The sequence below is a fragment of the Cimex lectularius genome, unplaced genomic scaffold (assembly GCF_000648675.2).
Source record: "Cimex lectularius strain Harlan isolate CLEC.00 unplaced genomic scaffold, Clec_2.1 scaffold245, whole genome shotgun sequence".
NCBI classification, from domain to species: domain Eukaryota; kingdom Metazoa; phylum Arthropoda; class Insecta; order Hemiptera; family Cimicidae; genus Cimex; species Cimex lectularius.
In genome coordinates this window covers 108,504-252,682 of record NW_019394224.1, presented here as the reverse complement: position 1 = coordinate 252,682, position 144,179 = coordinate 108,504, and the positions used below count along the sequence as shown (strand labels likewise).

At 35.5% G+C, this 144,179-nt stretch overlaps 2 protein-coding genes across 2 annotated transcripts; both read right to left on the bottom strand.

Moving 5' to 3' along the window:
- Positions 1-27,477: 27,477 nt before the first annotated feature.
- Positions 27,478-30,277, bottom strand: LOC106668303 (C-type lectin 37Db-like). Its single transcript, XM_014396917.2, has 4 exons — positions 30,175-30,277; positions 30,009-30,115; positions 29,742-29,847; positions 27,478-28,153 (listed from the first exon to the last, which is right to left on the bottom strand). The coding sequence occupies exons 1-4, from the start codon at positions 30,239-30,241 to the stop codon at positions 27,948-27,950; spliced, it is 486 nt and encodes a 161-aa protein (XP_014252403.1). The 5' UTR covers positions 30,242-30,277; the 3' UTR covers positions 27,478-27,947.
- An 18,197-nt stretch (positions 30,278-48,474) lies between these two features.
- LOC106668389 (lachesin-like) lies at positions 48,475-134,367 on the bottom strand. Its single transcript, XM_024230338.1, has 5 exons — positions 134,304-134,367; positions 109,549-109,677; positions 98,614-98,733; positions 52,793-52,966; positions 48,475-51,270 (listed from the first exon to the last, which is right to left on the bottom strand). Exons 2-5 carry the CDS (start codon positions 109,622-109,624, stop codon positions 51,044-51,046), a joined length of 597 nt encoding a protein of 198 aa, XP_024086106.1. The 5' UTR covers positions 109,625-109,677; positions 134,304-134,367; the 3' UTR covers positions 48,475-51,043.
- Positions 134,368-144,179: the final 9,812 nt, after the last annotated feature.

Genomic DNA, 144,179 nt, shown 5'->3' with positions numbered 1-144,179 from the left:
CAATCCGAATTCCTTCATTCTATCCTGTGACCCATCCTAACCCTTGGTTACAAGGGGGGTATCCAGGCACAAAATAATGGTGTAGCCTTGAGGGCGTCTAAAGCACAAGCTGTCTTATGTCGGCCTCAGGGTCGGCAGGGACGTCGGGTGCCTGAGCAGAGTCACACGAGGGCCAGTGCACCAGATCCTGTCTGCATAGATGGGGGAGGGTTGTATGGCCATCTGTACCACGGGGTGACTCAACGTTTCAAAAACCAGCCCAGAGTCACATTGGGATGGACTCGTGGTGGCTTGTGGTGACGCCCCTGGCGGGAACTTAGAGAGAGGCTGTCTTCTACCTGGGACCTTTCGTGAAGCTTGCGTATGGCCAATGTATTATCCCCGGTCCTCACGGGAAACGTTGCGACCGGACGACAGCATGTAAGCGTTGAGGACGTCATGATCATGCTACAGTCCCTCGAATGCGTGAGTAAGCGACTGGAAAAGGGTAGTGGTATCGGCGGTTTCTGACGAGTATGCTTTGCATTGTTGTGCGTATGACCGGCGTAGTATCCTTGGGGAAGCGAAGGATCGGACCACCTAGGCTAGACCTATGGCGTCCCTCGATTACGTGCAGCAGGTGTAGGCTGAGCTTGATAAGAGACCTTTGTCCGTAGGCAGTACTCATCTAGGGGGTGGGTAGCAATCCCACTTTTTAATCCGAAACCGCTGTCGGGGCGTTCCCGAAAGTTTCTACGCTGGAGGAGCCTCTACACTCAGAGGGATAGAGTCGCCTTCTCTATCTAGGGAGTACGCGAGAGGGGGGGACGGGCTGATGTATCGGGTTGTCCGGAAAATAATGCAGGATTTTAAGTTTTCATTAAAAAAAATCTATATAAAATATTCTGTTTACGTTTACAGGATTACTCATTTGTATGAATGTCAACACTTATTAATCCTCTTCCAAATGATATTGTTTGTTTACCTCTGTAGCATACCGCTACTTGGAAATAATTCAGTCATCCTTATAATGTCAAAGCGAGAATTTCGTACGATTTTCTTTTACGAGTTTAAACTCGGCCGAAGCGGAGCCCAAACGGCTAGAAACATTAACCAAGTCTGGGGCGAGGGTTGTGTTAATGAGTGCACTGTGCAAAGGTGGTTTAAAAAATTTCGGGAGGGAGATTTCAGCCTTGAAGATGAAGAAGGTCGTGGAAGGCCTTCCTCTCTTAATGATGATGTTCTGCGATCAGTGGTGGAAGAAAACCCCAAAACAACTGTTCGAGAACTTGCAGAGCAACTCAAAGTCAGTAAAACGACCGTCGCTGACCACCTCAAGGCGATTGGAAAAGTGAAAAAACTCGAAAATTGGGTTCCACACTCATTAAACGATCGCCAAAAAAATCAGCGCTTTGATGTTTGTGCATCACTTCTTTGTCGAAACAAAAATGACCCATTTCTGGCCAGAATTGTTACATGTGACGAAAAGTGGATTCTCTACGATAACACTAGAGGTTCTGGACAGTGGCTCGACAAAGGAGAAGCTCCAATACATTTTCCAAAGCCCCCAACTCATCAAAAAAAGGTAATGGTTACGGTATGGTGGGCTTCATTTGGTTTAATACACTACAGCTTCTTAAATCCTGGCGAAACCATCAATGCTGAATCATACTGTAACCAAATTAATACCATGCATCAGAAATTGGCAGTAATGAAGCCCTCTTTGGTCAATCGGAAAGGGCCCATTTTGTTGCATGACAACGCTCGACCACATGTGTCACGTGTAACGTCACAAAAATTATTGGAGCTTGGCTATGAAACTTTGCCTCACCCACCCTACTCTCCGGACCTCTCGCCTACTGACTACCATTTTTTTAGACACCTGGACCACTACTTACAACACATAATATTCAAAAATCAAACGGAACTGGAAAATGCATTTATTGACTTTATCAATTCTAAAAATTCTGAATTCTACTCAGACGGAATTAATAAGTTACCAACACGTTGGGAGAAATGTATTGAGAGTATGGGAAATTATTTTGATTAAAGAACATTGCTTTAAAGTAACTAGTTTCTTTTTTTTTGTTTAATACCAAAATCCTGCATTATTTTCCGGACAACCCAATATTTCGGCCCGTTAGCCCCTCGCGTGCGGCGTACGACCCGACGCACAATGCAGGCCCGACCATTCGGAGTGGACAAGCGGAGAGCGTGGCTACTGACCCTTAGGGGCCGGGACACCACTACACCAATGCTGCGGCGGTAACACTTTTCCGTCGTATGCAGAAGTGCGTCAGCTCTCATCTTGAGAATCAAAACGTCCGATAAGGCCGTATAGGCTAGGTGCGGACGTTAAAGATCCTCTTGTCTTGTTGACGATGAGTAAATCGGGAAGCAATAATACCAAGTTTCACAGCAGAGGCGAGTGTATTCCTTGCGGACATCCTCTTTACACTTATCTGCTTTTTAGCATTGATTCTATCCATCTGCAGGTTGTGTCAGTGATGTGACGATTGCTTTCAACGTTGTTATCAAACGCTCCTTCAATGTCTAAGAAAATTCTTAATGCTATTTCTTGATTGTCTAGTTTCATAATTATTTGATGTAATGATGATTCACAGGATTTTCATTTTTGGTAGGCATGTCGATATTTATGAATGGGGTTTTCTTTTAGGGAGCATTCCCTTACATGTTTTTCAACCAGGTATCTCATTCTTTATATTGAAAAAGATTTTACCCGACTTCCCATCACGGAGTTTTCGGTAAAAATGGTCAAATAATGTACAATGGTAAGATCAAAAGATTTTCCCAACGTTCAAAATAACATTTCTTGGAAAGTTATTTTCAGCCCAATACTTTACCCTTTTAATACCTTTTCACAGATATTCCTAACGAAGGAAAACATATTTAAGGGCATGTACAGATAATATATATAATGTTTTTTCTTTAATCCGATTTGATTCTATTTATCAATTTAATGACAAAACATTTCCTCCTTTCTCTTGAAATTGTAAATTTCAGTAAATTATTACTACAGTTTTATTTTTAGATCAATGATTTAATTGTTAATTGAATTAAGTTGAAGAGGATCGAAAGGAGGCCAACTGACAGCTATGTAGTGATCTTCTTAAACTTAATTACACTATCATTTTTCTACATCGACAATGTACCTGAAGGGATTGACGTCAGGGTGGAATCATCAATAATTGTCTTTATTATGAAACTGCCGAGCTTTCGAATTGTCCTTTCTGGCTTTTGAAAACAATATGTTAATGCTGTTTTGACTTAGAGCTTTGATGAAGACCTAATAAAAGTCTTACAATTAATTAAGGTTTTTAGTTGAGATAAAAAAGTCAATGGCACGAGCGGGATTCGAACCCACGATCTTCGGTTTGATACGCCGCTGCTCTACCACTTAAGCTATCGCGACTTCGATCCGTTCGGATACCAACTTCCCATCTCAACCGCGCCTTTTGAATTTTCCCTCCGATTTGTCCCCGTTGAGATGGGAAGTTGTGTCCGAGTGGATCGAGGTCACGTTAGCTCAAGTGGTAGATCGTGGGTTCGAATCCCGCTCGTGCCATTGACTTTTTTATCTCAACTGAAAATCTTAATTAATTGTAAGATGTTGATTGGTCAAGCGGACCACGAAACTAGTGAACCTAATAAAAGGTTGAAAGCTTGGCAGTTACATAATAAAGAGATGAACACTTCCCTGATACCACCTAACAATTTTTCTCCATAAGCCGACAAAAACCTGTCAGTCTTGTTTCATCCCACCGCCCTATCTGTTTTCTTTCTGTGATGAGTAAAAATCTCGAGAAGCTCCGATAAAAGGCCTTTACCTTATCATTTAATAAAAAAAAGAAAATTCAGTCAACGGTTTGGATTTAAGTTCCTACAGTCCACAATCCGTAAGTGCAGTGTTGTCTGGGTGTGCATCTTGACATTACTCAAAACTTTGATATGGTTTGGCACCCAGGGATCCTGTAGAAACTGAAGAGCACCTACAACACAAGCTAAAAATGTACCTGTCTTACAGTTACTTCTGATGGTGCACAGCGATATTCCCTATTATTCTATTATTCAAGCTGGCGTCTTACAAAAGAGAAAACAATCCTGTCAGTATTTGCTGAAAATGCAGCAATCCGTTCTCCAAATCTTGTCCCCGAATTCAAAAACCCCAGAAACCATTTGTAGTGCCTCGATGCCTCGACATATTGCACAGAAGTGGAAAATTAAGAAAAAAAGGGTAGAAATTTCCTTGGGATTCCAGTTACGGGGGCGACCAGGTTGGTGTGTCACGGATTTGGACCACAATTTTTTTGGTGATTCCATACTCCAAAATATTGGACACGTTCCGCCACTTCTTGTGAATAGTCACTGGTTTCGTAAAAAAAATTGAATGTTGAAATTTATTGTTTTTCAATATTTTTATTTCGCGTTCTACTTGCTCGAGTCAACTATATGAATACATCATTTTATAATATTTTTTATGAAGATTGCAACAAAAATGTAGTAAAAGCTATCAAATTTTATCAATAACCAAAACAAAGGGAGGGAAAATTCAAAAGGTGCGGTTGAGATGGGAAGTTGGTGTCCGAGTGGATCGAGGTCACGATGGCTCAAGTGGTAGAGCAGCGGCGTATCAAGCCGAAGGTCGTGGGTTCGAATCCCGCTCGTGCCATTGACTTTTTTATCTCAACTAAAAATCTTAATTAATTATAATAACCAAAACATTTCTAAAAAACAAATTTTTTCAAATGAACTAGATCATATTTTTTTTTCATGAAACTAACATGAAATTTTGTTTTAACATCTCTAGAGGACCCCCAAATATAAATTTTTTTTAAAATTTAAATTTATCGATTTTTTGATCCATAATTTTTTTTTCGATTCACAAAAGAAGAAAATTATTTGTCAGAAATTAACCTTGTTTAAACAAAAAATTATAATAGGAAATAGTAGTCCAATTTTAATGTTTGATACAGTTATATATTGCACTTGATAATTTCTTTAAAACGAATTGTCAACCACGAAAATAAATTTTGAGAAAAAAATGTCAGTCACACAAAAGATTATCAGTCAAAAAATTAATTTCCACAGATTTCCACGAAAGTCGGCATTTAAGGGTTTTATAGACTATGTGGTCAAATCCAAGTTTCGACCATTTTTTGACATAGTTCGTCAGCTTATTTCCACTACCAGATCGACTGAAAAACGTTGGTCACGTGATGGTCGTACTTACTAATAAATTCAAGAATGAAAAAATAGTTTTTTTAATTAGTCATTTTTATTTTTTTTTGTTTAGAAGGTTCACTGGGTGAGTTTTCCTCGCATTTTTATCTAGTTTCGTTTTGTTTAATATATATAAAAATTAACAAATTTTTCGAGTACGGCTAGTTTTTTATTTATCTTCTTAGTTGAGAACTTTTTTGTTATAGAATTTTTAAATTTTTAAAACGGTTAATGTTCGATCTGAATATTTAGCCAAGGCAGTTTTATAGTGCTGATAGCCAGACTGTTTCTCGTTCTGGAAGAGACATTAATCAACCTTTTTTTCTTTTCTAGATCAAAAATAAATAAGGGGCATTAGAGCAATGCGAGTTTCCCCTTTGACCCCTTTGTGCGGTTTTAATGACTTTCAAGTTCGAATTAAATAATTCCCCTAATCGGCCCTTTCTTTATTGCACATTTAAGACAATTTGAATATTCAATCAACCTCTTGCTTGTTTCTGATCTATTGGAAAAATTTTCCCCGGAGACAATAGTCTTTGGGAAATGGAATAACATTAATTATTATTCTGAAAGGCGCACCCTCCCAACTATCGTTTGATGTAATTAATGACTTGATGGTCTCCGGGTTGGAGAGGCTAATGACTGATCCGGAGGAATCTTCGGTGACAGAACATTATCCCGCGCCCTTAATGAAGAGGATGCCGTTACACCTATTAAATCACCTATCCAATCCCACAAGATAAACAACCGCCGCTCCTTTTTCCATCTGTCTAATAACCATTCGGATTGTTTTTAAAAAGCTTTCTTTAACATTAAAAATTATTAAAAAACCAAACTTCGTAACAATTCAGCATCTTTTAACACATTTTAAATATTTTATCTTGTTTTCCAAACCAGATGGATTTATTTCTGTAAAAGAATACTAAGTCATACTTAATTCATCTTCAAGTTGTTCGATAAATAATTCACCTAACCGTTCTCCTCCATTTCATTGGGCTGCAGTAAACAATATTTTATAGATTTTTAACAGTTGCTCTATTTTAGCAGTTGCTCGTCACTTAGAGATATACAGGGTGGATTCGGATGTGTGTAAAAAATTTTTTTGGGTGAAACTTAGTCGAAAATGGAGTAGGATGTCGACAGAACGAGTGTCCTATCTCTGTTCAATACAGTTATGATTTCTTACAATTAATTAAGGTTTTTAGTTGAGATAAAAAAAGTCAATGGCACGAGCGGGATTCGAACCCACGATCTTCGGCTAGATACGCCGCTGCTCTACCACTTGAGCTATCGTGACCTCGATCTACTCGGACACCAACTTCCCATCTCAACCCCACCTTTTGAATTTTCCCTCCTTTTTGCTTTCAATAAATTTTCATACGCCTTTCTCAAGATGTATGCATTACTGTGATTGATACTTCTTTAGGAGGAGAAACCAAGCTTCAAAGAAGAAAAACGTGGTCTCGGTCGAGGTGGAGTAGTTTATCATGTTCGCATTACACTCCTTTCTTTTTATTCCGCTTTTAGAAAAAATACGCATTAAACTAAACAATAATAGCCTTGTTAGGTTCTGTTAGATTGAGAAAAATGATGACGTAGACTCGTAAGAATCGGCTAGTTAACATTGCTCGATCAAACAGGCCAAAGCCAATGTTAGGTGTTAGTTCGAAAATGTAGTCACATTGCTATCTGTTAGAGCGTAGGTAACCAACATGGCCGCCATGACTTTAACAGCTGTTTTTTTGTTTACACATAGTTTTATTCTTAAATACGCATTAATTAAATCAGACCAATGCATTTTTTGCTAATTTCTGACCTATCTTCATACTCCATTCATAATAGATACATCCCCTGACCTATAAAGTTGTAGGCAGTTTGACGTAAGGATACAAATTAGGTACGTCGACACGAATTGAAGCGTGTCTTTGTTAGTACTTTTCGAGAGCATAAATAGCATTCTGAATAAAAGAGTTGATTAATTTTCCTTCTTTTATTAACTTCCGGCATCTTACAATTTAACAGAAAAGAAAACCCAAACAAACTACAACAAGCCTTCAAGGACTGTTACAGGTTTATTTTTGGTTCTACCAATCGCCGCGCCCAGCATTGCGGAAAAATTAACGTTTAACATGTTAAGAAAAGAACGGGGTGTTCACGTTCTTACTGGATATTTCTCGATTCGAGTTAACACCTTACAAACATCGTGAATGTATTCAGGATATAATTTGTTTAATTGCCTTCCTTTATTCCTGGTGCGCCAACCTTGCTCGTTTCCGATCAGTTCCCACAGTAACTGAGAGATTTAAATTCTCCCTGAGTTTTTATGTTGCAGCAATTATTCTTTTCTTTAAATCTTTTTCGCTGTTGGCTTGTACCTTGTAAACTTCTTGTTTGAGAAAATCCCAAACCAAGGAGTCTTAACGGTTCCCGGTCTGGATAGGGCGAGATGGTACCATTGCTTGGCCGCCGAGGTCCTCGGAGCTCAATCCTATGGATTTCTTCGTTTTTCCCGAGCACAGAGACTTACAGACTTACCTGTACTCTAGAGTAATGGTTTATTAAATAGACCATTAAACTGGTATACTCGAAATAGAAGAACCTAATTTATTCTTCTTCTGTGTCTATTCCAAGCGGAGCGTCGTTCGAAAAGGAATTAGCCAGCCTATTTAGTTCTTAAATACAATCTTTTTTTAATCATTCTCGCTTCTTGACATCTCGATGAACTAACATGGAGTTACTGCTAAAAATCTGATTTTGAAATTTTTTATTTATCGCAGGCCATCGGAACGCCTTATATTTAATTAAGGGGAAAATTTCGGAGAAACATTTATTCAGCAAAATAGTTGGTGCAGTGGTCATAAATTCTGTTTTCTGGATGTCCAAAAAGTTAGGCCAGACAACATCTGGCATTATCTCATAAAGAGTGATCCAAAGAAAAAAAAATGGCGTCACGGGCTTAAAAGCCTGGCTTACTGACAAATAAGGGGCAAATGACTCAAAGGGGTGAAAATTGGCCGAGGGATACGATGAGAATTATCGATTCCAACAGTCTGAGCGAGAGAGAGAGAGAGAGAGAATGGCCTGGGCGCAGCGGGGGTTCGAGTTAGAAATAGGTTTGTGAATCCTGGAACTTAGTTTAGGAGTTTGATTGAGTTTTTGTATGCTAATGAGGAAGTGGTGGCGCAGAGAATTGGAACACCTCAAAAACTTTAATCTTGGTAAACAGTTCTTACATCATTCATATGTATGGGATAGTTGGGGAGGTGTGGCCAAGTCGGAGTTCAATTCTGAAGATTTCTTAGGGCGGAAAGCTGGAATTATTGAGAGTCGGGCATTTTTCGGTCCCAATCACTTCAAAATTATTATGCTTTTTTGTATTTAAGCATTTTGACAAAAGGAAAGGTGACTTTGTCCGAATTCTAGTTTAATAAAGTAAACTAGTTTTTTATTATTGGGCGATAAAAACTGAGTACATACCGTTCTAGTTACTTCACTTCAATACATAATGCACATTAAGGAGTAATTTGCTCACTAACTAACCTCCACAGTCTATTAGAAACAAATTTCACTGCACTTTTGCCATAATGAACACAAGTGATAAAAAACAACAAAAAACCACTGAACTAGCGGAACACCAAGTCTAAGGGCTTCGACCTCTTCACTCTTCATATATACATATATATAATGCAGGGTTGGCGACCAAGACCCGAGGGGTTAAATGCCTGGGTAGACTCGTACCCCATCCCTAAAAGGTCCGGGACTTGGTCGGTTCACGTGTCCTGCATAAACCTCTTGGACTTGTTCACAAATCCCAAGATTTTGGACCATTTTATCTCGGGGAGTGATTTGGAGATGTCCTCTCCTTCAAAGATTTCAAATCTAGACCTAGCATACCTATCACATTCTGCGAGGTAGTGCCTTGCCGTTTCTTCTTTTATTTCGCAGAAGCGGCAAAAGGGATCTGGTAGGATACCCATTACGAAGAGGTGTCTTCTCAGTGGGCAGTCAGAATACATACCAGCCTCCTAATTCCCTTCCTTGAGATAGAAAATAGCCATTTCGATTCTACTGGTTTGATCGCCTTAACAAACTCTTTCATTTGCCTGTGTCCGGGGGATAAATTCCACTCTATAAGGAATTATCGTCCCTTAATCCCCCTATTTCATGCCCCAGTTATTGATACTCTCTTTCGCTGTGCTCATAGAGGGAGGTAATACCGGTTGTGGCCCGACAAACGCAGTATTAGAACCTTCTTTGGCTAGGCCATCCGCCTTTTCATTGCCATGGTGTCCTTTATGTGCTAGTACCCAAATAAGGGTCACCTTATTCTCAAATCAGAAAGAGATCCTATTGATAAGATCTATAGTTTCCTCCACCAGTCGTGACGTTGACAAATCTTTTTGTAATGCCATAAGACTAGCCTTACTGTCAGAAAAGATTTTAATATCTTTTCCCTTAACTTTATTTTCCATAAGTGTTCTACAGCACACATTGATGGCCCAGATTTCCGCCTGAAAGGCGGAGGTGTTATTGCCAAGAGGGGAGGAGTTGCTGATTCCTAATTTTGGTATGTAGATTCCTGCACCACTCCCTTTGATAAGTGATCCATCTGTGTAGCAGTCTATGTTACGATGGTCATCATCCAGACTATAATTATAACCACAAGGGGTGACTACCTGAAAGTGCTTTTTCCCCGAAGGGGTTTTAATCTTTTTATCACTAACGCTTAATAATTGACCGTTAACCTTACTCAATAGTTGTGAGATTTTCGAGTGACCTATGTTGTTGCACTTATGATTCCAGCTGCCCTCGCTAATTAATCTGTAGCAGCTGATTAGTGCTCTGACCTTAACCTCAATGTGAAGGGGTGTGGTATTGGTTATGATTTCAAGAGCTAGGGTGGGTGTAGTTGAAAATGCTCCTTTCATCATCAAACAACCTAGTCTTTGAAATCACCTTAATTTATTACTATTCCCTTTATTTTCTAGACCTTTCCACCACACTAAAGCTGCGCAAAATAATCTAGGTAGAATAATTGCAGTATACAGCCATTTGGCTACTCATGGTTTGATGCCCCATGTTTTACCGACAATTCTCCTACATTGTACCATTGATATAGTGCCTTTCCTGTATACGTTATTAATATGACCTTTCCAATCATGTTTCCTGTCAAGTGTCACACCAAGGAATTTGATGGAATCCAGTAACTTTAATTCTATGCTCTGAAATTTAGGGTTTTTAAAATTAACTAATGTTCTTCTCCTGCTAAACATTATCAATTCTAGTTTAGCAGGATTAATTGATAAACCTTTGTCACAACACCACCTATAAAGCAATCCCATGGCGTTTTCCATCAGTAGTGAAAGAGTCAAGGGATCTCTACCTGTGAGCATTATGGTACCATCATCTGAAAATAATTGACTGTAGAAACCTGAATTATTCAGAAGTTCTATTAAGCTGTTTACTGTAATTAGCCATAAAAGAGGTGACAAACAGCCTCCCTGTGGACAGTCTCCTTTTACCTTAATTTCACTCTTCTTACTTCTTCGCTGTTATCCAACAGCTGGAGAGCTTGCTCATTTTGATGCCAGTGAAGCGTTTACTCATGATTCACAGCAAAGCGTTCAAGCACCAACAGTTTCTCGGAAGTGGTTGTGAATGTACCATGGTGCGTTCACAGTGCTCCGTAGCACTTTGTTTTGTAATGTCTAGTACCATCTTCACATTAGTTTTGGTACAGCCCCAAAGCTGAATACCATAAGCCCATACTGGCTTTAGAACTGCTGGTAGAGGAGCACCTTTCTGTGAGTATCCAATTTGAATATCGACCAATGAGCCAGTACATTTTCCGAAATTTGATTTTGAGTTCTTGACATTTTTTCTTAACATGCTCTTTCCTCTTGAGTTTGGTCATACACAAGTACTTCACTGTCATTGCGTATGGTACCCTACGTCCATTCAGTTCTAATGGAATGGTGACAAACTTTCTATTGGTGAAGCGTGCACAGATTTTGTCTCGTTTAATTGAATGCGCCACCTTGCTGTCCACTTAGCGACCTCTGTGAGAGCTGTTTGAAGCTTGGCTGTTGCTTCTTCAACACGTAAATGTAGCCATTGTAGTCGAATCTTCTTTAGGCAAGTCACTCGTGAATAGAAGGTATAGGAGAGGACCAAGGACACTGCCCTGTGGCACTCCCACTGATATCACTATCAGCGTGGAGTACCCATCATCATGTCTAATTCTGAAGCTCCTGTCAGCCATATATGATCGCAGGATCGAAACGAACTGCTGTGGAAGTGTCCCGTTGCAATTCGAACAGCAACCTCTGGTGCCACACTTTATCAAAGGCTTGAGCCACATCCAGGAAGACGTCCGAGCATATTTTCTGTTCTTCCAATGCTTTTTCAATTACATTAACTACACAGTGGACCTGGTCTATAGTTGAGTGTTTCTCGCGAAATCCAAATTGATGGGTATGAGCGTTCTATCTTCAATAATAGGCTTCAATCTTCTTAGCAGAAGCTTTTCGAACACCCGTAAATCAATCATCGAAGAGCAGATACAACGTCTCATCAGTTATTCCAATAATTCAAATGTTAATTAAACAAATAACATAAAATCGACAAAGTAATTGCAATAGTAATTTGTTAGTTTCAACGACTTTTATATTCTTTTATAGGTGATTCTATAACACAGACGATAAATTTTTGACAAAATTTTATTATAATTACATTAAAATTCAGATGCCGGTTTTAATTAAGCTACAAATGTTTATTATTCCACGACCTTTTTGTTTTAATTTATATCCGACAGTAAGACGCTATTTTTCACGACAGGTCGGAGAGGGATTAAATATTAAACGAAAGAAGCAAGTGTCGTTCATGAGAAAAAATCATGAGTTTCTGTCTTACGAAGGGTTTAAATCCGGCGACTCGGTTTTAATTACGCGCAATTAAGAAAGAGGATGTTAAAGGTAATAAGACGGGGATATAATCCCCCTAGTTAATGAAAAGACTTTCAATTACGACCCCCCAACCCCGTTTTCAATTCATATATTAATTTCTTCCTTTGGCCAAGTCACTGGCGCGAACGCGAAATAAAAGAAAACAGGAAATAAATAAAAAGGAAAATATATGTATTCAATTTATATATTTTTTAACGGATAAAACTTTCCAAGAAGGCCTGAAATTTCTAAAACTCACAATAAAAAACAATATTTTCAGATACTCTTCAACACTCTATGGTTACCTACTTTTCTACTTATTTCCTATGCATAATCAAAGACTCTGAAGACTCGAGTTGTTTATTTCAAACTATATGAATTTTTATCATAATATTAATTACAACATACTTATTTTAATATAAAACAAATTAAATGAGATCAAATAGTCATAAATTTGAATAAAAATTATTCAATTATGATGGTTTGAAAAAATTCAATTAATAAAGGTTTTAAGTTGAGATAAAAAAGTCAGTGTCACGAGCGGGATTCGAACCCACGACCTTCGGCTTGATACGCCGCCATTCTACCACTTGAATTATCGTGACCTCGATCCACTCGGGCACTAACTTCCCATCTCAACTCCACCTTCGAATTTTCCCTCCTTTTTGCCATTTTTCAAATGTCGTGTAATCTATTTGGTGAATTGAAATTCACCAAAACACTGGAATGTTCTAGCGATAGAATAAATTTAATTAATAATTTATTACCTACAGAAATGATGAATGATGGAGTGAGTGTGTTGTTCAATCTTTCTAAAAAGATGTTCCTACTCACAGTAAGTTGTTTTCAACGATCCGGATTTCGAAATTTTCGAGATTTTAAAAGTAACTCTTTTACAATACCTGTCGAGAGAAGTGGTTGTAGAGCTTCTTCAGCTGATGATGAGCTATAAGCTCGAAATTCGGATCGAAGGAACTATCTTTTAACAAAGATTTATTTCCTAGTTTTGCTTTTAATAACGCTCATTATCTCCTCCGGCCTTGCAAAGGGGCTTATGTCCCCTAGGAATCGAGTAAATAATCGATCGGATTTCGTCTTGTGAAACAGAATCCCATTCTTCTACAATTCAACTTCTTCTTCTTCCTCCCATCTTACTAATTCAGCAAGAGCGATTTGAAACTGTTCAGTGTTTGTTGGAGGTGGCGAACGATGTCTAAACCGTCTCATTGTAATGTCCCATAATTGTTCTATGAGATTCATACCAGGAGATTTCAATGTGGTAATCCATTACCCTCCAAGTAATGGGTGACAACTTCAGCTACACTCGGTCGAGCATTATAATGCATTAACACGTTGTCCCCAACCAATGGAGCGAATGGGACGACAGCTTCCAGAAGCACTTTCCCAATGTACCTTTGTTCAGTAAAACGTCCATTCTGTATGATAATAATTTCGCTACGGGAACGTTGATTCCAGCCTGACTGTTTTTGTAAAGGCTGTGATTATCGTATGGCACATGAAGCGAAACGTTCTCCACGTCTTTTCCAGACACGATTCCGGTCATCTGATTGTCACAAGTCAAACCAGCACTCATTCGTGAAGAGAACATCTCCCCATTGTTCTAATGTCGAAGCGAGATGCTGATTTGCGAATAGTCGCCTTTCTACACGATGCCTCTTCAGTAGTAGATAACCTGATGCTCTTATGCCTAGAGACTAGTCTGTTTTAATGAAGCCTTCTGATAGGTGTGTTTGAGGTTAGGACCGTTTGGAGTTGATTAACTACCAAGGAAAAGGAACTGTACTGCGATAAGAGAAATAAAACTATTTATAACGGATGATACATCAGTCATTGGCCAAAACATCTGCCCAGGCAAGATCGTGCGTTAAAACAATTAACCATTTTTTCAAAACTAAAATTTATTGTTTCGTAAAATTAAAAAATAAAAACCAATTAACTCGCTCGATAAGTTTGCTCTGGAATCATAGCAATTGAAATTGCGCCAAATAAATAAAATGGCTAGAAACACATTCCAGCAAGATTTTCTCTGACACTCAGGTAGCACTTAAGGCCTTAGTGATGTGAGGGAAAAAGCATAAATATAAAAGTACGTACGTCCGTGCGATGAGAACAACCCCTACAAACGCATTAGGAACCTTGCTAAACCTACCTCCACTAGAAATATTCATACAAGGAAAGGCTAGGAAAAGCTCATTTAGGCTCCAGAAACAATTAAATTGGAAAGGAACTAAACAATTCGAGCATACAACCATAATCAACAAAATCAGACACCGATTATTAGAAATGGGGACTGACTACAAGATCCCGGAAACAATCTTCACAACTTCCTATAAAGTCTCAACAGACTATAAAGGAGAGGAAGAACACAGGAGAGCATCAGATACAATGATATGGTATACGGATGTCTCCAAAAGAAACGAAGGAACCGGATCAGGCATTTTCTGTACAAGCCCAAAATATGAGCAACAAACTCATTAGGGAAGTATGCTTCGGTCTTTCAAGCGGAAATACTTGCCATCAATGGTTGTGCCCTGGAAAATCTTAGAGGAGGTTACACTGACAAAAAAATCCTCATAAGATTAGACAGCCAAGCAGCTATTAAAGCATTAGCATGTAATAGAATTACATCAAAACTAGTCAGTGAATGCATCCAAAATCTCTAGTACCTGGGAAAACACAACAACCTGATGATATCTTGGGTGCCAGGGTACAGGGGAATCTTGGGTAACGAGGAAGCAGACAGTCTGGCCAGAGGAGGATTTGCAAGACCATACATAGGCCCCGAATCTATCCTTGGGATAACAAAAACAAAAATAGAATCCTCCATCGCAGAATGGATCCAAGCAAAACAAAAAAAGAAGTGGATAAATTCTAGCGGTGCTAGACGTAGTAAACTTATGATGAAACAACCCTCACCAAGATTGGCAAAAACACTGCTGCAATTGGAGAGGGCAAAACTCAGAGGAGTGGTGGGACTACTAACCCACTGGTATCTGAGAAAACATCTACACAACATGGTATATACAGCGATGATCCCATCTGCAGATTATGTAATGAGGAGGAGGAAACAGCCACTCATATCATCTTCGACTGCGAAGCAACAACTCAATGGAGGTTTAACCTAACTTACGGAAAAAACTTAGAGAATCAAATAGCAGCAACAACAGTGAATGACCTGATAGTTCTAAGAAGAAGGATTGAGTCTATTGCACTGAACTAAGGAACTAGGAAGGTACAATAAGCCAGAAGGCTGCAGTGCCTGGGGAATAAAAACCCCGCTTCTTAGTATCTTTTCCACTATACCATACCAAGTAAGTCCGTAAGAATAACGAATTTATTTATACCTCTAAAATATTGTGTTAAAACACTGTCAGCCTGAAATGACCACTGGAAAAGGGAAGAGGTAGAATTTAAAAAAATGTGGTGTTCTATTGCTAACACTTGTTTGATTGATTTAATTAGTCGAAAATTGTCCAAATCGTACGCTGTTAGCTTTGGTGGATAAAATTCAAAGTCATTAATTCTACCTTCAATGGGTAAACTAGAAAGAATGATATTTATGAAACAAATAAATAAACAATAGTAGAGAAACTACCCAGCACTCCTACTAAGAAATTAGTAATGTAGTGCTCAATTAATAAGTAATTACCCAAAATTTGAAATTAAAAGTCCCAAACAAAAGAAATCAGCGTTTAAGCAACGGTTATCGAGAAGCTGGCTGGTTTTGACACTTTGCCGGAATGGAACACACATACATCTGACTTTTTAGAAAATTACCTATTGCAAGTGCGTAATCCATCAAATAAGTTCGATACTATTTTTCTCGCCTTAGTGGAACCCATTTGAAACTACATAAATCAAAGAAACCTGATAATTTTTTTTATAAGGCAACGTGTTGGATAAGTACGTACAAATATCAAAAACCAATCACATATGATGATAATTATCACCTCGTTCACTTTGCGAATGAGCTAAAGTTAAATCAGGGAGAATAGACGGACCCAGTAAAGTAATCAATGATTATTTGAAGATCGTGAGATGCGGTCTGGTGTGAGGTAGGTTTTAGAAAAAAAATTCTTTATCGTGCCAACGTTTCGAGCTTTATTTAGATCATCTTCAGGGCCTTGGATTTATAAACATTGTTTAAATTTAACAAATACATGTTGGATGTGGGAAAAACGTAATCAATGCGATCAGTTTAAAACATATTTACATATACACATGTATTTTTTGTTTTGTTAGGTTGGAGGAGTTAATATTTATATAATATATAAATAAAATATCGTGAAAAGGTCCTAAGGTTGTATGAAATATTGATTGTCCGTGATCAGTTGATATCATAGAAGGGTCTTTCTCGTCTGACCTCTTGACCCTGAATGTTTACTTAACCCAATTATCGGACACGGTGAAAATAAACTTCGTCACGTCTGATTAATCAGTATAAATAAACAATTGGTCTCCGACTGGGTATTCCTTTTGTGATTAATAAAACCCTCTTTTCAGATCGGCGGCTCCCCTTAAGCACTCCGGTAATGTAAATTAAAGTGAAAGGGCGAGTGGAAAAGGGGGAGAAAGGGAAGGAGTATTAATGAAAATATAACAGAGATGTATTTCATTCCGTTTCGAATTTCCTACTCGGTCCCGATTTCCATCGGCCAACTTATCTTACTTCGGCTCATTTGTATTCCACGGGCCGGGAATACATTATTTCCGCTCTTAGTTTTGTTTTATCACGAAACGGTACAAATTAATAGAGGAGAAAGCTGTGCTAATGGAAGTGTTTTAATAAATCCTAACCAACACGAATTGTTAATTAATCGCCGTTTAATACTTTTTTTTCTAACAGAAGAGAAAATTTTTTACCGGTTTCGAATTCCTTACACCGTTTTTCTAATTTATTTTTTAACATCGATCCACTGCTGTTTACAAACGCTTCGTTTACGAAACGTCAAAAAAGTCAGGTTAACTCGGTTTTATTGGCTGTCAAATAATGCTTTAACCAATATGCAAGATAAGTGAGAGAGATGAGAAAGCAGTGTGCAAGTTTCCCACTATTATTTTTCCCCCTTTAGCATTTAATTTTACATGTGCTTATTGCTAATAATTATGATCATTAACTTGTCCATTTTTTATCATTAATATTTTGTAATTTTCTCACTTGTGCTAAATTCACTATTAGATCGGCTAAAAGCAAAAAAAAGTAGCCTTGCTTTTAGAAGTTAGGACCTGGACCATTGGTTATTTCAGACTTCAATGCATAAACAAAAACACATGTTTTCCTTTTTTTATTTAAATTACATTTATTTGGTATTTACTACTACAAGTGATGTATTAAGTAAATATGTTCGTATATGTTGAATTATCATTTGAGGCTCTTGCAGGAGAAGTTGCCCAGTGGTAATACTCCTTCACACTGATATCTTGTTCAGTCTTCACACAATGAGAAGGTCTCGGGGCCACTTTCGCTTCAATCGTCTTGGAGGATTTTCAGGTAGGGCTGGAAGTGATAAATTTCGTACGAATAGATTACTGTGTGTGTTCAATGATTGATTAATATATTTTTACGATATATTTTTTTATATCTGGTTTTGATGAGTTCATGTAGGGGGGATGTGTAGGTCTTTGTGGATAGTGTAATTTGAAACGTAAAAAGGGGCATTTATAATTTGACGGAGAATTTTAGATTGGATTGATTGGAGACGCTGAGAATTGGAATCCTTGGTTGAGCCCCACACTTCTCAACGGTACGCCCAGAGAGGTCTAATCATTGTCTTGTAAATTAAAAGTTTATTTTCAAGGTCTAATTTTGATCGTGAGTCGAGTAGTCTTTTTAACAATATTTATTCAAATATCGTGAGATGCGGTCGGGTGTGATGTAGGTTTCAGAAAAACATTTTCTTTATCGTGCCAACGTTTAGATCTTTTATTGAGATCATCTTCAGGGCTCAAAGTGTTTGTCTTCTGTGTAATTGTTCCATTCTTGCGTGTCGTGTTGAGAGTGCCCACCGCATTCTGAATAACTATCGATTAACGGTCACTAATCTCTACACACTTTTTAACAATTTATAACGTCGGTTTGTTTGCTGTCTTTTCAGTCTTGTATGGGGATTCTTAACTATTTATAACGTCGGTTTGTTTGCTGTCTTTTCAGTCTTGTATGGGGATTCCAAGTCAGTCGTTTATCCATGAAAAGTCCAAGATAACGCACAAGGTCAGTGGTAGTCAATGGGTTTCCATTTATACTCATCGCAGGACAGACATTTTTACGTAAGGTAAAATTGATCTATGTGCTTTTTGTTAGATTTACCTTTATTCTCCACTTTGTGAACCATAGTTAATTCGTTCAGGTGTTGTTGTAAGTGTTGAGTTTTAATTGAGGGGTCCGAATTGCGTGTAAGAATCGCTGTATCATCAGCGAATGTGTGTGTCGAAATGTTAACATGTGTAGGAATATCAGCAGTGTATATGGAAAATATAAAAGGGCCAAGTATGCTTCCCTGAGGAACACCCGCCCTATTGCGTATATAACTCGACAAAATCGATCCGTCAGATAAGATCTCAGTATAAGATAGTACGTATGAGAGAGGAAGTTCTTCAGTTTCCAAAGCCCGAGTGCCATACTCGATCGAAGGCATGTTCTAAATCAAGAAAGACACCCAAGCAATGCTGTTTTTGTTCGAGGGAAGAGGCTATATTGTCAGCAGCACGATGTAATTGTTGAGTTGTCGAGTGAAATGTGCGGAACCCAAACTGATGATCTGGAATAATATTAGAATTTTCAATTATTGGCAGTAATCGTCGGAGAAGTAGTTTTTCTTGTATTTTGGCAAGGATAGAAAGGAGACTAATGGGTCGATAGGAACTTGGAAGATCAGAAGGTTTATTTGGCTTATGAATCATTTTAATTATAGAGAACTTCTATTGGAATGGAAAATATGTGGTCCTGAGTACAGCGTTGTGTAGGTATGTTAAGTACAGTTAGCCACTGTGGGGCAAATTTTGTAATATTTGTTTTGTAATTAGATCATAACCTGGAGATTTTCGTGAAGGTGATGAACGTTTTGTGATAAATACATTCACATTTTATTCTAGAGTATGAAAAAGTGTTTAAGAAAAATTACACCTAGTTTCAGGTTAAAAAAAAATGCAATTTATTGATTACAGTGAATTATTTATTCATATCTCTCTGACTTTTACGTCGGGTGACTTGTGACCCAAGAGCCTAAAGAGTCTGGACGTTAATTCAAGTTCGTTTTCCAATTTTGTTTAAAATTGTTTTCTATTGTTATTTTACACGAAAAGAAAAACGAAGCTTTTTGTTTTTCTGCTTAAACGAGGACACATTTTCAGAATTAAATAGGAAATTAATTAAAAGAAATCTTTTAAGGTTAATTATCATTGTTAATTACTTTCAATTAATTAAGATTTTCTGTTGAGATAAAAAAGCCAGTGTCACGAGCGGGATTCGAACCCACGATCTTCGGCTTGATACGCAGTTGCTCTACTACTTGAGCTATCGTGACCTCGATCCACTCGGACACTAACTTCCCATCTCTACCTCATTTTTTGAATTTTCCCTCCTTTCTGCCATTTTTTAAGGTTTTATCTCAACTAAAAACCTTAGTTAATTGAAAGATGAGAAAGTCAAGCGGACCACGAAACTAGTGAATTTAATTGTTAATTACTTTCATTTTTATCCTGCATTCAATTCGGTCATCTGGATCTATCTATCTATCTATTATCTATCTATCTGTCAATCTATCTATATATCTTGAGTGAGTGAGGGAGATTGGTACTGAGCTAACAGTTCGAATGGTTGCATTTTACTCTATTTAGGATTTTCTATAACCCAACTATTTCGGGTTTATGCTGTACTACCCTGTATATAGGGTGTTCGGCAACTCGTATAACAAACTTTGCCAGTAGATTCTACATTCGAAATGGAACCAAAAAGTCCTAATTAATTGTGGTCCGAATCTCAACAATTTCGGAGTTATTCCCCTTTTTTTCTGATTTTTTCTGATTTCACGATATTGCCTCAAATAAACAATGGCAATTCCAAAACTAAAACGTTTTGAACAAATCCGTTTATACCAACTACGTTAAATTTCCAATACTAAAATTGTAAACGTGGTGAAATGAGCGTTTTAGTAGACAGACGTTGTAAAATAATTTTTTTTTCAAAGTTGAAAAACTTATTATGGCGATTCTAAACTACTATTTTCAAACCTATAGAACAGCAAATTTCAGGAAGCGTACTGCATTTAATATCATTTTTAGTGGTGTAATTGCTTTTGTACTTATTTTTTCACAGATGAAGAAATTCATGAAGGAAAGGAAAAAACCGTGACGGATTGGTAAGGTGGAAAGATTAGTGAAAATAAAAAATAAAAACTTACGGAAATTTTGAATGAATGAACCAAAAACGTTTTGAATCTTAACTCTTTTATTCCGGGGAATAATAGTACAATGGGGGCCTCGGTGGCCGCCACGGTTTAGGCGTTGACACGGCGCTCATCACTGTAAGGTGAAGATCCCGGGTTCGAATCCAGCGGCCCCGCATTCAAACCCGACATACCTACAAATGTTTTTTTTTCAAAACCACCGGCACCCTGAGCGTTGATATAACATCTGTCGTGTTAGTAAATAAGTAAACACTTGCACTATTTCCGTTTCGAACCCAAATTAAAAAAAGTTTAATAAATTCATTCAAAATTTCCTTAATTTTTTTAGTTTAATTTTTTAAATCTTTTCACCTTACCATTGCGTCCACCACGTTTTTTTCCTTTCCTTCATCAATTTCTGCATCTTTGAAGAAAGTAATTAAAAAAGCAATTGCACCATTAAAAAGGATATTAAACTGAATTTGTTTTCTGAAATTTTGAAAAAAAAATTATTTTTCAAAGTTCGGGCTACTAAAACGCTCATTTCACCAACGTTTAAAAGTTTAGTATTGATCACACCTTATTGGAAATTTAACGTAGTTTTCAATGGTATCAATGGATTTGGCCAAAACTTTTAGTTTTGGAGTTATTATTGTTCGTTTAGATAGGGAAATCGTAAAAAATCAGAAAAAGTGGAATAACTCCGAAACTGTAGATATTCGGATCATTGTTAATTAGGACTTTTTGGTTCCATTTTGAATTTAGAATCTACTGGCAAAGTTTGTACACACGAGTAGCCGAACACCCTGTAAAAAAGTCCGAAACTGTTGAGATTCGGACCATAGTTAATTAGGACTTATTGGTTGCGTTGAATGTAGAATCTACTGGCAAATTAGCAACACCCTGTATATAATTTTTTTTGTTGACGTACGTATATCTACGTATATTTGTGAACCATTTAGTCGCACTTTGTGGATTATGGCGTTTCATGTAATGTTTCTGAACCTAGTTTTGTTAGAATATGTCCGGGAATTTGTTCGTTTTCATTGAAATTTGTAAACATGATTGTGGAATGATGACCTGGACAATTCTTCCGCTTATAGTCGTCTGCCCGTTTCGATGCGATGGTTTGTCATCACGATTCGTCCCGAAAAGACGTATAGCAGGAAAACCTCCAGGGTTGACAATAAAGGAAATGAGTCGATAAATAGGCGGGGAGGTAGTTCCGGCTCGACGGGTGTTATGTATGTGGAAGGCCTATAGGTTAAACGTTGCGTTAAAGCGTGCCTCCGGGGGCAAAGGTGAGGGGCCGGGGTCGTTCCTCATCCACTTAGTCATACTACATTAGCGTGGCCCGTCCTGGACCAGCTCCAAAGAAATGAATGGACGCGGACACCCCTTATCTGTCCCTTTGTCGACTTGGCACCCCACGTGCCAGCCGCCCCCACACCCTCAAACCTTCTTTTATCTACATTTTATTTTATTTTCTGTTTACGTTTTCATCTAAAGTTTTGATGAAAGCTGGCGTTTTCTGAAAAAACGTTTACAAGCACGCAAAATTGCTAAATATTTATCCATTGTATCATAGTAGATCAAGCTCAGAAAACATTGCGATGTTCCACCACCGCAATGCCATGATGACGCAAGCTGATACAACACTGGAATTACACCACGCAAAACCAGAAGGCTTAAACGAATACGCTTACAAGAACAAGGACTAATCCCAAAAGGAGAAGTATTCAATTCCTCATGGCTATAAAAGGCTAGTTTAAAAATATATCAACGCGTTTATAATTCTAGTCGGGGGCAGCTAGGATATGGTGTCAGAAGTTGCTGCTTACTTTATACTTAACAAATATCGTTATTGTAAGCTCAATGTTTTACATTTTCATAAATAATGAAGTAGTCTTGTTAATCTGTACCATAGAATTTTTCACAATAAAAAAATAGAAGCTATTTCACTATACTAAAACTAAAATAAAATTTAACCCTATAACTTTTGAATATATAGTCATAAAAAACCTTTCTTATATTCTAACGTTCAGCCATATAAAAATGGAAGCTATGGTGATACTAACAAGTATGTATAAAGTAATATCTTCAATCCTCAGATATGATAAATAAGCTTAATTGAAAGTTATTATAATATCAACATCTCAGTGTATCTTGTAGAAAAACACGTTACTAGTATTCTTAATAGTTACAATTAATTAAGGTTTTTAGCTGAGATAAAAAGTCAATGGCACGAGCTGGATTCGAACCCACGACCTTCGGCTTGATCGCCGCTGCTCTACCACTTGAGCTATCGTGACCTCGATCCACTCGGACACCAACTTTCCAACTTGAAAAATGGCAAAAAGGAGGGAAAATTCAAAGCGGTTGAGATGGGAAGTTGGTGTCCGAGTGGATCGAAGTCACGATAGCTCAAGTGGTTGAATACGGCGTATTTAGCCGAGGGTCGTGGGTTCGAATCCCGCTCGTGCCATTGACTTTTTTATCTCAACTAAAAACCTTAATTAATTGTAATATATTAATTGGTCAAGCGGACCACGAAATTAGTGAATTCTTAATAAATTCTATAGTAGTAGTAATAGTAATATTTTCTGTTTCTGGCAATATAATAAACTATAAAGGCATGACCCGATCATATACACTCAAAAAGGTCGACAAAAGAACTGAGTGTTTTGTTTCCAATTTGCCTCATATTATCAATAATTAATAATGTTGTTATACAATTAAATCCATTGCAGTTCAGACAAATTAACATTTTTCAATTAATTAATATTTGGTTGAGATAAAAAAAGTCAGTGTCACGCGTCCGTCCACATAAAAAAGTGTCCGAGCGGATCGAAGTCACGATAGCTCAAGTGGTAGAGTAGCGGCGTATTTAGCCGAGGGTCGTGGGTTCGAATCCCGCTCGTGCCATTGACTTTTTTATCTCAACCAATACATAGAGTTTTAACCAAAGTTATTCCATTGTTTTGATAAATTTTCTGCCTAACCGTCATAATTAAATAATTTTTATAAAAACTCACGAATTTTTGATACCGTTTAATTTGGTTTACATTTAAATAAGAATGTTGTCATTAATATAACGACATATTACATAAACATAGTTTGAAATAAACTACAAAAATATGAGTATCCTGTTCTGACGCTACTCGACGAAAACTGTGAAATTTTATTAGCAAAACCATAAAATAAATTATTAGTTAAATTTTATTAGCAAAACCGTGTAATAAATTGTTAGTTAAATTCGTTATAACAAAAAATGATATTCCGGTGTTTTGATCAATTGTCTACCAAACCATTAAAATTATTTTTTTTAAATAAAAGCTAATGAATTTTTGATCACGGTTGGACAGTGGGGATCGCAGAGCGTAGAGTAGACATTGGGTATGTCCCCCACTTTACAGAAATCACACAGACTCAAAACTGAAGATGGCAACATACCGAAACGCGTCCGACATACTCAATATATAATGATCGGTAATAACCAAACACATTATATTGTTGCAATAAGATATTTTGATTATTTAAAAATAGCACTTCATTCTGTTACATTTATGATTCCATTTTCGTTTTCTACGAATTTAAAGCTTGAAAGAAATTAAAAACCTTTCTTTAAAACCATGGTACTATGTAAAATGTTGGTAAAAAAATAAATAATTAAAAAAAAACAAAGTGTTAGAAAACTTTTACCACAGCTTCTTTCTTCTCTGTTACAGCTAAAACAAGCATTTAAATTTTTTTATTTTAGCTTTCTTTTATTTTTGACATTTCTCCTATATTTATTTGGCGAACGTAAAAGCTATTATCACATATTTTATCGCATGGCGATTTATCGAATTACGGGTCGTACAAATTGACAACCGATCAAGTTTGAACTTTCGTTGTTTCATGTGGTCGTTCTGTGCATCAATGCTTTTACGGCAAAGGACCCCCCGTGTGTATGAAACAGACGTGATGTGAGCCCAGAGCAGAAAATCGAATGATCAATGTACAAAGGATCCAGCACGCCACCGTCATGCGATTAAAATGCACTGGTAAGATTATTCAGGAAAATCAAGTTGTAATTATAGCGAAAACCTTACCAAAAGCTCTGCGATGGACAATATACATAATAATTAATCTGTCCCCCCACAACTCGTAGAACAGTAAATTTGTTAAAATATGTTTTCTCGTCTTGTCTTTTTGTTAAGTTTATATAATTTGAGATAGATAATAGATAGATAGACGGATAAATAGATAGAATGAAGGAATAGAGTATAATTTTATTTTAAAAATCTGGAAAATTTTGATCATTAATGACTTCCCTTCTAATTTATAAGAGAATAAGAAAGAGAGAGAGAGAGAGAGAGTGAGAGAAAAAGAGAGAGAGAAAGAGAGAGAGAGAGAGAGAGAGAGAGAGAGAGAGAGAGAGAGAGAGAGAGAAAGAAAGTAAGAGAGAGAGAGATATGGACTTTTTTTCACCAAGCAAAGTTAGGTCTCGTGGACTTAACGTGGATTACAAATTTTACATTTAATTTCAATTATACCTCATAACAAATATACATGTTTATACGTTTAGTCATTTTATATAATGGATAAATGAAAATATTGTAGTAGAAAATGTTTTGCTTATTATTTATGGTATTTATGAAAGGATGTAAACAATTGTACAAACGTGTGGTGATTAGTGACCGTTAATCGATATTTATTTAGAAATCGTGAGATGTGGTCTGGTGTGATGTAGGTTTCAGAAAAACATTTTCTTTATCGTGCCAACGTTTCGATCTTTATTGAGATCATCTTCAGGGCCTGGGATTTACACAGAATTACACAGACGAAAAACCTTTGAGTGAGTAGAAATACTTTGATTGAATAGATAAAAAAATACATTTTGCATTGTATAAATTCACTTTTCCACATCCAAAATGTAATTGTTATATGTAAACAATGTTTGTAATTCCCAGGCACTGAAGATGATCTCAATAAAGATCGAAACGTTGGCACGATAAAGAAAATGTTTTTCTGAAACCTACATCACACCGGACCGCATCTCACGATTTCTAAATTGTACAAACATTTTGATTCATCAAATTATTATCAATTGTCGAAATTATTAGAAAGGGACGATAAGAAAATTTTTCAGTATCAGCTTCAATTTAATGTGGGTGATTATTAGTGACCGTTAATCGATAATTATTCCGAAATCGTGAGATGCGGTCTGGTGTGATGTAGGTTCAGAAAAATCAATCTTCTTTCATCTTCAATTTAATCAAGTATCAATAAACATAATGTTGTACAAGCTTAAATGTTTAATTTAACTACTGTAAATACTGTACATTGATTAAAAATTTTACATTTATTTTCTATTACTCCATAACTAGAAATCATATTTATAAAACTCATTTTACACAAAAAGTAAACAAATACATATATTTGAGCATTAAATGTTTTGTTTATTATTTATTATTTACGAAGCCATGTAAAAATTGTACAAACAATGTGATTCTGAACAATTAATATATTGATATGATATATAATATTACATTAATATAAAAATAAAATATTGGAAGATTTTTCAGTGTTATTAAATTTTAAATTAAATATTAAATATTTGACAAGTCATAGACTATACATTTAATTAATAATAATCGTCAATATTCTTTTCTATGTTTTAATACAGTTAGGTTGTTAACGAGAAATTTTGTTTAAACTTTATGTACATCATTCCAATATTTTAACTAATCCCAAATGTAAATTTGTTCTCACTATAATTTTTTATGGAGTAATGATGCCGTACCTTTTGAAGATCATCCATTTTTAAAATATAAGTAATTTTATATTTATCGTATTTTAAATTTTGTATCAATCTAATACAGAAGCTAATTATGTTTGAAGTGTACTTATGTAATTATAATTCATCTCAGACACAATTACCATAAAATACTGTATATGTGGCACAATTAATGTTTTAAATAACTTCACTAGTTTTCGTGGTCCGCTTGACCAATTAATATGTTTCAATTAATTAAGGTTTTTAGTTGAGATGAAAAAGTCAGTGTCAGGAGCGGGATTCGAACCCACGACCTTCGGCTAGATACGTCGCTACTCTCACACTTGAGCTATCGTGACTTCGATCCACTCGGAACTTTCACTTTGAAAAATGGCAAAAAGGAGGGAAAATTCAAAAGGTGGGGTTGAGGTGGGAAGTTGGTGTCTGAGCGGATCGAGGTCACGATAGCTCAAGTGGTATGGCGTATCTAGCAGAAGATCGTGGGTTCGAATCCTCACGAGCGGGATTGATACGCCGCTGCTCTACCACTTAAGCTATCGCGACTTCGATCCGTTCGGATACCAACTTCCCATCTCAACCGCGCCTTTTGAATTTTCCCTCCGATTTGTCCCCGTTGAGATGGGAAGTTGTGTCCGAGTGGATCGAGGTCACGTTAGCTCAAGTGGTAGATCGTGGGTTCGAATCCCGCTCGTGCCATTGACTTTTTTATCTCAACGAAAATCCTTAATTAATTGAAATGTTTTAAATAACGCCAATTTCAATTCTGTTGTTTTATAAGGTTATTTATTGGGTATGCCAACGCGTGTATTTTTTGTTATACGGCTTTAACTTTACTATTCCAACTTAATCTTGGATTGATAAGAAATAGATTCTTCATTTGATTTTTATTATATTATCACTATCCAGAAAGAAATTAAGATTTTTTTTACATAAAAAAAGTATATGGACTTTTTAGATATGATTGATTGTTTGTTTTGTTTGGCATTTTTCTGTTCTACTTTATTATGGTATATCTCCTAATTATCATTTGAGTCATATAAACAATATATTTATCCTGGATTGTTTGAATGTTGTTTATTTTCTTGTAAAGTTTATAATTATTACTGTTTTATTTATTTTGTATTTTTCTCTGCTCACTCGTTATTTTAAAACCATTTTTTTAATACTTGGTAGTTTAGTTGGTAACGAGTTTTTCCTGCCTAGATTATTATGCATGTAAGGTAGGATTAAACTTTCATATACCCTGATGCATTCTTTACTAACCCATTCTATACCCTGGAGGTTAAAGTAAAGGATGATACGTCAGAATAAAAAAAAGATTACTGCGTAAATAATTAATACAGATTTTACATAATATTAATTTAAAAATATTAATAATTTAAAAAGTATATACTTTTGTTTTGTGCGTGTCGAGACAGGAAAGTTATTACATCAGCTTTTTCCAGAGAATATTCCATCTAAGGTTTTTCATCAGGGATCGTGCAATAAACGCTCCGGTTCAAAAACAATCAACTAAATGAAGGCAAACACTCTCGAGTATTCTTTTTTCCGATCCTTGGGCTATAAAACTACAAATTGATTAAAACCCGCGTAGCTTCAGGCGTCGTACTGTTGGCAGATGAATGGCAGCTGCTGCTTGCAGCTTGCAGATGCGAGACCGGCGTCGGAGACGACGACGCAGTCACCGTCCGCAGGTTGTCCCTCGGGCCAAAAGTCATTCCGAACTTCCAGACCGGAACTTAACCAAACGAAATGGCCGGTCACGTTGTTGATCGAGTAGCCTGAGAGCCAATATTTCACACCTGAAACATTGGATCCGAATGGTTTCGCCATTTTGATTGTATTACTCAATTGCAATTAGTCACTCTTGCTCACTCTCATTCTGACCTACGCTCATGTGACACAAACACACAAGGATTAGTGTTTTGCATATTGATAGTTTGTTGTGTACATTTATAACAGACTTAAGTTCAAATTGACTTCTAAGTTGTTTGTACCTTCGGTTGAGTCTTTTTAGTCTATATTTTGTCTAGGTAACATTTTATTTTGATTGCACTGTACTGTTGGGTTGTTTCATATGAAATGTCTGCTTCCAAGGTAAAGGTTTTTGGGTAAAATTATTATACACAAACAAAATCATTTTATTCGAAGTATCTACTTTCATTTTTTACCATTTTCCCAACGTGTGACCAACTTATTTTTGCGAAAACTGAAGAATTCTGATCTTTGAATTGAAACGAAATCTGAAAACGCTTTTTGGACTTTTGGACCTTTGGAACGTCATTTAAAAAAAATATGTTTCGTTGACGAAGTTGTCTAAATTCCTAAACAAGTGAAAATCTGTTGGAGACAAGTCTGGAGAATATGGAGGATGTTGAACAACTTTGTAGCCAATTCAATTCACTAGTTTTCTTGGTCCGTTTGACCAATTAATTAAAGTATTTAGTTGAGATAAAAAAGACGTGTCACGAGCGGGATTCGAACCCATGACCCGAAGGTTGAAAGATATTAATTGGTCAAGCGGACCACGAAAACTAGTGAATTTAATAAGTTAAAATGAAGTATACTTCACTAATGCTGTCCGTGGCCATTTCGTTTGTCTCCGAGAATCAAATAGATTACACGACATTTGAAAAATGGGAAAAAGGAGACAAAATTCGAAAGGTAGGTTTAGATGGGGAGTTGGTGTCCGAGTGGATCGAAGTCATGATAGTTCAAGTGGTAGAGCAGCGGCGTATCTGGCAGAAGGTCGTGGGTTCGAATCCCGCTCGTGACATTGACTTTTTTATCTCAACTAAAAACCTTAATTAAAAGATATTAATTGGTCAAGCGGACCACGAAAACTAGTGAATTTAAAAATAGACTTTTTTGCCATCATCCAATATAAATTTTCTTAACGCTTTTTTTATTTAAATTTAACGAGTTTTGTTCATTAAAGACAGGCTAAATGAACCAAACTTCTAATTTAAATCTGTAGAAATATTAACCAAATCCAGATTTTTATGATTTATTGGTTTATTTATATTAATAAAAATGCAGGGGGGTTTGATGATCTTAAAACAAGAGCTGAAACGTACTGAAATGGGATATTCTACAGCTCTTTAGAATTTAATTTACTATAAATAATTTTCAGTATTTGTTTATTTACTGTCAACGATAGCAATTTAATTGTATTATTGAATAAATCTTAGCGATAATAGAGCTTTTAGAAGTTTCTCTTCAAGTTTAAATAATTTTGAACGGAGTTTCAACAAAACCTATTCCAATTTATTTTTAGTAGTTTTCTTCTCGGAATACTTTCTTAAACATTTTTCACCGTTCTAAAAACTTATAAAAATGTTAAACATCTTGGATTTTGTTGTAGTAATATTATGTACCTGAGAGATTTACCTGGTAGTACAGATGTTTTTAAAATCTCCAACTCGTTCAAGTTGAAAACAACACCCAGGTGCATGTTTATTGTACGACAGTGGCCCAGGGATTCCCACCAGTTCATCTAGAAAAGTTAGTAAAAACACTAAAAAAAAGTTTAAAGTGTACAATTTTATTTTACAAATTGATAAATTCGACGAGCCGGTTTTAAACTTCTACGACGAATTTTAAAATTAAACAAAAGGAAATTCGGCTAATTGAAAATTACGGCTTTGTATTTCTTACCGTCAAAATATCAGAGATGAGGTAGCGCTTTTTGTTAGCATAAACACTAACGGGCAAATCGCAGTCGTAAAAAGCACCGGATGCTTTGTTTGGACATGTGCACCTGTCTAAATTTAATTGGAATCCCAGTTAAAACATTTCATAACAAAATGTTAATGTTACTTACGTTCAGCAGTCGTCACTCCTGTGAACGCAACGAAAAGAGCAAATGAAATATTTAATATGTACAACATATTTAAAATTAGATTTTCCCCTGAAATTGGGTGATTGAAAACTAGCATCGAAGCCTGGGAATTGAGTTTGCTGTAACAAAATCAAATTTTCACGCATTTATTATCGTATTATCCGTGTCAATACTTGTTGAAATTCATTTGTAAGTTTGTCTCCACTATAAACACAAAATGTCAAGTTTAAAATACTTGCATTATTTAGAAATTTACCTTAGTTATATTCGTCGTAAACCAAATTTAAATCTATTTACTAATTTGGTCATTGTTAGTTGCTGGTCCTCCGGGATGGTCAGGATTTACATACTCCGCAACATTTAGTTGATTTTAATATCATTTAATTTAATTTGTATTTTTTTAAACATACTAATTAAAAATGTACTTTTATGATGATGACAGCATGTAACAGCTCATGATTTTAACAAATCAAACCGGTTTGTTTATAATTGTTGGTCCTCCGGGCCGGACAGGATTTGCGTTCAATGTAACCCTAATTCATCGTTTTACTTTTACACACGTAAGTACATTTCTAAATTATATATTTAAAAATAAGTATATAAATAAATATTTATTGCCTCGTTAGCAGTTCTGAGTTTAAATCCCGGCACATCTCTTGGAATTTTACTTGCTAATAATTTACAAAAAAAAAAAAAATGGGTTTGAGTCTTATGATCCTCACCGCAACGCCTAACTGGTAATTGGACGTTACGCTTTCTGTATGACAGGAGTTACTTTGGTTTACTTTATATAAATTTATTTAATTTTTAATGCTTTAATAAAACGGTCATTCCAAATTTAACTCGAGAATTCGATAATTCCATTAAAAATTCGTTGTTGATCCGTAATCTTTAATAGAATCTTTGCTAGTGGTTGGTCCTCCGGGCCGGACCGGATTCACCTACAATACAATCTAGTCTCTACCTGTTATATGTTTATATTTTTATAAACAATAATCAAACATTATACTAATACATAATTATGAAATTTGTCATAATATACACCATTATTCAAGGTCATTATTTGATGATGGAAATATCAGATTTTTACAGTAAGAAAAAGATTTATTATAAAAAATTATTCACTCATGATTTTAATATAGCTGAATCTCTCTGAAAGTCTCTTAAGATTTATTATTTCTAAACAGAGTATGGTAAGGTCGAAAAATTAGTGTCATGAGCAGGACTCGAACCCAAGACATCCCGATAGTGGTGGGTTCGACTCGTGCTATAGAAACTAATTTTTCAACTCTACCATTCTTTACATAATGATAATAAATCAATTAAAATAATTAATTTGCTTAATAGGACCACCTAAAAACTTATATATATTAATCTTCTTAACATTATTGGTTCTCCGGCTCGGACCGGATTTTCATCATAATTCAACCTGCCAACCGTTTCGCCAGCTTCCTCGTTTTACACATTAAGTTTATATCATATTAATTTATAAGAAATTTTGATGTATTAGACATTTCGTCATTCATGATTTAAAGAAGTAGAGATTTCTCGTATTAACACTTAGTCCTTCGTCCATTATTTTTATATTTCGTGTCGATTTTTTCATTTTTTATGAGGATATTTAAACTATGTGGGTAACCCTCGATAAGTCAGCGTTTTTGAAAAAAGCGTACTTGTAACGAACCTGCCAAATTTCGCATACATGATACACTTTTTAATATAGGGCAACATTGAAATGAATAACAGACCCTCAATAATAATAAATTAATAAATAAATAATAATAAAAAATTAAATAATAATTTAATAACCGAGAATCGAATCCTGATTATACGACATTTGAAAAATGGCAAACAGGTGGGAAAGTTCAAAAGGTGGGGTTGAGATGGGAAGTTGGTGTCCGAGTGGATCGCAGTCATTATAGCTCAAGTTGTAGAGCAGTGACGTATTTAGCCGAAGGTTGTGGGTTCGAATCCCGCTCATGACATTAACTTTTTCACTTCAACCAATACCTTACATAAAGATTAATTAATTGAAAGAAGTTATTTGGTCAATCTGACAACGAAATATAATGGATTTAATAAATAAAACGAAGTATATCTTTACTAAAGCTCTCCGTGGCCATTTTATTTGTCGCCGAGAATCGAATCCTGATTACAGGACATTTGAAAAATGGCAAAAATAAGGGAAAATTTGAAAGGTTTTAGTTTCAGATGGGAAGTTGGTGTCCGAGTGGATCGAAGTCACGATAGCTCAAGTGGTAGAGCAGCGGCGTATCCTGCCGAAGGACGTGGGTTCGAATCCCGATCGTAACAGAGACTTTTTCATCTCAATCAAGGCCTTACATAAAGATTAATTAATTGAAATAAATATACATGTTTCGATTTGACATTAAGGCGCAATCAGAGATAACCCCCATCTTCCGATAAGGATGATCGGACGAGAAGTTTAGTTTAGCGCTGGCCAGCGGAGAGGTGACAACAAACCTGTTGAAAACAACACACCGAGGCATTTTTTGTTCTTCTCTTTCTTCTTTCTTTATACCAACACTGCCCAACATTGGAGTCTGAACTGCGTGAGCGAGTCATCCTTTACTTCCAACGCCACCCGATATTGAAGCCGGGACTACAGGCACGTCTTCCAGGGCAGTGAAAATTACATTTATATGTGTTTCGGTGAAGGACAGCGAATAAAAAAACCCCATTATTTTTTGTCATTTTTTATGTTAAAAACATTTTTCGCAACAACGAAAACCTTCTCAAAGAATATTTATGTTAATTTCCGAGACATGCAAGTGTTGCCTTATCTTTTTTTCCTTCTTTTTAATTTCTGTTCCTTTGAATTGTCAAAATATATTTGTGTACTCGTATGTCTTTTTTTATATTCTTTTTTTGCACGCATTGTTCATTACACCCCTTCAATTTGGATTGATCGAAGAGTGCGGGGGGATTCATTAACCTCTCAAAATTAAAAACGTAATCACATTTATTACTAATACTACTTTTTTAATTTGGTAATTTACTTGTATTAATTCAGAAATCGCGAGATGCGGTCTGGTGTAATGTAGGTTTCAGAAAAACATTTTCTTTATCGTGCCAACGTTTCGATCTTTATTGAGATCATCTTCAGGCCTCAAAGTGTTTGTTTTCTACGTAAGTGTGATATATATATATATATATATATATATATAAATTATGTTGATATTAATTATTCGGTCCTACAATTAGATAGTTGATTTTGCAGTATGATTATCAATATGAACAATGTAAAGTGGTTGCTAGCGGCCAACAAATGACACACACTATACAATAATTTACAGTGGTCGCGAGTTGTCAACAGTTTGGTCTGTATTGCCTCGCTTTGTCATTGAAGGTACAATGATCATTGCTCAAGTTAGCAGGATTTGACTCTTTTTGGAAGCATCCTGCTCGATTTTGGTTCATGTTGAAATTGTTTGGCTTAAGAGTTCTCTGTTGCGTTGATATGCTTAAATATTGTAGTCGATTTTGGAATTAATAACTTGATTTCTGTAGAAAACTCAGTTTCTCCGAAACGTTAACGATTTTTGTTGATAACTGTACGAAATTTATTTATTCCTCCATACCTTGATTATAATGTAATCCCCGTGATATTCCCTCGCGTGGTATTTCAGCGGTTTAATGAAAGTTGGTAATTTATTTTGGGCCGTTTAACGAAGCCGGGCCGACGTGAAAGCCAGATGTCAAGCCCTGGATGACATAAAGGGGATAATGCCGTTAGGAGAAAGGACCCACTAAATTACCCGACAATTAAGCCAAAATTGGATTAACCACCCTTCATTGAGTTTGAGACCGATGTCGCGGGAAATTAACGCCAGGTGAAGACGTCTCAGGAGGAACACAATTTCTTCGGCCCTCTCCTTTTTCTCAAATATTCAGGAATTTCCGGACTAAGAAATAGGAAAATCCTAGCGGTGGCAGGAGGCACGATCCGGTCTTTCTCCACGGAGCGTGACCTGACTGGGAGCTACCCAGATGAAAAGGAAATCGTCTTCTAAATTTATTTGCATCATTCTGTATAGTGGGTTAGAAATGCGTCTCCAACCCACGATATCCACTGCCTTAAGGTGATATAATAATGTGAGAACAAGAACAAAAAATTTCTATATGTGACAAGAAAACAGTATGAGGATTATACAAAATGAAACATTTTAAAATTCTTCACATTGCTACGATGAAATCGACCAATATCACTCACAACGTTAGTAACACGTACTCAATAAAAATTCACACTTTTGTTCGGTGTTTTCTATTACAATTTACAGTACTTTTTACAGGGGTTTTCAAGTTAAAATTCCGTCATGTCAACGATACTAGTGAGGCTGACAAGAAAATCTAATTTTAAGCGAAGAGAGTAATATTTTTCACTGCTTTTCTCTATCTTTTTTTCACGTATCTTAAAACAGATCTATTTTCGCTTGAGTGCCAACTTTACGAAAAATTCTCTGATATGATTTACACATTGTTTTATCGTTCAATGATTTCCGTTTTTTAAAATCCAGGGAAAGAAAGTCGAATGAAAGCAAAAACTGGTTAAATTTCAAGTTTGCCTTTATTGGTTCTAGCTATTTTTTCTTCGTTTATTCACGTGATTTCTTTTTTCTGACAAATTCAACGAACGGATTAGGTCATTGTTCATATAATTCACGTCAAACGTTAAAATTAACATGCCTTTTTTTGTTTTCATGTTTGGATTTTTTTTGTACTATTTTTAAAGATCTCGATTATTTACGGAGTTCTTGATGAGTTTTTCCCTTAAAATATCAACGCTTTATTTTATCTAATTTTAAGCGAAGAGTTATATAATACACTGCTTTTCGCTAACTTTTTTCATGTACTTAATATGGATCTATTTTCGCATAAATGCAAACTTTACAAAAAATTCTCTGATATGGTTCACAAAGCTTCAGCTTTAACAAAAACTAAAATTTTATGATAAAATAAAACATTGATATTTTATTGAGTTCTTGATGAGCTTTTGTTCCTTAAAATATCAATGTTTTATTTTATCTTCAAATTTCATTTCTTGTGGAAGTTTTTTTACTTAAATTTTTATTGAACTTTTACTGGTTTATTTATTGCATTACGGGAGGGATTAACGTTGGACAACCATCTTGGACTAGGAGACAAATCACTTTAAAATACCTACTTTTATATGGATTGTTGGTATATATTTTTTGTCGGTCACAATGAACGTATTAATTTTTAGGAAATGAAGTGTAAATTACAAGACTGAGTACTCTGCACAGGAGTTTTGCTTCGTCCCATCAGTTTTCTGGCCAGCACGTAAGCCCCGAGAATTCGAAACACTTCATTGTCAATATATGTCCGAAACTGTAAAAATATGTAGGATTGCCACCTGATGTGCTTGAAGTACCCCGTAAGTATCTCGTTTGTGTTTCTTAGAGTGTGAATGTATTTATTGGCGTGAATGTGTAGTGTGAGATGGCCGATGGCGGAATATTGAGCAACCAATCAACCTTAATTAGGTTAGTTATATCGTATATAAAGGGTGATGGAATGAAATCGAGTTCGCCACCTCCTTAACTGAGTGTTTGATATTCATAAGAAATAATGTTTTTTAAAAGTGAGTGGGTGTGGATCTAGAAACTCGTCGGCTGAATGACCTAGTTATTGATAGGCTTATCTCGGTGGCTGGACGGATAAGACTGACGTCTGATCCAGAACAGTCAACATCCGGAGTGGGTGATTCTCGAGGCCCGCCGGTAATTTATTGTAAATTAGACAAAAGTTGGAATTGCCGGCGAGCTGCGGGAAGTGATAGACTCAATTCCGTACACTGTACGTATATACATGCATATGCCGATTTAAGCTTATATATATCAATAACCAATCAGTTTTTTTTATTAAACAGCTCTCATTTATATGAGCACTGACAATAAACCGTACATGTTTGGTTTTCATGTAATGATTACGGATATTCCTGTTTAACACCTCTATTTAACGCAAATTGCGGTTATCTGAAAAATATATTACACAAACCGTTATTTATTTATATGAATTGATTTCAATGGTGGCGAGAAAAGACAAAGCGCTAGGGGTATAAGCATTGTGATGAAATTTTATTAGGTTTCGTGGTCCGCTTGACCAAATAAATTGTTTTCAATTTATTAAGGTTTTGGTTGAGATAAAAAAGTCAGTGTCACAAGCGGGATTCGAACCCACGACCTTCGCCTAAATACGCCGCTGCTCTACCACTTGAGCTATCGTGACTTCGATCCACTGGGACACTAACTTCCCATCTTAACCCCACCAAATGGCAATTTCATTTTTCGCCGAGATTCAAATACAATACACATTTGAAAAATGGCAAAAAGGAGGGAAAATTCAAAAGGTGGGGTTGAGATGGGAAGTTACTGGAACTGACTTCCTTATCTCAACTAAAAACCTTAATTAATTGAATGTCTTGTATTAATTTGTTGTTTTTTATGTTTTGAGTGGGGATTTCACGTCAGTGTATAGTCAGTCGGTATGGACAGTGAGGTAGTGACGTAGTACTTCGACGATTTGTCTGAGGTCTTTTGATTGGACCACGAAAACTAGTGAATTTAATCAGATAAAATGAAGTATATCTTCACTAAAGCCCTCCGTGGCCATTTCATTTGTCGCCGAGAATCAAATAGATTACACGACATTTGAAAATTGGCAAAAAGTAGGGGTTGAAATGGGAAATTAGTGTCCGAATGGATCGAAGTCAAGATAGCTCAAGTGGTAGAGTAGCGGCATATCTAACCAAAGGTCGTGGGTTCGAATCCCGCTCATGGTGTTATTAAGTTTTTTTTTTAAGTCTTGATTGGGATTCCACGTCAGTCTATAGTCAGTCGGTATGGATAGTGAGGTTAGTGACGTAGTACTTCGACGATTTGTCTCTTTTGATTGGATGGCTTGGCAGAACCCCACACTTCCACTCCGTATGAACAAAGTGGTTGCAGTTGTTCAAGTAGTGTAGCATTTGTTTGTTAGCTGTTTAGTAGCTTAGCTGTTAGTAGTTGTTCGAGTCTTCTGTTAAGTTGTTGTCTCTTATGCTTTGTATGGGGATTCCACGCCAGTCACCTATCTAGCTATAGTCCTAAGAATTTGACTTGACTGGAATTCGCTACCTCGTTATTGTCGATGTACATTGAGAACATTTTTCTTCATTCAGTTTTGTCCTCCACTTTTTGCATCAAGAAAGACGATTTCTTCTCATTTTACTTATAACTGGAACAATAATTTCTTACAGCATAGTATCTTATTTAAAAAACAACAACTTTTAGATGTAGTAGTAGGAGTATAGTATTCCTAAAGAAGAAACGCTCCAAGCTGTGAAAATCGTGTTTTAAATTTAAACAGAAAACAGGGTCCGGCCGCCCACTAACTACCAATCGGTCAAAGGCGGAGAGTTTGATAAATTGTTGTTCCTAGTATAATTAAACTGAACTTTGCTCATTAATAGTTGTTCTGCCCACTTGACAGACCCTCCTGAGGAGGGAAACAACTTGTTTCTCTGCTATGAAAGAAAACCGAACAGAGGCCCGATACCGCAGGCCTCCCTCGCACGCCCTAAGAGGTTGGAATTAGTTTAGGGTTTATCGGTAATAAAAGAGGGTATCTTTACCCCTCTGATGTGCAGTCGGAGGGTGGCGAGTTTATCACTTGCTCGGAAGCCCGCATCCGACACGATTTTTCTTTTTTCTCTTTATCGGCCCTTCTATATTGCCGATTTTTCACAAAGGAAATTTCTTAAGCGATATTACTTAGATAACAAGTACAATTTAATCTTTAAAACATTAACGCTCACCCTTACCTTACGACTTCCCCTACTTTTATCTTTTGAAGTTTAGCGTTAAGTTCATCATTAAAAGTTTTTATTTATATAACCTTTTAAATACACATCTATGTGAGAAATTTGAGTCTCTTGAATATTTTATTTCAATTTTCCACAACATATAAAAAATCAGGCGCAAATAGTTAACGCAAAATATGCCTTTTTTAAAAATATTGTCCCATCAATAATGAGTCTCTTGAATATTTTATTTCAATTTTCCACAACATATAAAAAATCAGGCGCAAATACTTAACGCAAAATATGCCTTTTTTAAAAATATTGACCCATCAATAATGAGTCTCTTGAATATTTTATTTCAATTTTCCACAACATATAAAAAAAACAGGCGGAAATACCTACCGAAAAATATGCCTTTTTTAAAAATATTGTCCCATCAATAATGAGTCTCTTGAATACTTTATTTTAATTTTCCACAACATATAAAAAAATCAGGCGCAAATACTTACCGCAAAATATGCCTTTTTTAAAAATATTGTCCCATCAATAAAAAAGAAGTCAATAATTTATTTATGTTTTTATCTAGTTCACTAAAATTAAGGCATTTTATTATTTAGGAAAAGAAATATAATTAAATTCTTAACTTTCAGTTTATTGTTATGTTAAATTTATTTGCATTTTTCTTTGCTTCTTTTTTTCTTTTTTTAATTGAAGAAACTTTATTCGTACATTATAGTTATTATCACAGTAGATACTACATAATATTATACAAAAAAAATGACATGAAACGTATGTCATGACACAGAGCGGCGTTTTTCACATAGTATTTAAAAATAGGAAGCAATGACATATAAATTAATAAGTAAGAAATAAGTAACAATAAATTATTATTATTTTTTTTCACATTTGTCTATTCAAGTTTCCTTATCCAGATCAGAATGCCTTTTACGTTTTAACCGTCTTACATGTCTCGGGGGTGGCTGATTGTTGGCGATAACCTGCATTAGTGGGTTAGGGTGTGACAGTATTTTTTTGTGCAGATCGTAATTTCATCAACTCTATCCAACTGCTGTGGGCAGGAGTGGAGGGACCTGAAACCGAACTGACTTTGTGGGATTACTGATTCTAGCTGAGATAAGAGGTTAGGTAGGAGAATTCTTTCAAATACTTTTGAGAGGAGACTAACAAGACTTATTGGTCTGTAGCTCTGTAATTCATCTCTCCTCTTCCCGGGTTTGGGTACCGTAATGATGACAGCATGCTTCCACTTCCGAGGATATTAAGTAGTCCGTAGAATCGTATATATGTGCGTGAGATACACTAGTCCTTTACGTGGGAGATTGGCCAGTAGTTGCTGAACAAAGCCCCCTTCATCTGGGGCTTTTTTATTGTGTTCTTGATCTCGTTGGGAGTGAATAAGGCAGGAAAAGGTGAGTGAAAAGGTGTGTCTTTTGTTATTATTTGGATTGTTCTTTTTTAATTTTTTTCTCCTCTCTTATTTTTTTGTAATTTTTTGCTTCTTTTACAATATTATAAGCGTGTAAAACACACTGGACGCACTCTCTTTGTAAAGGAAAGGCTGTCTATATGCAGAATAAAAAAATAAAATAAAAATAAAATACACCCCTAATTTAATTAGTAGCAGTAAAGTCAAACTGATTATCCTAGAACCTGATTGTCTTTCTGATACTTGGTAAAATTAGAATTTAACACTTTGGTATAAAACAGACAGTCCGCCAGTTTTTGCTGTTTACATCCTTAGCTTGATGATTAATTTTGGTCTGCTCCGTCTTTCTGATCGTAGTACCTGACACAAATGACTATGCCATATTGAAGGACTTTTTTGAGTACGAAAGAACTATGGAAAATTTTACCCTTGGAGCTTTTTCCAGATGATCCACAATTTGCGTTAAATAGAAGAGTTAAACAGGAGGATCCGTGTTTTTGTATCTTTGATTGGTACAAGAATTTCTTGTGAAATGCACCTTTTTGTCGAAGCTTAGTTTCGCTGATGATGTCCTTTTCTATGAATCTATTTAAATACCTTGGAACAATAATAGAATATTCTGCAGTGTTCGATATCATGTATATTACATTTAATTAAGGGTTTTTGTTAAGATAAAAAAGTCAATAGCACTAGCGGGATTCGAACCCACGACCTTCGGTAAGATACGCCGCAGTTCTACCACTTGAGCGATCGTGACCTCAATCCACTCGAACACTAACTTCCCATCTCAACCACACCTTTTGAATTTTCCCTCCTTTTGCCATTTTTCAAATGTCGTGTAATCTATTTGATTCTCGGCGACAAATGAAATGGCCACGGAGAGCTTTAGTGAAGGTATACTTCATTTAAACTTATTAAATTCGCTAGTTTCGTGGTCCGCTTGAACAAATAATATCTTACAATTAATTAAGGCTTTTAGTTGAGATAAAAAAGTCAATGTCCATGAAAAACCAAATAAAACAAAATCAAAATTAATGAATTTTTAGAAAAATTATTTAATTATGACGGTCTGGATGAAAAATCAAATTAAACAAGATCAAAAATTCTTGATTTTTTAGAAAAATTATTTAATTATGATGGTTAGGATGAAAACCAAATTTAACAAGATCAAAAATTCATGAATTTTTAGGAAAATTATGTAATTATGATGGTTCGGATGAAAACCGAATTAAACAAGATCAAAAATTCATGAATTTTTAGAAAAATTATTTAATTATGATCTTTAAGATGAAAAACCAAATTAAACGAGATCATAAATTCACGAATTTTTATAAAGATTATGTAATTATGATGGTTAGGATGAAAACCGAATTTAACAAGATCAAAAATTCATGAATTTTTAGAACAGTTATTTAATTATGATGGTTAGGATGAAAAAACAAATTAAACGAGATTAAAAATTCATGAATTTTTAGAAAAATTATGTAATTTTAATGGTTAGAATGAAAACCAAATTAAACAAGATCAAAAATTCATGAATTTTTAGAAAAATTATTTAATTATGATGGTTAGGATGAAAAACCAAATTAAACGAGATCAAAATTTCACGAATTTTTAGAAAAATTATGTAATTATAATGGTTAGGATGAAAACCAAATTAAACAAAATCAAAAATTTGTCTTACCTTTTTGGAAAAAATTATAGTTAACCATGCCACCCACCACAATTTAACCCATTTTTTTTTTAAAGCAAAGTGAATGGAATTTAGTCTTCCATTTCTATCTATGACAACTCGGGCAAATCTTCAATCTTAAATGAAGCACAATAGTGTCTTTTACGATCCGGCGGCCGAGTATTAGAATACCAATCTGGATCCGGGTCGACCAAGTTCATCCGAGGGAGGACCGGATAAAAGGAAACTTCATTTGCTCCTTATCTCCCCCAAACCCAAGAGGACCATTTTGTTGTTTTAATTAATCTCCAGATGTAGATAGAGAGGATTGGGCGACGTCGTGCTTTAAGATTTTTTGCCCTTGTTTTTGAACCTCTTAGAAAGAGCCGGCCTGTATCTTTCGATCGGCTGTAACCCTGGGTTAAATGGGGAGCAATTAAAACGAATTATACCCCAAAAGCCTTTTTCCAAGAAAACCTTTTTTTCTCTGACTGAAGGAAATTGAAATAGACTGTTACACCGGGCAAGAAATCAGTCGGGCGAATAAAACATTAACGTTTAAAAACTGGTAATATTAAGGGGAAATAAGGAAAAAAGAGATTGAACGCCTACAACTAAGACATATTTTGTAACCGCAAATTGTGTTGTAATTTCAAAAAAAGTTCTATAAAACAACAGATGTGAACTCGCCTGGGGAACGTTGTGAAAATTGGAATAGCAAATCTTATAGCAATCTAATATAGGAACTCTCTAACTTGGTTAAGGGCCCCTGAGGTACGTGTCACTGGGGTTGAAGGGATGACAAGGGCAGAAGCCTCCTGAGTCTAAAACAAAATATAAATCATTCTCATTATAATAAAACCGAAACTACACATACCAGTAGACGAACGTTTTAAGCCAAAATAGCGATATTTAAATAACTTTTTTTTTTTTTAGAAAAAGTTAACGCCAAATATATTTAGTTTATTTTCCGCTGTAATCCCTCATCGCTCTGTCTTATCCGCGACCATCTTTTTCCATCATAATTTCTCTGCGAGTCCCTAACGACCTTCTCTTCAACTATTTCTTTCACGATTTCTATAAACTTTTCGTATCTTTCAAAACAGTTAATTTTTATTTTATTTTACAAATTTACATGTTTTATTTTGAATGAATTTAAATTTGCGAGAGATTGCTATTCTCTGCGCGCTGGACCACGCCGAGCAGCACTGGATTTCGGGCCCGAAATCAGTAAAGCCGGGAAGACACTTTCACGATGCAACGCTATGCTACGCTACCCGAAGCCACCCGACGCAAATCCGAAGCCCAATAAGATTGTATTACCCCCGTGCACATCTCCTCATGCCACGCAGCGCTACTCTACGCTCTGCGATCCCCACTGTCCAGATTTTCGTCGGGTAGCATCGAGTACACTCGAAAAATCGGACACTCATATTTTTATTCAAACTACCTGTATTATTGTCGTTATATTAATTTCAACCTACTTATTTTAATATAAACCAAAGATTATATTTATATAAACCAAATATAAACCGAGATCAAAAATTCACTAGTTTTTATTTAAAAAAATGGTTTGGTATAAAATGGATCAAAACATCGGAATACCATTTTTTGATATAATGAATTTAACTAACAATATATTACACGGTTTATCTCATAAAATTTAACTAACAATTTATTTCATGGTTTTGCTCATTTTCATCGAGAAGTTTCAGAACAGGACACTCATATTTTTTTAGTTTATTTCAAACTAAGTATATGTAATTTATATTAATTACAACATTCTTATTTTAATGTAAACAAAATTAAACCAGATCAACAATTCATGAGGTAATTTAATTATTATGGTTAGGATAAAAAACCAAATTAGACGAGATCAAAAATTCATGAATTTTTAGAAAAATTATTTAATTATTATGGTTAGGATGAAAAACCAAATTAGACAAGATCAAAAATTCACTAATTTTTTGCAAATTTATTTAATTATGATGGTTAGGATGAAAAACCAAATTAAACAAGATCAAAAATGTATTAATTTTTAGAAAAATTATTTAATTATGATGGTTAGGATGAAAAACCAAATTAAGCAATCAAAAATTCAGGAATTTTTTGAAAAATTATTTAATTATGATGGTTAGGATGAAAAACCAAATTAGACAAGATCAAAATTGAATTAATTTTTAGAAAAATTATTTAATTATGGCTAGGATGAAAAACGAAATTATGCAATTTCAAAAATTCATGAATTTGTCGCAAATTTATTTAATTATGATGTTTAGGATGAAAAACCAAATTAAACAAGATCAAAAATGTATTAATTTTTAGAAAAATATTTAATTATTATGGTTACGATGAAAAACGAAATTAGATAAGATCAAAAATCATGAATTTTTCGCAAATTTATTTAATTATGATGGTAAGGATGAAAAACCAAATTAAATAAGATCAAAAATGTATTAATTTTTAGAAAAATTATTTAATTATGATGGTTAGGATCATAAAATTTAACTAACAATTTATAACATCGTTTTGCTCAAAATACATCAAGAACAAAAGAGGCGTTGCGATTGTGATACACGCTGTGTGACTGTTCGTAGCGCGCGCTTGACGTAGAATAGATGTGCACATCCTACCAAAACGTGGCAAGGCGTCGGGTAGCATCGGGTAGCGTCGTGTAGCGTTGCGTCGGGTGTCTTCCCCGCTTAAGGCTACATCTACGAAGTCTAGTTTCACACTGAAGATGGCGCAATGCATATGAATAACTCAAACAAAAAACTCACACTTTGGACCCCGAAGGTGCGTGCGCTAAACTCAATCAGCCCTCGAAGAATTGGAAAAATTTCACATTTGGAAGTAGGATTCAGTTTTGAGGTGAAGGGATTGGTCAAAATCCGAACTAAATACTGATATGCGATTGTTGCCGATCTGGACTACCACAGACATACCTACATATATTAGAGAATCTTCAATTAGATTTTCACCGATGAAGTGGAACATTCTTACAATGATATTCAGCGAAAATATCACTAATGTACAGAGGATGAAACGATTTAGAATTTTTTAATTGTAAAAACAACGTAACTTAATATAATACAAAGTGTATAAATTATTACTTTTTTCAAATTAATTTTTTGGTTTTATTAAATAAATAATAATGATTAATGTTGTAAAATGATCACGTCATGATTGGTAGGGATTTGAACGAGCTACGAGAGCTCTACACGGGTGTCGTTGTGGGATGTGGTGGAGGTATGAGGTGGTAGAGGTGGTTTGTGGTGGTGGATTCGCCGTCAGACCCCAACTACTAGAACTAGAAGATGGTGGTGGGATGGGTCAGCGGTGGTGCCAGAACCGGCCTTTTTTATATAATTATATTAAATAAATGATGATATTAAGATCGGTTAAAAAATTGGTTTCATTGAGTTTAATCCTCCATTTTTTAACCATTTTTACAGCCAAATAGCGTGGCAGTCAAGCCAGCGGGTGACTCTCGGCTCGTCGACCCTGCGGTCATGGGTTCAAATCCCGTTTCCCCTTCTCTTTTTTCACCCTTCCCAGTAATTGAATTATCTCAACGCATTCATCAAATTCTCATTCTGGTTAACATTAAAAAATAATTCCCTAGGTTGGTGGACCGCTTGACCAATTAATATCTTTCAATTAATTAAGTTTTTAGTTGAGATAAAAAAGTCAGTGTCACGAGCGGGATTCGAATCCACGACCTTATGCTACCTATCCAGGTCACGATAGCTCAAGTGGTAGAGCATCGGCGTATCTAGCCGAAGATCGTGGGTTCGAATCCCGCTCATGACACTGACTTTTTTATCTCAACTAAAAACCTTAATTAATTAAAAAATAATTTCAGTTAATAAGATAATAAAAGCAAAAATTAAACAAACTTACCTTGTGTAGTTTTTTCAGCCGATCAAAATTTCAAATTAAATCTATTCAGAGTAGAATTTTTGTTATTAAAGGATAACAGTGGGTTATCCTCCGAAAGGATCCCCTAAGAATAATTGGCATTGTTTATCACATTACAGTCGAGATTATTTTTGTTGACTCTATTATGAAAGTTTATCACATCCACATAACATTCGCTTCTAAAACATTTCCCGTGTTGTAAAATTAAAGTCCCTAGGGGGTTCTTACTTAACCTGAATCCTTTCATAAAATCTTAATTGTTATCTCTGTTTTATCTTTAAAAATGTAGTGTAGATTTTTACTTCTGCTAGTTAGCATAAATAGAAAAATATCAGTCGATTTTTTCGTTCTTAAGAAATTTTTCTTTATTCGGATGAGAATATCATCTGAAATAAATCTAAAAAAATTAATTAAATTTTTTCAACAATACAACACAAGCTGTTTAGACATTCAATTATGTATTTAATTGTTTTCTAGTGTTTTAATTTTTAAGGACTGTGATATTTAAAATATATAACAGGTACTTACCCAAGATTTCTTTTTATTTTCCTGTTTGTTGTAATTTGATTCATTGATTTACGTTCTGATTTAAAGGATGTAAATATTTTATATTGAGTGAGTTTTATTTTTAACTTTTATTGTTTCATACATAATAATAACAAGATCATACAAATATAGTTAGCACATCGCTTAGAGTTTAGATACATTTTTGCTATATAAACTTTTTCTCTTGATATATATATTTATATTTGATTTATATATTTAATATGCTTATAAACGAAATTAAATCGTAACAATATAGAATAATTTTTACACCATTTGATTCTTTTTCTTATAGGCGTTTTCTATTACAAGCAACATCCCTGCACTTAATATCTTAAACAATTCAACATAATAATTCATTTTAGTAGGCTTAGGAATTCGCTATGACTTTAATACTATATTTACACTGGTCGATCAGCTAGTTTCGTTTTACACATTTTCCTTTTATTTTATTAAAAAAATAAAAAAATTAACGTTTTAACACTAAACAAATGGGTTTAAATACTTTGTCTTTTTCTAAAAATTAACCCCCATCACATGGACACAAGAGTTTTGACTCCTACTAATATTTACAACGCGACGGCCCTGCAATTTATGAAGTTCCGTCGATGAACAACAGGTAACAACAATTATTGAACCGAGGAGAAAACATTTTTTTTTGGCACAGTTAAGCGTTAAGTATCGCGTAAAAAAAACATTTTTACATTAATTAAATTTAAATAAAAATTCACGATATTTTGTCTTTTTGATAAATTGGTGTCAAATCAAAACTAAAAGACGGTAAAAGAAAAGCGATGGGCGAACCACGCACTGCAGGTTGAAATAAAGCCGGCTAAAGTATCGCTCTGTACACAATTTTATTTATTTTCTCCGCCTTATTATATTTCATATATGCTTCAAGACGTTTTGTACACTAGGCTAAGTTTATACAATACACAGAGAAAGTCGGTTGTCGGAAGAACCTGCTCTGGCAAAGGTTAAAAGAATGGATTTAGTCGTCGCAGGGGGTTGTTTTTTTTTCGTTCCCCCCGGTGGTTGACAAGGGGCGGGAGGGCCAACTCGTTTTGACCCGAGTCCTTCCGCGTCCTGCCTCCAAAAGGCTTCTCCAAAACACGGCCCTCTCACGGCACAGGTGAATTTGTGCGGTAGGCAAATGGGAAAATCCTTTAAACAACGTTGGTTAAGATATATTGTTCGGGGGGGTTTTTCCTCTTTTCTTTCCCTAGGCTTCTTGGGTTCAGAGAGACGGGGCGGAAACGCAGTTATCGACTGTTTTCAAGGGCGAACAAGTTTGTAATAATGAAACAATACTGAAATAATTGGGTCTTAAAAAATGATCAGATAGGAACCCAAACACTTAGTTCTTTGCCGAGGTTTCAAAAAATTATATACCCTAAATTAGGAGTTGCAATTGTAATGAATAATTAAAAGTTAACAAATATGAATATCTATTCACAATTTTGATTCTAGGTTAATGAAATTACAAAATAGTATAAAACCAGGCAAAGGCGATATTTTGACATATCGTTGGACCGTCTTGGGGAGGGCAAAGATCGCTGTTCAGTAGGTATGTATATAGTGTTGGGTTTAGGTTTATTTATTAAAATGAATGTAATTTATTACCGTGAAATGAAGGTGTTTTTTTATCCCATTCTATGGAATATCTAGTACTCTGAGGGAATGAATGTGGCTAGATTTCGATGTTTGTATAAATGGGTATATTGTATGTTTTGTGTTTATTGTCTGTATTTGACCTGTGGTACAAATGAGAGGCTTGCTTTCCACATTATATACATAAACCAGATCAAACCTGACCCGATCATACACACGCAAAAAGGTCGACAAAACAACTGAGTGTTTTGTTTCCAATTTGCCTCATATTATCAATAATTAATAACGTTGTTATACAATTAAATCCATAGCAGTTCAGACCAATTAACATTTTTCAATTAATTAATATTTGGTTGAGATAAAAAAAGTCAGTGTCACGCGTCCTTCCAGATAAAAAAGTGTCCGAGCGGATCGAAGTCACGATAGCTCAAGTGGTAGAGCAGCGGCGTATTTAGCCGAAGGTCGTGGGTTCGAATCCGCTCGTGACACTGACGGACACTTTTTTTTATCTCAACCAATACCTTCCATAAATATTAATTAATCGAAAAAAGTTGTTATACAATGTTGATCACATGTCATATTAGCGATAATTTGGAAATATTAAAGAAGGACTTTATAGTTTTAGAAAATGAACAGAGTAATGTGTTTTAACCTAAATAAGTCATTTTAAAGAGTATCATCATAAAGGTATTGCCATAAAATCTCTTCCTTTTTGTGACTATTTTTTTCCAGATAGATTGAGAATTTTCTTTTTATTTACCCATAACCTAAAAATTACCACAACCGGAATTATCATCAAAGTTGACCATAAAATTTTTCAACGATGTGTAACCAACAAAGGTTTTATATTTAAGCGCTGAAATATTATGACAAGAAACAGTTCACAATTGCTAACATACTCTAAATAAATTCGTAAAATAAATAAAAATAAAATTATCTTAAAAAATAGAAATTCTTCGAAGACCGACTCAGTCCCACGTTGCGGCGTATTTAGCCGAAGGTCGCGGGTTCGAATCCGCTCGTGACACTGACGGACACTTTTATTATCTCAACCAATACGTTCCATAAATATTAATTAATTGAAAAAAGCTGTTATACAATGTTGATCACTTGTCATAGCGATAATTTGGAAATATTAAAGAAGGACTTTATAGATTTAGAAAATGAACAGAGTAATGTGTTTTAACATAAATAAGTCATTTTAAAGAGTATCACCATAAAAGTATTGCCATAAAATCTCTTCCTTTTTGTGACTATTTTTCTTCCAGATAGATTGAGATTTTTCTTTTTATTTACCCAAAACGTGAGAATTATCAAAACCGGAATTGTCATGAAAGATAACCATAAAATTTTTCAGTAATGTGTAGGCTAACCAACAAAGGTTTTATATTTGAGCGTTGAAATATTATGACAAGAAACAGTTTAAAATTGCTAACATACACTAAATAAATTCCTAAAATAAAAATAAAATTATCTTAGAAAATAAAATTTTTTCGTAGTCCGACTCAGTCCCACGTTGCCAAAGACTGCATCAGTATTGAGTACAATTTGTTTACAATTTGAAGACTGCTTGTGGACATGGAAAATTACTTTTGGGCCAAAGCTGAATATGTACGTCGCATGTAGAAAATGGTTGATCGATGTCTCACACAAAATAAAGGCGCAATTCATATAAATTGCGCGTAAAAATTTCCTTTATGAGAATTGTTCTTGAGCCGTCGCCAATGTCTGTTTTTCCCGTTCAAATTCTTGGTCTAAATAGAGTTATTTTTATTGTATATAGAGCTGATACTATTGTGTACCCTAGAGTGTTGAGAGTGGATGAACTTATTAGCACGAATGTGAGTGGGTCGGTGGTTTAATTTTGAGTACCCATCGACCCTCAATTATATTAATTATATAATATGCGTATCAAGTATCCACCAACCTGACTGAATGTCATGTAAATTGCAAAATAAATATTTAAGAGTGAACGAGAGTGTGAATGGATTTAGGTACTGATTGCGTTAAATGACCTAAATGACCTAGCTTTTGACATCCCCTGGAGCCCAACCTCATTGCCAGGACGAATAAGACGTAGGTCTGATCCTGGACTGCCAACTCGCGAGGTGGGTGATTCTCGTGGCCTGCCGGTAATTTATTATAAATTACACAAAAGCTGCATTGCCGGCGAGCTGCGAGAATTGATAGGCGTGTATGTACATGAATGTGAAAATTTGAGCTCATATCAGGGTTTGTCTTTTTTTAAAGAAAATTCTTTATAATTTGAAAAGCTATTTACACAACTGTGAACAATGAGAATTGATCCGAGCGTATAGCTTATTCAAATACAGTTCCTCTCTATTTGTGATGATGATTTTTGGCAGTTTGTTTGATTTCCAATAGTTTGTTTTATGTTTCATTATTAAACTATTAAAAATTTTTAAAAGTATAAGTTTAGCATAAAAATTTTCAGTGTGCTACCTTTCTTTTTACATTAATTTATCATTCGCCGATTTTCTCACCAGGTAGTGTTGTTTAATTACAAACCGTACAACAGACGGAATTTCATAAAAAGATACTGAAGACTAGATGTCAATAAATTTTAATTAAGAAGTGAACAATAATTAAGAAGTAAACTGGCTATTTTTAAAAATCAAATAAACTACTTCTTTAAAAACAAGTGTTAAAATTGTAATAAAATACCGTCATTGTTTTAATTCAAATTAATTTCAAAGAAACCATTATTGCAGTTGGCGTTTTATTTTGCTTATTTAGTATGAAAAAGGAGACAATTTCCTTTTTTTTAAGCTTCAAATGTAATTTGTTATCCAAAAAGTAAAATTTATTTGGCTTTTACATAATAGTAATGACAGACAAAACAAAAAGGAAAAGTAACTATCTAATATTATTAATAGATTAATTGGAAGGGAAATATTAAAGAAGTGTAGAGAGAATTAAGAAATTATGTTTAGGGAGAGAACAAAATTTTTCCTTTATGCCGGTCTAAATCTGTCCTGTCTGCCAAGTTTTGGCTAAAAAAAGAAAAAAAAAGATTTTTGTAAATTTAAATGTACATTGCGGAAGAGATTTCCCAAGTGTCAGTGTCAAATAAACACAGATCAAGAGTTTATTTAAAAACTCGTGAGGTTTAAAAAAAATTGAGAACAAAACGCACAAGCTTTTCTACCTAAAATATATTTCTGTTTGCCACTCATTTGATTCAAGACCTATTAGAATTTTCAAATGATCAAATAGGTCATTTGTAAGAAAAAGAAAGGTGTTATAAGATATAATAAAAAAATAAAGACTATGTACAACAACTATGTACATCAACAAATAAACGTTTGAATGAAAAGTCGAATTTTTCAAAAAATAGTTCCCTACAAAATCTTTTATGATAGCAAGAACTCATTAAATCATAACATTTAATAATGTTTGATCTTTTCAGCTAATAAACAATGACATTCAATTATTTAAATCAATATACGTTATGACAACATCGTTCATAGAATGTGTGGTACTTTATAAAATGTAAGTTCAGTTTGAGATAAATTGGTTGATTGTTGTATTTTTTTTACAATTAATAGCAGGCTAAATTTGGATGTGTTTTGAACAGAAAGAATGTTTAGAATAAATTATATTGAATGGCGAGAAGAAAAAAGTAATAAGTTGTCTCGCTAATATCACACATTCACGAACATTTGAATGTTAATTTTGCCTAAAATGTCATTTCCGCTTCTCTCAAAGAAACCCTTTTCTGCCGGGGTCGACGATTTGAGCTGTTGAAAAGAGAAAACGTATTGTCTCAAGATTCAAAATCGCGATCTGGGCCGAAAGTTTGAAAATACGCCGATTAGATTAACCGTGAGATGGGGATGAAAATGTACAATACGGCCGTGATATGAGATGCACCGCCTGAGGGCGGCTCGCTCGGTCCAAGGGATTCCTGCCTCCGCGGGGGCGGCGTGTCCGGGATCGCGGCGTACGCGGAGCCACCCTCGTCTTCGTCTTCTTCCTGGTCTTCCGCCACTACGGTCGGTATCGCAGGGTGCCGGTTGTTGACGACTGGACCTGGGATCTCTGGAAAACAAACAACATTTTCGTCCAATCCGATACGTATCGTTGACATCATCCTGATCACTTTACTGGATCCGTTTTAGCTGGTTTACGTTTCGCCAAAAAGTGGTTCGGTTTCAAACCATCTTCAGTGAGGAACTGGAGACGGACCCAGTGAAGGGATCAGCAATGATCAATTGTCAACCACTCGCAAACCAACAAAGACCAACAAGTTTACATAATCGTTTATGAAATTAAAAGATTGTGGTGGCCACCTGCAGTTACCACGGTACTCGCTAGGTGCCACTACCGGTCCTGGAATGGTCTCGCCCTCCACTCTGCAGCGAATCAGAGCAGAGCCATTACGTATAAAAGCAGAGCACTGCCCCACTGGCTTCAGACTCGTCTCTCTGACAAGTTCTCGCTAATCACTTTAGCTAATCAATGGGGCACCGACGAAGATAGCAATGACACTCGCAGCATTAACCTCAAACTCATCATCATAGCCGACTTGGCTACTGGCCAACTGCTGCACTCGGCTATGTGCAGCACCAGAGTCAACCGACTCTCGTCCTCGGAACAACGGCACTCACACAAGGTCTCGACTTTATTCATCGTCTCAACACTTCAAAACAACACCGGCCTTTGTCAAGGCTACCAAAAAAACTCCCACACACTAAAAGATTATAGTTCATTGCTAATTAATATAAATCTTATACAAATCTAATCTCGATTTAAAACAAAAATTACTACCGTGAGCATAGTCAAATACCAAAGGAATCATTTATGCTTTTTATTTAATTTTTGATCCTTCTATTTTTTTACATAAAAAATCTTTTATAAATAATAAATAAGTAAATTATAGGGGGTATTCACGATCTTTGGGTTAACCATGTTAATTCTGTTAGGTCGTGTTAGATCGAGAAAAGTGATGACGTAGACTTGTAAGAATCGGCTAGTTAATATTACTCGATCTAACCGGCCAGGGCTAATGTCGAAAATGTAGTCACTTTGCTATCCGATAGGGCGTAGGTAACCAACATGGCAGCCATGAATTTAACAGCTGTTTTTGGTTTACATGTTTAATCTTAAATACGCATTAATGAAATCAGTCCAATGCATTTCTTTTGTTAATTTCTGACCTGTCCTTATACTCTCATTCATAATAGGTACATCCCATATCCTATAAAGTTGTAGGCAGTTTGACGTTAGGATACAAGTTAGGTATGTCGGCACGAATTAAAGGGTGTCATTTGTTAGTACTTTTCGAGTGCGTAGATAGCATTTTGAATGAAAGAGTTGATTAATTTTGCTTTTTATTGGCATCTTACAATTTAACACGAAACAAAACAACAACAAGACTTCAAAGACAGTTATATCTTTATTTTTGGTTCTACCAGTCGCCAAGCGCAGCATTGTGGAAAAATGAACATTTACTATGCTAAATAAAAAAAAGGGGGCGTTCAAGATCTTACTGTATATTTCTCGATTTGAGTTAACACGAATTAACAAACATCGTGAATAGCCCTAGTATGCTATTATTTACCGTATAGTCGAATGCTCCTTTCGACCTCGCCCAAGGAATTTTTCGCCACGCATCTGTAAGTGCCGACGTCTGTTTTTCTGAAATTGTGAACCTTGAGCATCATCCATGTCTCGAATAGGGACCTGACGCTAACTTTGGTTTCGTACTTGTCGCTTGTCACGACCATGTTGTCACCTGAAAACGGAAAAAAATCTATTATTTTCAAATGTTTATTTAAAAAATTAATAATAATTGTTGAAAGAAAAAGAACTGAAGTTGTGAGGTAAAAAATCCTCCTTCCATTCGGAAAATAGCTGTATTATAAATTCTATGTGTTTTTATAATGTATTAATTAAAGCTAATACAAACCAGATCAAATGGTAAACTCACCAACACAATGACAAATAAAATTATTTGGTTTGATTGGATTATCCTATTTACTATTTGTTCCTTATTATTATAAATTACTGATCACGAGTCATCTGGATCACGATATGGTCTTGATGTAAAAGCAAATTTAATTGTTACTGTCCAGCTTTCCACCTATTTTAAGATCATCATCAGAGCAAAACAATTGTGTACAAATTGAGTTTCATTTTGATTATAATTTTTCTTTAATTATTTACCCTTAATGAAAAATGTATCTAATTATTAGTTCTCAACCAATAAAGGTTTTCATTAAAAATATGACATGTACGATGTTCTTGAGCTGCTGTTCTCCTTAGGTTCGATATCACGTTTTTCAACCTTGCAAAGGTTATTTCAGTAAGAAAAGTTCTAAAAAAACATAAAAGTGAACGTGTCCTTGGAATACTTATAACATAAAGCAACTTGGGTGAAATCCTAGAAAATTTTGATGAAAAAGACATTGCACGAGCCAAAATCGAGTATTTCCAAAAAAACATGGGTTTTGCCATCTGAGCGGATACTGTGTATTCGGAAACGCGAATTTTTCAACGGAAATGTTGTCATATTGTGGACAATTTAATATAGTAGGCAAAATAAGGGTCAGATTTCTATTTAAGTCGTCCTGGTGGCACTGAACTTCGTTTTATTTAGTGAATCCGCCAAGGAAGTATTGACATTTAACCCTTTAACACCCTGCATACAAGAAAATAACCCTGTTTTTTTATTGTGTATTTTTCCGTTTCTGATTGTTTAACCAACGACCTCTGGCAGACGGATCCAAGATCCATGTCCTTAAATGTTTTGAAATCAAAATGGTCATTTTTCCTTTCTTAAGTTCAATAAAGCTTATTGATTATTATTATTATTATTATTATTATTATTAACCCTGTTTCGTCCAATAAGTGGAGTAGGGAATCCAAAAACTCGCTTCCTTCTCAAGAACAATTCTCATGGTGGTATTCATACGCGCACTTTATACGGAGCCGAGAAATTGCACCTTTTAATTAGGGGTAAACATTTTTTTCATTCTTTTTTCATACCAGATAATACCCTGCAATGGCCCAAAAGTATGTGTCCATGTTTCAACCTTGGAAAGATTATTTCAGTAAGAAAAGTTCTAAAAAACATAAAAGTGAACGTGTCCTTGGAATACTTATAACATAAAGCAACTTGGGTGAAATCCTCGAAAATTTTGATGAAAAAGACATTGCAAGAGCCAAAATCGAGTATTTCCAAAAAAATATGGGTTTTGCCATCTGAGCGGATACTGTGTATTCGGAAACGCGAATTTTTCAACGGAAATGTTGTTATATTGTGAACAATTTAATATAGTAGGCGAAATAAGAGTTAGATTTCTATTTAAGTCGTCCTGGTGGCACTGAACTACGTTATATTTAGTGAATCCGCCATGGCAGTATTGACATTTAAACCTGTAACACCCTGAATACAATAAAATAACCCTGTTTCTTTATTGTGTATTTTTTCGTTTCTGATTGTTTAACCAACGACCTCTGGCAGACGGATTCAAGATCCATGTCCTTAAATGCTTTGAAATCAAAATTGTCATTTTTCCTTTCTTAAGTTCAATAAAGCATTATTATTATTATTAACAACTAATTAAGGTTTTTAGTTGAGATAAAAAAGTCAATGGCACGAGCGGGATTCGAACCCACGATCTTCGACTTGATACGCCGCTGCTCTACCACTTGAGCTATCGTGACCTCGATCCACTCGGACACCAACTTCCCATCTCAACCGCACCTTTTGAATTTTCCTTCCTTATCAATCATTAAATTTACTAATTTCGCGGTAATTAAAAATGAAGTATACTTCACTAAAAGCTCTCCGTGGCCATTTCATTTGTCCCGAAAAACAAATAGATTACTCGACATTTGAAAAATGGCAAAAGGAGGGAAAATTCAAAAGGTGCGGTTGAGATGGGAAGTTGGTGTCCGAGTGGATCGAGGTCACGATAGCTCAAGTGGTAGAGTAGCGGCGTATCAAGCCGAAGAACTAAAAACCTTAATCAATTGTAATATATTAATTGGTTAAGCCGACCACGAAATTAGTGAATTTAAGGAATATCCAATAAGTGGAGTAGGGAATTCAGATACTCGCTTCCTTCTCAGGAACAATTCTCATGGTGGTATTCATACGCGCACTTTATACGGAGCCGAGAAATTGCTCTTTTAATTAGGTGGTAAACATCAACCTTTTTTCATACCAGATAAACATCCGGCAATGGCCCAAAAGTATGTCTATGTTTCAACCTTGCATAGTCCATCCTTAATGGGGTGAGGAACACCCTTCTTTCTACGAGTCAGATCCTCCGAGGGCTATTGACCGTGCTCTTGATATGCGAGAGTTTCTCTGCGATTCGGCCCACCGTCGCTACCACTTTCTTTTAAAGAGATTTTGCTAAAATGGATTTTTAGCGTCAACGGGCCTGATCGCGATGGTTAAGTTCACCGGCCTCAAAAGTCCATCACGCATGCCGATCTTTATAGGCCTTAAGACCATAATGGAGTGTATGACGAGGATGTTTCTATACTTCTAGAAAACATAATTTTTCGCAAGTTGCCACTTCCTTCAATGTTATATAATTTTTTTACGTTAATTTGAAATATATTAATTACAAAAAAGGCGTAATTGTAGTAATTTGTTGCAACAATGATGTATATTAAAAGGATTTGTGTTTAAAATGAATGTACCAATAAGACGACACAAAAGATGGCGAAACGTCGCTAAAAATAAAAACTGCTCTTTCTTTGTTTGTGTTAATAAAAACCTATAATAACTTAAAGCTTATATAAAAAAAGAAAAATAAGATCACTGTTATTAATTTTATTATTAAAAATTACTGGGATTTTGGCTGAAATAAGTAAGTTTTCCAATGTCTAATAATCTCTCGGCTTCTCGGCTCGGTGGCCTTTAATTCAAGGGAATGAATTCAACTTAATGACAATATTTTCATAGGAAAATTGTTCTAAATTTATATATAGAGCCAATTAAGTCATTATAAATGGCCATTTATTCGACCATCGTCGGACAGCGCGTGCTAATACGACTTTCCGACCGTGAACGACATAATTTATCGGATTATCTTCGGCGGGAAACTTTCACAGGCCGGTCCATTACACAAATGACTTACGCACTTAATGAAATTAATCGCGATTAAGTTCTATTTCGGCAATTGGGGCCTTAGGTGGCCTGTCATAAAAGCCGTCGCACGATTTCGATAGCCAAACAGCATTAAAGCCCCATCAACAGATTGGCTGACTTATCTGTAAAGTCACTCCGATCGGTTTGTGTAGGTAAGAGGATTTCCCGGTCCACCTTAATCTAATTGAAGGAAGGGTTAATTCAATTAGCCGGGACTTGTGCGGATTTCCACACTGCGACAAATTTTCTCCTGAGTGCATGAAGCCGTCTGACGGTAGCGTGCATGTTTCAACTTTACGCCAATGACCAAAACGTCTTACCCAGCTGGAGAAGAAGAAGAAAAAAAAACTTTATCTCTCGTTCGGGAACATCGGTTTAACAAAATATGCTGAAAAGTACAGAAGCCCGTGAAAAATTGATCATCTTAAGTTCGATTTTCATTTCCTAACACGTACGGCTTAAAAATTCATGTACTATTTCTTTTGCCCTGGAAAAATTTATATTCTTTATTTTGTAAAAACACCTTCCGATTGATTAAAAGTTAAGGTACACAGAATTTTTCTAACTTTTAACAGATGACACTTGATTTCTATTAACTAAAATTAACTTTCTGAACATGTCAGTACAAAATAAAACATTTTAAAATAATTTTGTTTTCTTGCCATGTCATGAAGTTCTTTTTGTTTATTGACCATAATGCCTAACTTTTCGATCATTTTGTGACCCTTTCTCAAGGCGAGACGTCTACAGAATTACACTGACAGGCAAACAATTCCACCCACTTGTAAATATAACTTGATTTGTATATATTTTTATGTATGAATCAAATTTTCACGTTTTTTGACGTTTAATACTTGAGTCTTTGTCTAAAAAAAGTAAATTGTTAACGAAAATGCAAAAAAAGACGGACAAATAAAATTTGTTTTAATTTTGTTTTAGATTTTTAATTAACATTTCAATATCGCGTATTTCTCGTCTGGCCTTAATTATACTTAATATATTTTCTACCTGTCTGGAAATATCTCTTTGATGGAGGTTAGCCGATTCTTCACGAAGAGTCCTTTCAAGATTGTGAAATGTATTAGGAAGTGATGGACGTGCTCTCATTAATCTTTTGAGGTTATCCCATAAATGTTCGATGAGGTTCAAAACTGGAGAACGGGGTGGCCAGGCTAAGAACCTGATCTGTTGACGGTACGTTTGTTCTATGCGAGCGACATATGAACGGGCATTATCGAGCATTAGAATAGGATTGTCGCTGATTTCATCGAGGGTAGGATATGGACTATGTTCAAAAATTTCATCGAGGAACAATAAACAACTCTGTGCGACTCTCCATTGAAATTCCCGCCACACCATCACTGAGCTATGTGAAAAGGTTGACCCTGGGAAAAATTACAGGCTTCGCACCTTTCATTTCGCCTTCTCCACACACTTTCAGGCCCATCTGGAGATCGTAGAGCAAATCTACACTCATCTGTAAAAAGTACAGCAGACCAATCGTCCAAAGACCAATGGCTGTGGTCTCGAGCAAATAGGAGCCGTGACACTCTGTGTGTTCTGGTCAATTCTGGTCCTCTTACAGGGCGAAAAGTCATCAGTCCTTACTGATTTAATCTTCTTCGAACAGTGCGTTCAAAAATTTGTACACCTCGAAATTCCTGGAGCTGATGACAACTGCAAGTTGCCGGTTTCGCAAAATTCTCAAAGTCAAAAAACAGTCATTCTATGGTTCTTTTACCCTAGCACGTCCAGAACCAGGCCTTCGGTAGGAGCATTGTTTCGTAGAGACATCAATAAGTGCCACACCACTCGCAACATCCTCAGCACTAAGTGGCATTTTTAAGTTTCAAAATTGAAATTAAGAAAACAGAGTTGAAAACTAACAGTTTATTGCTTCAGAATCCCAATGAGACGGAACAAACATTTTTGGAAAAACTATGAGACAAATTAAGGGCAGAATTGACTTTTATCGAGAAAAAAAAATCCATCGGGTGGACTTTTTTTTCTGTCAGTGTATTTCAAAACCAAACACCAAAATAATATGGATACACAAACTGCTTTATAGGTTTGAACAATAAAGCCAAAAGTTTACAAGTGTAAGTAGATAAGGAAGGCCGGTCCTGTGCCAGCCTCCGCCACACTACCACCGCTTCGGCCTCGTTCCTCTCACCCTCATGGGATCTGACGTCTTACTCACTTTCATCAGACATAGAATCCACCACATGGGGAGAATGTTGTTGCGAGTATATAGTGATCAAATGCAAGACAACAATAGCAAAAGTTTTGGCTAAAAGGCTATTGCTGAAATAACTAGGTAGAAAAATTGGCAGTACCCAAAGCATTAGAATGAGGGGAGCAGCACTACCAGGAAGATGGCAAAATTAAAAATGTAACCGATAGCAAAGCCACCCTAGGTTCAGTGTTCAATTACAAATTCACATGCCACTGATTGAAAAGATAAGATCACCAGCAAGACGGGAGCAACAAAGTACAATTTTCGTAGGTAAAATCGCATATCGAAATCGCAAGGAATGAAATCGCAGATCAGATGGCCGTGGAAACATGCCGGGTGAAGGCCTGCCTCTTTCCTATACCAGGATGCCGATAACAGCTATTCAAAGAAAAATAAGAGAAAGTAGCCTGGAAGGATGGGAAAAATCGTGGATTTTGGTCAAGGGGAAAATTACAAAAGAGTTTTTTCCCACCATCACCTCACGTCTTCGTATCGAGAATCTCAAAATCAACCAAAGAACGACGCAAATATCGGAAGCTGAATACCTACACCGACTTCAGATCATCAGGCCTACATGTCCTTTTGGACAAACACTACCGCAGACAGTAGACCATTGCTGTTGGAATGCGACTGGTTCCCATTGGTGCAACGCATCGTGATGCATAGACTGCGACGTCCCATGGCAAAAAGCGAGTTTTTGAAGAATGTAAATCAAAATTTTTACAGGCTCTTAAAAGAAATATTTATTTTCTAGGCCAGAGGGATAGACTGTCATTCAGTTAGTGAAGTTTTAATGTGTTTTATCTAAATGCAAAATGAGATATGGAATTTCATGAAATACCTTAATGTGCGCGGTGCATGATGAAATAAACGTATCAAAAAAATTATTATTTGGGAAAATTTGAGTTTTTATAAATTATCTCGTTATTAGTCGCATTACAATAGTAAATGTTTGAACGATAGTGTTTCTCCGCCATTTGCCAAATATTTGAGAATGTACATATTTTAAGCTAACCTGAGTCAATGTATACCTTATTCTCAACTTTGAAAGTTATATCTTTTCTCTCTCTCTGAGGGTTTACCTATTTAACATTAAGTTTAATAGACCTCAGTTAGTTTTCCATCGTATTTGATCATTATAGTTTCCACATTTCCTTGGGTTAATTATTAGCAAATTGTTTATTAGTCACAGTAATTTTCTCGTAGTTCTTTTTTTTTATACCTTTCTTGTATTTACAGTTGGCAGAACTGGTGTAATTTTGGCCAACCTTTGAGAGCAGGAAAAACGGGAACAGCCGAGGGCAAAGTGGGCTGTAAAGTTCACATCAAAGCACATGACTCTCTAGACTGGGCTAATTGAAGAAAAGGGGAAACGATAACTTGATCAATGAAGGGTGCTATAACAAACTTTTAACGGCTAAATATATTTTTCTTATACAGGGAAATTGGTGAAACAAATATTTTTCGTCAAATAACTGAGAATTTGGCACGTCTCTCTGCCACATGGGTCTTTGAGATTCTTTAGCGTGCGCACTTGGCCGTCATGCCTTATCACACGTTTAGATTCTAAAGTGAGGAGCGTCTCACTTCTGCGCACGGAAAATCTGCCGTGAGGTTCGGTGTAGAATCCCGCAAATCCACTTACTAATCGACGGACATACTTATCCCGCTTGCCCCTTCCGAGGGGGTGGATTAACGTTTTGCACTTAACTAGTTGGGCGCGTACCCGCGGTCGAAATGCATCGGCCGAGTCTCCCACGCACTCCCTAGACGACAACTCTATCTTCCTGGTTGTAGGGGCTCCGCTAGCGTCGAAACCTCCCGATACGCTCCGGCCGCGGTTTCGATTTTAGTGGAATCTCTAACCACTCCCTAGAGGAGACCATGCCTACGGTAATGGCAGCCCAGACGACCGCTACCGACAAGCATCCGCCCCCGTCCACCATTCCTTACGAGGGACGCCGTCAGCGTAGTCATAGCTCCTCGCTGGCTATACGCTCCCGGCAATCGGATCCATCCGATTCCCACGAGGTCGGGAGGTAATTCGGAGGTCATGCGCAAGTACGATGGTCCACGGCCAAGAATGAAACACAGCTTCTTCTCTAGGTACCCGCTATGGGTCTCACCACTAAGCCACTGCGAGTCCTGACCCATGCAGCTGAGCTTGAACTTGGAACGAAAATACGCTGCCCCACAGTTCAAGATAGTTATGTACCTTCCCCCGTATATATATATATATATATATATATATATATATATAGATGCTAAAAGTGTCTATATTCGCTCCGCTGTTGTACACAATTTTTTCTTTCTGACGTGACAAATGAGAATGCTCTTGGCGACACTCTTCTACACAAGCTTCACTTAAACCACATGTCAAAAATTGAAAAATGAAGCAATCTTTAGATAAAAAATAAAGAATAAAGTTTATCCCCTCAAAGTTAACTTTTACACTCCGCCTATAGACATGGCCTAGCATATGCTCATATAAAGGATATGTTACTCAATCCGACAAAGTTAACTATTTAGGATTTACGTTTAGTAGAAGACTAACTTGGAATTCACACGCACGATTAAAAACAGACACTTAACAAACGATTAAAATGCTTTATTACCTGCTAAATAATCAAAATTACCATTAAAATCAAAATTTTCGACACACACATACCTACTCAAACCTATTTGGGTGTACGGGGGTTAGGGTAACACAAATACGATTACTTCATTCCACATAGGCTACTGAAAAGAATATGGAGATCTCTCAAAATCCAGAGTGGCTGCCAATGGGTATCTTTCGCCATAACGCCTGTAATGCAACAAAAATAAATTGAAACCCAATCTGCTGGCTGTATATAACCATGTACAGAGTCCCGTTCAGATTTAAAAGGACCGCCATGCCCCTCCACACACTCAAACAGTGAAAGGAGTAGGGGCCAAGAAAGGGCTATTTTTTTCAAGTCCTAGAAGAGATCCCTTTCTGGCATGTGTAAGTAAACGGCTATTATTGGTAAAAAGGTAAAATTTGGTGTGCATACTATTCAAGTGAGTTAATTTTTATTACTTTGGCGTCAAAATAAAAAAATAATAATTGTAATTTAGTTTTATAATAAAAGGGTATATATTTTTATAAAGAAAAATAAAAGAAATAATATTTCATTTTAAAAGTTGTGTTAATATTTTAATTGTATTTTCTAATTTGGTGGTCAAAATTTTAATAATAATAATAATAATTTCTTTACCATTCTTTATGGAACTATAAAACGAGAATCAAATTCCATTTTAAAATTAAGGCTTGAAGATTTGAGATAGGTTTGTTATAGGATAAAAGTATTCTTTAAATTAAAATAATAATAAAATATATTGTCATTTTATGTGAAAATAAATTGTAATTAAAGTTTCAAATTTAACAAACATTTGGTGTCATATTTACTTTGGTTTAAATGAAATATAAAAAGTGCCTGATCGATAAATGAAATAATTGTCGTCAGGTCCGATCGTAAAAAACCTCTGGGACCTTGTTTTCGGTTTTCCGAATTCAGGGTTGGGCCCAACAAAAAAGAAGAAGAGACACGCTATATCATACAGATGTAGATAAAAATATATGTTGTAAAAAACAAACTTTGTTGGTTTTTTTATATTTTCAGTCAAAAAGTGACTCGTTTCACGTACATTTATTTCACGACTTCCTTTCTCCAAGTATACAAGAGAAACGCCTACAACATACAAATACATTTCGTTTTTTGATTTTATATTACAAACACTTTTAGGAGTAAAAAACCCTTACTGGGATAAATCTTGTTTGTTGAGTGGAGTCTTTTTCAGGTTCACACTTAAAAATTAAAATTATATTTCGCCTCACACTTCGACCGTTTTGTGCAACATTTCTTCCACCTATGATTTTTCATATATTTAATTTATGTTTAATAAAGGTGAATGATATTACCAATTTATTAAAAAAAATAATATTACAGAAGGAACTGGATGGAAAAGCTAACAATACCTGCAGTTTAAATAGCCCTTTGCGTTTAGTTCCTTTTTAGTGAAAGGGCCGGGTTTTTTAAAACATTCACTATTTCTAATCTCGCAGGGCCACTTAGCCTTCCATTTCTTAATGAGTCCTAAAGGTGTTCTTTCATTAATTAATTGCCTTCTAAGATTTAATTATGAAAATCTACCTGCGTTGGACTTTTTTCCATTCTTTTCCTCTTTTTCATAACACCTTGAATTTTCGTAAACGTTCAAAACACCCCCTTTCGGCCCTTATTACCGGCTTTATCACAACGGCCGGGGCAGTTCGCGAAAAGGAGTGAGCATTGCCAGGAAATTAAATTATGCCAGCGGGATAAATTATAAAATCAATTTCTTATAACTCACAGAAGTGGAGGAGCCAAACCCAGCCGGGTGAGTTTGGCCGGACGCCAGGGACAAACCTTAGTTGCGACGAAAGTGAAGTGAAATGAGCCGAATTCCAGTCCGATTTACCAACCTTTGTCCCTGATGTCATTAGCTTTATTCAATTGGTGAAATGCGCCTCTGCTAAAATGCTAAACCGACCCGTGAATTCGCAGAAACCTTATTAAGCTCGCAGTCCTCCATTATTCACAGCGTGTAAAACGGGCAGAATTTACGAATGTGCCAAAGTGCAATTAAAACGAAGCGGTGTACTAGAATGTAACAAAATACGTTTGTTAAGTATTTATTTAAAGGGCTGTTAAAAACATTGTGTCAAACCTCCCTTGGTGACCCAGTAGTCCATACCATTTCCAATGTACCGCGATGAATCTTAAAAGGTGACAACCTACCCCAACCAAATTTTACATCTTAATTCTTGAATTTTTGACATAAAAAGAGTACGCCTTGAATTAATCTAAAGAAGTGAGATCAGGAATGTACATTGATGTGAGTGAAAGCCTGTTCATTTTAACGTGGCCTATACAAAATAGGTTGCAATCATGCTGGCATGATGCATCATATGGCAATACCACCATCATCAATAAAGCAGTCGTACATATCAACTCGCTGTTGATTGGCAAAATGTGCTCTTAGGCAGGTAGTTCGAACTGAAATGGGTTTAATAAACAGCAAACAAAATAACTTTTTTTTTCAAACTTTTTGCCCTAACCTTGTCATTTTTTGAACAATTTAAAATCCGATTGCACTATTATTTTCAGCGTAACAAATTCTTCAAAATGACGTGTCAGGATGTATAGGGCCATATTTGAAATTTTGACGTTGAGCTGGGCCTGAGGTACCCAGTATAATTTTTCTCCAAAAAAGTTAAAATTTTAAACTAGAACGAAAAATTATTAAACACGTATTTTTTGTTTTTTTGATAGCGTCACTGGTTCAGCAGAAATTCAGCCGGGCAATTTAAAAAGGACACCTTAAATAAAATTTTGATTAGTGGATTGTATTACAATTGCTGATTTGTTATCCTGGAAAATAAACCTGTCCTTTGTTTTGTTATTATTATAGATGAGCATACAAACGTGGTTTCTATTGCTTGGTTAAAAAGAACCAATCTTTGCCTCTTTAAGCAAGGCAGGTAGTTCGAACTGAAATGGGTTTAATAAACAGCAAACAAAATAACTTTTTTTTTCAAACTTTTTGCCCTAACCTTGTCATTTTTTGAACAATTTAAAATCCGATTGCACTATTATTCTTCAAAATGATGTGTCGGTATGTATAAGGCCATATTTGAAATTTCGACGTTGAACTGGTCTTGAGGTACTCTGTATAATTTACTGATACAGGTACTCTGTATAAATTTTCTCAAAAAAGATAAAAATTTGAAATTAGGCCAAAAAAATATTTATGCTTTTATTTATTTATTTTTTTTATATATTGTTTTTCATAGCGTGAATGTTACAAGAGAAATTCAGCCGGGCTAGCTAAAAAAGACACCCTGTAGAGCAAAATTCATTTTTTTTAAACAAAAACCAGAAAAAAAAGCTAATTTAATGTGTTTACCATTGTCCATTTTCGTCAAATACAACTTTCTTTATTTTCCTTTTAAAATATACAGATTTTGTCCTAATATCTCTTTAGTAGTTAGTTTAGGAGTCTTACACACATAAAAAAATATGTGTATTATAATCATGCAAGCATCCACCTACCAGGTTAGTAATAGGAATATGATACATTACTTTCTATTTCGTTTAAGACAAATAAAGGGAAAAGAAAGCACCAGGTATATGAAGTTTGTGACAGGGGAAAATTTGTGAGAGGTGTAAAAGGTGGATGCGACCTCATAAAAGAAGGTAATAGTTAGATAAGTAGTCTTCAAAGGTCTACAGCCCTACAGCAAAAGACGGCATCCTCAAAAAATAGGTCCTGTAATCGTTTGTAAATTCGAAATTTTCGTTGAAAAACTGCTCACCACTCCAGATAATTGAAGATGCAAAATTAACTTTGTCTTTCTCTTTTTCAGTTTTTATTCGTTCATTTTGTAAAGAAAATTCATAAAGAATCGCTTTCTTTTCTGTTGGCTTATTTTAAACGTGTTTGTTAAATTTTAGCGTTCAGAGCTTAAAAAAATAGTTAATAATGTGAGATAATTGGAAGTGCCCTTCATTATTTTATTTAAAATTAATCAAACAAACCATTTAAAAAAATGAACGTCATAATAAAATATTTTATTAGAAATTATATAGATGTACAATTATTGTTAAATATACATTTGATGTACAGAATAGTTGTTTTTTCAAAAACATAATTTAATGTTTGTAACAAAAAGCATAACGTCAATTTCTGAGTGACTTTTGTTTCTATTAACGGACAAAATGTTTAAAATTTCATTCACAAAAACGTTTCATTAATCCATCTCTGTCGAATTTCAATAGATAATACACAAATTTGCTGTCAATTACCGTCTGTCATGACGCTTTGCCTCCCTTTGTCAGCGCCGATTGTTTATTCCGTTTGTTAATGTCTGAAATAATCGTAGAAATATACGGCGTATGAAAGTACTAATAAATTCGTCCTTTTTTGTTTGTTTTTTGTATTCCTTTTCTGTTTGTCGGGGTGACGGAGGAAACAGGGTTTTCGAGAGATTTATGTTCTTCAAATTCAACGGTATCGTCATAATTGAAAATTGCCGGACGAATCGATAACCCCCTCCCCCCACCGGAGGGCCAGGGTGCAAAACAACCAGGCTTAGTGCCAGATGTGAATTAGTTATATTAGTAGTTCTAAATCACTCCGAGCCCGTTGCCGGCTAATTCGTTATGTCCGCCTGCTCTTGACAACACCGCAACAATCAACACGTTTCTCATCAACTGTACAAAACGTGTATTGTTCTCAACAATTATGAGGTAATCCCGATCTGCCGTATCTTGTAACGGTGCCGATAGTGTTTTAAATTGTCTTCTTTCTCTCGGGCGATATTAATTAAAGGATAAACCGACAAAATATGAACTTGGCGACGTATCTGCTATCCGGATCTGACATCACCACACTAGTAATTAAAAAAAAACTTTATGAAGAAACATTCGCTTTCCCAATCAATAATAGTTCAATTATTTCTTTTAATTAATTTATTATTTATTTAGAAATCGTGAGATGCGGACTGGAGACAAACACTTTGAGTGAGTAGAAATACTTTGATTGAATTTATAAAACAATATATTTTGCATTGTATAAATTCACTTTTCCACATCCAAAATGTAATTGTTATATGTAAACAATGTTTATAAATCCCAAGCCCTGATGATGATCTCAATAAAGATCGAAACGTTGGCACGATAAAAAAAATGTTTTTCTGAAACCTACATCACACCAGACCGCATTTCACGATTTCTATCGTAAATAAATATCGATTAACGGTCACTAATCACCACACACTTATTTATTATTTTACAAAAGTGCAATTACGGGCGCCGGTGGCCGCAACGGTTTAGGCGTTGACACGGCGCTCATATCTGTAAGGTGAAAGTCCAGTGTTCGAATCCAGCGGCCCTGCATTCGAACCCGACATACAAATGGGCGTTTTTTCAAAACCACCGGCACCCCTAGGGTTGATATAACCTTTGCTGCTGCGAACCCTCGTAAAAAGTGCAATTACAAGCAGGTTTGTTGTGTTTTTAAATTTTATTAGAATTGAATATTTCTTTATTAGAAGAGAAAAGTAATCCGCTCTCATCACAGCATTATTTACTTTTCTCTCTATGGAGGAAATCGCAAGGCCATTGGGGCTTTTCACGTCTTAAAGCTTGTTTATATTTGCCACTTTGGAAGATAATCTTGGTTGAATCATCTAAAGCAGTGCTTCCCAAACTTTTTTGACCCATGTACCCCTTTTTATACTCACTATACTTTTTTATACTTTTATACTTTTTATCGGTTTCTTTTTTTTTGTGATGTAGTTCATAACGGCACTGGATCCACGTTCTACCAAATAGGAAGATGGGAAAGCAGTCAAAAACATCTGTACAATAACCCATAATGCAGGATATAAAATTGTGATCTGTTTTTTTAATCAGAATTTGTGGTATCCTTGTTCAAGCATTGGTTTATGTTCCTCATCTGTGGATATTTCAATAAGCTGCTCCTGTATTAGTATGGATTCATCCTGGGTTTGTCCACGTGCAAAAGGGTTCAACACCCAGTCGGGAATATCCAAGTGAAGAATGTTGTAAAACCTTTGGCTCTTAACGAAGAGCCGTTAAGTGTTGACAGGAAGCAAGCAATAGAAATGATAAATGATGGAGTGAGTGTGGTGTTCAATACTTTTTAAAAGGATAGTTCCTACTCACAGGAAGTTGTTTTGCAACGATCCGGATTTCGAGCCTTTTAGCTCATCATCAGGTTGAAGGACTTCTACAACCACGTCTCTCGACATGAATTGCCAAAGTGGACTCTTACAAATCCTTCAACCTGATGATGAGCTAAAAGGCTCATCATCAGGTTGAAGGACTTCTACAACCACGTCTCTCGACATGAATTGCCAAAGTGAACCTCCACCTACCTCCGCCAACGCGACGTTCCAATTAGCAGCTGATTTTTTTAATGGCGCTGGACAAAAAGAAAATTAAGGTACAATGGAATTCACTCATTGGACATAGTCAATCCAAGAATCTTCTAACCAATTTTGGTAAGAAAGAAATCACAGAATGTGTCAAAGGAAGAAGGAACAGACTGCGAATCCTAACAGGACACTGCAGATTAAATGGACACTTAAAGAAAATTGGAACAACCCAAGATGGCACATACAGTTTCTGCAAAGTGGCAGAAGAGACACCAACACATTTACTAACAAACTGCGGAGCCACACTAGCCCGCAGAAGTAAATGTTTTTGGATGTATAATGTGACCATAGAAGAGCTTCAACCACTGAAACAGGGCCTATTAATCAAGTTTCTTGATAAAATAGGACTCACCGATGTGCTTTAGGCAGAGAACGGGGGATACAATACCTCTTAAAGGGCGCATATACCATACCCTGAAAAAATTACATCTACATCTACACACAAACAAGTGCTTTTGCTAGGGTCCAAATTTCTGCTGACAAAAGTGTGAACCGAAACGCAGTGGAGATGTGGGTGAAGGAGAAAGTAAGAGGGTAAAGGAAGAATTAATTGGTCGCCATGGTATTTTTCGGGGTGTGTACTCTCAAAACCGAAACTCAAAAGGAAATGAAGGTAAAGAAAGGAAAGGAGAAGAAAATTAATAGTTTTGAACCAGCCTGGCCGTCCCCAACCGCGTTATCCGATCATGCATGGAATCATAATTGACACCGGGGTGAAATCACAAAACAAATCTTCACCCTCCAACATACTACAACTATGTTACTTCAGCCAATGTTGACAGCGATTTGGAACTTTAAATTGATAAAAGACTTACTTGAAAACCACCCACCCGAGACCAGAAAGAATAGAGCTAAACAGACAATATAATCTACACAAATGACCGCTGGACATCAAATCGAAACATTCACTACAAATCAAACGCTTCTATATCTGAATGTACGGAATCAAAATACGGGATTGACCCAACCTACAAATAATACAATCACTCCAGACCAATATCCTTCAAACCATCGCTCAAACACCATATTTTGTATCTATTCTTACTTTATACATACCCCCAAATCCCATTTGTCCTCTAAACCAGAATAAGGTCCCAGTTCATTAATTTCATTTTCTTCTCCTTTCCTTTCTTTACCTTCATTTTCTTTTAGGTTTCGGTATTGGGTGTACACTTCCCTAAACATACCGTGGCGACCAAATAATTTCCCCCTCACCCTAACTTTATCCTTCTCCTACCACCATCTCCACTGAGTGACGGGGTCGCACTGTTGTCGGCCGAAATTAGGACCGTAAAAAAAGCATGTCTTTGTTTAGGAGACACCTCCGTTCAAGAGACAGTCACAGATGTACAGGCTTGGAACTATTACATATTTAAAATCTCTATGCAAGGGCATTCTAAATAAAGGTCAAGGACACTGTCATATCGTCCGACAGTCTGTAACCGTACGGAAAACAAAAACCTTTGTGTAGGGTGATAAGTTCATTAATTTTTGGATTTTTCTGTAGTATAGACAATCTCTGAGTGATAAAACGTCTTCTAATTACTGAATTGGAGTGTTTTTGAGAATTGGTTAACTTATCCTCTCCCTCATTTAGATTTTCTTTCTATTAGTGTTTTATATTTTCAAGATTTCAGTTTAAATTTTAAAAAAATTATAGTTAACATGGCTCAGTAAATGGTTGTCTTTCAAAGGAAGAAATATTTTGTTCCTACGAAAACTTTTGAAGACTTTGTTAAGAGCATTAGCTGATAAATTAAAGCCTGGTAAAACACTAGGAGGTAAAATTTTAAAAATTCGTACGTCATTCAAAATTCTGAATATCTTTAGAGGTCATGTATATCTTTTTCCTTCGAAAGAGGGTACCATGACTGCCATTTACACGAGGTTTCGATCTTGAAAAAAGTGGTCCTAATAAAATAACAGGACCGCGGTGAACAAGTGGTTGGTTTTCTACGTTTTCGTTTCTTTTTGGTGCTTAGGTTGGTCTAAAAATTTTCGTCTATAAAGTCTCTAATTAGCCAGAAAAAACGGACCTTTTTCATAATTATTTAAAGACAATCTTAACCCCCCCCCCAAAAAAAAAAAAAAAAAAAAAAAATTTATGTCCTTAATTGTTTGAGTTTTTTTGCCTTTTTGCTGAGAGAATTTGTGGTTATTTTTTATAATTTTTAACTTAATTATTCTTTATAAAAACAGAAAAACATAAATTTTTTAGTACTGAATAATCACCTATCTTTCTTTCAATTTAACCATACAGAATTGTATTTATGCTTTTTTAATGCAATTATTTATGCTATTTTTTTTTAGAAATAAACAGTGATAATAAATTTGAGGTCCTTCTATATTGACGGTCGTCAAAGCAAAAATGTTTGCAAATAAACGTAATTAATGAAAAGGTAACAATGTTTAAACAACCATCGGTTTTCTGTACTACTACATTGTATACATACAACTCTACTGTAATTGTACTTAAAAAAATAGAAAAATATAATTTATCTAATAATAAATAACCACCTCTTTTTCTTTCAATTTAATCACACAGAATTGTATTCCTGCTTGATCAGTATTTATTTAGAGTTAAACAGAAATAATACGTTTTATGTCCATCTATTTTGACGGTCGTCAAAGGAAAAATGTCTGCAAATAAACGTAATTAATGAAAAGGTAACAATGTTTAACCAACCATCGGTTTTATGTACCGCACAGTTTATGAATAAAGTGAGTTTCTTTGTCACAAAATTCAAAGACATTTTAATATATGCAAAAATCAGATTTGTTAAATAAATAATCATGTTAGAAAAAATAAAGGAAATATTTATTACTTTTGATAGTTATGTTATCTGGGATTAAAACAAATATTCATTATCTAAAAAAAAATGGATTTTCTTTTGAGTCTTCAGATGGAAGATCGCGATTCTTCAAGTTCGATGGGGGAAAAAAATCAACGTTAATTTTTCTCAACATAAGGCATGCAAAAGTAAAACAGCTTCTGATACATCATTGGACTTTTCCCTCAATTGATTGATACCGGAACATTGTTTATTTCCGGTTAGCATTCCAGCGAGCGAGCAATAAACTGAAAGATAACGGATAGCGACAAGGATGAAAGTTGTTAGCAACACTGGCTTACATTTACGTCTTTAGAAGTGGGCCATATCTCGGCCGTTTTCCAGGACTAAGACCGATCGTTTATCACCACCATCTAAACAATCGACCATCGCCATAAAACAGAAGTTTATTTATAAACAAGATGGATACAAGTTCTTTCCGCAAAAAGCTCGCTAGCTCTTTCAATATCTATAATAATTAAAATTTGTTGGTTTTGTCATCATAGATTATGATGACGTCTTGATGCAATGCTTGACTTTTTGAAACGACTGACAACACAAAGCCCCAAAAGTTTGGTTTGATATCTCAATAAAACTGGCTTCTAGTTAAACTTTGTAATTAATGCACTCTCAATACGACAGACAAGAATGACACATCTACACGGAAAATAAACACTTTGAGCCCTGAAGATGATCTCAATAAAGATCGAAACGTTGGCACGAAAAAGAAAATGTTTTTCTAAAACCTACGTCACACCAGACCGCATCTCACGACCTTCAAATATAATTTATTAATAAATTTTGTTGTACAGAACTAAATCAGTTCATAGTCTAGCCCTACTAGAAGATAATTATATAAACATTGCAAAATAAAACGTAATGATTTACAATATCAAATTTAGTGTTTAGATCGTGGATAATTGATTTCTTAATCATTATGGCAAGTTGGCGTAGAAGAAAATGTAATCTTATTTCATTGTTTTTAATGTTTGAATTTTTTAACGCTGATTATAGTCTGTTGTGTCGTGACTTCTGTCCAATTACTTGTATGTCATGTACTACACTGTCTATAAAGTGTATACAGGGTGGTGCAAATTGTGCATAATGAATGGCCTGAGGACAAATCGTGTAATGGGATGAAACGTTTATACGGCGCTAAAGGCTGACAGTTCGGCACGACAATAAAGCATTGCGGGTTTAGCCTATCCTTATAAATGATTTCAGTTACATTACAATTATGTATATTTACATTATTCCCACATACACATAAAAACATAAACAAGCATAAATAAATGAACGAAAAATAAACTACTTAGAATAAAGAAGAATAAAATTACTTGACCTGTCTGCAAGTATAAATTTAAGTTTTGGAGTGAAACGCGTATTTATATTGCATTAGTTGTTTTATGTAAATTTATCATTTTATTATGTTAAATAAAAAGGTTTAGTTATTAATAGTTACTTTGCGCCCTCAAGATGATCTCAATAAAGATCGAAACGGTGGCACGATAAAGAAAATGTTTTTCTAAAACCTACATCACTCCAGACCGCATCTCACGACCTCCAACTAATCATTTGTATTTAATAATTTCTTTGTAGAAAACTTAATCAGAAGTGTCTAACAAACCTTTTACACTTTACTGAAAAAGAACACATTACATATCATTAAAATAAATATGTTAATTATATTATTTTAATTAAAACAATAGAATATCGATAGTTTTAAAGACATCTGAGATTTTTTTATCATCATAAATCAAGGATGACGTTCTAATGATTTTGCGCGCATTAGACATAAATTACATCAACTAACTATTATTTTGAGCCTCATAAATGCTAATAAAATAATAAATATTTAATTTACATATATGTTTTTCTTCGTACTAATAACATGCACCATAAACCCAGAGTAGGACTATTAACCGGTCACTGGCTTCTGAGGAACGATCTACACAGCATGGGCAACTTCAAAGATGTGCCCATCTGTAGATTATGCAATGAGGACAAATAAACAGCCACCCATATCATCTTCGAATGCGAAGCAACCGCTCAATGGCGACATAACCTGGGATACAAAGAAAATTCAGGGACAAGTATTCTATCAAAGTTCAATGACCTAATCTTCTAAAGAGAAGGATTGAATTGATTACAACGAATAAGGAACAAGGAATGTGCAATCAGCGAGAATGCTGTAGTACTTAGGCAACAAAAACCGCCACTTTTTAGGATACATCGTCATCAACAATACGCACTCATCTGCTAGTTTTTTTTTCTTACTTGAAAATCCTTTATAAATTTTAAATTTAAATGGTATTATTCGGAGATCGTGAGTTGCGGTCTGGTGTGACGTAGGTTTCAGAAAAATATTTTCTTTATCGTGCCAACGTTTCGATCTTTATTGAGATCATCTTCAGGGCCTGGGATTTACAAACATTGTTTAAATTATATAAATACATGTAGGATGTGGAAAAATGAATTTATACAATGCTACAAATTTTCAGATTTTACAATTTTTTTTTAGGTTTCAGAAAAACATTTTCTTTATCGTGCCAATGTTTCGATCTTTATTGAGTCATCTTCAGGGCTAAAAGTTTTTGTTTTCCGTGTAGATATGTCATTCTTGTCTGTCGTGTTGAGAGTGCCAATGAGATATTGCTGTTTTATGTTTATATACGTTGAATTTTGCGGAGATGGGAAAGAAAGTTGGGATAGAAAGACGTTTTTATATGAGCCGGTTTTTTTGAGGTAAAGGAGCCGACACTGGGAAAAAAACGTGGGTAATGGTTCGGCCTGATTATCCTTTCAGAATTATATAAACGGGGATAATTAGGGAAAGGAAAGCCAAGTTGTTGAAGAATTAGACTATGGAGAAATGTTTGATGTGTGAAATGTGATGACTGTTTTATATGTTTTGTGTGATGTGATGATATATGAATGTTATAGATATTGAATTTGATTAATGATATTGGCGTAGCTGCGACTGAGTTTACATGTGTCTGTCCTGTAATTGATGCTGTGTTTATCTCTGTTGATGCAAATCATTTCTAAAGTTACGTTTATGTTTGTTTTGTTCTGTGTGTAATATTTTTGGATTGTTGAAGTCGAAATTGTGTTGGTGTTCAAAATGGTGAGTAGTCAGTGGTGTAGGATTTTGGTTGGGTTTTTGCAATCTTAGATATGTTTTTTATAGATATTTAATTATAGATATTTTTTCTAAAATCTACGTCACACCAGACCGCATCTCACGATCTCCGAAAATTCATCGACTAACGGTCACTAAACCCACACATTTAAATGGTATGTTGATTAATTTTTTAAAATCATATTTCAACAATCTTGTAATTAAACATTCAACAGAAAATTATCTAATTTCCCATCTTTCCTGAGCATCATTGTTTTAAAAAATTTAAAACGACTCTTGTGTCAATACAGAATGAATTTTGTATTAATATGACCGTTATACCACAACTTCCTTTCACCGTACCCCCACTAAATTCGTGGATGATATATTGACAGCAGTTCAAACTACAACAAAACAATATACAATAAAAAGCTTTCACCCATGCCTAAAATTTACACATGAAATAGAAAACAACAAAACAATACCATTTTTAGATACACTTGTTATAAAACAACCAGATAGCACTTTAATCACAGATTGGCATCAAAAACCAAGAAACACAGATCCCTATCTCATCTATGCATCGCGTCATCCTCTTCTACAATAATAAACACGGCACAAAGGACATCAGAGAATTATTGCCCTAAGCCATGAATATTTTCACCACAAGAACATAAAGATATACTAACATAAGATATTCTACATAACGTTCACTACCCTAAACAAATAATTAACAGAATAATCAGCAACTACAACTCAACACTAACATCATCTACTATTACTAATAATACTACTTCAAATCTATCAAATACAAACAAACCAACATACATTTTCATGCCATTCATTCACGGCCTATCTCATAAATTAAACACATTTCTCTCTTCGGATAACTTTAACATAGCTTTCAAAAACTATAAAACAAGTCACACTTTTTTCCAAAATTAAAGATTCCACACCAGTAACAAATAAAACTGACGTTATTTATAAAATCTATTGTTTAAATTGTCCGGCAACTACATCGATATTACATCTCAATCATTAATCAAATTCAATATGAATAATATTCACATATAACACAAACTATACAATATAACATATTCTAATTCTTCAACAATTTGTCTTTCCTTTCCCTAATTATCTCGTCTGTATAATCCTGAAAGGATAATCAGGCCAAACCCTTCACCCACTTTTTCCCATTGTCGGCTCCTTTCACCTCATAGATGTCGACTCCTCATATAAAATGGATTTCTATCCTTACTTCTTTCCCCACCCCTTCAAAATCCAACGTATATAAACAAAAAGCTTCAACATTTCACTTGCCCTCTCAACACGACACACAATAACGACACATCTACACAGAAAACAAACACTTCGAGAGAGTACAAATACTTTGATGAAGTCTAAAATTTTCTAGTTTTGTATAAATTCATTTTATTTTTTTTTTATTCTAAAATTTGTAGCATTGTATAAATTCATTTTTCCACATCCTACATGTATTTGTATAATTTAAACAATGTTTGTAAATCCCAGGCCTTGAAGATGATCTCAATAAATGCCGAAACGTTGATACGATAAAGAAACCTTTTTTTTAACCTACGTCACATCAGACCTCATCTCACGACTTCCAAATAATCATTAATTTGATCTGTAATCGTAGGCTAAAATATGAATCATTTGAAAAATAGCCAAAATTGGTTGAAACAATAGGAATGAGCATTCATCAAATTTTTTTATCTCCTTTCCCTTAAGAATAGTAACATTGACGTATTGCTAATGATTTTGAAAGATGTAATATTTTTTGGAAACTAGGTTTTTTGGAGGGTCAAATATATATTATTTAAGAAGGTTCAAGTTACATTTTCTGAAGAAGATTCGATATTGGCATTGAATTTCAGTTACAAATTGGCGAATCGCCTTAAATATAGATCGTTGACATATTTTCGTCACCTTTTCCCGTTTCGGTATGAAAGAGAAGGGTTTCGGATTACTTTGGCCATGTTTTATACATGGTCCGGGCCCCCTTTCACCCTTTTCCGACGCATCCGTTTTCCCAGCGATACGACCTCCTCTCAAGATTCCCACCCCCGACGACTCAGTGACGTCTAAATAAAACAAACCACTTCACCCCAACCCCCTACTTGTTGATATAAAGAGAACAGGGGCTTTGTTGACTTTGCGCCGGGGATTACAACCGTGCCCCTCACGGCCGACGGACTCTATTAATAAATCAATATTTCTTTGCCGGTGTCTGTTGCTTTCACGATGATTTGCCGACCGGTATCCAAGGGCCTCGGGCTCGGCCGGAGGCAAAACAAAGATAATTTACAACCATCTAGCTTCCCCGGCGATACAACCAAGAAATAATAAATCTGCAAAAAGAATAAGTATCCATTACAGTTTAGAGCTACCACCCATTCGATGAAATTTATGTCGTGGTGATTGCCTTTAGAGATATAGAGCTTCTTTCTGAGTGAAATAAATATTACTCCTCAGCTTATATAGGGTGTCCTTTTAAATGGGCCGGATGGATTTCTCATGAACCAATGACACTATCAAAAAACGAAACATACGTTTTAATATTTTTTCGCCCAGTTTCAAATTTTTTCCGTTTTTGGAGAAAAATTATACAGGGTACCTCAAGCCCAGTTCAACGTCAATATTTAAAATATGACCCTTTACATGCTGACACATCATTTTGAAGAATTTGTTACGCTGAAAATAATAGTGCAATCGGGTTATAAATTGGTCAATAAATGACAAGGTTAGGGCAAAAAGTTTGAAAAAAAGTTATTTTGTTTGCTGTGTATTAAACAACACATTTCAGTTTGATCTACCTGCCTTGCTTGAAGAGGCAAAGATTGGGTCTTTTAACCTAGCAATAGAAACGACGTTTGTATGCTCATCTATAATAATAACTACAATTAATTAAGGTTTTTAGTTGAGATAAAAAAGTCAATGGCACGAGCGGGATTCGAACCCACGATCTTCGGCTTGATACGCCGCTGCTCTACCACCTGAGCTATCGAGACCTCGATCCACTCGGACACCAACTTCCCATCTCAACCGCACCTTTTGAATTTTCCCTCCTCTTTGCCATTTTTCATATAATAATAACAAAACAAAGGACAAGCTTATTTTTCAGGATTACAAATCAAAAATTGTAATAAAATCCACTAATCAAAATTATACTTGAGCTGTCCTTTTTAAATTGCCAGGCTGAATTTCTGCTGAACCAGTGACGACGCCAAAAAACAAAAATACGTGTTTAATAGTGTGTAGTCTAGGTTAAAATTTTACTTTTTTGGAGAAAAATTATACTGGGTACCTTACACCCAGTTCAACGTCAAAATTTTAAAAACGACCCTATACATCCAGACCCATCATTTTACGTTGAAAACAATAGTGGAATTTGTCAAAAATTGACAAAAAGTCATTTGATTTGCTATTTATTAATCCCACATATTCGAACTGCCAGCCTTGCATAAAGATGGAAAAATTTGCTATTTTTAGCCACTCTTTACCGGTGGTCAGAGCGACAGAGTCACGTGAGATGAATTGACAAGCCCCCTTTGCTCAGTTCTTCAAATTGGTCAAAAAATGAGTAAGTTATGGCAAAAAGTTTGGAAAAACCCATTTCGTTCGTTTCTTTGTTAATTCCAATAATATGCTTCTTCACTAAAGTAAACAGCAACTACAGCCCTTATTGTTTACATTCATTCTGTCATTGTTTTTCAAAATCGCATTATGACAGCAAATTCCAAGGAGTAAACAAATGTTACAATAGTACCTACTCGTTACATTCAGTTTTCCATTCAAAATGAATGGAAGAGCACATTTTCCGATCAGCAAGGAGTTGTATGTACGGCTGCTTTATTGATGGTGGTGGTATTGCGCGTCGTGCAGTCGAGTTGTAGTCCCAGTATTCTGATCGGCCCAGAGTAAACCACAAAACGTTTATTCGTGTTGCTCGCAATATGATGAGATAACGATCAGTTGATGTCCATCACCAAGAAACCGGCAGCGTAATTGCAACGAGGAGCTTAATATTTTACTGTATGTTCGTGAAAAACCGAATTCCTCTGTCCAAAATGTTAGAACGGTTTTAGGTTTTTCAAAAAATACAATTAAAGATGTACTCTGGATTTTCAATTTTAAGTCGAATCGCTCTCTTCTTGTTCAGGGACTTCGGGACTCTTGATTATAACAGGCAACTTACGTTCCTTGTAGAATATCGATTTGGGAGGTTGAAGGAAATTTTCTTAACCTTTGGACTGACGAATTCACGTTCATTTCTAATGGTATACTAAACCGTCGGCATTTTAGAACGTGGGCAGAAGAAAATCCGAGAATTTCGTACACTTGTCATCATCGGTGGTTCACATTATCAACTTTGGGTGTGGACTTGTCGGAAATTAATTAGTGGGGCCTTATTTCTGAAAATAATTTAAATGGTGCTCAGTTCCTCCTTCATCACTTCCGGGATAGGTGGATAGGACCTCATGGCCACTTGAAAATTTTCTGTGGGGACATTTAAACAGTATTAAAACAGTATCTACGCCAAAATAACCCAGCAAGCTCAGTTGAAGAACTGCGGCAAAGGACAGAATATGGTTGTCAGTACATTGACTCCATCACCGGTCAAGAGTGGTTGAAAAGAGCGAATCTTTCCATCTTTACTCAAACGTTCGAACATGAAATGTGATTGATAAATAGTAAACCAAATGACTTTTCGCTATAACTTTGTCAATTTTGGATCAATTTCAATCCATCAGCGTAAAATGATGTGTCAAGATGTGTAGTGTCATATTTGAAATTTTGACGTTGTACTGGGTCTGAGTTACCCTGTATAATTTGTCTCCAAAAAACGTAAAATTTTTGAACTAGATTAAGAAATATTAAACTCGAATTTTTTTTTGACAGCGTCATTGGTTCAGGAGAAATTCAGCTCGGCAATCTAAAAAAGACACCCTGTAGAGCAAAATTCTTTTTTTTTTTTTAAATAAAAACCAGAACGAACAGCCAGTTTAATGTGTTTACCATTTTCCATTTTCGTCATATAAAATAACAAGTATAAAATCTAAAACTTTCTTTATTTTCCTTTTAAAATTTTACTTAAATTTCACTTTATTTTAATTTTTACTTAATTTTACTTTAAAAGGATTTTATTACAATTTGTGATTTGTAATCCTGGAAAATAAACTTGTCCTTTGTTTTGATATTATTATAGATGAGCATACAAACGTGGTTTCTATTGCATTTGATCATAAACTAAAGCTCAAAGACAGGAAATATTGATAATCGTGGCATATTATTTGAAATATAAACATCGTTTTCTTTTGTCATGCGAAGTAAATCCTGAAGTCAACCATCTCACCTAGAGAGAAGTTTCAAACAATTTCGGGAAAGAGGACTTTGAAAATAAACTTGTCTGGTTCTAAATCTCTTGATAGTAAGGTTTTGAAAGCATCCGTCGCTGCTGGTCCGGGAACAAGCTTTAGAAAACTTTCAAGCGAATTAAGTTTCCCACACTAACGTGCATAGTCACATACGAGGTATTGAAACGTTTCCCAAGAGGTGCACTTCATGCGAATTTACCATCTTGGCAGGCTGCTCCACTGTTTTTTTTTAAAGTTTTGATGAAGCATGAAAACTTCCATCATCTACATTACTTTAACAAATATTTTCAACAATATTGTGAGATTTCTTGCTGAGATCTGCTGGGTGAAGACTTTTAATTCGTTCCAGTCATCCTGAACTATCATGTATACTGATTGTGTTTGGCAGACCAGATTAGATAAAGAACATGTGTTTAGTGAAATTTTGCAGCGAGTTATTCATTCTACGTCCTTACCTGATGGTATGATCATCAGTTCAAAATTCAACACAGTTTAATTTGGGTTATGTTCAAATTTTACTGGCGTAAAGAAGTTAAAAGTTATGGTGGTTATTTATTTTATAGTGATATCAAAAAATCTAATTTATTTTGCACATTTAAAAAAATGGTTCTCTGTTTACAATTTTATCAAGCTGCATAAATCAAGGATATCTAGAGATTCAAAGCAAGCTCCCACAAATCTGTTGATATCATGTGTTAATTCACTTATAAAACACCGATTTTCGCCATTAATTGAGCCTTATCAATAAAATTGTTAATACCGTTTTAATTTATTCAGTAATGTTACGGTAGTATATGGCGCGTTGTTTTGCATATCGTTTTCTTTTGGACAGAAAAGTTTGTGCCTCAAATTCAGATGTATAGAGCTTTGTACCGACATTCAAAGTTAAATTGGAGTAAATCAATCTTTCAAAATTCTTTCACACGTGTTATTTTTGCGGTTTAGTATGTCAGGCATATTCAAGAGAGACAAAAACAGCGAGAATAGGTAGTTATGATACGCCCAAATTACAAATTAATTTTCAGAACTCAGCGAATATCACAAAATGGATAGTATTGGGTTGTCCGGAAAATAATGCAGGATTTTGGTATTAAACAAAAAAAAAGAAACTAGTTACTTTAAAGCAATGTTCTTTAATCAAAATAATTTCCCATACTCTCAATACATTTCTCCCAACGTGTTGGTAACTTATTAATTCCGTCTGAGTAGAATTCAGAATTTTTAGAATTGATAAAGTCAATAAATGCATTTTCCAGTTCCGTTTGATTTTTGAATATTATGTGTTGTAAGTAGTGGTCCAGGTGTCTAAAAAAATGGTAGTCAGTAGGCGAGAGGTCCGGAGAGTAGGGTGGGTGAGGCAAAGTTTCATAGCCAAGCTCCAATAATTTTTGTGACGTTACACGTGACACATGTGGTCGAGCGTTGTCATGCAACAAAATGGGCCCTTTCCGATTGACCAAAGAGGGCTTCATTACTGCCAATTTCTGATGCATGGTATTAATTTGGTTACAGTATGATTCAGCATTGATGGTTTCGCCAGGATTTAAGAAGCTGTAGTGTATTAAACCAAATGAAGCCCACCATACCGTAACCATTACCTTTTTTTGATGAGTTGGGGGCTTTGGAAAATGTATTGGAGCTTCTCCTTTGTCGAGCCACTGTCCAGAACGTCTAGTGTTATCGTAGAGAATCCACTTTTCGTCACATGTAACAATTCTGGCCAGAAATGGGTCATTTTTGTTTCGACAAAGAAGTGATGCACAAACATCAAAGCGCTGATTTTTTTGGCGATCGTTTAATGAGTGTGGAACCCAATTTTCGAGTTTTTTCACTTTTCCAATCGCCTTGAGGTGGTCAGCGACGGTCGTTTTACTGACTTTGAGTTGCTCTGCAAGTTCTCGAACAGTTGTTTTGGGGTTTTCTTCCACCACTGATCGCAGAACATCATCATTAAGAGAGGAAGGCCTTCCACGACCTTCTTCATCTTCAAGGCTGAAATCTCCCTCCCGAAATTTTTTAAACCACCTTTGCACAGTGCACTCATTAACACAACCCTCGCCCCAGACTTGGTTAATGTTTCTAGCCGTTTGGGCTCCGCTTCGGCCGAGTTTAAACTTGTAAAAGAAAATCGTACGAAATTCTCGCTTTGACATTATAAGGATGACTGAATTATTTCCAAGTAGCGGAATGCTACAGAGGTAAACAAACAATATCATTTGGAAGAGGATTAATAAGTGTTGACATTCATACAAATGAGTAATCCTGTAAACGTAAACAGAATATTTTATATAGATTTTTTTTAATGAAAACTTAAAATCCTGCATTATTTTCCGGACAACCCGATATTTATACTAGGTGTCCCGTGAGTAAACGTCAATACTTTAGGAAGTTACCCTATCAGTCAGATTGAACTAAAAAGTCCCTATGGTCAAAAGTCTGATTCTCAATTTTAATCAAGATCCTTTTCCAATAATTAAGGTTTTGGTTGAGATAAAAAAGTAAATGTCACAAGCGGATTCGAACCCACGGCCTTCGGCTAAATACGCCGCTGCTCTACCACTTGAGCTATCGTGACTTCGATCCACTCGGACACCAACTTCCCATCTCAACTTACAGCCTTTGGAATTTTCCCTCCTTTTTGCTATTTTTCAAATGCCTTAATTCATTTGATTCTCGGCGACAAATCGAAGTCACGGTAGTTCAAGTGGTAGAGCAGAGGCGTATTTAGCCGAAGGTCGTGGGTTCGAATCCCGCTTGTGACACTTACTTTTTTATCTCAACCAAACATTAATTAATTGAAAAGAATTTTATTTGTCAAGCGGACCACGAAACCTAATATCAATAAATAAATGTATTCAAAATATTTAACTTTTTGGTTAGGTAAACTTTTTTCCATAGAGCCCACGTATCACAAAAAATTATTAAACCTGTAAATTTACTAAGGGGGTTAGAGCTGCTGTCACCTGTGAAAAGCATCTGACCTTCTTTAGCTATATCAGGTAATTATAGACCAAGATACTTGAAATTTGTAAATTTCGATCAGTTTTAATTTAAATTAAGTCAAGAATTAAGAAAACACTAAATTATGTTAGTTGAAATCTACGTTCTTCCTTCTTAGCGATTGCTTTTCTAGGCGCAGGGTGTATTCGATTTATTACTCCCCACGATTGTTTCGAACTCGGGTTCATTTATTATACAACAATACGGTTCCATCAATTCTTTAGTATTTAAAGACTCGAGATCCCCAAAGTCTTTATGTGCTAGCTGAGTTAGACCATCTATTAACCTTCCTGGCACAAGCCCAACTTTTCAAAAAATATTTTTCTCTATTTCTGAAACGTACCTGCTGAGATGACCAGACGTAAATTTTTCCAATGAGTTCTACAATATTCGCAGATTACGATCAGAGAAATATTTAAAAAAAAAACAGACGAGAACGATCCATATGTATTTCTTTCCTAAAAAATTCACTTAGATCTAAACAACAATAATCATGTTGAATTCTTGTTTAAAAGAGTATAAAACAAAAATGCTGTACAGTTAGTACATCTGCACAAGTGTGTTTTGGTAGTATTTCAAAAAAGCAGATTCTACTTGCTGATGCATTTTTAAATTTTATCAGTCTAGTTTGGTTTATTTGAAAATGTTTTTTTTTATAAAAAGCGACCTGATTAATAAATCTAATTTTCGCAATTTAGGTACTGCAGTTTTAAGTTGCTTAAAACTTGAAAAAACAGAATTCTTATTTTGAAGTGATTTATTACATATTTAATTTTATAAGTTTTATTTTTAATTTCTGCAAGTAAAAACAAATAATTTATAAATAATAATAATAGAATTGAAGAATAAAATAATTTATAGATATTTAAAACGAAGTTTTTATTCTACATGCATTTGACTATCTGAAAAAAATATGAGTTATAATTTTTAATTTTTTGTTGCCTTTTAAAGTGCACTTTTTTCTATTAGATTAAGCATTTTCCTCAGTGCCTTTCGTGTACCATTTTCCCCAAATCTAGCCTGCTGAGAGCGAAAGAGAGAGAAAGAGGGAGAAAGAGAGAACATATATTTTTTACGCATTTTCATACAAGAATGTGTTTACATTATGTATACATACTTTTGGAAGAAGTATCATCTGTGTACAGCGTTATCAGGTTTGCATCTATGCTTGCAAATTGCTTCGACTTTTATATAACGCTTGAAAAATATTTTTTCAATTTGCATTATTCTAGATTTTACGTTACCGCAAGACTTGTCGGCGTTGCCAGAAGGATAGAACCAGCCCCGTGTTTTTGTTCACTTAAAGACTGAAAAAAATTGTGTGTTTATATATATATATATATATATATATATATATATATATATATGTGTGTGTGTGTNGTGAGAGAGAGAGAGAGAGAGAGAGAGAGAGAGAGAGAGAGAGAGAGTGAGAGGGAAAGAGAGAGAGAAAAAAAAATAATAAAAATTATTTTTTTTGGTCAACCGGCGTTACCGGAATTGCCAAGAGTCAACACAAGATAGTTACTTTTATCGAGCTCTTTTTTCATTAAATTATTGGTAAAGGTGTTTTGTACACAAATTAGTTCATTGACAAGAAAGCTTTCAACGTCGAAAAAATTGAACTAGGCACGGAATGCAGGAAAACCACAATAGCAGAAATATTGGCTCACATAGGAATTTTATTCTTGCTTGATTATTCTAATTTGCCTATTATCATAAAATATTGTTATTTTTAATAATCTTTGTAATCAAAAGTACAAACATAATTCTGTGATTTCAAAATTAATTTCAGAATATTTACACAATGCATTGATACTCTGAACGTCCATAACAACTACTGGGATAGTTAACTCAAATTTGACATTTCTATGTATCTATTTATAACATAATAATAAAATCTTAATATTTTAATAATTTAAGTTAATAGTCTACCACTTCCAGCAGACGGTTAATCAATGCTTTATTACTTTTTATTTAGTATATTATGTTGCATTTTCTTTTGGTAAATAAAATGTTATCTTCATTGATTCATTCATTTCAATATTACAATTCAGAATAGTACACATTTTTTTAGTTAGACAGCAATAAAACTTCTATATTTTTATTAACTTAAGTGTACGTATTTGATGACGGTAGTGAGCACAGTCCGCGGCCTTTTTGAAACGACGATTACCCGTGGGGGTTAATTTTTTGAAGATTATTTTTGTAATCAATTTAATCATTCAAATAAATCAGGCCTAACCAACAATATTATCCCTTTGGGTACACAAGTATAGTTACAGCTAGCAATTGTTACAAAATAGTACAGAGAGGGGCAATACCTTCACAGGGGAACGTTAACAGCAATAAAAAGAATATTTACAACCCGTTGAAAGCTCGTAAAAGCTAGAAACATGTAAATAAAAGATTTTCAACTTGCGAACCCCGATATGGAGAAGTTGTGTTAGGAAAGCGGCAATAGGAGAATAAAAGATCGGGACGGTCTTGTATTGGGACGGGAGAGTTGAAAAGAGTACTCGGGAGGAGGCCTCTGGAAATAAATCTGCCGGAGACAACTGTCATAAAGTTTTCATCCAAGATGCCTCCGCGCTCTTTCGCTCTTACACCAACTACCTCGCTCTGGCTCTCCCCTTATCCTCCGGCAGCCGGCTTCCCAGTATAAAGTCAACTTTTCCCGCTCTTCTGATATTAAATTTGACCGTGCACGTCGTGGCGGGAAATTCGCAACAAACAGTCAAAAAATCATCAATCACCGTTTAGATGTAAAATCCTCTAAAGTTTACCTCTAAATGTTATATTTACGATAAAAATATCCAAATATAAATTATTCTAGTTACAAAAAGCGCACAATATGTACACATAATTAGTGTAATTGTAATAATTAACAATTATTATAGTTATTTTAATTATAATAATTAACAATTATTATAGTTATTTAATTATAATAATTAACAACTATTTTAAGTAGTTTAATTATAATAAATAATTATTATTAATTGTTGAATTATCATTTTCAACAAATAATAATGGTACAAAAATTGGCTAATACCGCAAAATTTTAATTTGTTGGCTTACAACGTTGTTTATTGTATAATTTTAAAGACATATTTCACAAAATATTTGTGCTATGCATTTTATTAAACTTCCTGTGCAGAATTCAAGTAGGCAAGCCAACGAAAATTGGATCTTCAGCCGTTGGACATTAGTCTGAAGAAACCTTTAGCTACTTCATAAATAAAAAGCAATAAGTGAGATATCTCAAAAGCAGATTTTTTTCCTATAAAAATCGTTCAATTACTCTAATTTATATTTTATGGAATGCGGTGGTGATTTTAACTAATCAATTTAAACAACTAATAATTACGATTTATGTACCGACTCTCTGAGCGCTGTCTGGGTTATACGCGACAGGTTCTCTGTGGAACCTCTCGTCGTGCTCTTGTTAGAGAAATACGCGGAGCTGGAGTCTCTCGGAAAAACGGTGGTAGTTGTCTGGATTCCCGGACACGTCGGCCTGGAGGGTAACGAACGCGCGGACGAGGCGGCGAAAGCCGGTACGTCCCACCCTCCGGATCGGACCATCCCGATCAGGCCCCTGACTCTAAACACGCAGTAAAAAATATGATAAAAGAAAGATGGCAGCGTCAGTGGGCGGGGTCGTCGGAGAGGCTCTTGCGAGTCAAGAGGACGACCGGTAGATGGCCCTCAGAGAGCCTGAGCAGGAGACGAGGGATCGTCCAACCCGACTGAGGATTGGCCATACGCGGTTGATACAGGGGCACCTGTTTTTGAGCCAAAGACCGTGCATGCTTACGCAGAGAAAGGTTGCTCGATGTTTCCCACATAATAGAGACTGTCATGCCTTGGCTCCATACAGAGAGCGTGTAGGCATGCCGCCGGACTTAAGAAGGGTTCTCGAGCACGGTAGCGAGTTTCAGAGTCCCCTGTTCCGCTTTTTAGGGGAAATTGGGTTTTTTAATTGTATATAATATGTCTTATGTGTTGTGTCTGTATGTTTTGTCTGAGTTCATGTATTTATTAGCGTAAATGGCGAGGGTGAGGGTGAAATATAACATCATCATCGCTCCTCGAACGTTGAAAGCGTAAGAGTGTGTGTTCGGGGTCGATGGCGGAATATTTATCTATCTAGTTTCCAATCTAGTTTAGTTTAAGTATAGGTCGGTAGAGGAATATGAAGTACTCCACCGACCAAACGGAATCAGTGTACTTTATGGATATATTTAAGTGTATGACTGCATTTATTTGTATGAATGTAGTGTTTGAAAGGGTATAGAATATAGAATATAGACTTACGATTTATTTAAAAAAAATTAATTACAAATTAGCCGTGTGGTCAGTTACTGAGGCCGTGGGTTCGATTCCCACAGTCACTGCTGGCTTTTTTTCGTGCTTTTTCTACTCCCACGAAATACTACACCGCAATGCATACTCGTTTCCTCTGGCTAGTATGGAAAATGTAAGACCAATAAGCATAAATAACATAATGTTACTATTTACAAAAATGTTCAACATAGGCTGAACCTGCAATTTTTTAAAGTTGTGCGGAACTGTATACCCGTAGCGCCGTGTAACCCTTAAAGGACTTGGGCCGTATAGGTCACGTCCCACCACACTTGACAATAAAACAAAACCGCATTTCTTTCTATTTAGTAAAGGACGATAAAAACAGTACCGAACATTATTTGATGAATCGTGCGAATGCAAAGTAAGTAAAGAAAAAGTAGAGAACTTCCCAAAAGTAGGAACTGCCATGTCCCACAGGTCTGGCAATGAAAACTAACCAACATCTAAAGTACCAGTACATTAAACGTTGATTTCTTTTGTTTGGGATTTCCAAATTTTGAATTTTCCGGTTACTATTCATTAATTACTCGTTATTGAACAATTCTATGTCAATAAAGAACAAATCTATTTCGCCGCTGAGCCTTTATATTTGAAATAACACGGGGTTTAAATAGATTGGCTATTTCCCGCCTTTGAGCCCAAGTTTTGTAAATTTTTATCATTGCTTTTTGTGTTATTAGTAATTCTCATGCATCTAAGATAAATTTTATAATTTGAAGATTTTATATTTGTAAAATAGATTGTCTTTTTTTATTCTAGCACAATAATCTTATAATTTTGCAGATTTTGGTGATTTATCACATTCGAGAACCCAAAAAATGTCATTGGGAAAATTGTAATTTTTATTTCCTTTTTTCTCTTAATTTTTAATATATCATGTACGTTATAGCTCATAATATTTATTTTTAATTAGTAGGTAAATTTGCAAGTACAAATTACTACAGTCTGCATACTGTGTTATTTTGACAATAGAGGCCACTAGGTTAACTTAACTGATTTATTATTTATTAATGTAGAATTGTTCATTGATGAATAACTAATAAGAAATTTGTGAAAAATCCAACATTCTAAGTCCCAAATAAAAGAAATTCGTATTTACGCGGCGGTACTCAAAAAATTGATGTTTTTGACACTTTGCTTGAATTGAGTATGGGACGGCCTTATATTTGCGCAAAAACATTTTCACAAATATTATTAGGCACCAGGGAAATATAAAAAAAAAATCAAGCGTCTGAGTAGCTTCCTATAAATAGTTAAGCACATATGCTCAGTCGTTTCAGACATGTTTCACGAATTGTCTAGGTGCCATGCATTTTATACAATGTGCAATAGTCTGTATTTTACAATGTAAATTTTATTTTATAATTTTTTGCATAATGGATGTCAATAAAAATCGAATTCACATCATTAGAAGAATTTCCAAAACCTTTTATATTATTGTTTGATTTATACAAAAAGCGATCCGTAATCAATAATAATTCGCTCAGAAATTCAGTTTTATAAAAATAATTTTCATACTTTTCATTCATGTGATATATAATCTACCCAGATTTATCTTTGTGCGATTAAAAATTGCCTCTAAAGAATAAACGTTGTACGATGAGTTTCTTAATCAAAAATAAACGCACTACTGTTATAATTTACCTCAACTCTGCTTCTTTGATAACTGTTTTACGCTTCTAAAACTGATGCGGGCGGGAAATTGTGAAATATTGTGAAGGCGGGATATAAAATGTCAGGAATTTAAGAGACGGCGTAACAAAATGATTCAGAACGAATCGTGTTTATTTCCCTTTACAGCGATTTCTCATATCTTACATTTCTTTTAACAACGGCACGTTTAAAATAATTTCCGATTGAAAGAAGAATTTGCAAGCGTCTTTCTGGCTTGTTTTTGGCGTAATCGTCGTGTTGTACAAGGTATCGTAAATGGCTTACATCTCGCCCGGTTTGATGTCCCCCTCGAGCCCGGCTGTAAACACGACGTCGTACAATTGTTAAACAAAATGTTCCTATTGTTTTCGAGCTTTATTATTTCATCCCGCCAATGAAATTGCACGGCGATATTCTTTTACTGCCAAATGAAAAATGGTCCTAGGAGATTTTCGATTCGTTTCGAAATTCGATAAGGTGTGGGGTATATTGGGACAATCACGTTTGAATATATCGGCGTAATTATTATTACAAAATAATAATTTTTTGACGTTATTGTTAAACATGTTTACCTTTTTTTACCTGAGACCAGCGTTTAACGAGAAAACTGTCAAAGTTACGAAAATGCTTTAAAATATCGAAATCATTTATTAGTACAATTTAAGAATCCAATGATAACCATATGAATTATGGAATGCAGCAATAATAATGTAAAAAGCTCAAAAAAATTCATTTTTATATAATATTCATTCATATTTTGGGTGCTAATTACGGCTTTTTCAGTTTTAGCCTCGCCTGAAAAGTCACGTTTTCACGAATAAAGGTACACTTTTCCTTAAATACTGTATTAAGTACATATTTTAGCATAGTTATTGCTTATGGATTTTAAAGTGATATACAGTTTATTAGAAAAAAGTTGAAAATTGCTTTTTCAAAATGTAAATTAGATCAAATTCAGACTACTTACCTCAGGAATTTAAAAAAATACTTGTCATGTATGCAAAAACATTTATATAAATCAATTAATTAAGATTTTTAGTTGAGATAAAAAAGTCAATGTCCGAGCCGGATTCGAACCCACGACCTTCAACAAACCCTGCTCGTGTCATTGACTTTTTTTTATCTCAACTAAAAACCTTAATTAACTGAAAGATATTAATTGGTCAAGTGGACCACGAAAACTAGTGAATTTATGTCAATGTTTAGTCAAACTGATTAAACGGTATTTGAGCAAAAAAACTTTTCCTAATGGATAACATTGGTCTCCACCACTGTTCATTTAATTTCACACTTATAAATTTCATTTTGTTAAAAAATAATATTTTACTTGTTATTATATGTACTTCTGTATTTTGTTCTTATCTTATGTCAACTCCATTGTCCTTATTAATGTTTATCCTCTTTTTTGTATTGTATCTCTTTTCAGTACACACAAAACATTATTATAGTTAAATTATTGAAACAAAAAATAAGGTTACAAATTGTCCACTAAATGAACCTTCTTGGAACAAAATAGTAAAACGACACGAGCAATTGATAAAAGTTAAATAAAAGATTCTTTGAATATTGGAGGAAGACGATGTAGATCCAAGTCTGGTAATCTTTTAGGAACTTTCTCCATTTTACGATTATTTTAAAACAATCATAAAAACGGAACCTATTCAAAATTGTAGGAATAATTTCAATAATGACATAGTAAGACACAAAAAAATTGATTATATTTTAAAATTAATTATATATATTAAAACAATTAATAACGTAAAAATAACTTCCTCAACACTTTAAATAGTAAATTAAAGTGACATAAAAATTATTTATATTATTATTAATTATTATTGCCATTATTAGTGCGTTACATCCGATCCGGATTGGTTTTCTTAGCAGTCTGGGATTTTGCGGTCAGGGCGGTGTAAGCGAAGTATATTTTGGCGTGCGGAATGCGGTGTTGTGAGAGGAAGAGACGAAGGGAAAGGGCCGGCGATAGGACGGGCGAAATGTGCAAGGGAAAGGGTGAGCGTCCTGCGGCCCTAAGGCAATCTCCATCCTGTTTGCCACCTTTGACCTCGGCGTGCAACCATATTCATTCCGACCGACGGCGACGTAATCAGAATCGAAAATTTCGACACTGTACCTCAGGGCGATGACGACTGGGTGAATCGAAAGAAAATTTCAAGATCTGCGTATTTTTGTTTCAATATAAATTTTTGAACGTAAATTATTACCGGCTCAGAACACTTCAATAATTCTTGCTTTATGTTGAATTAAACAACACTTCACTTTACGCGGTCCATCGATTCTCGCTGGTTTAAGTTGCGCTCATACGTAGATCCTCATTTAAGACGACCTGACGCCGAGTATCTTACGAGTCCAAAGTAAACCAGTAAGAATGAACGTTTCCTGTACAGTTCAATCTATTTCCAAAACGACTAAAATAATCAGTCTGCTTCATTAGAGGCATGGGACAGGAGAAAAAAACAGCATCCCTGGTCAATTTAAACGTTCAATCGATTTCTCAACTCCCCAACGTGCCAGGTGAATATGCTAATTAACGTGTTGAAATTAAAGCTTACACGTGGTGGGACTATTGCTGGCTATAGAAAAGTTGACCCTCACTGATTATACATAAGAGACAAAAGAGCCCGACTCGACACGACCGGTTAATTACAAGTTGGCAACAACTAAAGTTGGTATTCCCTTATCAAAAATAACGCGTGTACTTCTATCAGAAATGTTTGGCGTTATGAAATATCTTTTCCGGTTGGGCCGTTGACCTATTTTGCTCCCCCTATTCAGTTATTAAAGTATATATTTTAATTTCTGAAAAAGTTACGGTATGTCAGCTGTTCCTCATAGATTTTATACATTCAGCGTAGATTGTATTAAAATTCCGCTCCTCATTTTTTCATTTTCTTGATAAAACAACACTCTGCCCTTAATTTGTCTCATTGTCTTTATCAATAAATATTTATTTATTCTATGTTTCAAATTGGGAGTATCAGTTAGAGGTAAACACTTAATCCATAATCGAAAACAAAGATAAAATACTTTTCATTGTTTAATAATTACGGAATTTAAAATGTTTATTCAGTCTCATTTGAATTCTGAAGCAATAAACTGTTTAGTTTTCATCTTTATTTTCTTAATTTTAATTTTTAAACTTAAAAATGCCACTTAGTGCTGAGGATGTTGCTCGCGGTGTGGCACTTATTGATGATGGACGTTGCATCAGGTATTCGGCTATTGCCATCGGAGTTCCCCACGAAATACTACGAAACGCCAATAGACATTGGAAAAACTGGGTCCTACCGTAGAAGGCCCTAGAGTAACAGAACCAAAGGATGACAGTTTCTTGACTTTGAGCATTTTGCGAAACCGGCACCATATTCTTGTTTAAGCGGTTCATCAGCTCCAGAAAGTTCGAGGTGTCCAAATTTCTGAACGTACTGCTCAAAGAACATTAAATCAGTATGGACTGATGAGTTTTCGCCCTGTAAGAGGACCAGAAGTGACCAGAACACACAGAGTTTCACGGCTCCTATTTGCTCGAGAACACGGCCATTGGTCTTTGTACGATTGGTCTGCTGTACTTTTTACAAATGAGTGTAGATTTGCTCTACTCTTTTACCCACGAAAATGATACTTTATAGCTTGGCTCCAGTCTTGCTAGTGATCTTATCTTTTTAATCAGTGGCAAGTGAATTTGAAATTGAGCACTGATCTCAACCTATGGTGGCTTTGCTATCGGATACATTTTTAATTTTGCCATCTTCCTGGTAGTGCTGCTCCACTCATTCTAATGATTTGGGTACTGCCAATTGTTCTATCTAGTTATTTCAGCAATAACCTTTTAGCCAAAACTTTTTCCTGCTATTGACTTGCCTTTGAATATACTCGCAACAACGTTCTCCCCTTGTGGTGAATTCTGTCTGGTGAAAGTGAGTAAGGAGTCAGATCCCATTAGGGTGAGAGGAACGAGGCTGAGGCGGTGGTAGTATGGCGGAGGCTGGCAACTTTTGGCTTTATTGTTCACAACTATAAAGCAGTAAGTGTATCCATATTATTTTGGTGTTTGGTTTCGAAATATACAACAGGAAAAAAAGTCCACCCAAGGATTATTTTCTCGATAAAAGACAATTCTGCCCTTAATTGGTCTCATAGTTTTTATAAAAAATTTTTGTTCAGTCTCATTTGGATTCTGAAGCAATAAACTGTTTAGTTTTCAACTCTGTTTTCTTAATTTCAATTTTGAAACTTAAAAATGCCACTCAGTGATAAGGATGTTGCGTGTGGTGTGGCACTTATGGATGATGGAAGTTCCATCAGGTATGCGGCTATTGCCATCGGAGTTCTCTACGAAACATTGCGAGACGCCGTTAGACATTTTCGAGAAACTGGCTCCTACCGATGGCCCGGTTTTGGACGCCCTAGGGTAACAGAACCACAGAATGACCGTTTTATGACTTGGAGAATTTTGCGCAACCGGCACCTTAGTGTTGTTCAAGCGTTTCATCAACTCCAGGAAGTTTGAGGTGTTCAAATTTCAGAACGTACTGCTCAAAGAACATTAAATCAGTGAGCTGATGACTTTTCACCCTGTAAGAGGACCAGAAGTGACCAGAACACACAGAGTTTCACGGCTCCCATTTGCTCGAGAACACAGCCACAACACCAACTCTGTGCGACTCTCCATTGAAATTTCCGCTCGTACCATCACTGAGCTACGTGGAAAAGGATGACCGGGGAAAAATTACAGGTTTCGTACCTTTCATTTCGCCTTCTCCACACCTTTCCAGGCCCATCTGGCGATCGTAGAGCAAATCTACACGCATCTGTAAAACGTACAGCAGACCAATCGTCCAAAGACCAATGGCTTTGTTCTCGAGCAAATGGGAGCCGTACAACTCCAAGTGTTCTGGTCAATTCTGGTCCTTTTTCCGGGCAAAAAGCCATCAGTCCACACTGATTTAATCTTATTCCAGCAGTGCGTTCAGAAATGTGGACACCACATAATTTCTGGAGCTGATGAACCTCTTGAACAACACTAAGGTACCTGTTTCGCAAAATTCTCTAAGTCAAAAAACAGTCATTCTGTGGTCCTTTTACCCTAGGGCGTCCAGAACCAGCCTTCGGTAGGAGCCAGTTTCTCGAAAACGTCTAACGGCGTCTCGCATTGTTTCGTCATCGAAGGGAACTTCGATGGCAATAGCCGTATACCTGATGCAACGCCCATCATCAGTGAGTGCCACACCACGCTCAATATCCTCAGCACTAAGTGGCATTTTTAAGTTTAAAAATTGAGGACCGCGGTAGCCGAGTGGTTAGCATGAGAGACTCTCACGCCGCGGTCGTGGGTTCGATTCCCACCGTCGCCTCTGGCCCTTTTTTCACAATAACCCCCCCAAATTTGAACACACATATACGAATTGTCACATGGCTAATATGCATAGTTCATAACCCAAAAAGAAAGAAAAAAAAGTTTAAAAATTGAAATTAAGAAAACTAAATAGTTTATGCTTCAGAATTCAAATGAGACTGAATCAAAATTTTAAATTCCGGAAAAAGTTGAACATGAAAAATCCTTTATCCTTTTTTGGATTAAGGATTAAGTGTGTTTACCTCTAATTGGTTTTCCCAACTCAAAAAATAGCATAAAAATATTTATTTGTAAAAACAATGAGACAAATTAAGGGCAGAATTTTCTTTAACGAGAAAACGAAAAAAAAATTGGACGGAATTTTTGGCCTGTCAGTATATAAGGCATTAAGCAATAATCCAAGATATAGAATACTGATTAAATCTAATTTCTACACTACAATTTAAATATCGAGAAAGACACATCTATTGTAAATTATCGAGCAAGAAATTAAATTTTGAATAATGGTTAAGGATGGTTAGAAGGGTTGATTAAATTTTGGACTCATATAAACAAAATAAGATTGTAAAAATGTTTACTCTGTACAGTGTTTGTCTTGTTTATGGTATTGAGAGTAAAGAAGAATTCAGTGAAAATAATTCAGTGCTGCAAGAATTTATATTTTATTTACTACATTCTGGATTGTGGTCAACAGTAGGATACAAATGCCCTTTTGCTTCTTTCTCTTCAGGAAACATTTCTGAGAACGAAAGGGAAAATTCTTTCCGTTATCAATCATGAAAGGCCCACATTCGATCGAATTCCACGCACGTTGTGGAATTAAGCAAAAAAAAGCACTTAGCTCTACTGGCTTAAATGGAGTTAATGCCAACAAACGGTTAAAGACCGGTTCCCCATCTGCCATGATATATGGCTGTCAACCCCTGGCTCTCCCTTCTCGACCCATTCTCCCTTTTTCTTTTTTTATTAAGGAATTCATTGGGGGTGAAATCAGCGGACCCGACTGGCATCGGGCCAACGGGAACTGTTGAATAAATATTTGTCTCCCATCCCAAAACCCGGAGAAGACTTCGGCCATTTCACAAGCACGTGCTGCCTCGAACGTTATTCATAAGCTAATAATTCCTCTCAGTCGTTGAATTGGGAATTATTTATCGCCTCTGGGAAGGTAAAACGGATAAACCGTAAAATTTCGACCTTATTTGTGTGTTTCTAAGAATGGAGAAAAAATTACACTAACAATTGGCAACTTGAGCATTCACCCAGAAATAGCTTTACAGTACAAACGTATCTTTATTTTATTTTTTTAAAAAGATTTTGTCCCTAAACAAGCGGCCACAAGTCCTTCTGCACCTCGACCTGAATAGATCTATTGTGCTTCCTTGTTTTTTGTAACTCAATGGGCAGCTTTAGGTTATTAATCAGCCTCCATAGCTTTGCGACTACTTAGTGTAGGATCTTGCTTGAGGTTTTTCTTGTCCTAGTGCAAGAACTTGTTCGTACATAGACCTTCACAGAAGGATAAAATGTGTTCTGCAGTCTCCTCCTCTTCTTGGCAGTATCTCCACAATATTTCTTTTGTCTATACTGCTAACCGGTGCATGTGATTTCTAAAGTGGCAATGCCCTGTCAGGAGACCAACCTTCTTTTATAAGTTTTGCGGATGGTTCTCTTTGCGTGCCACATATCACTGTGGAATTGTTTTTATCAGGTTTTGAAAGATGAATCTTCTTTTGTGGCAGGATGCTATACGATAGTAGGGTTCAGGACCAAGAACGTCAATGTTGCCCCCCTCTTTGACCAACACCTTTCGTTGCCTCTATGGCCTGGCAAAGAGTGTCCAGGGACCCATGGTTGGGGCCGGTCATTAGGATCACTGACATCCGTCAAGACCTCCATGGAGTTCCACACTCTTTGCCTTCACCTCGCTTGCGGCCAGGGCCTTTAGTGCTTCCAGTATATACTCAGAGCCCTTAAAAGGACATGAGGATCTTTCACGTCCGTTCCTAGCCTTTTCGGCCCTACCGGACGTTTTGATTCTCAACATGAGATTTGACGCAACCCTGCTCATGACCGGATGGGTGTTACAGCCGCAAGCGCTGGTATAGAAGTGCCCCGAGGGGCCGAGACGGAACTCATTCTCCGCTTCTTCATTTCGAGTGGATGGGGCTGCGGTAAGCACCATACCTTGTGCCGCATGGCAAAGGGTAACCTCAGATCGCTGAAATGCATCAGCCTGGGCCGTTCCGCCCTCTCCTTATATAGAGAAGGCTCTATCTTCCAGAGTATTGGGGCTCCTCCAGCTTTAGAACATCGGGATTCGCTTCGGCCGCGTTTTTGTTTAAAGTGGAATTTCTAACCACCCTCTAGAGTGCCCTCGGAAGGAAACCGCGAACGGTACCCCCTAGCAACAGGTTCACACTAAGTTCTCGCCAGAACCCTCGCCACTATGCCACTAACAGTCCATTCCCATGTAGCAGGGTTGGACTTGGAACATTTTCTGCTACCCCGAAGTTCAGATGGTTATGCACCCTCCCTGGTCTATGCAGACAGGATCTGGTACCCTAACCCTCGTGTGTCGCTGATTAAGCACCCGCCGTCCGCTCCGGAGACCGACACGACTACATCTTGTGTTTTAGAGAGGTTGCCAAACTCCCAAGGCTACACCATTATGTCTGGATACGCCCCCTTGCATTCACGGGTTGGGATAGGTCTCAAGGAAGAATGCCGAAGGATCTGGATTGAGAAAGGGAAGAGACACGAGGCTCACCTTTTCAGGTTGCACCCCCCCCTGCCACGGCCACACTGTAGACAGCCATTGTCTCCGTAGTTCCACATTAAGTGGGCTATGACTCCCCTGGGTGGGGATAAAAGAGATAAGATGGCCGTTCAAGCGCCAAACGAGTCGACACCATCCTGATGGACGAATCCGAGATTGTGTGACCTCGGATTAAACCTGTAAAGGACCTGATTATCAGAGAACCTATCTTCCAGGAATGTATTCCTAGTCTTTTTATTTCCCTGGTGCAATTTCAATCACTATAACCCCGCAAGGGAAGACTCTTTCATTTTTGGCTGAGTGTTTCATCCTTACTTAGTTCAGGATCCTCTTTTCTGGATACTAAAAGAGTTTCGACCGTCTTTCTCGACGAAAAACCTCCAAAATGTACAGACCTGATTGATTTGATTAAGAGTGCATTTGGGACCGCAGAGAACTCGAGGGACTACCTAATTATTAATTTATTTTAATTTTAGTTTTTCATTGAGGAGCCCTATATGTGTTGGTTTTCATTCTATGTATTGCATACACCAAGATTTCATTATTATTCATTTTATTTTAATTTTATTATGTTAATTTTATCTTAATTTTTGTACGTTTTTCTTCGTTTCAGCGCGAATTCCCTGGCTACCATTTACAATCAATGCTTATTAAGAAATTTTTATTTGTTATTATGTTGTATTTTCTTTTTGTAACTAAAATTATTCATTCATTCAATATAATCGCGAAGGAGATATTATTAAATGATAAATCTATGTATTCGAAACTAGAATTATATTAACGTAAATGGTGTTGAAAAAGTTGGGGAAAGTAAAAAAAAATACGAGCAGTGAGTTAAATCCTGTTTTTTATCGCCTCCGAAAGTGAACCGTGTATATTTGTATAATGAATGCCATAGCTCACCGCGGAGACCTCTCACTTGGAACTTTCTTAGATTTCTCCTCCATTTCATGAATCTTTCATCGCTCATCTATCCGCGGGAGGAGACAGCGTCAAACCATTTCTCTTTAATGTCATGTTTTCGTCTGAGCTACTTCAGTTTTATAACTCGATTTATGTCCTTCTCTTTTTTTTTTTATTTCCGGACTGCTATGCTGATGAGGATCTGCGTCGTTGGATCTAGGGATGGGCAAATCGTGATTGTTATTTGAGAGGGTAGATTTCGTGTGTGAGACGTCAAAGAATACATTTTATGGTTGTTTTGAAATGTTTAATCTACTTTGTCTGGAAGCGCGATGGTAGTTATTAAGCCGTCGAACACAACTTTTTTTGGATAGCAATCATAAAAATTAACCAACGGACTACGATTCGACAAATGCCGAAACTTAACAGCTGATTTCACCCAGACCGAAATAACAATACTCGAGTACACGGAAAGACTAAAACCAGTACCAAGCACGAAGGAGAAATATAAAAATGAAATAAAAACAGTAAACAAACAAAAAGCTAAACGAAACGAAAAAATAGTCAACGACAAATAATTGAACGAATTGTTAAAAAATCAGTTCAAAAATATAGACATAAAAACTACTGAAAACAATCAACACTATTGAAAAAAATCCTTAGCTAAAACAAAACAATTCAAAACAATCTTCAATATTTTTAATACATAAAAAGCTTTATTTAAAAACATACATTACTCCATAAATAATTTACAAAATATTTGACACCGTCTGTCTGATATAAATTAATTTTTTAAAAATAACCACACATAAATTAAAAATACAATAAAATTCAAAAATTGTTATAGAAACGATTGCTTTGAGGTAAAAAAAAAAAACAAATTCCAAGAACATATAAAAAGTGGTCAATAATAGTGAAATTGCCTTATAAAAACAATTGCTCTGTTCTATATTAAATAAATAACAGGGAAAGTAAAACAAAATTTATACTAAACACAGAATAACTGTGGTTGCTGTTTCAAGCCCTCTGACGGGATCCGTGGTACCGAGTGGTTAAGGCGTCAGACTCTCGGCTAGTAGATCCCGCGGTCGTGGGTTCGATCCCCACCGTCGCCTCTGAACTTTGTCTGACGCCTAAGGGGACCGGTGGCCGCAATTGATAAAAATTGACACGGGACTCATCAATGGAAGGTGCGGGATCAGATCTCAGCGACCCTGCATTTGGTCCCAACCCCCTTCTAAAACGAGTTTCTTCGACGGAAGAACACCGGAGACGGAGGCTCAAGTTCACATTTGTGTTGCGAGCCTCCCTCAAAAAAAAAAAATTGGAAAGGTGAGGGTTGAGATAGGAAATGATAGCTCAAGTGGTTGAATAGCAGCGTATCTAGCCGTAGGTCGTGGGTTCGAATCCCACTCGTGATATTGACTTTTTTATCTCAACTAAAAACCTTAATTAATAAAGAACAAATTTTGCATCAAACCTATGAGATAATGGTTTTAAATTTATTATTCACGTTTACCCACCCGTGCCTTATCCGTGTTGATTAAAACATATCCTTCCTCATCTAAATGTAACCAATTTGTACTTACTCGAGTCCTTCATCCAGTAGATGATTGCTTTCGGAGATGCTTCGACGTAACACTCTAACGAGACATCCGTCCCAAGTGGTGCCCCTACCAGTTGATTGGGTACTTGAATAACTGGAGCAACTGTAAAAACAAAAACTCTTATTAGAAAGAGACAATAATTATCGGCTCGATAATTATGAGGAGTTTGACTATTGTTCATTTATACTATAATTTATGACATGTACAGCATATTGCGCTGTAAGCGATTGATAAATCTAATAGGCCAAAAAATCTTCGGCAAACACAGTACGCAAAACTTAGATTTATTTATTAATAGATAGCTAAATATTAGAATGCACATACATGGTAATCATTATAAAATATTACGAAATAAATTTTTTTTGGTTGCTGAAAAAAGTACCGTCATAAAAGCATGATGTTTAAATAAGGCCCCAATATGTTTAATGTCATTTAGTCAATTTGTAAGCTGTCTACTTTACACTCTTTTTTTGCTCGGCAGTGCCTATTTGTAAAAGGCTCAACGTCTATGTTTAAACATATGTCGTAAAAGAGCAAGTACAGAAGTTCCAGATGAACTAAATCTGACTAGAAGCTGTATGTCACATTGGAACATGCCGAAAAAGTCGCATGTTGTGAAACTTATGTTTTATGCTTTTTCAGTAAACTTTTTTTTGTCAAATGAAATAACCGGTTTTAATGAACTGGGAGAAAGTTTTATTTCAACGAGTCAACACGAGGTATAATGTTTCATCTTGGCTACAATGAAATGTCGACCATGCTGAATGAATTGTCCTGACCTTGCTCCTGTTCATCCTGACACACTTATATAAAAAGATCTCACTTTCTTCAAGGCGGAATAACTTCCTAACTTATATCTTAAACACTGGAGTAGAAGATTATTTTGATCAAAATTCAAGACTTGTCACCACCGTGAACAGCTAACTTATATTGCAATTAACCATCATCAACAGAGAATAGTATTTTCATTGTGGCAAATAAAAATTATAAGATGTCTAAAATAATGTATCTATGAACTATTAAAATACGTTCTACGTTTGTCATAAATATTCAATAGTAAAGAGCCTTTTTCTTTTTGTTATGTTCCGGTTCTGTCTATGTTCGTTTTTATGTATTATTTTTGTATTGGACTTCTTTGTTTTACATTTATTTATTCATTTTCAAGCTAGACACACAAAGCTTACACTGCTGATGGCAAGATACCGAAAAAGCGGGGATAGATTAAAAAGATCAGCAACTACCAAATTACAGATTCAATATCCACAAAGAGAAATTTCAGAATATAGTAATACTTGATTAAGGTTTTGGTTGAGATAAAAAAAGTCAGTGTCAAGAGCGGGATTCGAACCCACGACCCTCGGCTAAATACGCCGCTGCTCTGTCACTTGAGCTATCGACCCACTCGGACACTAACTTCCCATCTCAACCCCACCATCCGATTACCTAGCGGGATCCCGCTCGTGACACTGACTTTTTTATCTCAACCAAAACCTTAATTAAAAATTAATTAATTGAAAAGAATTTATTTGGTCAATCGGACCACGTAACCTAATAGATGTAATATAGTAATACGTCCAATTTTAACGAATTATTTATAATTTTAATTACTAAAATAAGTAATAATTTTTGTGCTTTTAAAAATATTTATTATTGAAATAAAACATAAATAAATACAAAATTTTATAAAAGATGGGCATAAATAGGTGTACAGTTACTATATATTTTTTGAAATAATTAATATTGAACTAGAAAATTATATTTTTATGGGTGTATGGTTTAAGAGTAATGCTGCGGGGGTTTGTGGTTGAAAATGGGTTATAGTTTTTCGAAATTATAAGTACACTCACGACACACAAAAATGGCACAATTACGCAGAAAACAAACACTTTGAGCCCTGAAGATGATCTCAGTAAAGATCGAAACGTTAGCACGTTAAAGAAAATGTTTTTCCAAAACCTACCTCACACCAGACCGCATCTCACGATTTCCGAATAATTATAAGTACATTTAGTTAAACTGTACTGGCAGTTCCTTCACTTTAAATTATCAACAATATTTATTTATTGTTGTGTAATAACAGAAGGGGAAAAATAAAGTTTTCATCTTGGGATTCACTTTAATTTAGGATTACCATGAAACAATTGCTCAACTTAAGGGATATTTAAAACGATTTAAGTTTTCAAATTTATAGAAGTTCTTATAAAAAAAAAAAGATTTGTTTATGGTTCAGATGTGTATTGAAAAATGACTTGATATATTTAATTTAATTGTTACTTATGAAAAAAGAAAAAAATAGATAATGTGCTCTGATCTACAATTAATCGCAAAAATATCAGGTAAACTGTTACTTAATATAAAATGTATTGTCTTGTTTAAAAGTTCTTTGTCTAATAACGAGTAAAATAACCAATAATCCAATTAATGACAAAAAAAGTTAAATTGTGCAAACAATTTGTGCCTTGAGTGCACTTCAGTTTTGTTTTCGTAATGGCACATAACAACGTCATTTACATAAGGCTTCATATAATGAGCTCTAGCTGTCTGATAAGGACCGCAGCTTTTCATTTAGTTTAAACGCACAAAGGGAATTAAATGGGAAAATTCTCACTGGCCTATATAATTTAACATAATCCTATTCTCTCTAGTTCAATTTGAGCCGAACTTGTGAAAATGTTCAATATTAAAAAAACAAACGTCGGGTAAATTTATTGTAAGTAATTAGCATGGGATTATCCATTAAGCAGACGAGTATAAAAGAAAGGAATTTTACTTTTAAATATACATACAAAATACATAAATATACATTGTGAAAATAAAATACCTACTAGATAACTAGATATTTTTATGAATAAATGTTTTTTTAATGTCTAATGTTTAAATTTAATATAAGCTTGGTACCTTTCTTTAGTTTATTACTATTTATTTTTAATTGGCACTAATTTGTCTTTTCTCGTTGTGTACTTTATTTAGATCGGATTATACATTTTACTGTTTACTTATTTTATTTATTTTATAATAAAAAAGTCTCGCTGTAAAATATATCAATAATTATAATAATATAATTTAATATTTAAACAATTATCACACCTTAAATACTAGTTTGTTAAAAGTTCTGGGAACTACTATATTTGTGACAGATCGAAAATTACTTTCTGATATTTTTTCCTTAGGCCAAAATCTCCACACATTTTTTTCTTAAGACAATTGAGTATACAAATAATGGATTTCATTTCAGGTATTTTTTAAATAATAAAAGATCTGTTACAATTAGAAAAAAAGCCATTCCTGTTTGATTAAAATACAATTCAAAAATACATCTTCACATTTTTGTACGCATTTATATTTGATTAAATTACAAACTGGAAGCTAAAATCTTTTCCCACGTTTTCAATTGTTTTTCAATTTCTCCAAAAGCTTCATTAGGCGTTTTTTAGATTGAACAATTCCATGGATGAAAATTACTTTGACGTTGAAGCAGGTTCAATTAAAGAAATCGATAACTTTCCAAGAACCCTGGTGAAAATCAAACCGAAGCCCTTTACATGAAAGCTTAAATCTGCCTTCTATATATAGTTTACAGTATATATAGTAAACTGACTAGATTAAGTAAGCATAATCTTTTTGCTAAAAACGCCAAATCGTACAAAACCTCTAGAATTTAGCCAAGTTTTGTAAAACTAACTTTGCGTTATCTTTGTTATTTTTGAATATAATTTTTTAGTAGTTTCGTTTTACCTCATACAATTTTGTTTTTCACCTTATCGCTTGTTCAGTTTTCCTGCGGTTCTGTAAATAACAGTTTTTATTGACTTAAACTATCGAGGTATTAAATAACTACTGTCTATTTAAACTTTAAAACTATTGTTAACTAAAATGTATCTTCATCTATTTTTTATTATCTTTGCTTTAAGGACACACAAGACCATCTTATTTATACGAAAAAAACCTCCACATTGGTGAACGTTAAAAAAAACACCGGTTTGAATGAAATCCGTGTTTGTTCATATGTGATGAACCGTTGTACGTAACAGAACATTGCAAAGTAATTCACTAGTTTCGTGGTCCGCTTGACCAATCAACATCTTACAATTAATTAAGGTTTTCAGTTGAGATAAAAAAGTCGATGGCACGAGCGGGATTCGAACCCACGATCTTCGGCTAGATACGCCGCTGCTCTACCACTTCAGCTATCGTGACCTCGATCCACCCGGACACCAACCTCCCATCTCAACCACGCCTTTTTAAATTTTCCCTCCTTTTTACCATTTTTCAATTTCCGCTCGTGCCATTGACTTTTTTTATCTCAACTGAAAACCTTAATTAATTGTAAGATGTTGATTGGACAAGCGGACCACGAAACTAGCGAATTTAATAATTTTAAAGTGAAGTATACCTTCACTAAAGCTCTCCGTGGCAATTTCATTTGTCGCCGAGAATCAAATAGTTTACACGACATTTGAAAAATGGCAAAAATGAATGGTTGAAAACGTGATTTTTCCAGCGCGAAGAAAATCTTAATTCGCGCCGGAAAGACGTCAGTATAGCGTTTCCCCTTTCAAAGGGTTTAGCTTGAGACAATAAGAATCCAACGATTATCACCAATAAAACTAAAAGCTTTTTCGATCTTATTTTCTGTCGCTTTTGCATTCAACATTCAACGACAGTCCGATTTCCCGTTGTCTGGTAAATTATCTTCTGAAGATGTCAAAAGAAAGGACTTGCAGGGAATAATAGTAAATTATAAAGGAACACTTCAGGAACTGCAAGAAGCGTGTTCTGGAAATTAACGAGGGTAAAAACTAAATATTTGAGCATCTCGAGAATCAGTGAATGTGGAGAAAGACAAGTTCAATTTGGAAACCATTTCCCAGTGGGCGGTAAGTTTAAATATCTAGGGCGCTTAAAAACAAAGCATAATGACGTAACGGCAGAAATAAAGGCAAGCATAGCGGTAGGAAATAGATGCAAAAGGCTCTACAGTTCAACGACCTATCATATCAGCCAATGTACGCTAGCGAAACATGAGGAAAGAAAGTGAAAAGTTACGTAGGATACGTAGGATAGAAAGAAAAGTACTATGAGAAATATTTGGCCCGAAGTATGTAAACGGCGAAGGGAAGTACATGACTGCAAGAATTAAACCAATTATTTGGCAAGGTCATGTCTTGGGTGGAGAATGCCTCAAGATCGCTTTCGAAGGGAACTCCTATATGGGAAGCCAGGACGCTCAAGAATACTAGGACGCCCTCGGTTAGGTGGTTGAACGATGTGGAGGAGGATCTTCGCCGGAATGGTGTAAGGAGATGGCGCCTCAAGGCCGAAGACCGAAACGAATAAGGAAAACTTTTTAGGAAGTCCAGGTCCTACTCTAAGGACGATTAGTAAGTAAGGGAATAATACAGATCGAAATATTGCTCCAAGAAGCCGCCACAAAAGCACAAAAATCAAGCTTTAAAGCTTGTGAATTCTAAAATAAACTGTTATGTTCAAATAAGAAATAAACCGAATTGGTTTCATTTTTTTAAATTCTAGGACATTCATAAGCAGTTCGTAGAAAAAATATTCGAACAAACAAAGGTTATGAAAATGACGAACTCACTTGTTTCTTGCGAAACTGTAAAAGCTAATATTAGTAATTTTAAGAAAATACTTCCAGCTGGGATTCTTTTTTTTGGAAACACCATTTTGCAGAATAGTCTAACTAAGTTTTAAGAAAATAAAATAAAATATTGCAAATGTTTTGTTCTTGTATTTTAATTACTAACTGAAGTAACTTATTTTTGTTCATGTAGTGAATTAATCCATTTGGTATATGCAATAAACCACAATCTGTGAGCATTGTGCTGTACTTACAGTATGATTAGTCGGCAATTAATAAATTTAAATACTTATTGTTTTATTTCATGAAATTAAATAAATTTCTGTTGGCAGTTCTATTTTCAGTTTCTGTTGGCTTATATCGTAACGATTTTTTATTTTCCTACTAATGATTTTTTGAAGTTTTACTTTAGATGCCAGGTTTTTTTATTTAGTTTGGTTCTTCAAGTGTCAAATTCTCGTTGCCCTTAGGGGGAAAATTTGAACTGCCAAATTTTCGAGTTTCTTTTGAACACGCTGGGACTGCCGTGTTATTTTCTGAATTTAATTACATAATAATACAACGGCGGATACACGGGTTTCCCGAAATCATGCAAAAGCCGAGTGAATGAAATCCAGCCGAGAAATTTCTCGTGCCCTGCGTTAAAATCAAAGTACCCAATGGAATTAAAACTTGCAAGCGCGTTGACAAAATTTTGAAGTAAACCTCGGCCTCCACCCAAAACGAGCGGAATACGATCAGAGGTGAAGACGCCCAGGTTCTCCGACGTATAAATACAAATAAAAGCCGAGAACCGTTGGCAACGCCTGTTATAATGCTCGTTAATCAGGTTGATCACGTTAGATAAGAGATAAGCCTGGCTTTTCCTTAATTAAATAGAATTCCTTTTCCTCCCTTTCACTTTTTGACTTTTAGTACAAGATCCGGGCTCTACCTTTTAGAGCGTAAATTTATTTCACGATCACTGATACACTAAAATCCAAGACAAATTCAAGGAAAACGTGGGCCGTATAACAAATTTAAGCGTAATTCAGTCCTTTCCACAAATTATTCGTTCCAGATTTCCAATCATTATGGAGGTTTACTCATAACTAAATTTATATTTTTGTTATAGGTTCTTTTGTCAAATATGCGAACGCAATTTTGATCTTGTACGTCTTTGTACATGTCTTCTTATGTAAAGTCTTGGTTGAAACGAAGAAGCTAGTGTCACGAGCGGTATTCGAACCCAGTAGCCAAAAGTCGTGGGTTCGAATCCCGCTCATGACATTAGCTTTTTCATTTCAACCAAGACCTTACAGAGAATGATTAAATATGTATAACATTGACATTATTGTAATAAAAATATAATCTTTTTGTCTTAATAATTTAGTCTTACAATAAGCATTTTATTTCTTGAGATATTGTTAAGCCTCAGAAAACGGTTTATTCGTCAATTTGTTTTATTCATAGAAAATAATATAATATAATCACTTGTCTAATGTTGATTTACGATGACTGAACAATAAAAATTAACCAATTTATCTCTTCCTTGATTAAAAGAAATGGCCATGAATATTTTAAATGTTTAACAAACAAAATGTCGAACTAGAGAGAACACAAGTACACTTGATGTAAGTTTAAACAAGTGCTTGTAAGTTTTTTGTAATAAGGAGGACTTGTTTATTACAATTTTTTTATAAGAAATTTTTTTAGCACAAATGTTACGTTTATGTTAAAGTATGTATATTTGTTTTATGTTTTAGCCTAAAAATTGCTGGTGAGGTAGGCTAAACCACCAACGCTCTGTTGTCTTGCCGAACTGTATCATTCTGCGCCTTTTTCATCTGTTTCTTTTACTTAGTTAAAAAAAATATGTTTGTTTTTGTCTGGCGTAGAATTTTTCACACTAGTCCACGAATCATATTGTCAAGTTTCCTAGTACAAAGAGGTTTTCTATATCTGGAAATAAAATTTCCTCCGCGTTCTCGTGGGAAAATCGATTCGGAATTAAATCCGGACCGGCATAAAAGGGACAAAAAATAAATTATTGAATTAAACTAAATAGCAATATTGTATGGCATGAATTAAATGGAAAGAATACGGATTAATTAAATAAAATGAAAGATTATAAATAGCGCATTATTATTCAGAAAACACACGATTAGAATATGAGTGAAAATTCAAGTTATGAAAAATAAACAAAATATAAATTCAATATTAAAAATAATATAGATTATTAAAAAAATATATTAAGAAAGGGCAGCAACCCATTTAAGACGAAAACATTAAGAGGACTTAATAAGAAGGAGGAAACAAATGACCCTCATTGACTGGATTATTGAGTGGGGCCGGTACTGAAGTGATTTATTCCAATAACAGCGGTCCTTCCTCTATTTGAAATGAGAGCGATTTCTCCGATCAGAATTAGGGCCAATAAATATGTGATTAGGGCCGATGACTGGTAGAAAAGTTACCCGCGTACATGTATGTTTTCCGACTGGCGAACTTATCTAACAAAAAGGACATTATGGGAAGACTCTAGATTATAATAAGTATATTGATGGAGAATAAAAACTTTATGGATATTGTGAATGAAACAGGTTTTCGATGGTTAATGAAAAAATAATTGGAATCAAAATTTAAATTAAATATAGGAAATATAAGTGTAAAGCTGCATAAATACTTACACTGCTGTCAGTATTTTTAGTATATGCTGCATTGGTGAACATCAGTTTTGAAAAGAGTGCTCCGCGTGAACTCTGTTTATTTAGTGTATTATATTGTTATAAAGATTACAGAAACCAATTTTGTTTTATAGGTGTATATATATATATAGGTATAAATATATATACATATATTCATATATATTTATATATCAATATTACATCATAATTGTACAAAATATAATTTATTCTGTGTGGTGTTTAGTGACCGTTACTTGATGATTATTTGGAGGGCGTGAGATGCGGTCTGGTGTGACGTAGGTTTTAGAAAACATTTTCTTTACCGTGCCAACGTTTCGATCTTTATTGAGATCATCTTCAGGGCCTGCGATTTATAAACATTACTTAAATTTTACAAATACATGAAGGATGTGAAAAAATGAATTTATACAATGCTAGAAAATTTTAGATTAAAAAAAAGATAAAATGCTAGAAAATTTTAGACTAAAAAAATGAATTTATACAATGCTAAAAAATTTTAGATTAAAAAAATTATAAAATGCTAGAAAATTTTAGATTAAAAAAAGAACTTATGCAGTTAGAAAATTTTAGACTAAAAAAATCAATTTATACAATGCTAGAAAATTTTAGATTAAAAAAATTATAAAATGCTAGAAAANTTTTAGACTAAAAAAATTTAATTTATAGAATGCTAGAAAATTTTAGATTTAAAAAAATGAATTTATACAATGCTAGAAAATTTTAGATTTAAAAAATTATAAAATGCTAGACAATTTTAGATTAAAAAAAGAACTTATGCAATGATAGAAAATTTTAGACTAAAAAAATTTAATTTATAGAATGCTAGAAAATTTTAGATTCAATCATACTATTTGTACTCACTCAAAGTGTTGTTTTCGGTGTCGATATGTCATTCTTGTTTGTCGGGTTGATAGTGCCAGTGAGGTATCGATATTTTATTTTATGTAGGTTGGATTTTGAAGGGGTGGGGGAAGGAAGTCGGTATAGAAAGACATTTTTATATGAGGAGTCGGCTTCTTTAATGTGAAATAGTTCGGCCTGATTATCTTTTCAGGATTGTATAGACAGGGATAATTAGGGGACGGAAAGCCAAATTGTAGAAGAATTAGACTATGTAGAAATGTTTTATGTGTGGAATGTTACAATTGTTTTATATGTTGTATTATATGTTTTGTGTGATGTGATGAATATATATGTATGTTATCAATATTGAATTTGATTAATGATATTGGCGTAGCTGCGACTGAGTTTGCATGTGTCTGTTCTGTAATTGATGCTGTGTTTATCCCTGTTGATGCAAAACATTTCTAAAAATTTACGTTTGTGTTTGTTTTGTTCTGTGTGTAATATTTTTGGATTGTTGAAGTCGAAATTGTGTTGGTGTTCAAAGTGGTGGATAGCCAGTGCTGTAGGATTTTGTTTTGGTTTTTTGCAATCATAGATATTTTGATTTACTCTCTTATCGAGATACTGGAATGTAATACCAATGTAAATTGCCGGACAACCGGTTTTGTAATCTATAATTGTCTAACATTGTATAAATTTGTTTTATTTTAATCAAAATTGTCTAGCATTGTATAAATTCATTGTTCAAATCTAAAATTTTCTAGCATTGTATAAATTTGTTTTATTTTAATCTAAAATTTTCTAGCATTGTATAAATTTGTTTTATTTTAATCTAACATTGTCTAGCATTGTATAAATTTGTTTTATTTTAACCAAAATTTTCTAGCATTGTATAAATTTATTTTTTTAATCTAAAATTTTCTAGCATTGGATAAATTCCATTTTTTCACATGCTACATGTACTTGCAAAATTTAAAAATTGTTTACAAATCCCAGGCCCTGATGGTGATCTCAATGAAGATCGAAACGTTGGCACGATAAAGAAAATGTTTTTCTAAAACCTACGTCACACTAGACCGCATCTCACGGCCTCCAAATATAATTTATTAATAAATTTTGTTGTACAGAACTAAATCAGTATATTGTCAAGCCCTACTAGAAGATAATTATATAAATATTGTAAAATAAAACGTAATGATTTACAATATCAAATTTAGTGTTTAGATCGTGGATAATTGATTTCTTAATTATTATGGCAAGTTGACGTAGAAGAAAAAGTAATCTTATTTCATTGTTTTTAATGTTTGAATTTTTTAACGCTGATTATAGTCTGTTGTGTTGTGACTTCTGTCCAATTACTTGTATGTCATGTGCTACACTGTCTATAAAGTGTATACAGGGTGGTGCAAATTGTGCATAATGAATTGCCCGAGGACAAATCGTGTAATGGGATGAAACGTTTATACGGCGCTAAAGGCCGACAGTTCGGCACGACAATAAAGCATTGCGGGTTTAGTCTCTCCTTATAAATGATTTCAGTTACATTACAATTATGTATATTTACATTATTCCCACGTACACATAAAAACATAAACAAGTATAAATAAATGAACGAAAAATTGCTAGATGAGAATAAAATTACTTGACCTGCCTACAAGTATAAATTTAAATTTTGGAGTGAAACGCGTATTTATATTGCATTTATTGCATTAGTTGTTTTATTTAAATTTATCATTTTGTTATGTTATATAAAAAAAGGCTTAGAAGTTCATAGTGATTACTTACAGTGGACATTGATCGATATCCTTTTGCTAACTGCTGGTGGCACGCCGTTGGAAGCCATGCACATGTAGTGGCCCATGTCCGACCGGGACACCCTCGTCAGTCTTAGCTGGCTTCCTTCGTGTACCAGAACTGGAACAAGAACGTTCACAAACATTATTAATTTCGGTGAAAGTGTTGATCGACGAAACGTTGCCCTCATTGTATACCATTGCAACAGTATTACCGCGGAGTGTTGACATTCAGGATAATTCTGCTTAAATTGTACAGTTCTTGGTAATGTATTCAGTTAGTCCCGGTTGACGATTACCAGCCCGAAGGCCATGGAAGTTCTGCTCTCTCTGAATTATTTTACGTCCCTCTTCTTCTTTTAACGCCGTGATGTTTTTTTAAGGGAATGAAGTATAAATAGAAATTAACCTTCATTCTATACCCCTTTGAATAAAATGAGGTCTAACTAAAATAATATGCTTGTGGTAAAGAACGGTTTTCCTTGAAACCCTTTTTATCAAACAATTTTCAAAACACTCTTACGTATGCTGGGTAAAAATTCATTAAAATTTAATGAAACTCTGTTATTTATTTGCTAAATATTTTATTGCTTTTCCGTATTCACAAAACCTAGGTCAAATTACAATAAATAAAAGTAAACCAAATATAAATTCCAGCTAACGGGAATATTATTGTAATATAAAATATATTAATACATTCATTGAATTATTTGTAAGTAAAATTGATTGAATGATACGAACTCTTCTAAAATACGCGGAAAAATAAAATCACTGGTATAAAATTAATCCAACCTTGATTAAATAGTTACTTAATTAAATAACTTATTTATCGATTTGTTGGACTCGTGAAGAGCGGTCAAGATTTCTCGACCACACCTCACGAATCCAATGAATTTTTAAACAACCGGTCACTAAAAAACACACACCTATTTAATAATAGAACACCGAACAATTTAGGTGACGTCATATTCCGCACCATGTAGTACACACACACCCACACAACATACTCGTGTAGAGCGAGCGGGAGAGAGGGTGAGGAAGATAGATCGATAGATAGAAAGATAGAGATAAAGAAAGATAGATATATAGGAAGGGAGGGAGAGAGAGAGAGAGAGAGAGAGAGAGAGAGAGAGAGAGTGAGTGAGAGAACGAGGGCGAGAGCGAGAGAGAGAGAGAGAGAGAGAGAGAGAGAGAGAGAGAGAGAGAGAGAGAGAGAGAGAACGAGAGCGAGAGCGAGAGAGAGAGAGAGAGAGAGAGAGAGAGAGAGAGAGAGAGAGAGAGAGAGTGACCTTTTTAAATGCTAAAAGCTTACATAATGTTCATTTTTATTGGAATAATTTTTTTGGTCGATGATGGCATCTAAATACCATTTTTTAAAATTTAATTTTATTTTATTTTCCTGGCTCAATGAATTTTCTTTGCAAAATTGCAAAGTGAGTCTTACATGCAGACATGCTCTTAACCCTGTGGCTAATAGTCGCCCTGAAATAATCCATTGCTGGACCACAGAGGAAAAAGAAAATCGCGGATTTCAACGGGCCAATTCGACTGAACGAAATTGAAACGGCCGGGGAAATGATGGGCGCTGTGGAAGTGTAAAAGGTTCAATTAACGGAAGAGCGTTTTGACCTGGCGGGGGTTGGCTACATGGGAAATGATAACCGAGGGAGATAACCGCACACGGAAAGGGTAACATCATCGGATGTGTCGCAATTGTTCGCGTCGACGGACAAATATATCACGGTTATTTATTCCAGAATTAACACGAATAAAGTTACACTTCCTGGAAAAGGGCTGTTTGTTCCGCTTGGACCATTTTCCCGGCGATTAAACTCGACCTTTGTAAAATGCTCAAACTTCCCTCAACCAGCTTAAAGATTTTTCAAACGTCTTCGCAGATATTAGCCTAAGAAGATAACAGTCTATAATTCAATTCCTTTATTTTAAGGGCCAAAGTTTTAACAACGTTTTCTTTATGTTGATTTCATACTGGACGACTAAAGTTTTTAGAAACAACATTAAATAAAGAAATATGAATAGTACGCATACTCGATAAAAAAACATATACTTTTTATACATTTTTAACGTCGCTATTTCAAGTACAAGATTATATGAACCATCGGGGTGTTGGTGTTGTTGAAATAAGCCCAATTGTAAATATGGTATATATCATGCGGGTCTGACTTCGAAACCGAGATCGTGACCTTACAGTGATGATCACCGTATCAACATCAATGTCTTTTTAAACATTTTGATTGTCTAAAGGAGGGCTTAAATCTAAAAACTTTTTAATTTAGTTAAAAATCCATTAACTATTAGACATATTCTTGGGGTTAGTAATCTTGTAGTTTCATAATTTCCGATGGTTTTTGTCTGCCTATCCTTTAGGTGCGTTCCGGCTTCCAATAAAAATGGCGTCAACAAAAGAAAACCGCGAGGACGTGCACACACACTCACCCACTGCACACGCGCGCTAGAGAGAGAGAGAGAGAGAGCGAGGGGGTGAATGGTAAGAGAGAGAAAAGAACATAGAAGAAAGAGAAAGTGTGATAGAGGAAGAGTGACAAAGAAAAAGAGAGGGAGAGAGAAAAAGAAAAAGAGGGAGGTATGGTAGAGGAGATGGTAGAGGTAGAGAGAGTGAGAGAAGGGAAGAGAGAGAGAGAGAGAGTGCGAGGGGGTGAACTGTAAGAGAGTGAAAAAACGTAGAAAAATGAGAAAGTGCGATAGAGGAAGAGTGAAAAAGAAAAAGAGGGAGGTATGGTAGAGGAGATGGTAGAGGTAGAGAGAGTGAGAGGAGGGGAGAGAGAGAGAGAAAGAGAGAGAGAGAGAGAGAGAGAGAGTGCGTGCGAGGGGGTGAACGGTAAGAGAGAGAAAAGAACGTAGAAAAAAGAGAAAGTGCGATAGAGGAAGAGTGAAAAAGAAAAAGAGGGAGGTATGGTAGAGGTAGAGAGAGTGAGAGGAGGGACGAGAGAGAAAGAGAGAGAGAGAGAATAAGAGAGCGCGAGAAAGAGAAGAGAGAAGGAGAGAGTGTAAATAGATATACAGATAAAAAGTGTGAATAGATTAATAAAACGAGTAAGCAATAGGAAGAAAAAGTGAATGAGAGATAAAGGGTAAGAAAGAGAGAGTGAGAGAGAAAGAGAGAGAGAGAGAGAGATTCCTAACTCAGTAACGAAAAGAAAGCATATATATTTCAATCTAAAGAGGCAAATAGATAGAGACTCACGCTATTTCTATGCGCAGACAGAGACGAACAGTAAGAGAAGCTACAGATGGATTGGTATTGAGAGAAAGACAGTAAGGTAGAGGGGCCATTTCACTAATTTCACTTCAACAAAATATATAGGTCATCCGCCCAAAAAGAAATATATATTTATTTATGTTTGTAAAAAATTGAATTTCAGAAGTTTTCATCTTTTACATGTTGTATTTTGATGTCGCCCGTCGTCCGACGATAAATTCTACAATAGATTATCATCGCAAAGGGGTTTAAAGTGTTATGTAGATATATCGACCGCTTTTCATTCTCGAATAACCTGGATGAAAAAGCAACAAATTCAATAGTTATCTGCCAAGCATTTAACCTATTTTAATGTTATTAAGGGTTTTATAACCACTAATTTATTCAAGGTTATTAAATTTTTAATAAAATGGTCTTTAAAGATAGACTCAATCTCAACATTGCCTAGGAGTATAACAATACATCACAGTTAGTTCAATAGTGTTAACAACTTAATTCTACGTCAATGTGTAGACAGCGTTAATATTGTTTTGCTCTGACGATGACCTTAAAATAAATAGGTCAAAAACAACAACATAATAATTGCATTTATTTTTTTTTAATTTTAATGTTTTTTACATCTAGACCCTATCGAGTCGATCCGGCTGACCCTAGCCCCACACTCTTCAATTGTGTATGAAAATTGTTTTTGTACGGAAGACCCTGGATGCGTTGAGTATTTCGAATTAAATTTTCTCCATTTAATTATTTTTTAATACAGACTTATAATAATATATTATTTAGTTTTAATAGTTTAATATCTTTATCACTGAGTCTTGGGATTGCAAAAATTTGCTTTTTTTAACGTGAAGACTTGTCTAATAAATTATTTTATTTTATTACTTTGCATGTAATAAAATATATTTGATTTGTGATACATTTTTATTTTTATTTAGCCCTTTTAATAGAAATGAATTTTATTTTGTTAAATTCACTTTTTTTGTTTTGTGGTCCGCTTGACCAATTAATGTAATTGAGATAAAAAAATTAATGGCACGAGCGGGATTCGAACCCACGATCATCGGTTTGATACGCCGCTGCTCTACCACTTGAAGATCGTGACGGCCTCAAGTGGTTAGAGCAGCGGCGTATCAAGCCGAAGATCGTGGGTTCGAATCCCGCTCGTGCCATTGACTTTTTTATCTCAACTGAAAACCTTAATTAATTGTATATTATTGTGTGTTGAACTTATTATGCGGAAATCAAATTTGATTGGCTGTAACACTGTTTCATTTTATATGAAAAAATGTGGTATGAAGAGATTTCTTCAGTCTTGTTTACCGCTACCATTGCTAAAAAAATTTTTATTTACATTTTTGTTTTTACGACAAATGGTATAAATCAACTTGTGTTTTTCCTATATAAATTTCGATCGAGTTCTAGCAAGGAGAAGTTTAATTACTTAATATGAGTCTAGGATTGTTTCTGAACGTTTTAAGCGATCATAATCGAGGAGGTTGTTTGCCGCTAAAAGCCCTTGCGTGGTAGCGGAAGCCCCAGAATGGTATTCCTCTAATCATGAATGGGTGAAGGCTTATGATTGATCATGACTACTATTAGGAAGAGTAGGGGTGCGAAGTTGAAGACAAAGGGGCGACGGGGGGAGATGGGTACCGGACAAAGAACTAATGACCCTCAGCTAAGTACATTGTTATGTTTCAATTAACTCACGCGACGATAAACTTGGGCCTCAATTAGTCCTGACGTAGTGCTCAGGGCCCAAGACGCCCTGAAAGAATGCGATCTTAAGCAATTTCCAGTTTAGATCTGCTAGACAAAATACTCCGTTGTCTGACGCGATTAATTTAACTAAAATAAATTAAAAAATGTAATTAAAATGTTCCAAACGCACAGCCAGAAATGAAAAATTCCAAGCGTTCATTTTTGTTAAAATGATTTTCGACGTACAATGTAGAAAATTTAATCATTCGGTCTTGAAAATAGCTAGAGGTTATTTAATTAATGCTTTGTTGTTTTTCTATTTTAGTGTATTTTGTATTTTTCCTTATGGTTACTTTTTATTATAGTTTTTTTAAACGTTCAATACTTTAATGTATGTAATATATTCATTACTAATATAATGGATTACTTATTAACAAACAAAACCTTACCTATATTTAATGTATAAACATGATGGAGATTTATTTATAACTGTACATAACGAGAATATAAACTTAGTTTTAACCCGGGGCGATTGATATATGAGATTTTTATAGCAAAATGTTTATTATTTACAGAGTACACTTTTTCTTAATTATAGGTAATGTGTTTCTCAAAAATGGGCCATTGGGAAATAAATTGCACCACCCTAGAATTTTTTTTTAGCACTCTAAGGAAAGGATATATCTATCAATCAAAGGATATATATAATAAAAATAATAATANTAAAAAAAAGTTAGAGAGCGAGTGTGGGTGTATGATGAAAAGAGAATTTAAAAATGAGAAGAAAGAAAGAATGATAAAAACTCGAAAGCGAAACAAAGAGCGAAACAAAGAAAGAACAGAAGAATAAAGAAGATACGGAGAATGATGAGAAGGGATATTAATATATTTAATAATATATAATATTTAATATATATTATATATATTAAATACATAATAAATAAAAGATAACGTTCAAATTTATCATTTTTTATAAGAAAGGAAAACTACGAGTATTACAGTTGTCCTGTTCAAGATTATTTTGTTAACTCTTTATACAGCAGCAAAAATTAATTTCTTATTTATTTATTATTATTTTTTTTACGAGGGTTCGCAACAGCAGAGGTCATATAAACCCTCAGGGTGCCAGTGTTTTTGAAAAAAGCCATTTTATAAGGCTGTCGGGTTCGAATGCAGGGCCGCTGGATTCGAACCCGGGACCTTTACCTTACAGTGATGAGCGCCGTGTCAACGCCTAAACCTTTGCGGCCACCGACGCCCCCTCAAAAATGGCTGAAAATTGATGAAAAACTGGTAGTCAGTTATGATTTGGTTGCGTTTTACAAAGTGTCAAAAGAAGGACTTGATGCTTTAGATGTCTTCAACAACCAAATGTGATCATTACTGACCATTTTGGTCTGTTTCACGCTTTTCGTAATTTCATCTTCATTGTTGAGTCCGTGTGATTTTTGTCACGTCAAGACTCTTTTATAAGGTGTTTCAGTGTGCGCCGCGTCTTTCAGCACTTTTAGATAATAAATGCTTATTTTGTTAATTTTTTAAAAGGAAGGACTTGATGCTTTAGATGATGCCAACTTATTCCGTGTCGAGAGTGCGTTGTTACTTGTTAAAGTAAAAAAAAAAAAAAAAAAAAAGAGACCAACGGTGTAATCTGAGGGAAATATAACATAAGCGTAAGCAATTCAATTAATAGAAATGAAATAAAAATAAACTTCAAATATTAATTGCAAACTCTTTGAAGAAACAAACATACTCATGAGAATTAAATTCACTAGTTTTAGTGGTCTGCTTGACCAATTAATATATTTCAATTAATTAAGGTTGTTAGTTGAGATAAAAAAGTCATTGTCATGAGTGGGATTCGAACCCACGATCTTCGGCTAAATACGCCGCTGCTCTACCACTTGAGCTATCGTGATCTCGATCCACTCGGACACCAACCTCCCATCTCAACCACACCTTTTGAATTTTCCCTCCTTTTTCCCATTTTTCAAATGTTGTAAAATCATGATTTGATTCTCGGCAAAAAGAAGGGAAAATTCAAAAAGTGGGGTTGAGAAGGGAATTATTAATGCTTATTACGTGAATACACTGTCTGAGTGGATCGACTCACGATAGCTCAAGTGGTAGTGTAGCGGCGTATCTAGCCGAAGGTTGAGGGTTCGAATCCCGCTCGTGACACTGACTTTTTATCTCAACTAAAAACCTTAATTAATTGAAATAACACACAATGCTTGAGATAAATAAAGTATGACAAACTGAAAGTGACATAAATTACCATTTAAAGGCAATATGAAGCAACAAACAGGATTAAGTATCCAGAAAGATAAGAACATGTCGCTTAAAAGCTTATATAAAACATGTAACAAATAACATTAATTAAAATTCAAAATGTCTCACAAATAACCAAAAGAATATAAATGAATGCAGGTCTGCAGAATGAGGATGCAGAATAAAAGCCAATAATTATAAACTTTGATATATTGGTGATACAAAAAGTCTACGGGATCTATAAATATGGCAGAAAATAATACAGTATTAAAACAATAACAGATTTAGCTAGTAAATATAAACGATAATACCTTTAATTGTAATAATGTAGAAATAATAGGCAGAGATAGTAATTTAACAAATAGAGAAAAATGTGATCATTACTGATCATTTTGATCTGTATTAAGCGTTTCGTAACTTTATCTTCATTGTTGAGTTTGTGTGATTTTTGTCCGTCAAGATACTTTTTTAAGGTGTTTAAGGGTGGGATGCTCTTTTTCGGCACCTGTAGAGGATTAAAACTTAAAAATAGGAGTAATAGCAATAAAGTATACTAATTGTAAAATATCGATAAATTATTCTTCATAACACACAATAAAACAAAATCTTGCGAAATCTTGCTCATTAGTATGCAAATATTAAGAAATCAGGAATAATTATTACTTTTTGGTCAAATTTTCTGATATTTTCATTGCTTATATTGAATTATTGTTTTTAACTTAAAATAAGCTGAATTGTTGCAACTATGAAATATAACAGTCTAATAAATGTCCGATTTAAACATTTATATGACAAGATACAATCGCTGTACCTAATTTTCTACATAATTAAAATAATTTTATTCTCAAACAATTTTAGCCGTAATTTATAGTCGTTGGATACTCCAGTAACGTAAATATTATGAATTCGCTTTAATTGCTCTGCAGGACGAAAGGGCGCCGGGGGAAATGAAATTAGCGTATAAATTTAAAAGCTCCTCTGGGGAAAATGTAACACAACAATTGTAATAACTTTGTTCGACTTCACCCCAATCCCAAACCTAGGGGTGGGTTGCGATGTGGGATGCCGTACAGAGGATGGGACAAGAGAATGAAAGGGCGGCACTAATAATAGAGGGGCAGATCCAGCCCTTGCCACAGTCCAGCCAATATCATGTCTTTGTTGATTAGAGGAAAACTACATCGCCTGGATTCCACCTTAAATTCACCTTAGCCTGGCTAAATTGAACGGCCCTGTTTCATTCCCATTGACAAGGATTGCAGGCCTAGGTAGAAATTCTCCTAACTCCTAAAAGAAATAGGAAAAGTTCGGCTTGTGCCTTTTATCTTTTGGTATCGGGCTTTTGTACAATTAGGAACACCGGTGGTAAAACTTCTGAACCATTTCACCAGTATAGATGCATCTGGAATATTCGAGTATCTGATCTATAACAAATTTTACGATATCACAATGAAAAAAAAAATGTTTGCAAGGCAACTGCAATTTACACGTTTTTTTATTATATGATATTTACAATTACAAATATCGTTCTTCACACTGAAACATTTTCAATCTTCACACAATGAGGAGGTCTCAGGACAACTTTCGTTTTAATCCTCTTGGAGGATTTTCGGGTAGTGTTGGAGGTGATAACAGTCTTACTAATAGATTACTGTGTATTCACTAGTTTTCGTGTCCGCTTGACCAATTAATATCTTTTAATTAATTAAGGTTTTTCGTTTAAAAATGGCAAAAAAGAGGGAAAATTCAAAAGTTGGGTTGAGATGGGAAGTTAGTGTCCGAGTGGAACGAAGTCGCAATAGCTCAAGTGGTAGAGCAGCGGCGTATTTAGCCGAAGGTCGTGGGTTCGAATCCCGCTCGTGACACTGACATTTTTATTAATGTGTGTGTGTTGATGTTGATGAAATTTTTTTATAGCGGGTTTTGATGAGTTCAAGTACATACGGCATGTGTAGATAGTTATGAGTAGTGTAATTTGAAACATAAAAATGAGCATTTATAATTTGAAGGAGAATTTTAGAATTAATTGATTAGAAATGTTGGGAATTGGATTCCTTGGTTGAGCCGAAAAATTTACAACCGTACCCGGAAAGGTCTTATCATATTCCTAAAATTAAAACGTCAAGTAGTCTTTCTAATAATTTGTAACGTTCGTTTGATTGTTGTCTTTAAGTCCTGTATGTGGATTCCAACTTAGTCGTTTATCTATAAAAATTATAAAAAGTCCAAGATAAAGAACAATGTCATTGGTAGGCAATGCGGTTCCATTTACATTCACTACCACACAGATTTTTTATAGTGTAAAATTTATGTGTATGCTTTGTTCTAGGCTTATCTTCATTCTCCTTACGTTAATTCTTTCAGGTGATATAAGCGGTAACTGTATCATCAGCAAATGTATGAGTTGAAATGTTAACATGTATAAGAATATCTGCAGTGTATATTGAAAATAGAAATGGACCAAGTATGCTTCCCTGAGGAACACCCGCCCTAATGCATAAGGTGAGAATTCAGTTCTCTGATGCCAAAATCGGTTCATCAGATAAGATCCCAGTATAGTACGTATGAGGGAGGAATTCTTCAGTTTCCAATGAAAGCCGAGTGCCAGACCTCAAGGCCAGATCTTAAATTTTATATTTGTTATTAAATTATGTTACCATTGTATTGTTCTTACGAATTATAAAACTATTATTATGCAATGTAATCTCATGGCCATTAACTTCTATTTGTAAATAGTAGGCAGGGTATTGTCAATTGTAGTAGAACGGCGCTCGAGGACGACAGTTTTGCACGACATTATATCAACTGCGAGCTCAGTTGTCTTTTTTTAAACTAACCATAATTCTGGATGGGACTGTCTGTTATGCATATAAGACGCAGCAGCACCATAGTCATGAAGGCCGTCCTCCTTGTCCGGTCATTTCGGGCCATAATGATCTCGACGTTAACACCAGGGTTGATTTGCCTTATTTATATCTTAAATTTGTACGTCCCTAGTGCTCCCATTAAAAGAATGTATGGTATGCGCCATTCAACAAGGAATCACCAATCGCCGAGTGTTCAAATCAATCAATCCTGCTAAAGCCAATAATCAGGATTAATCAGTTTTGGGTTTTCACCCAGTAAAAGTACAAAATAGTAAACCTCGTCATTTCCCCATACAGCCCTAACTACACACAGCGGCATCAACTTTAAGCCATCCACCGCGTCACTCGGAAAACCACGCTATCCACATAGGAAGAGATATTTTGTCTTGTTCGCATCTGGCTGTGTTTTTGGGTGCCGCCACAAGTGTGCCAGAAACATCAATTCTTTCTGCCATTTTCCTTCCATTGGGCAGAAATGTAAAGACCCATGCTCAGGAACGTGTAGTACAAACGGAATGCGAACAGTAGTCAGCTGCGAACCCAACCGCATGTGTCCTGAAGGATATACCAAAGTGTGTCCTTCCATATTGTAAGAGTGGATGCTGATTAACTTATAACGACTAGCATTTCTAGTTAAGTTGAGGTCAACCAATTTCGTTGTTAAAAATCATCATTTTTAATTTTTTATTAAATTAGAATTTTTACTGCATTGTTTAGTGTAAAGCAGTTGCAATTTTGAGCACTGGAAATGAATTTTTTTTTAATTTAACAAGGAAAGAAACTAAAAGTAGTCTCGAGCAATTTTTTGAAAATAAAATTTAGGTCTTGAGAAAAAAATATATAACGACAATAATGGGCAGGTTTTTTAAAATCATATATTTGAATTGAAGTACTGCTAAAAAAAATTGTTTTTGAGAAAAGGGAACATCAATTCCGAGAATTTTTTGAAATGACTTTTCCGACCGTTTATTCACGCTAAACAGGCTTTTGAAATAACATCTACTATAACTTATAGCAAAATTACAATTAATTAGGGTTTTTAGTTGAGATAAAAAAGTCAATGGCACGAGCGGGATTCGAACCCACGATCTTCGGCTTGATACGCCGCTGCTCTACCACTTGAGCGACCGTGACTTCGATCCACTCGGACACCACTTCCCATCTCAACCCCCACGTTTTGAATTTTCCCTCCTTTTTGCCATTTTTCAAATGTCGTGTAATCGGTTTGGATTCTCGGCGACAAATGTCTGATTGATGTCCGAGTTGATCGAGGCTACGATAGCTCAAGTGGTAGAGCAGCAGCGTATCTAGCCGAAGATCGTGGGTTCGAATCCCGCTCGTGCCATTGACTTTTTGATCTCAACTAAAAATCTTAATTAATTGTAATGTATTAATTGGTCAAGCGGACCACGAAATTAGAGAATTTATAGCAAAATGTTCACAAGAGAGCCCTGAATAAAATGAGACCAAACCCGTCGCGATCGGTCTATTAGGTATGAGATATAAAAAAAAAATGGAAGGATTAGAGAAAAGAATCTGCGAATTTATTGATCCCCCTTAAAGTCAAAACGTCTTTTTCAAAGCTGAACGACCCTTAAAAGGCTGTAGGCACGAAGGCTGTAGGCCAGAATGTGTTCTGAACACGGATTTTCCACCGACTCGAGCACCCATCAGAAACACCAATCCCTGCCCTGGTACATGTAACCGAAATAATGAATGCTACATTGTCAACCTATTATCATTGGACATCTGTTATAACTAATTAACTGAAGATCTGTTTAGTTCCGCAGTTAAAAATCTCATAGAGTAGGCTTTTGTAGTCGATCACCTCTTTTTTGTTCATTATTCACCAAAACTTCGTTTCTCATCAGGATCGTGGAATGTGCATCATTGAACCAGGCACACCATACGGTGCTATCTATCAGTGTAAAAAGAATAAGAAAATAAAATTTATTCTGTGGCTTTGGGCCCCCTTAGAAAAACAAAAAAGTACGAAAGTTGACACAATTTAAAATAAAGAAAATGTATGTTATAGGAAAAAATTATCAAAACATTAACTCTCATCGGAGTTAAATTGTAGGGACATGTAGTTAAAAAGACGGGATTTAAAGGTGGAAAGGGGTGAGGAACAGCGAGTGGAGTAAGGGAGGGAAGTGTAGAGTTTGTAAGAATAGATATGGAAGGAGGACTAAAAGGTGGATTTATATGAAAGAGGGTAGAGATCAGAAGGGCAGGAACGAGTGTTGCGAATATGTATATATGACTTAAATGTTAACAGATTATAAGTATAGCAAGGGGAATGGGAAGAAATTGTTTGATAGATGAAGGGGCCAAGAAAACATAGCCGCCGGTAAGAGATGTATAGCCATTTTAAACCACGATACATACTAGACATAGGAGATCTTTTTGGGGTACTATAATTACATGAACCGAAGAGAGCAGTTTATGATTTTCTTGAGTCTGTTCACAAGCTCACAGGTTAGTCTACCGAAGATCAAACAGCCATAATCGAATTTGCGCATAAAAGTTTGCGGTACAAGTTTGCTTACATGCCGGAATTGGCCGATGGTGAAGAAACAGAGCGAACAGAAGAGATTTCGGAAATGTAGCGTTTCCAGGATAGGGTTTGTTCAAGGATGATCCCAAGATTTTTGACACATGGTTAAAAGGAGTCGGTTGGTCGTTAATGCGGAGGTAAGGATTGGAGGAGGGGATGGGATCCAAAAACTATAGCCCATGTAAAAGTTAATAACGGTCAGAAGACGGATTCGCGTCTTTCAAATTAAATTGGCTCACCACCGGGTTGTAGGCCAGCGTGTGTTGCAGGGCGGACCCCCCCCCCCCCAATATTGACCTTCAGCTTACCAAGAGCCATTGAGAAGCTTTTTCTGAGTCACTACCATTCTTCTCTTAAAAGGACATTTTAGTATCCAACTTAAACCCCACACCTGATACTTCAGAATTTCGGGAATTTGCTTTCGCGACAAAAATTTAAACTCCATTTATTGGGCAGTCTAATTTCATGATCTTACAGCCATTATTATGTCATTATTACGGTTTTACGCTAAAATGTAAAAAGTATGGGTTTATTCGTTATTTGAAAATACTCTTTCTTTGGTATTACCAAATATAGAGTAAGAGCTTTGATGGGAATGTATTCAAAGGGATCCATTCTGTGTGGAATCTAACAAGTCTAGCTAGGAGAGAAACACCTCAAAGAATTCCTTTTTCACCTTTTTAGTTAATTGAAACGGGCGTGTAAACAAAACTGCTTGATATCGTGAATAAAGCGGTGGGGTTTAGGAAAAAAGCCGAATAAGCATTTTATAGCAGTCACATTTTTGTCGAGCGCGGTTGAAGGCGATAGCGTTTTTCGATTCGGGAAAGCGTGTATACCTTCAAAGAGCTCAAAAATGTAAAATTCAAACAGGCAGGCGTTTACTCAAACGTCAAAATTAAAAAATCCTCCGGGGACAAAATCCCCCCGGGCGAGGTTGTTAAAAAATTACATAGCGCCCTTTGTCCGAAATCCGTGTCCACCCCAGGTTCAAAAGGCCAAATCCATTTACATTCCTTACGAATTTCACCGATTAACGAGAAACATCTTTTATCTCGAAATGTATACGTGCTTTTGTGACTTTTAGTACAATATGAACCTTTTTTATAGCGAAAAACACACGTAACGCTTTAATATAAAAGCTACGTCCTATATCACATGCTCGATTTGTTTTTAATTTCAAAACGAACAAAGGTGTATTTCTATAAGTTTTAAATTTATATTTAATAGGAATGTTTTATTTTTCATCGTTCACTTATTTAATTTCAGTTTACATTTTTAATTTAATACTTCCTTATAACCCAGTAAGAAATTATATTTTAGCTTTAATAAAACTACTTCATTACTAGTTATTATTATTATTAATTTTTAAGGCCGTTTTAACGTCTAAGGTCATTTCATGCCCTAACATCCAAACCTTCTATCTTAGGTTAGCTATATCCCTTCTGAGTGCTATAAAGCTCTGACTCCAAACATTCACTCGTAATCTAATTTCTCCTATTGCCATCCAAGCTTTAATTTTTCTTTTTAAATTTCTTAATTCGGAAGGCCAAATGTATACAAAATTCCCATTTTAAATTGCATAAAATTTAATAAAATTATAAAATTTATTTCTGTTTCTTTTTTTAATTAGAATTGTGAATTTTTGTTCCATAATTTAAAAATTCCCCATAGCCTTGTATGGCTAATAATAATAATAATAATAATAATGGAGTCCAACCCTCCAGACCGGACCATTGCGACCAGGCCCTCTGACGCCAAGCTAGCAGTAAAGACCATGATAAAAGAAAGATGGCAGCGTCAGTGGGCCGGGTCGTCCGAGAGGCTTTTGCGCGTCAAGAGCACGATTCGTAGATGGCCCCCCGAGAACCTGAGCCGGAGACAAGGAATCGTCCTAACGCGATTAAGAATAGGCCATACACGGTTGACACAAGGCCACCTGCTCTTGGGCCAAAGCCCGCGCAGGTGTCCCTTATGCAGAGAAAGGTTGCTCGATGTGTCCCACATACTGGAAACATGCCATGCCTTGGCTCCCTACAGGGAGCGCGTAGGCATGCCATCCAAACTGAAGAAGGTACTCGAGCACTGCAGCGAGTTTCAGGGTCCCCTGTTCAGGGGATTTCTTCTGAAAAAAGAAATCTTGCACGCACAACTCTTATTCAAACGTTAGCAGGCTTTCAATTGTATAACAATTTGGGAAAAGGCCTAAATCTCATTATAAATTCCAATAAATTTGAGAAAGCTGAAAAGTGCTCTTCGAAAGAAACACTGGGGACCCAGTAACTCCTGTAAATCACTCGAAAGGTTGAGCCTTTGCCTAAAGGGTTGTAAAGTGGGACAGTCGACCAAAATATGTTTTACTGTCAAAATGATGCGTTCTCCACTTGGCGTGCATCGAGGACAAGTTGGAAGGTTGTTGCCTATTAAAAGCCTATTATGGATTAGCCTGATATGACCTATTCGCAATCTAGAGAGAATCACAAGTTCTTTTCTCTCAAGTTCCTCAGTTGGCCATTTATGTACAACTGGCTTAATTTCTTTCATACTATCTCTACAGACATTCCATCTTGCCACCCACTTTCGTTTGATAATGTTTTTAACATAACCGACTATATCATCTGGACGGAGAGGAAATTGATGTGTTCTTTGTGGATGGTTTGCAGCGTTTCTTGCCTGTTGATCAGCTTTTTCATTTCCAGAAATGCCGACATGACTAGGAACCCAAACAAATATCACATGTTTGTTGAGTGTTCTGATTTCATAGAGATATTTGTGAATTTCTAAGATGTAAGGGTCAACCGAGAAATTATTTTTGATTGCTTCGAGACTACTTATCGAATCAGAGCAAATAATGGCATTACAAATTCCTGGCGATTCCTTTATAATGCTCAATGATCTTCTGATTGCATAAAGTTCAGCTGCCTCATTCGATAGAGACCAGCTGAAGTTATACTCATCAGCAAATATCCCACACCCTACACCAATTTCATTTTTAGACCCATCGGTATAACCTTATTTAATTTTACCAATCAGTCTATATTTTAAATTTATTTTTATGCGCATTCATGCTTATTCTCTTCTGTTAAATACTTACACCTTTAATGACACTATATGTGCTATTTTTGGCCGCTGTCATTATAGTGTAATTAATTATGTCTCAATGCAATCCAAATTTAGTTTGATTGTTGCAAGAATCATCTGGTAATAGATAAAATCATAATAACATATTTTTGTTTAGATAATTGATTATTGGGGCTATTGTTTTCTGTTTTTATACATTTAACCTATTTTCTTATGGTTTATTGAAAGCAATATCCTGCATTGGTGAAATGAAACGTATTATATTTTAGTTTGTAATTTAATATTAATTTAAATACAGATTAAATCGGGCTTATAATGCACCTAGCAAATAGACCTGACCTTGCTCCTTCAGACACTGCTTGTGAAAAATGAACAATTTTTTTAGGGTTTTATGATGACAATATATAATAATGACACTAAATACGAAAAATATTCTTTTTCAACAAGATAACGACTTTAATAGAGAACAATCCACCAGATAGCCCTGTCCTTGCACCTTCAGACTATCACCGCTTATAAACAACGTACAATTTTTATGGTTCTATGAACGCAATCGTCTGTTTTGTAAATGCGAAAAAAGTTTTATTCCAAGACGATAACGCAAATAAATATAAAACAAGTCGAATAGGTCTCAAAAAGACAGTAATAAAAGCAGATGAACTCTACAGGTGCTAGAAACAGAACGCTTTTATAAAAACCAGGACTGGCAACCTATACCAGTATTGGTGTTTGAGAAGAAAACTACATTGATGTATTCAATGTAGACCTCATCTGAAAATTATGCAATAAGGAAGAAGAAACAGTCACTCATACCATCTTTTTTTTTTTGCCTTATGATAATGCATATTAGCCATGGTGACGAATTCTTGTATGTATGTTTGGGGGGGGGGGTTATCGTGAAAAAAGGGCCAGAGGCGACAGTGGGAATCGAACCCACGACCGCGGCGCCTATAAGCCGAGAGTCTCTCACGCTAACCACTCGGCTACCGCGGTCCCCCTCACTCATACCGTCTTCGAATGAGAAGCATCCACTCAATTGAGAAAGCTCAGGGAAAGAAATTATACCAACGACAGTCAATGCCATAGCATTCCTTAGAAGAAGGACCGAGTCGATCGCACTGAACTAAGAACTAAAAAGGCACAATGAGCCAGAAGGCTGCAGTGCTTGGGGAACAAAAATCCCGGCTTTCTAATATCCATGGTTACTTTCTTAATATTATAATAATTGATCCTGCACACGGTTACTTACTGGGTTTGTCTTCTCTCGCGGGTTTTTTGTTTGAGTTATTCAAACGCGTTTCGCGTCTTCAGTGAGGAACTCACCTTTTAAGTAACGTAGCCTGAAAAAATGGGCGCCGAGCGACGAACAATCCAACACAAACAGTTTTTAATCCTTACATACGTTAACATTTTTTATTATAACTTAAATGCACTGTCCAAGCATCTCCGATCAAGTGAGGCTCTACTCCTGTTAGGCCTCCGCCGTCCTCGTCTTCTCCGTCCTCAAAATTCCTCTCTGAAGCTGGCGAAATGCCGAAACGCATTTGAATAACTCAAACAAAAAACCCTGCGAGTGGAGGCAATTAAGTGTACGTGGGCCGGTTCAACATGGGTTTACTGACTCGCAGACCAAAACCCATCATATACTATTATAATCTATAATATGTATCAAATGCACTAATTTCGTGGTCCGCTTAACCAATTAATATATTACAATTAATTAAGGTCTTTAGTTGAAATAAAAAAGTGAATGGCATGAGCGAGATTCGAACCCACGATCTTCGGCTTGATACGCCGCTGCTTTACCACTTGAGCTATCGTGACCTCGATCCACTCGGACAGCAACTTCCCGTCTCAACCCCACCTTTTGAATTTTCCCTACTTTTTGCCATTTTTCAAATGTCGTGTAATCGGGTTGGATTCTCGCCGACAAATGAAATGGCCAAGGAGAGCTTTAGTGAAGTATACTTCATTTTTAATCATTAAATTCACTAATTTCGTGGTCCGCTTGACCAATTAGTATATTACAATTAATTAAGGGTTTTAGTTGAGATAAAAAAGTCGATGGCACGAACGGGATTCGAACCCACGATCTTCGGCTTGATACGCCGCTGCTTTGCCACTTCAGCTATCGTGACCTCGATCCACTCGGGTGGAGATGGGAAGTTGGTGCCCTAGCAGATCGAAGTCACGATAGCTCAAGTGGTAGAGCAGCGGCGTATCAAGCCAAAGATCGTGGCTTCGAATCCCCCTCGTGCCATTGACTTTTTTATCTCACCTAAAAACCTTAATTAATTGTAATATAATATGAATGTTCGTACGTTAATGATAGATAATCTGTAAAGAAGCCATACTCAAATTTGATGAAAGAGATGAAAATTTTTACTCAAACAAAACAATGTTTAATACAAATTAAATCGAGATTATAATGAACCCATCTATAATTCGGATGGTGCTCCTTATTTTCCCGTTTTTTAAGTAACTCTATTTTGACACGGTTTTACGGAGACAACAAATTTAATTGCAGAATAAATCAATATTGCACTGCATACATCCTTTAGTTTGATCTTCCTTCTACATCTGCCTTTTCAAAGCTTTGTACTAATTTTATATGCTTATATATAGATCTTATATATTAGATCACGGTTTTGCTGGAAAATAAAAACTGTTTGCCAACAAGACTCGTATTTTAACCAAATCAAATCGAGCTACACACCATATTATCAGCAACTCGAAGCTCTACCTACTAAGGAGTGAATTTTATTTGAGAATTTGACAAAAGAATCATTAGTAGTAGGAATTGTTTTTATGAGTGTTAAATGCCTTAATCCCCATTGTCTGTCGTGGGGAGGGGTCAAACAGCACGATACTTTTTTCATACTATCCTCAACTACAATTCCATATGATTTGTCGAGAATTCGAACCTAGAACCGTTAAAGTGGTAAGTACTGGTGTGACGCCTTAACCATTCGGCCACCGCGATCTACAATCAGCTTCTTGCAGTTAAAAGTGGAAACAAACCATCGCGTACAGGTTACGACAATTAGGAAACATACCGGGCGTTTTGATAATGTGAATTATATTTTGGGTCTGAAGGAAAATGTTCTTCAAATTAAATTTCTGCAGGAGAGAATCATTAATTAAAAAGTAAAGTATTTCCTGACATATAGGCGGGCTTAGCGTTGAAGTAACGTTTCTGGCTGTTGTAGACAGAATCTATAATTAACTTAATTTTCTTTTATTTATGATTGTTACATTCAACGATGTTGGGTCGTGGGATGTACAGTCATACAGAAAACACAGCGTCGTCGTCAATTCTTTAAATTGCTAACGTTTCGAATGGTTTTCATTCTTTTTCAAGACAACCCTGTTTTTATTTTACTGGGATTTCCAACTAGTACCGTCATGGAAAGAAAAAAAATTGAAAAACTACCACTTGGAAACGAAATACGGTTACGATTTTGACGCTAACACTGAAAAAAAAGCGGCTCTACTTTTATTCCAGCGTTGCCTTGAAAAATAATGAAAAAAGAGAAAAGCGTCAAAATCGTAGCCGTATTTCGTTTCCGAGTGGTAGTTTTTCAATTTTTTTAATTTTTCATGCCGGTACTACTTTAATTATGTGCCAAGGGCTTTAATTCGTTGCATTTTTAGTTGGGAATCCCAGTAAAACAAAAACAGGGTTGCCTTGAAAAAGAATGAAAACCATTCCAAACGTTGACAAATTAAAGAATTGAGCACTATGCTGTGTTTTCTGTATGACTGCACATCCCACGACCCAACATCGTTAACTTAATTTTAAAATTCATTAGATTTCGTAATCCGATTGACCAAATAACATCTTTCAATTAATTAATCTTTATGTAAGGTATTGGTTGAGATAAAAACGTGGATCTGAGTGGATCGAAGTCACGATGGCTCAAGTGGTAGAGAAGAGGCGTCTTTAGCCGAAGGTCGTGGGTTCGAAGTCCGCCCGTGACACTGACTTTTATTTCAACAAATTCCTTATATAAAGCTTAATTAATTTTAAAAGATAAAACATTTTTTGAACGCAAAAACAACCGACTTGACAAAAGACAAAATATGTTAATTGTTATTGTTGTTTTGAAGAGTAAAACCACTTTTGTTGTGGTGTTTCGGGCTTAAGACAATGTTTCTCAAAAGATAATTTGTCGGACAAAGCTGTAAGCGTAAACATTTCGGTAAATCACTAGGTCTTTTTGTCAATTTTAATCCGGGCGAGCGGCCGAGGGAAGGGAGGTTGAAAATCTCGTAAAAGCACCCAGCTTTATATCCTCGGAAGCCGAGGAGAGAAAACAACTCCGAGATTAAGGGTTTATTTCTTATTCTCCGGGACTGGCGGAGTCCATGAGCCGGCCGGGGTCTCCGGCCTGTTACGGATCGGGTGAGGCTCGGGGGCGGGAAAGAGGTGTAATGGCTAAACCTCTTAAAGACTTCGTAATAGGACAAGTGCTTACGAAAGTACACCCCTGGAGCCACCACTCATTTTTGTCTCTCTTTAATCTGCAGCTTGTTCCACATTAAGCTTTATGGATTTTTTAATTAAAACAGAAACGTCTTCGCCCAACAATTCCATTTTTTATTCCTTCAAAGAAAAAAACCTCACCCAACACCTATCATTAAAGTTTCAACCAACAACTACATTCAAAGTTACTATTGGAAAGTCATCCATATCAATTTTAATTTTTATTAGGTAGATATAGCATTCTAAATCTGAAAATAAGTGTGATCCTATCATTTTGATCTGCTATTCTCGGAAATAAGGTCAAATAACGAGCTTACAGAATTTCACCTTAAGCAAGAACAAAGTATAAATGAAGGCCCCTACATTGTCTGTAGGAAAACAAAAAATAAAAGTCTAACAAAAATATTCAGTTCTTACGTCGTGGCTTTGAGAATTATATCCTTTTCATCATGACTTAATTAATTAAAATTAACTGAATTTAATCATTTAAAAAATACCAATTGTGGATCATTCATATAAAATTTAGAACCCTGTGAAAAGTACGTTAAAATTGTGAAGTATCTTTTATGTACGAAATGCAAATATGTATAGACAAATCTATTTCGAAATGTTTATTTATATACTTTCTGTCTGTATATCTGTTTGCCTCTATTTCCTCTCTATCTTTTTACTTTTTCCTCTTCTTCTCTCTCCCCTTTCTCTTCTCTCTCTCTGCATAAAAATAAAATCCTTTTTTTCGAAGTATTTAACTTAATTTTCTACACAGTTTTCTAACGTTTTTTTGCCGCAACTGAAGAATTCTTAGCTTTGAAACAAAACAAAATGTGAAAACGACTATTAGACTTAAACATTATTTTCAAAGTCTAAAAGTTTGCAGGTACAAGTCTCGAGAATAATGTGAATGCTGAAGAACCTCAAAGCCAAGGTTTTTCAATTTGTTTACAATATGTTTTGAAACATGAGGCCCGGCGTAGTCTTGGAGGAATATTTCCGATATACCAATGCAGGCTGTTTTTTTCAGTAATTTTTTATTCATTTTGCCAATTTCCTTGCAGTACTATGTAAAGGTCTCACCTCTATCAAAAAATCAGTAGTGCATAATTCCAGCCATGGACCACTATTCGGTCACCATCAATTTTTTAGGGTCCTGGTCTTTCGTCGATGTTTAACCACTGCCGTGACCAACGCTGATCGTCCTACGCAATCCATTTTTCATCACAAGTGATTATTATTTCAAGAAAAGGGTCGGCGAGCAACAAAACGCATGTCTCAAGGCTTTCTGACTTTTCCTAGGTTCCTTGATTGTCTCAACACTGTAGCTGCACATGCATTCAGTCATCCTGGGAATCCTTTGAGCTTAAGGACATTCGTTGTCAATGAAGTTCGGAGGTGTTCCGCTGGGCTCATTTTCCAATTCGGAATTCCTTTCCGAAAATTTAGCAAACCAACGGCAAATAGTCCGTTCATTTACACTCCCTGCCTCAAACACTTTACTGATGTTTCTTGCAGCCTCAGTTGCTGAATGACCGAGTTTAAACTCGTAAAGTAATATTACACGAAAATTGCGAGTTTCCATGTTTATATGTGGAGGTATACTAAAACGTGTGTAATAGATTGGAGAGCTCATCATTATAAAGAAATGTGGAGGTTTAATAACTGCTTAATTATAATATATAAACAATTGGAACTAAAAACAACCGCTATATCCTCTCTGAATTTCTGATACTATAAAATCGGACATTTTATTCATGCTCAAATTGATTTTATGCCACAGAACCCAAATGATCAAATGTGTTCTTTGTACATGTGTTTTATTTATATATTTTTTAAGTTTCTTGCCTTTCCTTTTCTCTTTTATTGAATCCACTTTTCTACCTTACTCAAATTCTTATCTCTCTGGCTGTCTCACATCGACTTTCTTTCTAGTTTTCATCTATTCTACATTCTATATTAGCAGTAAATTTTCGTTCTGTTCTTTCTACGTCTAATTCCTCTTCCTCTCGCTATCTTACATTCATTATCTCCCTTTTCTATAATATTTCTCTTTCCATCAATAATGTATTTTCTTCTTTGTGAGTCTATCGCAAAAGTTGTTCGCCCTTCTCTATTCCCTCCTCATTTATTTATTCTTCTTCCGTATTCGTGTTTTGTTTGCGCGGGATCATTATTTCGAAATAAGTTTAAAATCCTTCCTGTTTAGCCATTACTTGTATATTTTTGTGTTCTTATTTCCTTGATTTTGTTGTCCGGGGGGACACAACTTCAATTAATCATGGCATTTACCTGGACGATTAATTTTTGCTTGGGAATTATATAAACGTCATGGGGAGGTGTATGACTTGAATACTTGACAAAGTGTTCAAGTCCACCCCCGTTTTGCTCACCTTCGTCTGGCAAAGCCCTCTCACAACACTGGTGTCCCATCAAGGTCGACCAAAATCCAACCCCTTGTCGCTTAACAAGGGTTTAATCCTAGTTTTCACCACAGGTCACTTGTTGCCTGAATCCTGTCTTTTCTACGTCTGACACTTATCCCTGGCCATATACGCGGAAGTTGATACAGAGAAAAGAGGGGTGTTTAAATACACCGATGGCAAAATTAACGTACCTCTCTTCAATGTATAGAGGTTTATTCATATTTTGCGACGCAAAAATAGGTTTGTTTGTAAAGATGAGACAGAAAATGTTTATTATCTAATTCAAATGCAAATAAATATGCAAAAAAAAGATTTTTCCCCATTCGCCAAGAACAGCGGTTTCCAACTATTTTAGGGTGTTAGGTCTTGTGAAGGAAGCTCTTTTTCTCTGAAGCACCGAATAATTCTTTATGTTGTAGAGTACTCAGTCATGCTACTTCGCGCTGTCTGTATCCTTCCTCTAATAATTTTATCACTCTGACACTGTCATGCTCACTCAAATACCTGACTGGAGCTATCGAAAAAGGTATAAAGTTAAGAATAATATCCAATGAAAAAAATAAGAAGAAGAAGAGGAAGGAAAGATATTAATTGAAAGCGATCTTTAGGCGTAGCAGAATCAAAAGACATAATGCTACTTTTTTGCAAATAGGATTAATCAGTACAAAAGTAAACAAAATAATTAAACAAAGCATTATTTGCTGTTTATTTTGGATACGATAGCTCCCAATTACCTGTAACTAATGTAGCAATATAACGGATTCAATTTTAAACCAGATAAATTGAATCAGTGTAAAATAAAAACAAAAACAATTTCATTTTATAAAATGGTTCAGACTGTACCGTCGCAAGAAAAAACAATTTCAGAAAAATTTTAAATATATTTGGCAAGATAATTAAAATGAAGGATAGAAAAACATAAACGTCACATCACAATGAAGATTATTCAGCGTTATGATTTGAAATTATATATAATTAACCAAAATGAACAGCAATAAGAAAGCAGGGGGCGTCGGTGGCCGAAACGGTTTAGGCGTTGACACGGCGCTCATCACTGTAAGGTAAAGGTCCCGGGTTCGAATCCAGCGGCCCTGCATTCGAACCCGACATACAAATGGGCTTTTTTTCAAAGACACCTGCACCCTGAGGTTTTAAAGAGCAAAATAATGTTAATCTCTCTGCTGTCGCAAACAACGCTACAGGGCAACAGTTCTGCACGACTTAACAACATTGCGGGTTTAGCCTATCTTAGCGAACTATTTGCATTAAAATTAAATCTACATATATTTTCATTGCGATCAGCTGATTGGTCTAGTAGTAGTGTGTTACTATTACACAAATTAGGTGTTCTCTCAAATTTAGCTGATTCAGCCAGAAATCATAAATATTTCAGGCCCTTAGACATACTAACAAATGTTTTTTTTTTTTCAAAAACACTGGCACTCCGAAGGTTTATATAACCTCTGCTGTTGCTAACCCTCGTAAAAAAACCAACCCAAAAAAACAAAAAACAAAAAAAACACTTTAGCTATCGTGACCTCAACCACACCTTTTGAATTTGAGATGGGAGGTTGGTGTCCGAGTGGATCGAGGTCACGATAGCTCAAATGGTAGAGCAGCGGCATATCAAGCCGAAGATCGTGGGTTCGAATCCCGCTCGTGCCATAGACTTTTTTATCTCAACTAAAAACCTTAATTAATTGTATGATATTAATTGGTCAAGCGGACCACGAAACTAGTGAAATTAATAATAAAATAATTGTATATTTCAAGTAAATTTCCGTTTTTATTCATTTATATTATACCACTCTATTTTTAAATAAAAAAATTAATAAATTAAAATTTTAAAGGTTTGTAAGTAGAATTATCTATCAGCAAATTTGTTCATAATAACCGAGCGGACGTAAGGGAATATAAAGAAGGTAACCGTAATATTTTGGGATGTCTAATCTGGCTTTTTCCATAGAAAGACGTCGTCCCAGATCGAAGTACCCAAAAACTACAAAAATGTTTAAGTTATATTTTCATTAAGGGCCATTTAGGAACCCAAATAGGTTTCAAATCTGTAAACATTTCCTCATCTGGGGGGAGGGGTGTCTTGACAAATCGGCCAACTTACAACTTACCGTAATTAACGTTTCAATATTTGAAATATCCAGGGTGTCCTTTATAGATAGCCTGGCTGAATTTCTCTTGAACCAAAGACACTACCAAAAAAACAAAAAATACGTGTTTAATATATTTTAGTCAAGTTTCCAATTTCTACCTTTTTTGGAGAAAAATTGTACAGAGTAACTCAGGCCCAGTTCAACTTCAAAACTTCAAATATGACCCTACACATCCTGACACATCATTTTAAAGGATAATTAGTTGAAGTCGAGAGGAGAAGTCAAGAATGAGGTAGTTACGAAAAACACTTTTTTTATTTTTTACCAACATTTCGACCTTCATTCGGGACATCTTCAGGACGGGGCATCCATCAAGTTGTAGAATCATTTTTTTTGTCGTTGTTGCAGAGTAAGATAGTTTTCAACTTCATTGAAAAATTGAGGAACTCAGCACCATTTAAATTATTTTCGTAGAAATAAGGCCCAATTAATTTATTTCCAAATGGTCCACACCAAACGGTGATACTGTGAACCACCTGATGATGACAAGAGTATGAAATTCTAGGATTTTCCTCTGCCCACGTTCGAAAATGGTTTAGTATGCCAGTAACATAACACACATTAACATATTCAGCTCTTCGTCGAAATTCCGCTGCCGGTTCCTTTTTGCCATGACCTATTAATACTTTTTAAAAGGATAGTTCCTACTCACAGTAAGTTGTTTTGCAACGATCAGGATTTCGAGCCTTTTAGCTCATCATCAGGTTGTAGAAGTCCTTCAACCTGATGATGAGCAAAAAGGCTCGAAATCCGGATCGTTGCAAAACAACTTACTGTGAGTAGGAACTATCCTTTTAAAAAGTATTGAACACCACACTCACTTCATCATTTATCATTTCTATTAACTTATTAATTTTTTTTCCAATTTAAAAACCGATTTTACCATTTTGTCAGCTTAAAAATCCAGGATCTACAGAGTCGTATTTGAAATTTTGAAGTTGAACAGAGAACCTTGTATAATTTTTCTCCAAAATAGATAATATGTTAAACGTAATATTTTGGGATACCTAATTCTGACCTTTTCCATAGAAAGACATCGTCCCAGATCGAAGTACCCAAAAACTACCAAAATGATTAAGTTATATTTTCATTAAGGGCCATTTATGAACCCAAATAGGTTTCAAATCTGTAAACATTTCCTCATCTGGGGGGGGGTGTCTTGACAAATCGGCCACCTCAGTGAATGTATTAAACTTTTTAAAATAAACTATCTAGTATTGCAATTATAAAGATTGCATGTCTTGAAGGTTTTTCGAAAACGTCTGTTAATATTAGTGATATGATTAATAATGAATCATGGCCGAGTGCAACAAATGCGCCTCTCGTTAGCTCTGATTTTTATTTAAAGATTGAAGTGTCGTTTGTCGAGGTAATTCAAATGTTAATTAGTTCAAAACGAGACCTGACTTTTAATTAGACAGGTCAACGTTGAAACCAAATGAAAATATATAAATCAACTGTCCCCGTAAAATGGAGTAAGGGTTGGGCTTGAAATAAATTGACGTGACAGCAAAATATTGACGTTGCAACAGCACTGTGGAGGTAACTGCTTGTAAAATGTAATCAGAGTAAGCCGATCGGCCATGGCTTAGTCGAAATGGCTCAATTATTATGAAATGTTGTTAACCGCCCGTCTCTTAATCCGACTTTTTCTATCGACAATCCAACGGCTTTTATGTTTCGTTTAAGTCAAGTTTTTGCCCTAAATCACTCCTTTGGCTTTGAATATAGATCAGAACGACAAAACTATGAAATATAGATTTTGTAAAAAGATGATGAAAAGGTAATTGGTTCGTCAGGAATGTAATAGCCTTTATCCGCGTTCAGATTTACTACCTCCGGCTGTTGCCTTCGAAGCAAAAAATAATAAAAACCGCTAATTTTTGAATATGGAGTTAAAATATAATAAACCTTAAAAAAAAGGAATAATCTAAATATGTAGAATATGATTGTACAAAGGTGCTTAAATAACAAAATGAATCTCTAAGAATGAAAAGTCGGCTACATAATTATTTGCAATATTGCCACCTCGTAAAATAATCTTTGAAAACTCAGAAGTGGTGTACGATTCTTTTCTCCTTTGTCGCAAACTTTGACAAAGGGTATTTATTTTTCTGGAGCGCGCAAGGTGGGCGTACGTTTAAATAAAGTCCAGGATTTATCGCAGATCAACCGGCCGATGTTATATGCGACTGCACACTCATTGTGTCATAACTGCCATAACATAGAAAAAGGTTGTGCGGGATAAGAAGCGTCGGAGATAATGGGGGAAATGTCACAGGTCAATCGGATTCCTCCTTGTTTTCCAATTAGTTTGAAGCTAAAAAATTAAATTAACCTTTTCGCGATGCTTAGGTAATACTGTTTCGATTCGAATGACTCATATTACAGTTTATTATTCCAGTCCAATTGGTTTTAATTAGCACAGTTTCAGGTAATTAGAACGTGTTTCATTCTTTCGTATGTTTTATTTTTCCTCACAGCTTTAATCGTTTTTAATTTCGTGTTTATTACGATTATTATAGCACATTTGTTAAACTAAAACACGTAGAAAACGTATTGGAATAAGTAAATCATGAGACAGTGAAACAGATCGTCTAAGATAATTTTCTTGGGCCTTATCACTTTTCAGCCTTCTTCAGTGAGACGGCTTAGACAGACTATTTGATATTTAAAATCATTCTAGACCATGCTTTATTTCTTGTGCTGTTTGATTCTTCTTCAGAGGAAATGAAAACGTCAACTATGCTAGTTTGTACACATCAAATAATGTATAGTCTAAATGCAGAGTTCTGTTTCATGTAATGAGTGATATCTGAAGTGGTTTTTTCCTTATTTGTCTGAACTACGAGAGTAGGAGGTTTATTTTATTTTATAGTGTGGGTGTTAAAAGTATAATCAAATTTGAAAGCGTATGGTTCCTGCCAATTTCTGCTAATAAGATCTAGAAAAAATATTTGCGAAATGTAAGAAAAATATGGGTTTCTAACAAGATCTCTAGTCTCTCTCAAAATCTTTCATGGAAGATAGCACCTTGGAAGGAGACCCTAAAGGAAAAATTGCAAAAGGAAATCTTTCTCTCGGCCATCTCTATACAATTTCCCATTCGTCTGGCGACCGAAGTCAGAAACGGGATTCATTTGAGAAAAAGACACTTCTCCATTGTTCCTCTGCCCAGCTGAGGTATCCACCCAGGGAGTCGAGGCCCACTTAATAATGAACTACGACGACGACGGGTGGTACAATGTGGTTAAGGCTCGGGGCCCAAGAAAGGTATACCTCGTGTCCTCATCAATGTCCCTTTCTCACACCATGTACCTTCATTGTTTCCTGTGAACCCCTTCCAACCCTTGCCTACAAGGGGGGTGTCCGGGCGCAAAATAATGGTGTAGCCCTGAAGGCATGGCAACCTCTCTAAAGCACAAGCTGTTCTCGTGTCGGCCTCGGGTCGGTATGTGGCGGCGGGTGCCTTATCAGAGGCACACGAGGGTTAGGGCACCAGATCCTGTATGTATAGACAGGTGAGGGTGCATAACCATCTGTACTACGGGGTAACAGAAATGTTCCAATGGGAATGGGCTTGTATCGGGTTGTCCGGAAAATAATGCAGGATTTTAAGTTTTCATTAAAAAAAATCTATATAAAATATTCTGTTTACGTTTACAGGATTACTCATTTGTATGAATGTCAACACTTATTAATCCTCTTCCAAATGATATTGTTTGTTTACCTCTGTAGCATTCCGCTACTTGGAAATAATTCAGTCATCCTTATAATGTCAAAGCGAGAATTTCGTACGATTTTCTTTTACGAGTTTAAACTCGGCCGAAGCGGAGCCCAAACGGCTAGAAACATTAACCAAGTCTGGGGCGAGGGTTGTGTTAATGAGTGCACTGTGCAAAGGTGGTTTAAAAAATTTCGGGAGGGAGATTTCAGCCTTGAAGATGAAGAAGGTCGTGGAAGGCCTTCCTCTCTTAATGATGATGTTCTGCGATCAGTGGTGGAAGAAAACCCCAAAACAACTGTTCGAGAACTTGCAGAGCAACTCAAAGTCAGTAAAACGACCGTCGCTGACCACCTCAAGGCGATTGGAAAAGTGAAAAAACTCGAAAATTGGGTTCCACACTCATTAAACGATCGCCAAAAAAATCAGCGCTTTGATGTTTGTGCATCACTTCTTTGTCGAAACAAAAATGACCCATTTCTGGCCAGAATTGTTACATGTGACGAAAAGTGGATTCTCTACGATAACACTAGACGTTCTGGACAGTGGCTCGACAAAGGAGAAGCTCCAAAGCCCCCAACTCATCAAAAAAAGGTAATGGTTACGGTATGGTGGGCTTCATTTGGTTTAATACACTACAGCTTCTTAAATCCTGGCGAAACCATCAATGCTGAATCATACTGTAACCAAATTAATACCATGCATCAGAAATTGGCAGTAATGAAGCCCTCTTTGGTCAATCGGAAAGGGCCCATTTTGTTGCATGACAACGCTCGACCACATGTGTCACGTGTAACGTCACAAAAATTATTGGAGCTTGGCTATGAAACTTTGCCTCACCCACCCTACTCTCCGGACCTCTCGCCTACTGACTACCATTTTTTTAGACACCTGGACCACTACTTACAACACATAATATTCAAAAATCAAACGGAACTGGAAAATGCATTTATTGACTTTATCAATTCTAAAAATTCTGAATTCTACTCAGACGGAATTAATAAGTTACCAACACGTTGGGAGAAATGTATTGAGAGTATGGGAAATTATTTTGATTAAAGAACATTGCTTTAAAGTAACTAGTTTCTTTTTTTTTGTTTAATACCAAAATCCTGCATTATTTTCCGGACAACCCAATAGTTGGCCGTGGCGAGACCCCTGGCGGTTACCTGGAGAATCGGCTGCCTTCTACGTGTGACCTTCGCAACTTGCGAATGACCATCGTTATTCACCCGGCCTCACGGGATACGTTGGGGGATAATTATATTATAATGATTAAGAAATAATAATTTATATATAATAACATTTAAAAAAAAAGTTGGACCTGTAATTATATGAATTATTAGTGAGGTAATTTTGTTTTAAATGTTATTATATATATAAATTATTATTGTTGTCAATTGTTAATGTTATATGCGAATATTTACTCACTACTTTACATAGATATATTGTTCACCATGTATAACTGAATGCTGGCCATGTGCTTCATAACCTAAACCAAAGCACTTTTACATTAGTTTTTTTTCCGATGAGAATTTTTTACTCTTCTCTCTTGGGAAAGTATGCATTATTGCTTTAATTGATTGTTGAATTTATATTAATTATGTACATTTTTCTTAATAAATACGCCCTGATGATGGCAACATAATGTCGCCAAAAGCTTGGTGATCCCAACACTTTTGTCTTTCTTTCACCTAGTAAAGTCCTTAAAGAAGATTTGAACTCTACATTGATTATCTGCAGGTCGATCTACAAAATATCACTAATAATTAAGCTAAGTAAAATTATTAATTAATTTATTTTTAACCACAATTTGCAGAGGAAATCAAATGACTAGTTTCTACTAGTTATTGTTGATTAATAGATTGTTTTAATGTTTCTTTTAAAATAAATGTCATGATGTTTGCAAGATTTCTGGCTAAACCGTTGGGTTGCTAATTTCGTGGAACCAGTGGGTGGTTTTCACTTCATATATAAATTTTGACCATTGAGACTGAACATCTTTCTAAACTATACTCCTAAAAGTAGAAAGCATGATAGATGATGCTTCTTAGTTCGAAAAGGAACGTTTTTCTTTGATGAGTTTAGTTAAGTTAAATAAAGATAAAATATCGTTCGTTTTTCCCTTTTACGACTAAGAGCAGTACTAGAACAGCAAGAATAGGCGGACACCTTTCGGTTAGTTTTCATCTAAAGTTAAAACGGACAGTCCCCGGTACAAGTAAATCCCGTTTATGGATTATTCAAAGCGAAGCCGAGATTTGAAATCTGCTGGATCGAATTATAGGCCTGGTTTAAGACCCTCACCCTCAACACCATCTCCTGATATATCAGATGCGCTCACAGAACTTCCTTAAAGTTCCCACTTAATCACTTGGGGTCGGGAGGGTGGATTAACCCCACCGTCCTCACCACCATCGCACTTAACCGGAGCACAGAAATATGGCCCGACACATTTCAAAGTCTTCAACCCCCATCTCTTAGCTACAAACTGGATATAGCATTTTAATTAATATCAAATATTAAAAAATACAGAACAAGTAGTAAATCCGTAAAAACGAGGCAACTTTGAAAGTATGACTCAATGTAATAATACTTTCATTTAATAAAATAACAAATAAATACTACAAAACTCTCTTTCTCTTCCTACAGAAAGGTTTATCAAATAGTTCTAGAGGGTCAGTGTCTAGATAGTTTGTCTGATGAGTTGATGATAGGTATTGGTCTGCGGCACTGTGAAATCGTCCTGTTTCCACTCGCGGTTTTTTTTAGTTATTCAAACGCGTTTCGTTATTGCGCCATCTTCAGGGAGAAACTCACTGGTGCAATACCTAATTTTAATAAAAAAAAAGCCCTCGAGTTGAGACAGACCCAGTAAGTGACCCTGCGCCGGTTCAACATAGTCCGATGTTAGATTTTATTGTCTAAAGTTATTAAAAAATATAGGGGAAAGTTTTTCAAATATTTTATTTACAGAACGAGATTATTGTATAAAACTCATGTTATTAACTAAAGATACCTTTTATATATTTATTTTGGTTCGTGCATTTTCGCTCTTATTTAAATCATAATGACCTTTCTCCAGAATTGCTATCTTATATACGTTATATGCATATAATAAATAATTTCCATTTCAGAAATTTCAAAACAAATTATTAAGGGACGTGATTGATGCCGTCTGGTATGTACGGAATAAAGTATTCATCGAGACCTAAGGATACCGGACATCTTTAATGGGGTCACGCGATATGCCCTAAAGCGTAAATATCGTCTCCAAGGAGATCCAAATCCGGCACAAATATTGTACAACGGCACTGTATGAGACGACTGAAGAGGACCGAACCCAACGGACCTGCTTCTTAGGAAATTTTTTTCAGTTGGAACTCTAATAAACTAACAAGGCCAAAAATGGCTCAAACCTAAATTTAATGATAATTTTGACTTTTTTAGCGTGTACACCGTTCCGGCAACGTGTTTGTCATTTTCGCTTTATTTTTAATTTATTATTAAACTTACACAAATAAGGAAAGAAATGACAACTTGCCATGTAGTTATGTTTGATTTACTGGAGGTAAAAAAAGTTATTTCACTATTTGTCAACATTAATCTCTAAGATTAAGGTGGGCTTGAGATAGGAAGTTGATGTCCAAGTGGATCGAGGTCACGATAGCTCAAGTGGTTAGAGCAGCGGCGTATCAAGCCGAAGATCTTGGGTTCGAATCCCGCTCATGCCATTAACTTTTTTTCATCTCAACTAAAAACCTCAATTAATTGTAATGTATTAATTGGTCAAGCGGACCACGAAATTAGTGAATTTAATTAATCTCTAAAGTTTTTGACCAAGTCGATCATGCAATTTTACTGAGAAAAGACGAGGCATTTTGGGTGGGAAACCCTCTTCTTAGTTGGTTGACTTCTTGTCCAAATGGTAGACGTTCTCTGTATTTTTCAATAGTGCCACATCAGAAAGAATCGAAAGTTGCTGTTCAACAGAGCTCCCGCCTATACCTGATTTTATTTCTGATGTTTTTCAATAATGTTGCACTTGCCTTTTGCTGTTAGTTGTTAATTGGCTAAATTTTGCTGTTGGCTGATTACATAATTTTTTTGAAAGCAATTCTTAGCTCTGACGACCCACCGGCAGTTGAAAAGGACATAGATTCCTTTGCAGATTGGTGTTCTGCTAATAGTCTTTGATTTAACATATATAAACGGAAATTCATTCGTTTCTTCAAGTTACATAACAATCCTTTCGCCTTCCAGTAAGTTTTGAAAATATGGCAGTTAGAAATTTAAAAATCCTCATTGTCCTTTTTTAGGACGACCGAGAATACGGGAAGCAATGTTCTTTAAGTATTCCTTTCCAGTTCTTTTTTAAATTTGGCTGTAGTTTATGCCACAATATGGCCTGCTTTTCGGTCATGACCTAAGACCCATTGCTTGAGCCTAGGGGAAAAAATACGCAATATGTTATTACTAGACATGGAATAGCTCGCGGTCGTAATACGACAGTTCACAAGTCTGTGAGCACTCTCGACAAGCCACATGTCGGGACAAGGGTTAACAAAGGCGACATCATACGTCTGGAAAGGATTCAAAACCGAGCTTTTAAAATTATTTCCTCAGGAGCACTGGTCATGAATCGGATGATGACTTCCCTCCCACAAACTTCAAGCTAGATTTACTTGATCGGAAGGAAAATCAGTTTCCTATCCTACGGTTGTAAGGTGCTCAACTACTCCATCGACACACCGGATATCCTCTCCATGTTCCGATTAAAGGTCTCTCAGCTTACCCTAAGGAATAGCCTACTATTCCATATGGACTCCTACGCGACTAGGGTCTAAAATTGCACGCCTTTTGAATGCCACTATTTCATTCGCTGACGATCTCCTCGATGGCCATACCTCATTCATGAGGAAATGCGAATCGGAGTTGAACTCCTTGATCTATAGCTTACTTAAAAATTTTTTTTTGTATTTTTTCTTTATATTTATATATTATAAGTTATATATAAATTGACTTTTGACTACTCTGGCTTTCTACCGTCTGAGCTGTGGATAATGAATTAAATAAATAAATTTGGTCCACAATTGTTATTTGATTATTTTATTTTCAACTGAATTTCATTTTCTCTTAATTTTTATTTACAGTTTTTGTTGCAATTGTTAAACAGAAGACGGAGATTTAAAGAAATATTTTTCCATTGTTTTTCCAGTAAAACAGCAACCCAACACATTTTTTGAGTGAAAATGTCTGAAAATATTTTGTAAAAGTTATCAATCCAAAAGCAGATTTTTAGCAGTCTAAAGCTTAATAGATAAAATTAAAGAATCAGTTATGGTATGTATTACAAAGTGAAACTATACTAGTATGTTCATATTTTGTCTAAATTCAATCGAAGTCACGATAGCTCAAGTGGTTGAGTGGCCGCGTATCAAGCCGAAGGTCGTGGGTTCGAATCCCGCTCGTGACACTGACTTTTTATCTCAACTTCAAACCTTAATTAATTGATTTTGTCTAAAGTAGTACAGTACAAGCTATGGAACTCAATAATAGACAATCATTGTGAGACAATGCTGAAATTAAAAGAAGTTTTATTCAAACACAGATTCTCTAGTATGTTCAATATACCTCAGCTTTGTTTTGTAGAATATGAAAATCTCGTTATTAAATTATAAGGTGTTTGGTTTTTCTGATTAAATAAAATCGTATTTTTATCGTGTAAAGTAAAAGAAGCAGAAACGAGAGGGTTAAATGTAGAAGCGTTGGATACGCTGAAGGTACTAAAGTTGCCTTAGGTGGCCGGGCAGCCGTAATGGAACCGAGAAGGTTTGTGTGCTCGTGTTCGTGTATCCGTTCGTGTGCGTGTGTATGTGTCTCCGTCCGTAATGGAAAGTTTAGAAAGAGGACAAATTGAGGCAGGGTCGCCCCATCCTTACCACCTTGTTTCAATTGCCTACCCCCGCCTCGGAACATAAGGGACAAACCTCTTTCTCTCTCTCACCGTACGTTCACCGTTTCGGCTCCCTCTAACAAAAACAATATCCCCCGATTCATCAGGGCCCGGCTCTCAAACGAATTCAATTTCTCAACATCTGCGTCACGAA

Coding starts and splice junctions, on each gene's coding strand:
- LOC106668303 (XM_014396917.2), bottom strand. CDS start 30,241: ATGTTGTACATATTAAATATTTCATTTGCTCTTTTCGTTGCGTTCACA. Junction 30,116..30,174: donor AGGAGTGACGACTGCTGAAC/GTAAGTAACATT, acceptor AATTAAATTTAG/ACAGGTGCACATGTCCAAAC. Junction 29,848..30,008: donor TCATCTCTGATATTTTGACG/GTAAGAAATACA, acceptor TAACTTTTCTAG/ATGAACTGGTGGGAATCCCT.
- LOC106668389 (XM_024230338.1), bottom strand. CDS start 109,624: ATGGGCCACTACATGTGCATGGCTTCCAACGGCGTGCCACCAGCAGTT. Junction 52,967..98,613: donor CTACTGGATGAAGGACTCGA/GTAAGTACAAAT, acceptor TTCCGTTTTCAG/GTGACAACATGGTCGTGACA. Junction 51,271..52,792: donor AAGGAGCATTCGACTATACG/GTAAATAATAGC, acceptor TTTGTTTTCCAG/AGATCCCAGGTCCAGTCGTC.